Source organism: Hypanus sabinus, chromosome 20 (genome assembly GCF_030144855.1).
Source record: "Hypanus sabinus isolate sHypSab1 chromosome 20, sHypSab1.hap1, whole genome shotgun sequence".
Classification (NCBI taxonomy): Eukaryota; Metazoa; Chordata; class Chondrichthyes; order Myliobatiformes; family Dasyatidae; genus Hypanus; species Hypanus sabinus.
Genome location: NC_082725.1, coordinates 39,223,947 through 39,368,125, shown reverse-complemented (window position 1 = coordinate 39,368,125; position 144,179 = coordinate 39,223,947). Strand labels below are relative to the sequence as shown.

Sequence of the window (144,179 nt, the reverse complement as noted above, 5' to 3'; positions counted from 1 at the left end):
AAATGGTCTTCACTGTCTATATCACTGATTGGTCGAACTAATTCTGTTAAGATGATTATTTTACCTGAATTTTTATATCTTTTCCAAGCAATACCAATCTTTCTTCCTAAATCCTTTTTTGATATTATTGACTCCAAAATTCCGTCTTAAATATGGCAGAATAAAAATCCTAGGTTAAGGAAAAAATACTTGCAGAAATCTAAAAAGGACCATGGCTTGGCACTGCCGAATTTAAGATATTATTACTGGGCAATTAATATTCGATATTTAATATTTTTGACACAAGGTGTGGATATTAATGTCAGTCCGCAACGGGTTAACCTTAAATGTAATTCTACACAAGGATTTTCATTGGTTTCGGTCTTAGAGACTTTGCTTCTCTTTGTTCTTTCTAAATTGAATAAACAAATGATTAATCCAATAATTAAACATACATTACAAGTATGGCTTCAGTTTCATAAATTTTTTTGGCTTGAATAAATTTATTTTATCAAGTCCTATTATATCTAACTTTTTCTTTCAACCCTCTGTTATGGATCAAGCCTTTTTGTATGGAAAATGAAGGATATAATATTTATTTTTGAATAACTGTTTCATGTCTTTTGAACAGTTGTCTAGTAAATATAATTTGCCCAGATCTCATTTTTCTAGGTACTTACAGATCAGAGATTTTTAGAAAAAATGATGCTACCTACTTACCCGATTTCATATCCAACTGATATCACAGAAAAAAATGCTTATGAAAACAGTTTAATAGCAACCATTTATGATATGATTATGAAAATACAGTCAGGCATATCCGATAAAATTAAAAATGAATAGGAGAAGGAACTTCAACTTTTTTTACCTATAGAAAAATGGAAAAAAGTTTTCAGTGTTAACTTCTCTTCTATTTGTGCTAAACATACGTTGATTCAATTTAAAATGGTGCATAGGACTCATATGTCTTAAGATAAATTAGCTCGTTTTTACTCTCATATAATTCCGATCTGTGATAGATGTCATTCTGAGGTAGCCTCTCTGACTCATATGTTTTGGTCTCTTTTGGAAAAATTTTGGGAAGGTATTTTTGATACATTCTCTATAGTTCTGCACATTGATTTACAACCTCACCCTATCACTGCAATTTTCGGTTTACCAATGATTGATCTGCTCTCCTCAGCTCGGTGGATGATTGCATTTGCTACTTTAATGGCTAGAAGTTCTCTTTCATTGAATTGGAAAGAGATGAATCCCCCAACTACATGTCAATGGTTTTCCCAAACAATATCCTGTTTAAACTTAGAAAAATTTAGATGTGGTACCTTTGATCCCTCGGTTAAATTTGAAGAAACTTGGAGGCCATTTATTCAATACTTTCATGGAATGTAATTTGACCTTTTCTGATTCCTTTTTATTATTTATTAATTTGAATAGAGGAGCGGAGTTGACGCCATTAATGATTTTATTTGATATAATAGAATAGCCCAACTTAGTTTAGTTTTAGTTTTGTTTAGTTTAGTTTACTTTGTTTTTGATTTTTCAACTTGGGGTTTTTTTCCATCTTTTTATTTCCTTGTATCTTGTCTACATTAAGAGCTTAGGAGGTTAATTATACTGGTTCTACCTATAGTTTTTATTCACGTGTGTTAATTGCCAACAATGTACTCCCACTCTCCTTGTACTATGACTGGTATGTATTTGTCTTTGAAAATTTAATAAAAGGATTCAAAAAGAAAGAAAAGGGGGTGGAGTTTCAAGATGGCGACGTAGACATCTGCCTTTTAGGCGCTCTTCATTTTTTAAGCTATAATCACCCTTTAATCAAACCTTTTCGTACTTAATCATATGGGTTGATATTTATGATTTATTTTTCTTTTTGTACAATTGAAACTTTGGAGGAGAAGGTACGATCGACCGCTAAAATAGTGGAGCAGTGTAAGTTTAAAATCACCGATCTTGAAAACCGGTCTCGCAGACAGAATTTGCGTATTATTGGATTTCCCGAAAATCTCGAGTCTGGTGACTTAACTGAATATTTCTCTAATTTATTGTGGGAAATTTTTGGCGAGGACGCTTTGCGGGTTAAACATACTATTGATCGTGCCCACAGCGTTTCGAGATTTTCAGCTGCGAAAGACAAGCCACGAGCTGTGATTGTCCGTCTCCATTATCCTCGGGAGAAAGAGCTTTTAATTCGATTAGCTCGTCAGAAAGGTATGATTTCTCACAAAAACAACAAGTTTCGTATTGTGGAGGACTATTCATTCGAGGTAATGAGGGCAAGAATTGCTTTTAAACCGGTGATGGCGGAGGTTCATTCGATTGGACCAGCGAATCTCAGAATTACGTTGAGCGACAACAGTCAGCGTTTCTTTAATACTTCGGAAGAAGCGAAGAAATTCGTTGAAGAATATCGCTCTTCTAGTCCAACTTGAACTATGTGTTATGTGGAAGAACTTTTGGAGAGAAGACGCCATTCCGTTTTAGGCTTTAACTTATGAAGCTGCGGTATAGCTTTTTATTTTGGTTTGTAGACCTGGTTTTTTATTATTATTATGATTTACAGATGCTTTTTTAACTTTACTATAATGTCTTTTTTCTTAATTAATTTTTTTTCCCTCTGGATTAGATATACATGTTAAGACTTTGTAATAATGATTTATTTTTAAAAATGTCGTTTCTTCTTCCCATAAGACTTTGCTTTCCGTAAGCGTTTATTTGCCTGTATTTGAGAATGGGATGAATGTTTTGAATTTTTGAACCTTTTTTTATATATATATTGTAGTGGTTATTGAACCCTTTTTTAATTCTATTTTGATAACCTTTTTTTTAAAAAAAAATTGGTGAATTTACATCTATATTTTGTAATATGGTCCTTTCAAAATGTCGTTTTTTCTTCCCATAAATCTTTGTTTTTGAAACGTTATTTCCTTATATTTGAATATGGAATTTTTTTTAAAGGCATATTACACTATTTTAAACTTCAATGGTTATCCTTTTTTTTATTAATGATTTTTTGCTTTTTTATATTATTTTTTCATTTTGATTGATATATATTCTTTTTGTTTACAACCCTGTATTTATATCTGGGTGTTATATAGTTTCTCTTTTCTTTCTTTTCATGAAGTTGCCATCTTGAAAATGGGGCTAATATTAGTGTTAGTTTGTGCGCCTGCCGCTTGGCTTTTTTCCGTGGGGTTGGGGGAGGGGGTAGGGATCTTCTTTCACGCTTTTGCTTTTTATTTTTTTGCTTTTAGTTTATGGGCCAACTTTAAATTATTAATATTGTTGAGGTGTCATGTTCTCCGGTTGCTCCTGAATCATTTTTCCTTCTTCCTGATTTATGGGTTATGTGTCTTTTTAACCTTTTATGATATACACAATTAACATTGGCATGATGGATAAGTCTGTTAACTTTATCTCTTGGAATACTAATGGTTTAAATCATGCGATTAAACATAATTTTTTTTTAAGTATTCCATAGACTAAATGCCAATATTATTTTTGCACAGGAGACCCATATTAGGAGGGAGGATAATCAATGCTTTTTTAGGTTCTGGAAAGGTCAACAATTCCACTCGAATTCTACCGCCAAAATTAGGGGTGTGTCTATTTTTATAGACCCTTCAATTTCGTTTACACATCATGAAATTATTTCTGATCCACAGGGCAGATTTTTGTTGATAACTGGTTCACTTTTTAATTGAAAAGTGGTTCTAGTTAATATTTATGCTCCAAACTTTGACTGCCCTGAACTTTTTAAACGTTTATTTACTTCCCTTCCTAATCTAAATGAATATATGTTGATAATGGGTGGAGATTTCAACTGTTTGAATCCTTCAATGGATAGATCTAAACCTATTCGAATTCTTCCGAATAGATCAGCCTCACTTATTAATTCTTTTATGGTTGATTCGGGAATTACTGAAATATGGCGGTTTTTGAACCCTAAAGATAAAGAATTTTTGTTTTTTTCACATGTATATCACAGTTATTCTAGAATTGATTATTTTCTTATTGATCATCATTTATTAACAGATGTTATTGATTGTAAATATGATTCTATTGCTATTTCAGATCATGCACCTTTGAAGTTATCTATCAAGATTTCGGACTTTTCTAATTATACTAGATCTTGGAGACTTAACGCTACTTTGCTTCAAGATCCAGAATTCATCACGCACATAAAACAGCAAATTGACTTGTTTTTCTCAACAAACTATACAGAAGAGATTGACAGAGGAATACTTTGGGATTCTTTTAAGGCTTTTATCCGTGGACAAATTATCTCATATTCTGTCGGTAAAAGAAAACAAAGATATTTAGATATTGCTTTATTAGTGGATAAAATTAAAGAAATTGATAAGATTTATTCCGTGACTCCTACCAAAGAACTTTATAAGAAAAGAGTTGAGCTTCAAATGGAGCATAGCTTATTATTATCTTCTTCAATTGAGAATCAATTAATTAGGACCAGGGCCCAATTTTATATCCATAGTGATCGAACTGGTAAATTATTAGCTAACCAATTAAAAGCTATTTCGACTAAGCGACAAATTATTAAAATTCGTAAACAAGACGGCAATCTGACTACTGATCATAAAGAAATCAATAACACTTTTCAAGATTTTTATAAATCTTTATATCAATCAGAATTTGACGGCGATCTGTCCATGATGGATAACTTCTTTAACAATTTGAATATTCCCAAACTGACAGATGAAGATCGTAGCTTGTTTGATGCTCCTATCTCTCTGGCCGAAATAGGAGAGGCCATCTCATCAATGAACTCAGGGAAAGCTCCTGGTCCTGATGGTTATATTATAGAATTTTATAAAACTTTTTCTTCTTTGCTTTCCCCTTGGCTATCTGAAATTTTTAATGATGCATCTGTTAAGAAGAGATTACCTCAGTCTTTTTATGAAGCTACTATCTCTCTAATTCTTAAAAAAGATAAGGATCCCACTTTATGTGCATCTTATCGCCCTATATCACTATTAAATGTACATTCTAAGATTCTTACAAAAATTTTAGCTATTAGGTTAGAAAAGGTATTATCACAGATTATTTCAGAAGACCAAACTGGTTTTATTAGGAATCGGTATTCCTTTTTTAATATTAGAAAATTGATTAATATAATTTACACTTCATCACCTACAATTCCAGAATGTGTTATTTCACTAGATGCTGAAAAAGCCTTTGATAGAGTTGAATGGGTATACTTATTTAACATTTTGAGATATTTTAATTTTAGTCCTAATTTTATATCATGGATCAAATTAATATATCATAAACCTGTTGCTTCTGTTCTTACAAATAATTACAGATCTTCTTTTTTTCAATTATCTCGTGGTACGAGACAAGGTTCTCCCTTAAGTCCTTTATTGTTTAATATTGCATTAGAACCTTTAGCCATTGCTATTCGTGAATCTCCTAATATTTTTGGTATTACCCGTAATGAGAAATTATACAAGTTATCACTTTATGCTAATGACTTGTTGTTATATATTTCTGATCTTGACAGGTCTATTCCCGCTATTTTATCCTTGTTGGCTCAATTTGCTAGTTTTTCTGGTTACAAACTAAACTTGAATAAGAGTGATTTATTAATGCGCAAACTTTATTGAATGAAAGGACACCATTTAAAATTGTTGATGATAACTTTATCTATTTAGCTATAAAAATCACTAAGAAATATAAAGATTTATTTACATTGAATTTTCTACCTATGCTTTATCAAATTCAACAACTTACTACAAGATGGTCTCCCTTATCCTTATCATTAGTTGGTCGGATTAATGCTATTAAAATGATGATTTTACTGAAATTTTTATATTTATTTCAAGCTTTACCAATTTTTATTCCTAAATCTTTTTTTGATAACATTGATTCAAAAATTTCTTCATTTGTGTGGCAAAATAAAAATCCTAGGTTAAGTAAAAGGCAATTACAAAAATCTAAAAAAGATGGTGGTTTAGCTCTACCTAACTTTAGATTTTACTATTGGGCAAATAATATTCGTAACTTAATTTATTGGAAATCAGATTTGGATTCACCGTTGTGCCCACAGTGGGTAAATTTAGAATGCAATGAGGCACAGGGATATTCTCTATTCTCCGTTCTGGGTTCTTCTCTTTCTGCCGATTTAGTTAAATTCAATAAACAGATATCCAACCCTGTTGTCAAACATACATTACGAATTTGGTTTCAATTTCGTAAATTTTTTACTCTGAAAAACTTTGTTCTTGATAGCTCTATTTTACTTACTTTTTTTTTCAAACCTTCTTTGACAGATCAAGCCTTTAGCATATGGAAAAGGAAAGGTATAAAATGCTTTCGTGATCTCTTCTTTGAAGGTAGTTTGATGTCTTTCGACCAACTTTCCAACAAATTTGAGTTACCTAAATCTAACTTTTTTAGATATTTACAAATTAGAAATTTTTTATATAAAATTCTACCATCCTTTCCCAATTCAACTTCAATGGACTTTTTAGGTATGATTTTTACCTTAAATCCCTATCAGAAGGGATTAGTGGCTTTTATTTATAATATGATTATGAAGATACAACCTGAAATATCAGGTAGAATTAAACAAGAATCGGAAAAAGAACTTCAATATAATATATCAATAGAAAAATGGGAAAAAATTTTACAAATGGTTAATTCTTCTTCTATATGTGCTAAACATGCTTTAATACAATTTAAAATTGTACATAGAGCTCATATGTCTAAAGATAAGCTTGCTCGATTCTATTCTCATATTAACCCTCAATGTGACAGATGTCATTCAGATGTGGCTTCATTGACCCACATGTTTTGGTCATGTCCCACTTTACATAACTATTGTAAGGACATATTTGCTACCATTTCCTCAATTTGGAATATCGATTTACAACCTCATTTTATTACTGCAATTTTTGAGGATGATAATCAGTTTTCCCCTTCAATTAGACGAATGATTGCTTTTGTAACATTGATGGCCAGAAGGTCTATATTACAAAATTGGAAAGAAGTAAATCCTCCTACCACGTTCCAGTGGTTCTTTCAAACTATTTCTTTTCTGAGCTTGGAAAAAATTAGAAGCACTATTTTTGACTCATCAATTAAATTTGAAGAAACTTGGGGACCGTTCATTCGACATTTTCATATGAATTAATTTGGTCTCTTCCAGACCTTCTCTTTACTTATTCTTGTTCAGGTATGGAGTTCCGGAGTTTTTGGCACTATCATATACAAATAAACTTATTATTGCCCATGTTAGTTTAGTTTAGTATTTTTTTATATTTTTTGCCTGTATTTTTATAATTTTTTCTTTTTCTTTTGATGATTATTTTTATTTTTTTTAATATAACTAGTATAGACTTGATTGATAATGTACTATGTTTTTCTGTTGATATTTTAATAGGATATTGTTATCCTACTATTAATTCAATTTCAAGTCTTATGCATTTATAACCTATTTATTATTATATTATGTTTTTTTATATATGAAATTCAATAAAAAGATTGAAAAAGAAAAAAGAAGAAAGAAAAGGAATACTAGAAATTTAGCCAGTGAAACTGACATCCATGACAGGTTTCCTAAAATTGCCTAATCCAATTCCTTCTCTCATCACCCTCTAAAGGTTTGGCTAACTTATGCCCATGCATTCACTCCCCTCTATTTCTGGAAACAAATGCAGCCCTATAACTCTTGAGACCTCGTTATTCCTCTAACTCTACCTTCTCCACCAATGGCGGCCTGAACTCTTATGTCCCAGAGACTCGAGAATTAAAAATTAATCTTCCATACTCAGGTTATGAGAAATATGGAAGAACTGGTAACTTTAAAAAGTTCTTTAATTGCTTGTTTTATTATTAAAATTTTGGAAGCTTCAAAGAGACCAAATCAAACATCCGGAGCTCTTGTAATAAAAATCTGCAGGGAAAGGTCAACATGAGGTACAAAATCTAACCACGACCCCTGAACTCCGAAACAAAGCTATATCACACAGAATCTATGTCCCCACTTACCATAAGTGAAGCAGGTTTCTGTTTACCACGAGTGATTCTGCAAAAATTAACGCCGCATCATCGTTCAACTGATTTTCTGTCAACCTAATTTCCAAAAGAAAGTCAAAAACTTCTGAAGTTGATCATCGCCCACTTACAGTAAAGGATTTAAGAAAAACTCAAAATATGCACTGATTAGTCAAAGCCAGTAGGGGGATCTACAGGTCCACTATATAAGCTCCTATGTATACTGCTAATTATCCTCAGTGTGCCATCCCTTCTCCAGTATATTCATTCCTAAACATTGATCTGTTTGAACAACTCACTGTAATTTGTCCTAAATTTTACTCTTTCTACATTGTTTGTATTTACTGGTGTCCAAAAGACTACAAACACAAATAACGTAGGTGGCATATTCCTTTCTGTCTTACAGCTCAGTGACTCAAGTTCGACTCTTTCTCCAGTGCTGTCTGTGCACAGCTTGCATGTTTGAAACATCAAAGAATTACAATAACAGTTTGAGAATCTTAGCTTACACAATGTAATATCTCACTGGTCAGAGGCTACACTTCAAACAAGTACTTCCTATATTTGAAGTGCTTTTGGGGTGTCAATAAGACCATAACGCATAGGTGTAGAATTAGGCCATTCAGCCCATCGAGTCTGCTCTGCCATTCCATCATTGCTGATCCCAGATCCCACTCAACCGCATACACCTGCCTTCTCACCATATCCTTTGATGCCCTGTTCAATCAGGAAACTATCAACTATTTTAAATATACCCAAGGACCTAGTCTCCATCATAGTCTGTGGGAGAGCATTCCACAGATTCACTACTCTCTGGCTAAAAGAATTCCTCCTTACCTATGTTAAATTGAGGTCACCCCTCAATTTAGAGGCTATGCCCTCTAGTTCCAGATGCCCCCATCATAGGAAACATTCTCTCCACGTCCATCTCATCTAGTCCTTTCAGCATTTGGTAGGTTTCAATGAGATCCCCCTCTCCACATTCTTCCAAATTCCAGTGAATACAGGCTCAAAACTGCCAAACATTCCTGATATGATAACCCCTTCATTCCTGGAATAATCTTCATGAACCTCCTCTTGCAAGTTAATATGGTGTTTTATAATTTACATTTTTATGAGATGACTACAAGCCTACAGAGGTATTGAGGTGCTGCAGTGAAATATTACTGAATTTCTTGCTGTTCAACCAGATGAAACTAAATGTTCTGATATCAAGACAATTATTACCAAAATGTCTCCAGGGAACAGTTGTCTCGCAGTGCTGCTGCCAAGCTTTTACCGCCTTCTGTGGAAATGCCATTGGCTGCCAGACTAGATAAAGAACGTAAACATTGAGCAAATCAAAGAGTCGCAATGACAGCTTGAATATAGTGATTTACATAGAGTAATAAAGAAACAGTCCAGTTTACCGCATCACAGACATTCAAACCTTGCTTTCAGTTCCTTAGCCCAGAAGCTCTACAATTATCCAACTGTTTCTTTTATCCTCTCCACCTTAAAAGGCTACATCTTGAAAAAGTTTCACCCAAAGCTCTTATTTGCTGAACTACATTGGCTATTGGTTCTCAAATGTCTCCATTTTATATTTCAGCCCTTACTCTTCACTGTCACTGCAATAAATACCAAAGAATCTTGTACTCACCTGACATCCACAATATGGCCATGTTTTCAGCAAACTCTGGAAATATTTGAATACACCTCTCACCAGACACTTCTCTTTTACATTAATGATCTCACCTCTCCACGTTCTCTCTCGCAATGCCCATTAGCAGAAATGGGATGATGGGTGTTCTGAGGTGTTGGTAGTGAAAAACATTGGACACAGCACCAGGGGAAGTCCCCTGCACTTCCTTGAATAGCACTCAGGGATGTTTAACACTCACTTGAATAGACAGCAGATCGACACATACAACGGAGAGGTCATCACACACTGCTTTAAGTCCCCAGAGTAGTGCTTGCATCTGTAACTTCTGAGTCACAGCATGCACTGCCATCGGGTCATGCATGACTGCACTAGCTTTTATAAGTAAGTATACCATTTCATCACAAAGGCTCTCATTGAACCTGCAAGGTGGTTTTCAGCTTCAACACTCATTCTTAAGCAATAAATCTGGATGCACTGGGCAACTTTCAATCATCTTTACAAAAATGTTATTGCCCTGCAAGATATTATCCAGGTCAAGCCATAAAGCCAAGAGCAATTAATTACCTGAGTTCTTGTATTGAAGGGTGATTCCTTAAAGTTTCAGCAAAGGCAACAGCACCCAAATCTCCAATCCGGTTCCCCCACATTCTGTAATTGAATTTGTGACTGATCATCACTACGGGTGCAAACCAACACACTTAAGCAATGTGTATGAACTAAGTAATCACTTCATCATTAAACTATAGGATGCACTCAGGGTTACTCTGTAATTAACTTTCAATCAGGTTTCATAAATTTCCTGACATATCTACTTGCTAGAGAGTAATACCTCTTTCTGGGTAAACAGAAAATGGAAGCAGTCATCTCTTCCAGCAAAGAATTGGATGCTAAGCAACAGTTAGTGAATCCACAACCACGAACGCAAGTGAAGGTCTTAGGTTTATTTTTATTTTATTTAGAGATAAAGCACCAACGAGCCCAACGAGCCTATGTTGCCCAGTTACATCAATGTGACAATTAATTGACTAACCCATATGCCTTTAGAAAGTAGGAGGAAACTGGAGCACCCAAGGAAATCCACATGGTCAAGGGGAGAATGTAAAAACTTCCAGTCAGAGGTGGAATTGAACCTGGGTCACTGGTGCTATGATAGTGTTACTCTACCCTTTACCCATTTTTTCCCTTTTGCTTCGCTCCGATATTTTTTATGCTTTCAGTGGATATCTGCTAAATTTATGATGGTCTGTGGCCGATGAGACAGCTTCACTCTCTTCCTCACGTATCTGCCTTCTGTTTTAGCCTTTGCTCTAGTAGCAACACTGAAATCAGAAAATTGTTGCGAGTACAACTCACTTCGAGAAGCTCGTAATGGTGCTTAATTACACTTACAAATTCTCAACTCAGCCTTTTGGATTGGATTTCTTATCAATCGACACCCTGGTTGGGCCTCAGATGGAATAGTATATCCCAGTTACCCATCTTAAGCAAGGATGGCAAGCATCATGAGATGAAACACAAGAGGTATGCTGCAGTGATGGTATGGATTGGGTGCAGGAGTCATGTGGAGAAGGTAGGAAAGCTGGGGTTGTTTTCCATAGGTTAAGTAAGTTGACATTCAAAGTTATAAAATGTTCTACTGGAATAAGCAAGGAAAATGCTTCCAGTAATAAGAAATCCAGTAAAGGAAGATTAATTTTAATGGCTCTCTCTATCAGGAGAGAGGATTTTAAAAATTCCAAGAATCAATCAGTATATGATATTAAATGACTGCCTGAAGGATGCTGTAGAGATCAGTAAGTTGCAAAGGGAAATCAGGTGAAACTGAATACTTTGTGGGTAAAAACAAGGATCATTCTTTCAAAGAGTCAGTGCAATCAAAGTGGGCTGAATTAGATTTTAATGAACTATAAGATTCTACAGTAATTCAATCATGTTTGTTTTTGGGTGGTGGGTTCCATCTGCTATTGTAACAAGGCAAAAATTATAACAAACATAAGGTATTTTGAACAAGCTAGAAATGTTGAGCAATGCACACAAAATGTTGGAGGAATACAGCAAGTCAGGCAGCTTCTATGGAAGGGAATAAGCAGCCGTCATTTCAAGCCAAGATCATTCATCAGGTTTGGAAAGGAAGGGGGCAGAAGGGATAATGAGAAGGTAAGTAAAGGGGAAGGAGTGCAAGCTGACAGATGATAGGTTAGACTTGGTGAGGGGCAAAGTGGGTGGGTGGGGGGAAAGGGGATAAAGTAAGAAGCAGGGAGGTGATAGGTGGACGAAGAAAAGGACTGAAGAAGGAATCTGATTGGAGATGAGAGCAGACTATGGAAGAAAGGGAAGGAGGGTTGGGAGAATTAGATGGAGGTGAAGGGCAGGGGAGGAGAAGAGAAGGGTGGCTGCACCAGGAGCACTGGATACGATGGATGACCCCAGCAGACCCACAGGTGAAGTGTCATCTCACCTGGAAGGAGACTTTGGGGCCCTGAAATGTATAACTGAATCAAATACATAATTTTGTTTTGAAATACTAACAAGTTCACACAGAGGGGATTCAGTGTATTTTTCTTTAGTCAACTGGAAAAAGCGCAGAGGTGCGGGTTACGATGGCTCAACTGGATGCACTCTCCCCTTCAGGTGGGGTGGGTTTAAGGTGTAAATCCAATTTATAAATTTGATCAGACAATGACGAGGAAGTACTCCAAATAATGGGGGAGCTGGAAGTGCCCTCTTTCAGTTCAATTATTAAACCAGGTGGAAGTAAGAAGCCCACAGTGCTATTTCACTGCAATGGCCAATATAACAGTCAAAAGCAGCAAAAATAGATTTATCTTATTTGGATTTATAAGATCTTATAATAGAACATTGGTTGCTGTGTTTTTTGTTGTGTTCTTTGCAGCTATATCTTGAATACCTTTCTTTCACATTGCAGAGCATGGTAGAAATCCTTGGGAGGCATTAAATAAATGCTAATTTGTTCTTTGTTTCTATGAATAACACTGGGTTCAGGACAGATAGCAATTTATTTTACACTATATTTTTCTATATCTTTTCCAGGAATTTCTGACACTCATCAAGTAGAGGGTTCTTATTATTCTCATTATTGAGAGAAAGTATGTTAAGTCTACTCTGAATTTAATAACGTAGTGAGATCGAAAGTTCAGGATAAATTACATGACAGAGTGGTAGTGATTTATTGGTGAAAGATCCGAGACAGGACAAGCTCAGTCACAAGTTGCAAACTGGTAAACCACAATGAACAGAGGAAATATGCAGAAGAAAATATTTCCCAATTTCCTTTTCAAAGTGGATAGTAACAAGCTGTTTAAGTGTGCTACATTTGTGTAAGTGAGACTCTGGCCTACCAGTTTGTCTGTTCAACCCAATACAAATGGCATTATAGCCTGAAAGTTACGTTTCCGGATGTCATCGGTCGTGAATGCTGAGGAAGGTTTAAAAATTTGTGAGTACTGTTTATCGTGCAACAAACTCTCCCAAGGATAATCAACAGTACTGCAATGCTCAAATTGCATCAGCAGTGAGATTTCTTAATCACAATGATCTGGAAAACTTCACTTTCACCTGATTTTCAGAAACAAATGTTAAAAATGAGCACCCAACAGACTGTTATACCGCAGCCTTCAGGCTGACAGCTTATTCTGCACTGAGCTCACACTGAACACTGAGCTCTCCTTGTATTTTGAAGAACTTGCTGCGAGCAAACCCACTTTACGATGCTTATTTATCTAGACTTAGCACTCCCAGCGATGGGTGCCACAAAACTGCACCAAGAGCCTTCCGCACACTATCGATACAACGCAGGAGTCAGTTTCTTCCCAGAATGTACTAGGAGCCAGGATCTTAATTAGATTTCTCAGGAGGATACTGGTTACGCGAGCTGCACTTTCACAAGGATTTCACCATTGAGATCCTCAATCTCATAAAACTTCAAAATCACACAGGTATGCCTGCAATGTTCCAACAGTCAAAGTCAAGGTCGCTAAGTCTCCCAACTTCCTGGCTTCAGGATCACCCCAGCTGATGGTATTTTAACATCAGTTCAGTGCTCAGCAATGCATTAGGCTAGTCAGTGATGCTCTCCACTCCACCTACTTCCGTCAACCGAGCAGGGACGAGACAGACTGGAGGAGGAGCATTTACTGTTAATAGGTTTCCCCAAGGTGCTGGCTATGACAGTCAGACCTTGTGTAGTCAGTAGATCTCCATTCACAGGTCAACCACATGTAGGTGAGTGCCGGAATCTGAGAAGTTGGTGAGAATAATAAAACTAATGATTAATACCAGATGAGTATATATGTATGTACCCTGAGTGTTTGATTCTGGAAAGGTTCTCAGAAGCTCCCTAACATTCATTCTCCCTAACACTCATCCTCAAATCACACACAGTTTGATAGATATGATTACTAGTTGTGTACCCTGCAGACATACTACCATGATAAATGATGTCCAGGAAATGACATAGCTTAAAATGAATGCAGGCATTTCCCTCGTAAACAGATGACTAAAACAACCAGCTCAGTTCAGTCTCTGCCAGCTATTGCAGCAAGATTGCACAAGTCCACATGTCCTTGCAGTCTTCATCATGGTCCTTGCAAAAGTAATGCAAATGTTATTCCTTTTCATGCAGAAATCCTGTTCTTTTCAGAAAAAATCTGCAGAGAGCAGTAATTGCTGTTCAAGGCCAGCCTCCTTTATAAGCCTGTGTGACTTCCCATGGCCTCTTGACATGGTGCTCTACAGTTCCTGTACAGAGTGCGCTCTGTCTCCTCTCCTTTGAATCCTAACTTGAGGGATGGACCAGCCTCACACAAGCATTAGAATTTGGTACTCTTGTAAATACATAATGACAGGGTGAAATTGCAGAAGCATTTATCTAGTATTTTCCATTGACAACTTCTTAAACTGCCCAAGAAGGAGAAGGAACTAAAGAATGGAAAACATGAACAGAACCGGTATTCAGCTAAGTTACTTGGCTTTGATCAACATGAATTGCACAAATAACAGTTACTGTACAACTTTAATGGAACAGCACTTCTATCCTCAAAAATAAAATCTTAATCTCCTCACCACTTGGACCTCTTAAACATCTTGTGTTTTTACGTGGGCTTGGAAACCAGGCTTAAAATATCTCCCCTGTGGTTCCCTGGCCATCTTTGAGATGTGGGCGTTGCCTCAGGATGTATGTGCTCTCGCACTCCTAAGGGTCACCTCCGGTTTGAGAGGTGCCCATTGGTGAGCCTGTGCACTGACAAAGCAGGCCTGGCGCAATGGCAAATTCAGTGGCTTGAAGTTGGCGACTGCAGGAGAGATTATAATGTCCTCAGAGAGGAGCCTGATTGCCAGCCTGCTGACAGTACTCGCGTGGTTCCTGGCAGACAATGACGCACACATCTTTCATGTCTCAGACGGACAACTTCACCATTGGCTTCCAGAGCTCTGCACAGTACCACAAACAAAGGATGACTGCCTTCTCCCTGATAATAGCACCAGCCCCCCCGCGGAGCAACAGGCTGCTGGATCAGGGAAAGAGCTGGAGGATTGTCGCATGACAGACAAAAACCTACACCCTCCTTGGCACAGCCATTCACTTCCAAAGTAGAAGGAACTTCACCTTCTCTACATCAGCTCCCAAGAAAATGTGGATGAGGTGCATGCTCCTCATCATTTATTTGATCTGAGAGGTTAGACACTACATCAAGCATCTTAGGATGCCTTTCCATGAGTCTTCCTAAATGCCCCCCTCTTGTGTCGTCAACCAAACCCTCCAAGTCAGCATTACTAACTGGACTCATGAAGGGCAGAGCTCATATCTGAGCTGGTGCTCCGTAACTATGGCAACCAGTGACGCCACCTCTTCTTACTCTTCAGTAAACTGGGAGGGAGCTGATTGTGGGTGTGTGGGTGTCTGTCTTTATCTTTAAAAGGGGGCAAAAAAGACACAGCTGAGTTCTTTGTTGGACAAATATGCAGCGAAGGTGGAATCGAGTAATTCCCAGGGTCTGCCTGATCAGGGGAGCAAACTTAAATGAAAGCCAGACAATTTACCTACTTTCCACTCAAGCACTCACAGCTAAACAGGGAAAATCCACATAATAAAGGGACACAAAGTAAGAAAGATTGGTCCGAATTGACTTTCCAATAAACCTCTTGCCAAAATAATTAAAAACTAATGTTAAAGGATACTCGCCTCTAAACATGTGCAGCACATCAAACCAAATAGAACAACTCTGTTTATCATGTAGATTCATGCACTAAAACACGACACATGTGGATTCAGTCAGGAACCCGATGCAGAGTTCACAGTCATTGTTCCACTGATGCCGGGAAGTAAAATGCACAGCAAGGGTTTTCCATCAGGGCAGCCCCTCTGCAGCCACACGGAAGGTTCCGATGGAGAGGGAGAAATGCCCACTCTTACAGTACACTCCTAGGTCTTACCCCATCCTACAGAGTGAACCCGTCTGATTAACTCACCACAAAAGCTCTGCAATTCCTGCATTCATCTTATACAGTTCATTCTGCAAAGGAAAGGTGTGATCAACACAGAGATCACTACTTAATCTTCCATAACATTGATGGAAAGACCATCATTGATGGCAGGACACTGACATAACAGTGCACAGGGTCAGGGAGGCTAAGGAAACTATGCGCAAATGCATACGGTAACAAAGATGAGATCTTTTAAATATTTAAGTGTTTCAGTGCTTAACAGTGTTATCATGATAGTTTAATTAAATACATGGTATGAGGTCGAGAAAAAATACCTAATGGTTAATAACACAATACTAATTACAAAAAATGTGTTGGAATGGAAATATGTTGAAAATTTACAGACAGTGAAGGGTAGTTCAATAATTTAAAGTATTTAATCACGTTGGAAATAGATGGCCTTGCACAGAAGTACCAGGAACATGTCAAAGAAGATAAAGATCCTCTCCAGGTTATAGCAGAGTTCCATCCCTGTGAACTGTACATATCCTGAATAGTTCACAAGTCAGAATTGCACCCACAAACCGTGATCCCAAATGGCAGAAGATGCCTACAGTGCCAAGTAGTTGGCAAATCCCTCCCAGTGGTCTCCCAAGTTATCATTCTTAAGCTGCGGAGGATCTGTACATGTTAAATAGTGCTAATGTCCTAATGCTTCTAACAAATAAAGCAGGTGAAGAACATTGATTAACAGACAAAGAGAACGAGAGAGGGGAAAACACAAACATGAGAAAATCTGCTGATGCTGGCAACACATACAAAATGCTGGAGGAACTCAGCAATTCAACCAGCTTCTATGGAAAGGAATAAACAGTTGATGCCTCGGGCTAAGAAGTTCCAATGGAGGATTCGGCCCAAAATGTTGACTGTTTATTCCCTTCCATAGACGCTGCCTGGCCTGCTGAGTTCCTCCAGCATTTGTGTTGCCAAAGGAGCAAACACCATGTCAGTGAAGCAAACCATATGTTTCCAACAGAATCCTTGATAACTAGTCTAGTCTGAAAAAGAACCAACAGGAATAAGTAGCTCAATATACAACTGAGATAACAGGACTAATTACAAAACATTAAAAATTCTGGAAATAATTCAAAAAATGCATAGCTCTAGCAGTTGATGATTGGATTGATATTTCCTGATCTTGGCAATTTACTTGCGAACATTGCCATGTGAGGAGACACCACAATCAGCAGCTCACTGACAACATCGCCTCATGTGGTGACAAAATTTTTGCACCTAGATTGCCAAGATTGGAGAACAGATCAACCTAACCATTAAAAAAATGTCACTCAAACAAGGGAAAAGGTGTCTTAGGGGTTCCAAGAAACAGACTGTGATGAATATCTTCCATAATTATTACTTCTTCGTTCTGAGTTAAATTACTTAACACATCTGTTGTGCTTGTAACCAAAATACATGTATTCCATGGCTTGTTATAGTCACAAACAAACCCCTCGAGTTACATCAAATTGGAAATTTCAAGAGTAACTGCAATTGGCAGAGGAGACAGATCTTATGTGTGGTTGGCTAAATTTTCTTATGACAACTACTTGACTTGAAAAAGATGACAGGAATGATCTAATGTGTGCAAAGTGACTTTTATGTGCAATTTGCAGGTAGAAAGCAAATACACAATGGGCAAATACAGTCAAACAATCTAAAGTTCTGGTCCAGCAAATCTTAAGTATGCTTTCCCGTTCTGAAGAAAGCTTTAAAATGGTGAAGGTAGTCAAAGTGACAGAAGGCTCATTTATGAGGACAGGAATATGCAATATGGCTAAAAAAGGTTGCAAAAATATGCTATTCTAACTTAAGATGAAAGAGAAGTAACTCATTAAAAAAATACAGATCTTGAAATTTATTTTCAATTAGCATGCAAAGTTAGTGCAAAAAATTACACTGTGGTTCTACTTCAAGAATATCTTCTTCACGTACAGTGAATCACATAGGCATCAGACAAAACCAGAGAGGCAGGAGAGTGAAAAACACTGATGCCACAATTTAAGAAAATTTTTGCTTGTTCTTTATGGAAACAAGCCCAGTGGTTCTCCTTATAAGTAGGTTATAAACATAAGAAGCAAAATAATATACTCACCCCAAGTCTCTGAATGTCTTGTTTTTCTGAATTGCTTGTGCTAATAATTTCCCTCCAACACTTGTAAGCTTATTGAGGCCAATTCTGCAAAGATCATTGATAGAAATGCTCATGTCATACATTCATAAAATGATCTAATTCAGGAACAAACATCAGACTTTTGTATTTCCCTCCCTTTTTTCAACATTGCTCAATCAGGATCCCGCAAGTGACTTACAAGATGACCTGGGTAATGGAAATTTGGAAGTCATTTTATAAATGATAGATGAATTAGAAGTGAGAATAATAAACTTGTTTATCAAAAGTAAAAGGCAAAGGCAGACATACTGTCATTAAACAGCAGAGCAATCCATAAGAGTTAAATATGCCACATTTTCTTATGTGTTCATGATTCACCGTACCAATAATATAAAAGCAAAATATTAAACATGCTAGAAATCTAAAATAGAGAACAGGCTATAAGCATTCAACAGGTCAGAAAGTACATAATGACCTGAGCTCTAACTCTGTTTACATTTATTTGCCCAATCCTACTGTGTGATTTTTTTCTTCTCTTTTGGACATTCAGGTTAATGGACTTTGACCAGTTTAACTGATACTTTGTTCAGAAAAGTTGTTCCCCGTTCAAGTTCTGCCACTTAAATTCTCAGTGCTCTCTAGACCTATATTGAAATTGTGAATTTATTGCTGCTCAGCTTCCCAGAGAACATTGAAAACTGGCATCTGGATTTTCCTCTACTTTCTTTTGTTGTCACAGAGGGGAAAAATACCCACTCTTTGGCCTTTAATTACTATAGATATAACTGTTACTATGAACATCATGTACAATAGAAGTAATTTATACAAATTGTTGATACGTTTCTTACTTTAACGTATGAAGACTTGAACATTCCTCAATGATTTTGGCAATGTATTGAGCACCAACATCAGTGATCTGATTCCTGTATAGGCTGGAAGATTAAGAAACACATTCATGGACAATGACATGGCAATAGGGCAAACGTTTTCACCATATTAACAGCAAACTTCTAACTATAATGTTTCTGTTCCGACAATATTGATTGTCTTGATAATTTGGTGAATGGGATAAACCCTGCAATAAGATTAAATAAATCATCTTTGAATCCATTAAAGCTTCTACATTGGCTTCAATTAACATAGATTAAAAGAAACTAACGCCCAAACTTGCCACATTCCCCTTGAGCTTCTTGAGTTTTCATTTTCCTGATCAACCTGTCAGGAGACTTCTTCCTAAAATCTATGTAGACTTCGTCCAAAACATTTTTATCGTCAACAAAAGTTCAGTTGTTGATATAACATAACTTTCTTTCAATAAATTCACATTGCACGTCCCTGACTATCCAATGGTTCCTTAAATACTGATTTATCCCATCACGTAGGTTTTTCCAAATACTGTCCATGACATATGTTTTCAATTTATTCATAGAACATCACTATTTATGACTCATCCATAATTACTGAGGGTATTAAAATAATTTATGTATTATTTAGATTAGAAAAGAAAGCAAAGACATCTTCCCCTGAAAGACAATGTGAACTATATGAGTCTGTATACAATCTGCTCATTTCATTATCACTGTAAATGACTCTAACTCATATTTCTAAAAGTTCTTTAATTACTTGAAATTATTTTTTTCCTTGGCTGCCATAGTAACATTGCCATGGTATTTTCCCGGACTAATAATGCCAGCCCACATCTTTTAATCCCTTCCACTCTATCACATTTAAACCAACGGAAACTTTGAGCTGCCAGTCCTGTCCCTCCTGAACCAAATTCCACTAATGCTACAACTTCATAATTCCACTTGCTGCTCCATGCCCTAATTTCATCCACCTTTCCTTCAATACTCCTTGCAGTGAAAAATATGGAGCTCAGAACATTAGTCTCACCATGCTCGACCCTTTGATTGTAGACTTTGAATGTAGGCTTAGCAGCATCTTTCTCCACAACCTGTTCTTGTGCTCCATCCCTCTGCAACTCTAGTTTAGACCCCCATGCAGCATTAGCAAACATATCCGCTAAGATATTAGTCCCTCTTCAGTTCGGGTGCAAACCATCCCTTCTGCACAGGTTTTTCCTTCCCTAGAACACAGCCCAATGATCCAAAGAGTCTGAAGCCCTCCTTCCTGCACCACCATCTTAGCCACATGTTAAACTGTACAATCTTCCTACTTCTAGCCTCACTTGCACGTGATACGGGTGGTAATTCTGAGATCACAACCCTGGAGGTCCTGTCCTTTAACTGAGCACCTAACACCCTGAACTCATTTTGCAAGACCTCATCGCCTACTCACGTCACATGTACTGACATGAACCATGACCTCTGGCTGATCACCCTCCCACTTAAGAAAGCTGTGAACATGACCCGAGATGTCCCTGACACTGGCACCTGGGAGGCAACATGCTATCCGGGAATCTGTTCTTGTCCACAGAACCTCCTTTCTGTTCCCATAACCCACAAATCTCCTATCACTACAGCTTGCCACCTCTTCCCCCTTCCCTTCTGAGCCACAGAGCTAGGCTCATTGTCAAAGACCCGACTGCTGTGGCTTTCCTTTGCTAGATTACTTCCTCCAACCCCCAACAGTATCCAGAGTGATAGTATCTCCTGTTGAGGGGAATGGCCACAGGGGTACTCCATGCTGACTGCATATGCTTTCTCCCCCTCCTGATAGTCACCAAATTAGCCGTGTCCTGCACCTTGGGTGTCCTTGCATGCCTTGGTAGGGGTCCATGGCATAAAAAAAGGTTCTGAATCCCTGCTCTGGGAGAAGTTTATAACTGCCAACTAACCTAGTAATTCACACATTTTTGTGTTGTGGGAGGCAACTGGGAACCCAGAAGAAGCCCACACAGTTATGGGGAAAACATGCCTCAGGGCAACAGAACTCTATTCCTGAGATCATTCTATGCTAGTTTCAGATTCTACACTTGTCAGTCTTAATTTATCCACACCAGGTAGTGAAGCAAGGCTGTGCACAACACTGCTGGTGAGCTCAGGCCAGTAATGGCACTAGAAGGAGAATCAAATTTATTGACATTAATTTAGATGATGTGGAATTTGTTGTCTTGTGCCAGCAGAACAGTGCAAAGATATAAAATTGCTACAAATTCATTCAGTTGGTGATAAAAAGAATGCAGGATGACCAACACTTACAGTGGAGAGTGTAAGAGTTCTGGGATGTGCACATCTGTCCCTGTCTGTGTACTAGACTTCCTTGGGTTCATGGGTCTTTTTCCTGTAGTTGCTCATGCTAGGACAATTTTGACATCCTAGGAATTAGTTTTGTGAGTGTCTTTTGGCCTAGCTCAAATGCAAGAAGAGTAAAGTTCTGATAACTAGTTGTAAGTTCCAATAGTTCGGCATGTACAGTAACTCGCTCGGTATTCTGTGTCGTCCTTCAGTTCACTAGCTCTCCAGTTCTCCAACTCCCTTCCAACTCACTGGGACCATTTCTCATGCTCTCTTTAAAACTGACCAAAGTTCGGTTTCTCTTTAAGATTGCTGGCTTCACTGAGAATTTTCATTTTAAAGCAAATTTTTTTTTTAAATGTAGTCAAAGACCATAAAAATGTCTTGATGTATTCATGAGAATAACATCTAATTGCTTAGACTACTCAGACAAATTTCAAAGAGCAATCAAAGGGGTCATGGACTATGACTTCAAGTCCTGTGGTTTCTTATGTACACAGATCAAGCCTGAGCTGGTGTACCTTTCCTTGTATAGTGTAGCTCCCCTCCACCCAACAACAACCTTCCAAATATCTGAACAAACCAAAATCCCAGTTTTCCTTGTGTTACACTCAGCCTGAGGCTCCTGCCTTTCAATGGTGTATCAGTAACTCTTCATCGGGATATCTCATCCTCTCGATCCAAACTGTCGACAGCTCATTTCCCTCTAGAGATGTTGCCTGATCCACCGAGCTCCTTAGCAATTAGATTTCAATGATTCAATTAAATTAGTTCCCAATTATTTCTATTCCTCCACAGTTCTTGTCCAGTTACATGGTGGCGTAGTGGTTAGCATAACACTTTACAGTACCAGCGACCCGGGTTCATTTTCCACCACTGCCTGTAAGGAGTTTGCACGTTCTCCCCGTGACCATGTGGGTTTCCTCCAGGTGTTCCTATTTCCTCTCACAGTCCAAAAATGTATCAGTTGGTAGGGTTAGTTGTAAATTGTCCCGTGATTAGGCTAGGATTAAATTGGGGGATTGCTTGGCAGTTAGCTTGATGGGATGGAAGGGCCTATTTTGTGCTGTAGCTCAATAAATAAAAAGTCTTTAGAAAATAATCTCATTTTATTTCCTGGATCCAATGTAGATGATCTCAAGACTTCCCTAATCATGGCCTAAAATTGAAAGTTTAAAAAAAAATTTATATGCTGCTTTTCAGGACATCCCAAACCATGTTTATAGCCAAAGCATCAATAATATCAAATGAAGACTAATCATAAATTTCGACTGTGTGTGCCTGCAAAGAACTGCATGGTCAGGACACAAACTACAAGATGTGAACAATCAGACACATTTCAGGTGCAGCACCTAAAGGGAATGAATGATACAAGGGCATGTATAAAACTGACTGGATGGGATCTCTGCTGGTGTATGCAATAATGCTGATAATGGTGCATGCTGATTTACTAAATTCCTTCATGCGAAAATTGGACTTGTTTATGCCTGGAACAGAGTTCACTTTGTACTGTGGTGTATATCCCGAGATAATAATTAGGGTGAATTTCAATAAGCTAATGGGGAAATGGCAACTCAGAGAAGAATTTTTCCTTTCTCTCAGCACCTTAAAATTAAACTGAACTTTTCAATTGATTGTCTTGCTCTATCGACCAGGAAATTAAATGGATTTCAGGTTCTGGCAGATCGTGGAGCATAGAAAATTACAAATCATTACACACTGCAGTTGGGATGAACAGTTCGGATGAGACAAAGAATCTTAAACTATTTGTCACTGTTTGCTAAGGGGCAGGCAGGAGGTACAGGGTATGCAGTAGCTACATAAACAGCCACAATGCCTGCTTCAAAACCAATACTCAGGCAAATTACAGCAACTTACTTTTAGTCTTGTGTTCAATCAGAATTTGATATACTTGTAGTTCACATAATCATGTATAATATTGCATACAATATAGTTACTAGCAACTTACCCAAGATATTTAATAATCTTATATTTTATGAGTTCTTCGGCCAGCACCTTAGCTCCGTCGTCTGTGACCATGTTTACACTCAACCTGAGTTTAACAACAAAGGACACATTAGGAAGTTTAAATGCACGTGTGTACAACATCCAAAGTTTAAGCTGCTGTGATTTATCAAAACCCAGCTATTCTCCTGAGTCCTCATACTAGCTATTGAAGAGAGGTCAGGAGGACAAGGGGATAACTGAATCAAAGCAAAAGCAGATCTTGATTTAACATATATTGTGGTTAATATTAACAGCTGTCCATTTCAGCTTGAAATAATTGCTTTGCTTCTTCAATTAGTTACACATACTGCAAAACTTAAGAGTCAATTTTAAACTTTGTAGTAGCTGTACAGTGGACAGTTACACCATGTTACAAAGAGAATGGGTTGGCAAATAGATATGAATGCAAACAATCTTTTAATTAACATCTTATATATCAAAATATCCAAAGGTACTCTAGAGCTAATAAAATAACTTCTAAATGTAATCACAGTTATACTGCAGTTTCTGACTTGTATACATCAAGCTCCAAAATGTACCATTCTGGCATGGATAACATTTTTAGTAAAACTTTTCTTTTTGTTTAAAGTATTCTGTCCAAATTTGTAATGGTAAATCTCCATTAAATTATTGTAACAATACTGCTGGAGACCACTGGTTTTCTGTCTCCTAGTTCTTCAATCAGTGCTACAAAGAAATACTGAAGTTCTAACCATTGTATTTCTCAAATTATGCAGGAAGAAAGGGAAATAATATTGACAATAAAATTTGAATGAATGATGCCTGTGAGTCTATTCTGTAAGCAGCTCGTGCACAAAAGAGATCAGTATTTTGCATTTGTCATGTCAAGAAAGAGTTTGCAATGCTTCCTTTATTTTAACTTTCCTCAAAGATTTATCCTCAACTGCTGTCTATGGTTGGAAACCCATGGTTGCAGAATTAAGTCAGGGGATTGCTGGGCAGTGCAGCTTGAAGGGCTGGAGAAGTATTAAATGCTTTCATATAGGCATCAGAAAACAATTGCTATGGAGACTGCTGAAAATTTTACTAAATAACAGACATCTTTTTCACTGAATATGCACTAGATAATTGGCAATTCAGTAAAATTCACTTTGATTTAGCATTGTTTTGTAAATATTTTTGTGAATTTACATGTCCTTTTATAAATCATGTCTTTCCAACCACTTTCTTTTCAAATTATAGTTCCCAGAATACTTTCTTGTATGCATCAATATACAAAATAATAGTGCAAATGATAGAAAGTGAAATGAATCAAGGAAAACTTGTGTTTCTCCACTTTCTTGCCAGTTCATTCTGATAACATGTTGTACTTTGAGAGGAATAAAACACCTTAAGATACCTCACAGGAACACACATAAACACTAACAAGTGTGGTAGCATGTTGGATGACAAAAAGCTTGATTAAAGGAGGATTTGTAAAGAGTGTGTTAAAAGTCAGCAGAGAAGTTTTAGCAGGGAATGCCAGCATGTTTAAAGCCCAGAGGGCTGAAGGCGCATCTGGCAAAGGCAGGAAGAAATGCTGTTGCATAGCAACTCAGTTTTAGAAGGAGCAAAGCTCTTGAAGGGTTAGTGGACTCAGAAGACCAAGAAGCAACAAAGTAACAGATTTGATTCTGTAGCATCATCAATACAGTAAAATTTCCACTACAACCTACAGCAGTGTTATGCCTTAGTATAGAACGAAAATGGCAAGGTAGTGCAGTGGTTAGCACAACGCTTTACAGTTTCAGCAACCTAAGTTCAATCCCCGCACCTGCCTGTATAAAGTTTGTACGTTCTCCCTGCGACCACATGTGTTTCCTCCGGGTGCTCTGGTTTCCTCCCACAGTCCAAAGATGTACCAGTTGTTAGGTTAATTGGTTGTTATAAATTGTCTCATGATTAGATTGGAGTTAAGTCAGGGGTTACTGGGTGCTGGAAGGGCCTATTCCACAGTATACATCAATTAAATAAATAAAAACAGACTCCTCATTCCACCATCAGACACCGACTTACACGAATCCCATACTGATTACAAGTCCAGTAGTTTCACCCAGACCCCACTATCACAGGGACAATTTACAGCAGGCAACTAACCTACCGGCCTGCGTATCTTTGAAATGTCACAGAGACAGCACTAGTGGTCAGACCCTCAGAGTACATTGCTACATGAAACTGGCCCATGTGTTTACCACCTCACATCTGTGACAACAGCTAAATAATCAGCAGAAAAATCCCTGCTGCAGGATGCAAAAGAGTTCTTTATATAAAAGTTCTTCTTGAGGGTGTTGTACTGGAGGCACTAACTAAAAGCAATCTCTCATCTCTCACATTAATGAAGAGGATATTTCAGCAGACTGCTTACAGCTATACACATAACTAATAGTCATTTCCAATTTAACAGGAATTTGGGATTCCTAAACCAGTGGGTAAGTTTTTAAATTCTATTCACTAGCCACTAATCCCAAGGCACCCAAACTGCTTCCTTACATCATAACCCCTCGAGTGAAATGCTTAAAGCAAGGCCCCATTTGATTGTTCAAATGACAAACATTCTTTTGTCATCGTGATCAGGACAGTGCAGACTTTCCCTGGAGGCTGAGCAATTAATCTACTGAACTTGTGCCAGCAGGTCCATTGATTACAATGGGAATAAAAATAAACAATTTCAAACAGAAAGGCCCATCTACCCATAACTTCCTTTCAGTTTGATTGAAATTTAACTAACAGAGCTGACTGAAATGTTTAAATTACATTCCAATGATTGATATTTTAATCATTCTTTTCTAAAGTAGTAGGGCAGCATGGTGGCATAGCGTTTAGAGTCATGCTCGACAGCTACAGTGACCCGGGTTCGTTTCCCACACTGTCTGAAAGGAGTTTGCATGCTCTCCTCATGACTGAGTGGGTTTCCTCCAGGTGCTCTGGTTTCCTCCCACATTACAAAGATGTACAGGTTAAAGGGTTAATAGGTCACATAGGGGTAATTGGACGACACGAACTTCCTGAGCCGAAAGGACCTGTTACATGCAGTATCTTTAAATGATAAAAAATATATATTTTTTTTAAAGTTGAGAACTTTGGAATAAATACTTGATCTCAGTCACAGCTTTGTGGCACATGGCCAAGTGGTTAAGGCGCTGGACTAGTGATCTGAAGGTTGTGAGTTCGAGCCCCAGCCGAGGCTGCGTGTTGTGTCCTTGAGCAAGGCACTTAACCTCACATTGCTCCAGCTGAAAACGGGTACCGGCAAAATGCTGGGGGTTAACCTTGCAATGGACTGGCGTCCTATCCGGGGGAAGAGGAGGTAGTCTCAGTACTCTCAGTCTCAGTAGCCACGGAAACCGGCTTAAGCACCAGCCTGATAAGCCTATAAGAAGGCTTGGGACAGACTTTAAGTCACAGCTTTGACTGCAGGTTAGCTTGGACCTGGGAGACTCACTGGCTTTCAGGCAAACCAGCAGCACAGTCTGCCTATTACAGCAAAGAGCTTCACCGATTCTCTGTTGGAAAACTAAAGTCCAGGGACCACTTCCATACAAGAGCAAGCTATTGTTGCAATTGTGCAGCCTACCGGTCAACAGAAGAAATGGCCCATCCTGAGACAACCTGCAAGAAAAGGAGGCACACAGCACCGAATCCTGGTCAATCTTTATCCCTCAACCAAACCAACTTACAGTTTTTTTATTCGCACATATCTGGCATTTACATGAATCACTTCATTGCTTTTAAAGTGCTTATAACATCCCAAAGTCATAAATGGCACTACTTTTCATGACTTTGGGATGGTACTTAATGGCACAATTACTGCAGTAGAAGGAAATGCAACCTATTCATGAAAACTATATGCAGTAATCGAAAACATACCTAACCACTGTGAGTTTACTGAAACAAGGAATTAGTTCCTTCACCCCATAGTCATTGATATTGTTGTTGTCCAATTCAAGTCCAATCATCTTTTTACGATGGCGCAGAACATTTGCAATTGCACTGCAATCAGCAGAGAAGGCATTGCAGAAGGTGAGTTTGATATAATCGGCATAAATCCCCCTAGCTGCAAGGTTGGCTACCGCTTCACTCTGAGTTTCAAAAATATAGCGCAGCAGCCAGATAAAACGGGGCAAGGCTTGTACTCTGGAAAAGCCTTGGTATGGCGCCTTAGGCAGATTTTTCAAATGTGCTTCTACGCGCTTGGCGAGGTAGGACTTGAGTGCCACGCGCTTCCTTTGGACGCTCCTCGAAGAAGACAAGTGTTTGAAGAAGTCCCTTTTAGCTTTAGACAGGAGGCCACAAAGAAAAAGAATGGTGAACTGCAAGTGCTCATTCATGTCCAATTGCTCCTTCCCTTGGGAAGAGTTATAGCCCAAGCAATGCAGCAGAAGACTATTGACCTGGGCTCCAATCATGTGGTTATCACATTTGGCAAAAAAGTTAATGGTTTCCCTGGCACTGATTTCCTCATCCACAACCAAGGCAAAAGCAGTGAAAAAGGACTGGAGGGTTAGATGAAGAAACTCATATGTTGAATGGTTCCCACAACCATCATAGTGCCCTGCAGTTTTAATGAAACCCAATTGTAAATCTTCTTCAGAGATGTTAGCAGCTGTGATTTCCTCCTGACTGAAGATGAAGTTATTGTTTTCAATTCCTCTCCTTGCCAGTTTTCCTAAACGCATCAACGCACATTTCTTTGCTTTAAAGGTCTCATTTTGGCTTTTGCTTTGCTTGTTCATCGCCACCTTGGTAGAGCGATTCAGGAATACCTCCAGCATCAACAGGTAAATGTCTGTTAGTGTAACGTAATCCAACAACTGCTGAGGGCTGCTCGAGGACTGAAAGTGCTCATAGCATTTAAATATAATCCAACAAAACAATGGTACTGTGCACAGACTGCACAAGTGAGGGTTTGCCTCCAGCTGGATTAGAACCAAATTTCGATCAGCCTTGTTTTTGAAAAACTTCTTCAGATAACCCAGCAGATGTTCCTTGGAAAAGCCCTTCAGAGTTACTCGTTTTCTCACCATCCTCAGAGGTAGGTTTGTGCCTGTCCTCGCTGTCAACAATTTTTTGGAACCTTTTAATAACTTTCCTCGGAGAAGGTTCAACAACAGGGTTATTGGGTGTGTGGGCTCAAAGGGTGATGAGACATCAGGGATATCGTTAAGGTCAGAATCCAAATTAATTTCATCAAATCCATCCAGTGTGAAGAGGACAGTGGCTGGATGCTGTCGGATGTAACTGAATATCTCATCAGCGTCCTTATCAGGGTAACAGTTGTACTTGAACAGAAGATCTCGCAGGCAGATCTTGTCTTCCTCCTTAAAGCTGTTGAACAGTCTGCATCTAAACTTGAAGAAGAACTTAATGTCAGCACAAACCTCACTCTTTGACCACAAGTTCTGAAGTCGCTGGAGGAGTATGGTCTTTCCAACACCAGCATCACCTGTTACGAACACAGTTTCTGCATCTTTGTTAATGGTTCCAGTGTCATTGAACAAATCCTCCAGGTGCGAGACGGTTCCTATGGTTTCATTGACTGCATTGATTAGTTCCATTAGAGTGTCAGTGTACGTATCCTCCAATAAAATGTCTTCTTTCCTGACATAGGAAGTGACAAATCTTGTGTCCTGCCGTAGATCCTGTTTGATCTTTTGAATATACTGGCAGACTAGAAAGAAAAATGCAAAGTTATTGCAGCTGATTTTAAATCCATCATTGCAATATTGGAATTAAATGAATACTGATTTCTCACTCTGGTACAAAAAAATCCTTCCTCCCCACCTCCCCTTTTCTTCTGTTCCCTCTCTGTCCTCTTAACTCCTCTCAGTTGCCTATCAACCCCCTCCTCGTGACCCTCCTTCTTCCCTTTCTCCCATCATCCTCTCTCCTCTGCTATCAGATCCCTTCTTCTCTAAGCCCATTATCTTTCCCATCCTCCTCGCTTCACCCATGACCTTCTTCCCCTCTCCACCTTTTTATTCTGGCATCAGCCCGCTTCCTTTCCAGTCCTGAGGAAGGATCTCAGCCGAAAACATCGACTGCTTACTCTTTTCCATGGATGCTGCCTGACCTGCTGAGTTCCTCCAGCAATTTGTGTGTGTTGCTTTAAATGACAATAATGGTTAAACACAGGAACTATTTCTACCTATGAGAAGGTCAGAGCCAGAGGTCATTGTTACTAGAAAGTTACTGACAGCAGCGATTAAGGAGATGTACTGCATCTAACACTCTTGTATTTAACTGAAAACTAGATAAAGAGGGAAACAAGTACAAGGATACACCAATGGAAATACAAAGAAGGGATTGAGGTGACTTGTGGAAATTAAAGGCAATGCAATATAGAGGGGTGAATAGTGTACTTTAAATTAACTCCATGAGTTCACACCCACCTCAAACTCCAAACTAATCTCTGCAACCTTTTCCACCCAAAGTCTTTCTAAAGATCCATGTTCACCTGGTCCTGACCATTGTGCATTTTCAATTACCATCACTCCAGTACTTCCTCATCAGCTCTGGAGTTCTCGTCCTAAATCTATCCACTTCTCTGCTTCCCCATCCTTCGAGAGAATGTTCTTTAAACCTGTTCTTTGAATAAACTTTTGTCTTTTATTATGATACCTCTGTTTTGGAATCAAATTGTTAATTTCCTTTATTAATACTGTTAACTGATGTGAGACATTTAATTACATCCATGCCACAATACAACACATGATGAATGCGTGTTTCTAAATAGTAATTTCATACACTTCGATACATACCAGGACAATGTCTCTTAAAAGTCACCCTACTGATTAGTAGCTGTATCAATCATGTATAGAACCTATTTTCATAACTCTCTCTTAGCCTTTCTCAATCAGTTGTGATCAAGAGTATGTCATGCGTCAGTGTCATGGTTGGGATTGAATGGACCAGTGATAGCGTAGCATGAGAAAGTTAGAGTAAAAGGACAGTAAAACACAAACTGAAAACCTTGCCCCCGCTTTTCATACAGATAATTACTAAATGGTGGAGACTAAGAAATACACATACAAACTAGAAAGTTGGAGGACTCAAAAGTAAATTTCAGGCTTGGCATAACATAACTGAATAAAGCCATTTGCTTGAAATGCTTCCCACTCAAAATTACTAAATCTGACCATATTTCTGTTTCAGATTTCATTTTAAATTCTAATTGTCAAACTATATTCATATCTATGCCAACATAAATAAAAGACACAGAAAACACATCGCAATTGTGGCAACATCTGTTGAAAGTAAAACTAGAGTTAACATTTCAGATCAAAACCCTTCAGCAGATACCTTCCACCTGAGTAGTTAAGTATTCTTCTTTCTACTGATGTTGGCCAACCTATTGAATGTTCCCAGCCTTTCCTGTTTTGAGTTATTTCAAATTTACAGCATATGAAATTTTACATATATAGCAAACTTCTCATTTAAATTTTTCAGCTTTAATTACCTCTTCCTGTCAATATTTAACGAAAGAGTGCATTGCATTGGAAGAAGTTTGATGCAGCTTTACCCAACTTCCTCCAAGAAGACCACAACCTTGGTCTAAGGTTTGGAAGTTTGCATCCCTCAATAATCTGGAGAGCAATGCTGGCTGGAGTCAGGGCTTTATGCTTTGGCTTTTGGCAGGGTCACCCATGCCAAACAGGTCAAAGGGTGGAGGCCAGACTAACAGGGGTCCACCAAGTTTAGGTGTTCAGCTCAGGACTAATAACCCTGACCTGTAGAACAAAACTGTTAGGGAAACAGTGCAATGTTCAATCAGGTTCGTGGGTCTGGCAAGTGATACAGAAAGCATTCTCTGCGAATAGTTATATTAATAATTTCTTTGCAAAAAGTAAAAATTCAACCTAACATTCATGCTCCCCGAGTTACAGACTCTACAAAGCCGAATATTCAACGGACACACATACATTCAACAAACACACTTACCGTAGATTCCGGACTACAGAGCGCACCTGATTAAAAGCCGCACGCTCTAATTTTAGAAAGAAAATCAATTTTGTACTTGTACAGGCCGCACCGGATTTTAAGCCGCAGGTGTCCCACGTTGTAATATGAGATATTTACACAGAAAGATATTACATGTGAGGATTTTTTAACTTTTAATTAAATCCGTATGGTAACATAAACAAATATATATTGCAAATGCTTTTTTTCGAACAGTGCCTGTAACACAGCTACTTTTAAATATACATACGTATCGGTAACACACAAATTACGTTGCGTATACTTTTTTACTGAACAGTGCACGAACAACATTCCAATATCTCCTAACGCCTGGTAAAAAAAATATATATACTGCAGCCTACTAGGAAAAGTTATTGATCGCCTTCTTCATCTTCCTCCTGCGCACTAAAACCATCAAAGTCCTTCAGTGTCCGAATTGAATAACCTCAGGATCTCGTCACTCACTTCAGTCTCTTCGTTGTCGCTCTCACTTGAGCGCACGCGGTCCTCTTCATCACGCAGCAGTCCAGCCTTTCGAAACCCGCTGGTGATGGTGGATGTTGTGACACGGCTCCACGCATTTAGGATCCACTGGCAGACTTGAGTTAAAGATGCTCTTCGCATGCATCCTGTTTTGGTAAAGGATTTCTCGCCGCTCGTCATCCAAGCCTCCCACTCAACGCGCAGCGCCACTTTAAATGCCCGGTTCACGCTGATGTCCAGTGGCTGCAAATACTTCGTGGTGCCCCCAGGAATCACAGCTGGAATTGAGTTTGTACTCTTGATGGCAGCTTTCACTGAACTTTCATTGTCAGCCGCTTTAAAAATCACCATCGGTGGAAGCTTTAGTCCGGATGCTGTGCAGCTCAGAACACAAGTAAAATGCGTTCTCTCATGGCCACTTGTTTTCAGTGTGATGGACAAGTCACCTTTTTTATTAACAGTCCGAGTGAGAGGCAGATCAAACGTCAAAGGTACTTCATCCATATTTATGATATCATCTGGCCCGATGGAATTCTCCGCTATCTTTGTTTGAGTGAATGTGCGGAAGTTAGCAAGTTTTTCCTCGTGGTCGGGAGGGAGCTGCTGACACAGAGTCGTGCGTACCCTGACGGACAGGCCTTTTCGTCTCATAAATCTAAAACACCACGATGGCCCACCTCTAAAATCTTCGATTTTCATTTTGGTGGCGATTGCTTTAGCCTTCAGTCTGATCTGCACGGTGGAAACACCGCAGCCGCCTGCTCTCTGTGTGTTAACCCAGTCTTCAAGAAAGTTTTCAAGTTCGGGCCATCTGCTATGATTACCTCTGAAAGCGTTTGTTGTCTTTTTGCATTGACTCAGTTCTTCACGCTGGCGTCTCCACCGTCTCAACATCGATTCATTTATGCCAAGATTATGTGCAGCAGCTCGATTTCCTTCTTCAACCGCCAGATTGATCGCCTTTAACTTAAAAGCTGCATCATATGCTTTTCTTCGAGTGTTTTCCATGTTGATGAGGGTGAGTACAAATGACTGATTTACAATAATTTAATTGTGAAAGTGCGCTTGATTTATCGTACAATTTCATTGGACCTCTGTGAACTACTCATCAATTTTATTGGTCTACTGTTACGAGGCAAAATGTTTTTGGCGGCATGAAAAAAAAACATGCATTAGCCGCACCGTAGTATAGGCCGCAGTGTTGCCGCAGTGTTCAAAGCGTGGGAAAAAAGTAGCGGCTTATAGTCCGGAATTTACGGTAGTTAAAAGCGCACTCAGAACATACATTCGCAATGGTCTCGCCTTAAACAAATGAAGAGGAGAGCAAGCCCCTTCCATGTACTACTTTATATACCCAGGATATTTGAAGCTGGACACCAGGCAGCTATCCAACAGGAAAAGCAGCTGCAGTTTCTAAACTAACCAATCACAATGGAAGCTACTTTCAATAATCGAATAAGGCATGCACCCACAGAACATCCATCCCTCAAAAGTTGCAAATTTGATAATCCAACCCTATAACTAGTATGACTCTCGCAAACTCCTAAGTCATATATAAAACACAAGAGTACAATGCCCAATACTGTAAATCCAATAGTCTCCTCCCCAGTATACTACAGTAGTCCGCCAGCCTACCTGTGCCCCAAAGAAACACCACCCTGGAGTGTAATAGCTAATGAGCTGGTTCCCCCACTTAATCTTAGATACTGACTCTGAGATATGATCAACCACATGAGAGATGTTACCTGAGCCCTCAGGAATGTAGGTGCAGCATCCTTGACCAATAACAGTATAAGTGCATTCTCCCATTGTGAGCAGGTAATCCAAGGCCATTGAAATCTGTTCCCAGGACAGCCTGGCCACGCCACGCTGGGAGTAGATACCATTCAAAATATCCTTCTTTTGAAATAGTCCTCTTACCAACCAGCATGGGCAAGGTGCTCATTCAGGGCATGGGGGTGGCATACATATGGCACCACACATCAACCCGCACCACCCTGTGGGAACCATGGGTAGGCCTAGGAACTGCATATCCAGAAGGTCATTTCATAGCTTGTCACACCAGACAGTAGGCCATTCTTGTCTGGCACTTGGTGTCAGGATTGGTCTCCTTTTGGATTAACCAGGTCAGGATATGAGCATTCCTGACTCGACCCTTGTTTTTTTACGAGGCCGAGTGGCTGCCTCGATGCTTAACCCGGCACAGATGGAAAGCGTGTCTGTGAGGGGTGGGGGTGGACTGGGTTTGAACTTGGGACCTTTGCTTCCGAAGTCCAGCGCTGACGCCACTGTTCCACCAGAAGGTGCCATTCAGCTTCCAACAAGTGTCCAACTTCACAACACAATTTGCCATAGGCACAGGCATCCCAGGATACTGTTCCTGCTCACACTTACCATTCATCTTGCACTTTTTACCTGCACTCAACCTGCTGGGGAAATCACTTTAAGAGTCAGGACATACCAATTAAACAGATGGTACATAGGGAAATACCAGCCCTTAAAGCACTCACTCCACCAGTCCCATAAACTGTTACCATACTCTGGTCAAGGTTGGCTGGAATAGACTGCTCCCTCAAAACGGAAAGCCAAAATCCAAGAAGCCAGATAATTTCCCCTAACAGTCTTTCCTTTGTCGTCGAGGGGATCACTATTAGTGGCATCCCTTCTGTGATGTAGTAAGGAGTCTTCAAACAAATTCAGCAATCTGACCCATTGGTTCAAAGTGCAAATTCAAGAGACCTCCCAAGGAATGTATAGCAGGATCTCCCACCACAAATTAGCACCCACTTTGCATTCTGTAATGGAGGGAGATACAAATGTACTCACTCCTGATTCATCATCATCATCTTCATGTGCCAGACTCTGCCACAGCCTTGGCGACTACTCCCTTCTACTGTGATCTGCCGGCAGTCAAACCTCTTGCCTCTCTGGCGGTGAGGCTGGTCCACTTCTTGATGTTGTCGATCCAGGTTGTCCTCTGTCTGCCTCGGGAGCGGCGTCCTTCTACTCTGCCTTCAAGCACAGCGTGTTCCAGTGTGTCATCAATTCTTGAGATGTGTCCAAAATAACGAAGTTTCCTTTGGACAACGGTTTCCAGAAGTATTGGTTTTGTGCCAATCTTTTCTAGGATGAAATTGTTGGATCTCCTTTCAATGTATAATACCCTGAGGACCCGTCTGTATGTCCACATCTCAAATGCTGTCAACTTCTTTTCATCAGCTGCTTTCAGGGTCCATGTTTCACAGCCAGATAGGGTTACTGGCCAGACGAGACTCTTGAGGAGGCGTATCTTGGTGTCAGTGCTCACAGATCTATCTTTCCAGGTGTTCCAGAGTTTGGTAGTGCTTGTGCATACCATTGCTGGCCTTCACCTTATTTCCTTGCTGCATTCGTTTGTGTCACTTAGTTCTGCACCAAGGTATATGAAGGAGGACACTTTGTTCGATCTTGTCGTTTCCGATTCCTGATTAGTCACTGGATATTTAGAAAAGGCAGAAAGAATAGAACTACCAGAATTGCTCCCCAAATGCTCAGTTCCCTCTGAAATGTGGGCACCTCATATCCAGAATAAAGTTGCCTAAATTTCTGCTCAAATTTCACTTGGCCGCTATGAAAAATGAGTCATTCTTAAGACCAATTACAAAAACCATGGGAAACAAGAAACAAAGTAACAGATTAAACACAAAACATAAATCACAAAGCCACTCCACTTCTTTAAAGCTTCCTATTGAACTGAAAAAAAAACTTTTAAAAAGACAGCTAATTTCTCACAGAGAAACAGCACACTTATCAGAGAACAGCTGATAAGGAAAAAGCAACTGGGTGGAGCCCAACGTACTGACGAAGTCTCATGAAGGCAAAGTCCATACACGCAAACAGAAAGGCAAACTGACATGTCTGTGGCCACACCTCACATTTCTCCACATTCAGATCATTCACGCTCTATTTACAGTGACGAGGGCTGCAGGTCAAATGACTCCCTCCCTGCAACAATGATGCTCGAATAAGCTAACCACCACCCCCCCCCCCCACCCAAACTAATAATTCCCACTGCTGGTGAACCGATATCCTTTGCAGGGAACCCGGAACTGAATGTGAGGAGTCTGGCAGGGGACAAAAGGAACCCTTTCCTGCAGGGGACTTGAGAAACGACCCTTCCCCCTCGACAGTCTCCCTCTTTTGCTCCTCCTGGCAGTATTTCCACATTGCATAGTGGATGGGGGCTGTTCCTCATGACAACACTATCCATTTTATTGAGAAAACTGCCTCCGTGACCAGAAGTTAATTCAACATTTTTTGGTGGGATACAGCATATTCCTGCAATAAGAGCCCACTGACGTAGAACTTCAGAAGTCCCCTCCATTTGGCATTTTAAATTCCATTCAACAAGACTGGGATACTCACTGCTGCTGCTCCCCGAATCCCCAATGATGCATTATGCTTGGGAAGCAAGCAGTGCTCTCCAGGCGTCATCGATCGCATGTTGGGACAATAGGCTCCCTAAGGCATCCACCTTTCTGTTAAGATATGATCACTCTGGTATCCCCCTCATCCCATAACCTCAACAACTATGTGGCCAGAGACTCCCCAGCCTTTTGTCTACCAATCCCCTAAACTCGCTAAACTCCTTAGCAGAGAATTCTCTGAGCTCGGTTGTCTCGAGGGGGTCCATTACACCACCCTCCACACACTCCCGAGCCTCCTGCCCCTCCCCCTCCTGAAAGGAAGGGGCTGTGGATTGTTGTCCCCACAGCGGCTGGCCTGACTCGTACCTTTTCCGACATACAAGGGAGAAGGTGATCATTTTGAGGATTAAGCCAAGGTGTCCTCCCTGCTCTTGCTCCGTCATTTTCATCATCCAGCCAGTTATCCCCGTCTCCCAGCCCCACAGTAGGATCGTCGTCCTGTCTCAGCATGGCTCAAACCTTAATGGGATCAGGCTCCCAAAAAGCCCTTCGAGCTGCCTCTAAGGTCTGTACTTTCATTAACCGATAGGCTATCTGTATATTCATATCTTTTAACTTCGTAGCCCTGCTCTGAGCCATCAACAGTGATTCGCTCAGAATAAACAACACTGACTGAGATCTTCCAATTTATTCTTAAGACTTGTTATCATTTTGTACTGATGTCATACAATTGCTGCAAAATGTCAGGAAGCATCTGCTGGCTATCTTTTCTTCTGGGAAAATCTGATGTTTTAAGTATAGAAACAGTGCGATGTTGCATTTAAACCCCGGCAAAATCTAACGGGTCTGACAAATCTACCAGCATCCCATAACCCATCAGTGAGTTAGCTAGACTATACTATTATCTGTCCACTCTGGGATTCTGCATCTCTCATACTGATGCTCCCCTCTTTTAAATAACCTCTTCCAGAAATGCATTTCTGCTCGAAAAGCCAGACCCTGCTTGCAGTGCCAAATGTGATGTTCAATCAGGTTCATGGGCCTGGCAGGTGATATTCTCTCCAGAGAGCTCTCCAGAAAGCACTCTCTGTAAATAGGTATATTAATCATTCATTTACATACAGTAAAAATTTGACTAAACATTTATGCTCCCCAAGTTACAAACCCCACAGAGCTGAACATTCCACAAACATACTTAGTTAAAAGTGCACAGAGAGCACACCTTCCCAATGGTCTTGCCTTAAACAAAGGGAGCAGGGAGCAAGCCCCTCCCAAGCACTATCTTACATACCCAAGATTTTTCAACCTAGACACCAGGCAGCCATCCAATGGGAAAAGCAGCTACAGTTTCTAAACTAACCAATCACAACAGAAGTGACTCTCGACAATCAGAATAAGGCACGCCCCCACAGGACAAACAGCAATAAAGAATCCTTTTACATCTGTGTGTGACAGTTTTCCTGAGCCTCTGCCTGGAACTCGGATGACTGACAGTAGCGAAAACCAAGCTACTGACACGATGAACGAAGCTCTGAACACCAGCACAGGTGAAGGACCTTCATTGGTACCGTAAGCGCCAGAGGCGTAATGGGTTACTGGACCTATTACTTGCTTACTGAGTTCTCATAAGAGGAAAGATCCGACAGGCTAGATATTGATCCACTGAAGTTAGCAGTTAGAAGAATCACAAATGATCCTAAAGGGTCTAGAGCAAATAAACTTGGAAAGGATGTTTCATCTCGCAGAAGAATCTACACCTGGAGGTCACTATACTATTGAAAATTAAAGAGTCAGCCACTTATGCCTGAGATCCAGTGGATTTAATTTCTCTCAGAGAGTCACAGTCTGGAATCCTCATCCTCAGAAGGAGACAGAAGCAGACATCAAATATTGTTAAGACAGGGGTAGACAGATACTTGTTTAGCAAGGGAGTGAACGATACCATGTGTAGATTGGGAAACAATCAAATCAGCCATTTACTAACTAAATTGTGGATGGTTCTGAGGAGTTGAGTGACCTACTCTTGCCCCTAATTTGTATGTCTTTTATTTTTACAGTGCTGCCACCTGATTAAAGAGCTACACTTGCTACTGCCTTGGTAAAGCAGGCAACATAATTAAAGACCCCTACAACCCCACACATTCACTCTTCTTTCCCTGCTGTTGAACAGAAGACACAAAAGCCTAAAAGTACATACACCAGGCTCAAGGGCAGCCTTTGTACGAGTTGAAACACTGACCTCAAAATCAACCTTGTCATGGCCTTGCACTTCACTGCCTGCCTGCACTGTACTTTCCATGTAAATTCTGCTAGACAAACAAAATGCTGGAGGAACTCAGCAGGTCAGGGAGCATCTATAGAGAGAAGTAAACAATTGACATTTTTGGCCAAGACCTCTCATCATTACGAGTGCCCTGTCTGGCTGCATCACTGTGTGGTACAGAAGCAGCAAGGAATGGGAGCACAAGACTCTATAGAGGACGGTAAAAAAACGCCAAAAGGATCACTGGGGTCTCCTGCCTCCATTGCAGGCGAAGGAGCAAAAGCACTGTGGAGGATCCCTACCTCCCATCCCACAATCCCTTTGGCCCTCTACCCTCAGAAAGGTGCAGAAGCTTCAGGACTAGGACTAGGAATGTCAGACTGGATAACAGCTTCTTCCCTCAGGAGTGAGGCAACTGACTATCCTGCCACCAATGAAGTCCTGTCATTAGGGCAGCAATCTCTTTACTTGTGCCACATGTTTTGAATGATATTTTATTAACTTTTTTTGGTAATATTTTGGTTTATGTGCTGTGTGTTATATACGTTTTGTGGGTGCACCATGGTCCGGAGGAACATTTTTCCATTCACCCACCTTCCTCCTCACTTGGCTTCACCTATCACCTACCAGCTTGTACTCCTTCCCCTCTTCCCCTGCCCCACCTTCTTATTACCCCTTCTTTTCCATCCAGCACTGATGAGGGATCTTGGCCCAAAACTGTTTATTCCTCTCCATAAACACTGCCTGACTTGCTGCACTATTTTGTGTGTGAGGCTCTGGATTTCCAGCCTCTGCAGAAACTCCTGACTATATTTTCCATTCTATTATTGCTTTTCACTGATATTATTTCAAGGTACTGATGTGATGAAATAATCTGGATCAGTGGCATGCAAAATACATTTTTTCTACACAGGATACCAGTAAAACATTTAATCAATTTTACCTCAGGAAATGGAAAAGGATTATTGTAATACACACATTGTAAAACAAAACTTACCAGTGTCAGTATTAACTACGGATTTAGCCCGTACGCGTTCTGATGGCTCATACTGTATTTCTTTCAGCCATTGGCTTAGGTCTGTGTAAATGTCATTGGCTTGGTACAAAATGTTTAAGAAATAGTCTGCTGTTTCTTCTCCCTTACTCTGAACTAGATCCAATATTTGTCGAACCTACGTATATAAAGAAAATGCAGTTTAGAGTCTAGTGGATGATCCACACCTTCACCAAGTCTATCTCACTCCTGTGTCGTTAGGTTAGACAAGGTCCAAGCAGATCTTAAATAGGCAGTTAAAGTGTAAAACACCCCAAATTAGGCAATTTGGTTGATATGGGGGAAAATAAAGAATGCCAACACTAAATCACAGGAAGTATATTCTTCGAAAGTTCAGGGATTAGAATCACAGCTGGAAGTGGAATCAACTGATTCAACCCAACCTGAAATATTGTTTGGTATCATGTTTGATGGTAGAAAAATCAACAAGCTCAGAAAAATGAACAAAAAGTTAGTTAATCAAGCTGGAGCTGAGGAGGATTTCTTCTCTGAAAGTTGTGAATTTTAGGATTTGCCTAATGCAGAGCAATAGAGGCTGAATCATTAAATGTTTTAAAGCTGCAAAGAGACTGATTATTGATCTATACGATACTTGACACCTTGGTTAAACCAGATCTGCTTATAACAGTCTTAGTTTTAATGGCTGAGCAGAATCAAAAGGGTGTCACAGTCCATTGCTGCAGCAAAACCTTACAGTATGCTTACTGCCAGGATTATCAGCTTCTGGTCTCTGCACTGCTCACTTATATCAGGGATGTATTACTGATTGGCTTCACACCCACTTCCATAAGTGTCCATATATTGTCTTATCATTTGCCATGTGAATACTTACAATCATGCAACAGTAGAACAGTGGTTTCCAGAACCACAGCTTTAAACTTGGGGAGTTCAGCTCCAAGAAGGATGGGTGTAGTCTGGTCTGTGTGAGGGGTGTTTCACAAGATTTTATTTATTTAGAGATGCAGCGTGAAGAAAGCACAAAGGGTCTGTCAGGTTTTAATAATGCAAAGGTGACTTAGCTACAAAGACCCACAATTAATAAGTAAAATCAGCATTGTTCAGTGAAGCAGCTACCAGACTGCGGGCAGTCTCTGGGAAGACTCGAGACATTCCCAGCTCTTTAAAAGGAAGATCCTAAGATGTCATCAGGGTTTCAATGGAAGGACACTTACTGTGTCTGAAGGTGTTCATTCAAACAGGTTGAGAAGGTTGAAAACCACAGCTATAGAAACCAAGATATCCAAGACTGAAAATAAATTTTACATTAATTTAAGATAATTAAAACAATTTGAACTTCCTAAACCAAAAAACAAAATTTCAACATAAAATTGAATCTTCAACAAATTTTTGAAAAGGAATTTACTTACCTCATGTCAGACTTTTTACATACATACTTATCTTTCCTATATTTTAATTTCATCAAAAAGAATACTTCAGGAGGCTTGGCAATTTTAAAAGACTACCGATCTTATTATGCATCTACATTTTGGAGAGTTTCCAAGCATGCAGATTTGCCTTGGTCATTGTGCAACTAGTTACTTGACTTACAGGAATTCTGCAGACCGAAACTTTAAACTTTAATTTCTGGTTTATGAGTGGCATCATCCTACCCAGCAGACATGGAAAGGTGTTAAGAGTGTTAAGTCTGTTTCAGTAACACACTAGCTGCTGGAGGAAGTCAAAAATTGAGTAGGATCACTTAGACTCCTGTCTCACCCATGCCCACCCCTCTATACTAACAAATCTTCTCTCTCCACTTAGTCCTGATACAGAGTATCATGCCATAGATTCAACAATTTCTTTCACCACGGATGCTGCTCGACGTGCAGTTTCCTGAACAGAATATATTGCTTCAGATTCTAGTATCTGCAGTCTCTTTTGTTTCTGTTAAATACTATGATTCCCAAGTTCCTCATTGCTCCTGAATTCATGGTCCAACAATGATCTCAGCACAACACGTTCAAGTATTCAACAGAATGTCCAATTCTAACAAATGTCTCTATCCCGAGCATTGTATTCGGTATTCAAAAATTGTTTCTTTCTCCAAGCAACTGCTTCAGGATCTCCAGGGTCCCTACCAGCATGGGCAAAGGACTCATCCAAGCTCCAAGCCTTTCAAATCACTGAAAAAGCTTTGACACAACTCCGTTCTGCCAGACCCAGGATCTTTTCTAGAGGCTTGCAGAGCTCAGGAGAATCCTGAAGCAGAAAAACACTACTCCCTGGCAATCTGCCTTGACAGAACTCTTCGAAAGACACCAGTGACTAAAATAAATCTATTCACCGTAAGCGGCCGCATGCTTTCCCAGAGCCAAGAGGTGACGGAATCATTTTACCTTAGCTGCTTGCGTTGGCTGCTGCTGTGACAGTTCGGCTTCCTCATTGGAAATATAACCTTTCCTCTGTAGGTTGCGCAGCACACACTCTGTATTTGTCATACGACCCACCAAGACTTCTCGGTGAACCTTCAACAGCTTAGTGAATGAGCGATCCAAAGTAAAAGGCACCTGCCCCTGAGCTCCATGCTGCTGCACTCCATCCATTCTTGTACAAACATCCTAGGCACTGGAGTCATGTGTGTCTACCAGCTTCCTCTGCCATGCTCTTCACTGAAATACAAGAGTTTATTATCAGATTCCAAATCATGCATCTACACAAATCACATTTCAAAAAGTTAATCCCAAGCCACTAATACAGCTTACAATTACCAATAATATAATGGCAACACCAAACAGTCACATAGGAATAAAACACAGTTAGGCAAACCACAGTAATTATGAACCCAGCTAGAATGTTTTATGTAGTAATTACTGTTAGCAGCGCTGATCTGACACATACCTTTGGAAGCACCAATAGGATTTAGCTAATGAAATTATGTTTGGATCCTGGGAATTTGGTGAGCAAGGTGATAAGTGAAGCAAAGAGAGAGGGGCTTTGCTGGAATTTTTTTTCTACTGATAATAAACAAGTAGTAAGATTTTATACAGAGGCATTAGAGGACATCTTAGACCTGTGCCATTTGGTTATAATGATAACCACAGGTTCAGGATACAACATCAACCTGAGATCTGAGGTTTCGGTGCTTTACTGACAGCTGAGGTCACAGTAGTTCATTCAGGAGGCCAAGGGCTTACCTTGGAAATCATGTTTCAGGCCATTAATGAAAAGAGTGCAGTCAGAAAGGGAGCAGTTGCCTAACAGACAGACAAAACGAGAGAGAGAATCCTTGAGAGGGTTAAAATTTAGTTCTAATTACTGATAGGAGAGAGGGTTACCCTGGGGAGTGCAGTTTAGCCAAGATGATTGAACCACAGATGGCTCAGTTGTACAGATGAAGAAAGCACGGTGCAATAAAGAAATAAAAAGTTGAGAATGTTCAGATTCGCTAAAGATTATCCAGTAACACTGTACGTATACCTAAGCTAAACAACAGAGATAAAAGGTAGCCACGACATTGGGACTATGGACTTCCCAACTGTTTGAAGAAGATGGAAGAACAAATTTCTGAGAAGTGCAAAAACGCATGTGCTGTTATTGTGGGAGATTTTAACTACGTTAACATTGAGGTGAATACAGTCACAGTTAAAAAAAATCACCGAGTATACAGAATTCATTGCTTACAGGAAAATTTTATTTGAACCATTTAGAGAAAGATCAGTAAGGAGGTGGTGGTGGTGGTGTGTGTGCGTGCGTGCGTGCGTGCATGGGTGCGTGTGTGTGTGTGTCTGGATTTAGTCTTAAGGAAGGTACCTGTGTGAGAGCAGCTTTAGAGACGGTGATCATGAATCAGAATCAGGTTTAATATCACCAACATATGTGGTGAAATTTGTTAACTTTACAGCAGCAGTACAACACAATACATGATAAATAAGTATAGAGGGAAAACAACTGAGTTACATTAAATATATATTTGTCTATTGAATAGTTAAGTTACAAAACTAGAGCAACATAACAGGAATAAAAAAAGTAGTGAGGTAGTGTTCATGGGTTCAATGTCCTTTCAGTAATTGAGAGCGAAAGAAGCTGTTCCTGAATCGCTGAGTGTGTGCCTTCAGGCTTCTGTACCTCCTTCCCCAAAATAACAGTGTAGAAACTTGTAAAATTAGTCAGCTCTATCATGGGTGCTGGGTGGTGCGAATCCTTAATAATGGACGCCACCTTCCTAAGACATTGCTCCTTGAAGGTGTCTTTAATACCACAGAGGCCAGCATCCATGGTGGAGCTGACTAATTTTACAAGTTTCTGCAACCTATTTCAATCTTGCGCAGTAGCACTCCCCTCCCCATACCAGACAGTGATGCAGCCTGTCAGAATGCTCACCATGGTACACTTGTAGAAGGTTTTAAGTGTTTTAGTTGACAAACCAAATCTCCTCAAAATCCCAGCAAAATACAGCCACTGTTTTGCTTTCTCTATAGCTGCATCAATATGTTGTTCACAGGTTAGGTCCACAGAGATACTGACACCCAGGAACTTAAACTGCTCACTCTCTCCACTTCTGATCCCTCTATGAAGATTGGTTTGTTTTCCCTCGTCTTACCCTTCCTGGCCCACATTTAGCTCTCTGGTCTTGCTGATGTTCAGTGCAGGTGGTTGCTACGACACCGCTCAACTAACTGGAATATCCAGTACGCCCTTTTGTCACCACCAGAAATTCTGCCAGCAATGGTTGTATCATCAGCTAATTTACAAATGCTGTTTGAACTACACCTAGCCACATAGTCATGGGTGTGGCGAGAGCAGAGCAGTGGGCTAAACACACATCCCTGTGCTGCGCCGATGTTGACTGTCAGCAAGGTGGAGATGTTATGTCCAATCTGCATAGATTGTGGTCTTCCAGTTAGGAAGTCGAGGATCCGGTTGCAGAGGCAGGTACAGAGACGCAGGTTCTGATGCTTTTACATCAGGACTGTAGGAATGTTGGCATTAAATGCTGAGCTATAGTCAATAAACAGCATCCTGACATGGGTATTTGCATTGTCCAGGTGATCCAAGGCCGTGTGGAGAGCCAGTGAGATCATGTCTACTGTAGACTTATTGAGGCGATAGACAAATTGCAGTGGATACACCTGAGACAGGTTTAGATTCTAGCCAAGACCAATCTCTCACAGTATTTCATCACCACAGACGTGAGTGCCACTGGGTGATAGTCGTTGAGGCAGCTCACTCTGCTCTTCTTGGGCGCTGGTGTAATAGTTGTCCTTTTGAAGCAGGTGGGAATTTCCGATTGTAACAGCAATAGATTCAAAATGTCTTTGGTTAGCACAGGTTTTCAGAATCCTACCAAGTACTCCATAGGGCCCTGCTACCTTGTGATGCTTCATTCTCTTGGAAGACAGCCTAATGTCGGCCTCTGAGACAGAGATCACAGGGTCATCGGATGCTGCAGGGATCCTCACAACTGTGGTTTTATATTCTCCCTTTCAAAGCTCGTCTAGCAGTGAAACATTACTGCCATTCATGATCTTGGGTTTTGCTTTGTAGCAAATAATGGCCTGCATACCCTGCCAGAGTTGACATGCATCCACTGTTGCCTCCAACCTCTCCTGGAATTGTTTCTTGGCTCTTGAAATATCCCACTGGAAGTCATAACTGGTTTTCTTATACACACCCGGATCCCCAAGCTTAAATGCCACAGATCTAGCCCTCAGCAGATTAAGAAACCTCCTGGTTCATCCACAACTTTTGGTTTGGGAATATACAGTAAGCTTTCATAGGCACACATTCATCCACACAGGTTTTAATGAAGTCGGTGACAACTGTGACATATTCATCCAGGCTCAAAGATGACACCCTGAACACAGTCCAGTCCAGTGATTCGAAGCGGTCCTGTAAGTGCTCCTGTGCCTCCCTGGTCCACATCTTTATGGTCCTCGCTCCTGGTGCTGCAGTCCTCAGTCTCGGCCTATACTCAGGGAGTACAAGTACAGCCGGGTGATCAGACTTTCCAAAGTGTCGGCGTGGGGGAGCACAGCAGGCACTCTCGAACTTGGTGTAGCAGTGGTCCAGTGCGTTATTTCCTCTGGCCCTACGGGTGATTTGTTGATAATAATTATTTAGTGACTTTATCAAGCTGGCCTGGTTAAAATCCCCCAAAATGAAGCTGAAGGCATCAGGATGTGCTGGCTCATGCCTGTTGATTACGCTGCTCAGTTAGGTTTATTTAGTATAATTGCAAAAAGGACAAGAATAAAATAGGAATAAAAGCTCGAAAGAAGAGAATAATTCATTTAAAAATCTTGGTACCCTAACACACTTAGAACATTATATTCAGTTCTGTTGCCTCATTATAGGAAGGATGTGGAAGCTTTCGAGAGGGTATAGAGATTTACTAGGATGCTGCTTGGATTATAGACAATATTTTACAAGGATAGCCTGAGCGAGCTATCTCTCTGAACCAGAAGAGGATGAGAGATGACTTGTTAGAAGATCAAGTGGCAATCCAGAGACATTTCCCCAGTGTGGAACTAGCTAATACGAGGGTGTATTATTTCAAGGTGATTGGAGGAGAGTATAGGGAGGATATCAGAGGCAAGTTCTTTTTTTAAACACACAGAGAATGGTATGTGTGCAGTGGCAGTCAGATACACCAGAAACATTTAAGAGACAGGCACACAGGATAATACAAAATGGAGGGCTACGTAGGAGGGAAGGGTTGGATGGATCTCAGGGTTCAGCACGACATTGTGGCCTGAAGGGCCTGTACTGTACTGCAGTGTTCGATGTTCTATGTTTTACTAACTGGTTCAGCAAAGCAAAAGTGGACCAGAAATAGCTTTTGAAATGTAGATCTCTTTCAGAACAAACGGAAGCATTCAGGGTAAATTTATTTCTGCAAAGATAATTAGGAAGTCGAAGGTGGTAGAAAAACACTGGGTTTTGTTCTATTATTAAAGATAAACTGCAGAACTGGCCTCTCAGGGATCTGCCCAGCAACCCATCTATTTAACACTAGCCTAATCAGAAGTTAACTTACAATGACCAATTAACCTACTAACCAGTACGTCTTTGGACTGTGGGAGGAAGCCAGTGCACCTGGATGACACCCACAGGGTCACGGGGAGAACGTACAAACTCCTTACAGACAGTGCCGGAATTAAACTCTGAATTCCAGTAATGCCCCAAGCTGTAATAGTGTCACAATAACCACTCTGCCGTGTTTGATCTGACTTTCCAAAGTTCTGTAAGGACATAAAGTTTAAGTGGATAATTAAGTAGAGAGTAGACGCTATTAGTAACTATATGTGCAGCCATCTTCATGAGGGCGATATGTGAACTAACAGGGCAAACCAGGAAATCGGCGCTTGGAAAGCGGAATAACCACCAGGTTCAGATGGAATATATCACTAGTCTTTAAAGTATTGCAAAAAAATCACCAAGTCAGAGGGCTGTGCAACAAAGTAAAAAGTATTTTGTCCACCGTATCCATGCCAACCATTGTGCTTATTTATACAAGATGCTTTTAACCACATTTGGTTCTATAGCCTTTATTGTGATTTTGGAAAATAGGAGCGTGATCCACCAGGGTCCTGTTGTTCATCCACACATCAGTGTCTCCCAAGCTCCTTTACGTGTTTTTCCCATTTCTTGTTCCCTTTTCATAAGTGCCTTTGCCCAACAGACACAATAGGCTAAACACTTTCTCTGTTAAATATCTTTACAAGTGGACATTTACTTGAGCATCACACACAAAATGCTGGAGGAACTCAGCAAGTCGAGCAGCATCTACAAATGGGAATAAACAATTGACATTTTGGGTCGATGCCTTTTATCAGGAATTCATAGATGCTGTCTGACCTGCTGAGTTCCTCCAGCATTTTGTGTGTTGCTCTAGATTTCAAGCATCTGCAGAGTCTCTTCTGTTTGTCTGGCTGTTTACTTCCACCACTCCAATCACTCACAAGCAAATCAGCTGCCTACTTGAAATGTATTTGGGAATTATCTTCTCCACTCTTGCTGTAAGTGTTAGCTCTTGCCATGATTCACACTTCCTCCAGGTTAACTTCTTACAATTTAACAATTTATGTGCAGAAACACGTGGAAAGTCTGCTATACACAATTTAAATAAGCTTGAAGCTTTGGAATTCTTTTTTGGCAACACACAAATCCGGCAGGCAGCACATTCATTTAGTGTGCATGAAGTTCAAAACTATTGTAACAATTTAAAAAAATAGCATCAGATAACATCTTTCTATATTTCTCCGTTGTGTAAGACAGGAACCTTCAATTATGGTAAATTCCAACAGATTCTCTGATCTCAAATCTCAAGTTCAACTTCATAAAGTTAATATAGAACAATACAACACAGTACCGGCCCTTCGGCCCACAATGTTGTGCTGACCCTTAAACCCTGCCTCCCATATAACCCCCCACCTTAAATTCCTCCATATAACTGTCTAGTAGTCTCTTAAACATCACTAGTGTATCTGCCTCCACCACTGACTCAGGCAGTGCATTCCACACACCAACCACTCTCTGAGTAAAAAACCTTCCTCTAATATCCCCCTTGAACTTCCCTCCCCTTACCTTAAAGCCATGTCTTCTTGTATTAAACAGTGGTGCCCTGGGGAAGAGGTGCTGGCTGTCCACTTTATCTATCCCTCTTAATATCTTATATACCTCTATCATGTCTCCTCTCATCCTCCTCCTCTCCAGGGAGTAAAGCCCTAGCTCCCTTAATCTCTGATCATAATGCATACTCTCTAAACCAGGCAGCATCCTGGTAAATCTCCTCTGCACCCTTTCCAATGCTTCCACATCCTTCCTATAGTGAGGCGACCAGAACTGGACACAATACTCCAAGTGTGGCCTAACCAGAGTTTTATAAAGCTGCATCATTACCCCGTGACTCTTAAACTCTATCCCTCTACTTATGAAAGCTAACACTCCATAAGCTTTCTTAACTACCCTTTCTACCTGTGAGGAAACTTTCAGGGATCTGTGGACATGTACCCCCACATCTGCTCCTCCACACTACCAAGTATCCTGCCATTTACTTTGTACTCTGCTTGGAGTTTACCAAAGTGTACCACCTCACACTTCTCTGGGTTGAACTCCATCTGCCACTTCTCAGCCCACTTCTGCATCCTATCAATGTCTCTCTGCAATCTTTGACAATCCTCTACACTATCTACAACACCAGCAACCTTTGTGTCGTCTGCAAACTTGCCAACCCACCTTTCAACCCCCACATCCAGGTCGTTAATAAAAATCACGAAATATACACTTTTCCTTCGCAAACAGGGTACCAACATGAGCGCATTAGAGGGAACTTCAAGGGTAACTCAGTCTCTCCCACCACTTGCCTTCAACTGCAGGTCACAAATCATCAGCCACTGCTCACCTCCTACAACAGCCAAGTAAAATAGCTGAAGTGGGCGGCACAGTAGTGTAGCAAAACACTTTACTGTGCCAGCGATTGAGATTCGATTCCCACCACTGTCTGTAAGGAGTTTTACATACGTCCCGTGACCACATGGGTCTCCTCTGGTCTCTCCAGCTTCCTCCCACATTTGAAAGCTATAGTAAGTGTTACGGATTCAAGCAACAATAAATATATGAGTGAGGCAGGGGTTTTTATAACAACCAAAACTTTACTTAAACACTGAAAACAAACCCCCAAAAGTAAATAAATCACTAACGTAACCGGAAATCAGCTGCTGTGCGGCAGCTTAAACAGTTCTTAAAGCAAGGAAGCTTAAACAGTTCTTAAAGTGATGAAGCTTAAACAGTTCTTAAAGTGATGAAGCTTAAACAGTTCTTAAAGCGACGAAGCTTAAACAGTTCTTAAAGCGATGAAGCTTAAACAGTTCTTAAAGCGATGTTGCAAAAACAGTTCTTCAAAGTAGTATTGCAAAAGTTCAAAATGCTTACAGTCCATTTAAGGGAGAGATTTTTTAAACGATTTAAAATCTCTTTCACGTCGTCTTGCTTCGATTCCCAGGCGAACTACTTTTCCCACGAAGATGGAAATGAAACGGCTTAAAGGTACTGACCTTTCCTTTACAAAACTGTTCCCAATCCTTTCTGCTATTATTCACAGGGATTAACACGGGGACAGTCAAAGAATTCCTTCCGAATGAGGATCAAACAAGTTCGAACCCATTTCACCGTCAAAATCGATTTTCCTCGATCTTTTAACTCCCGAACTCCGATCTTCACTCTCCACTGATTCTCAACTAGCAGTATTATAAAGAAGCTGCTGGCAATGACCTTTTAAACTTTAGGCATTAAATAAAACTCCATCTTTCAACCACAGTGCATCATAATATTAAATCACCCAGTGGCATGAAGTCAACATGGCAAATCCAGCCACGAACTGCCCCTCCTCACAGGGAGGGGTCCTCGTTTTATACCCTGTAAAAAAAACTGTCACATGACATCTACTGGCGGGAAAATGACGTCACTCCACCATCACAAGACCATTACCTCAAGTCCAGTATGGCTTCAACACCTGTCACGTGACAAGTACACCATGTGTCATGTGTCACGGGTACGTAACATAAGGGATAGTAAGTTGTAGGCACGGCAGGTTGTGACACTTGTGGACTGTCCCCAGCACAGCTACACACAACGTTGGTCGTTGACACAAATGACACATTTCACTGTATGCTTCAATTAACACGTGGCATCTTTAAAAACGATGGAAGAGAGATTGACTGCACAGGAAGCAAAGGCTGGCAGAATTTTGCTCCATGTGGTGCAGAGTGCAGCAGAAGGATTATTAAATTGAGGAACCAAATTCCTTTAGGCACTGCCTTTAGCAAGCCAATCAGGAAATGCATTATTGTATTTAAACATCATACTAGAAGGCATTTAAAATAACTCCCAGGAAAAATACACAGATCATAATTCCCATAAACAACTGAACAACTGCTTTGTCCAATATCCTATTGTAAACCTTTCATAATTCAAAGCAGGACAATTCCCCACAGTCAGTCACTAGCCTGGCTGGAGTCCCAAAACAACATTTGCTCCTTTCAATGTTTCCATTCAGCACTTGTCACGCTTCCAGTTTCTATGATAAACGTACACTATTAGATACATTAGGCTGAAGCACAAAAAAAAGAGGCCATTCAGCACACTATGTCCATGTTAGTAGAAAAACCGCCCTGTAGACAAACCCCACCTTCCGGCACCAGATCAGTAGTCTTGCACGTTACAGTTCTTCAAGTACCTATCCATGAGCAGCTGATGTGTGGTTGAGGTCTTTGCCCTTTCAAAGTTCCAGATCACTTCCACCCCCTAGATGAAATATATTTCGCTCATCTACCCACTAATCGTTTATTTTATAACCTTATTGAAATTCTCCACCCCCCACCCCATGGTTACTTTTTATGATCTTTATCTGTACATCCCTACCCTGCTTTTTCCCCTCATAACTAGTCAAATTCCTTTATAGATTCTCCTTAAATTGATTTGCGCACACCAGCAATTGTGCTCAGCATTACTACCTTTGAGTCTGTAACTCATGGGTTAAAGAATCTCTCTAGAGACTTAAGCACATGATCCAAGGTGGCATTCCCAATAAAAGTTCTAGTCATAGAGCACAACAGCAAAAAAAAGACCCTTCAGCCCATCTTTTCCATGCCAAATTATTATTCTGCCTAGTCCATCAACCCACACCTGGACCATTGCCCTGCATACCCCTCCCGTCCATGTACTTATCCAAGCTTCTCTCAAAAGTTGAAATCACACCCACAACCACCACTTCCTCTGGCAGCTTGATCCACTCTCAACTTCCTCTGAATGAAGATATTTTCTCTCAGGCTCCCCTTGAATATTTCACGTTTCATCCTTAACCTATGACCTCTATTTCTAGTTTCACCCAACCCCAGAGGAAAAAGCCTGATTGTATCAACTCTATCTATAGCCCGCATAATTTTGTATATCTCTATCAAATCTCCCCTCACTCTCTTACGCTCCAGGGAAAAAAGTCAATTTTTCCCTATAACTCAGGTTCTCAAGTCCTGGCAACATCCTTGTAAATGTTCTCTGTACTTTTTCAATCTTATTGATATCTTTCCTGTAGGTAGGTCACCAGAAGTGCACACAATATTCCAAATTTGTTCTCACCAACATCTTTTACAACAATATAACATCTCAACTCCTATACCCAATACTTTGATCTATGAAGATCAATGTACTAAAAGCTCTCTTATGACCATATCTAACTTTGACACAACTTTTTAGGAATTATGGATCTATATTCCCAGATCCTTGTGTTCTATCCAACTCCTCAGTACCCTACCATTCACTGTACAAGTCCTACTCTGGTACGTCCTCCCAAAGTGCAAAACCTCATACTTGTCTACATTAAATTCCATCTGTCATTTTTCTGCTCGATCTCCCAGATGGTCCACATCACACTGCGAGCTTTGACAGCCTTCCTTGCTGTCCACTGAGCCCTCAACCTTGGCTTCATCCACGAATCTGCTGATCCAGTTTACCAGAATGTCATCTAGATCGTTGATATAGATGACAAACAACGGACCCAGCACTAATCTCTGATGCACACAAGACACAGGCCTCCAGTCAGAGACGCAACCATCTCCTACCACTCTTTTGTTTCTCCCACTAAGCCACTGTCTCATCTTAAATGCCTTCTTGACCAGCCTCCCATACAGGACTTTGTCAACCACCTTGTTAAAGTCCATGAAGGCAATATTCACTCTATATCCTTCATAATTTTTTCTGGTAACCTCCTTAGGAAAAAAAAGCCATTAGATTGATCAGACACGACCTACTACTCACTACATATCACACCCCCTCTAATTGGGGCCTCTACACTTAATGCCCACATCTTTCTAGATACAGCTGTACACTTGCTCATTAATGCAAATGTTTAATCAGCCAATCATTTGGCAGCAAATCAGTGCTGAAAAAGCATGCAGATGTGGTTCAAGAGGTTCAGCTGCTGTTTAGACCAAACATCAGAATGGGGAAGAAATGTGATCTATGTGACTTTGACCATGGAATAATTGTTGTTACCAGGCAGGGTGGTTTTAGTACTTCAGAAATTACCAATATCCTTGGATTTTCACATACGACGGTTCGTAGAGCTAATAGAGAATGGTGCGAAAAACAAAAAACATCCAGTGAGTGGCCGTTTTGCAGGTGAAAATGCCTTGTTAGATGAGAGCGATCAGAAGAGAAAGGCCAGATTGGTCAACTGACAAGATTGTAACTGTTGTAACACATAATTCAAATTACATGTTACAACAGTAGTATGCGGAAGAGCATCTCTGAATGCACAGCACATCGAACCTGGAAGTATAAAAGTTTAACATCATCTTTCCCCACCACCACTCCATTATCTACCCTGGCACTCAGGTTCCCATCTCCCTGCAACTCTAATTTAACTCCCCAAACCCCCACCCAGAGCAGCGCTAGCAAACCTTCCTGCAAGAATATTGGTCTTCCAAGAGCACAATGATTCAAAAATATGAAGCCCTCCTTCCTGTACCATTCCCTTAGCTACATGTTAAACTGTATTATCTTCCTGTTTCTGACCTCATTCACACATGGTACTGGTAAGATCCAAAGCCCAGAGGTCCTGTCTTTTAACTTAGCACCTAACTCCCTACACTAACTTTGCAGGACCTTGTCAGAAACCTGATGGCATGAACACCAATTTCTACTTCAGGTAATTTTTTTCTCTTCCCACTTCCTCTTCAGCTATTCTCCACTCTTCCACTCTGGCCTCTTACCTCCTCCTCACTGTCTATCACCACCCCCCTGCCCCCCCGGTACCCTTCCTTCTTCCCAGTTCTCCCATGGTTCACTCTCCTCTCCTATCAGATTCCTTCTTCTCCAGCCCTTTACATTTCCCACCCACCTGGCTTCACCAATCTCTTTCTAACTAATCCTTCTTCCCCCACCCCCCCCCGCCCACTACCTTTTTATTTGGGCAACTTCCCCCTTCCTTTCCAGTCCTGCAGAAGGGTCTCACCCTGAAATATCGACTGTTTATTCATTTCAACACGAGTGGATCTGCAGATGCTGGAAATAAATAAAAACACAAAATGCTGGCAGAACTCAGCAGGCCAGACTGCATCTATTGGAGGAGGTAGTGACAACGTTTCAGGCCGAAATGCTGTTATTACCTCCTCCCATAGATGCTGTCTAGCCTGCTGAGTTCTGCCAGCATTTCGTGTTTTTGTTTATTAATTTCCATAGATGCTGCCTGGCTTGCTGAGTTTCTCTAGTTCCCCACTGAAGTTTGTAAGAAGCTTGCAGGTGTAGTTTGCATGCCACACAAGAGGTCTCCCTGTTTTCCAACACCGTACAATAGGAGCATTCCATTGTCCTGACCTGGCCTGAGGGAGGGGCGAGGGGGATGGGAGAAACTTAGAAGAAATCTACCTTAAACCCTGCCTCCTCTCACCAAAGCTTCCTGAGACAAAGCCTCAAGCACCCCACTCACACTATGGCTGCTCCCAATGAGCTGCAGACCTCACTGCGATCAGCGGTTCAATTTTTTTTAAAAATAAGATAACACACAAAAGAGATACACTCCCTCCTCTGAATGGCAAATATTTCTTACAGTTACCGGATGAAGATGAGGAGGACGTGCACCCTTGTGCTGGACTGATATTTACTTATACCTCGAAGCTCACGTCGCTAGAAAACAACTGAACTAATTTTGGAATTGGAATACATTTACTACTGGCACACGTGCCAAGATACAGTGAAAAACTTGTTCATAATGTTCATAACAGATGAAATCATTGCACAGTACATTGAAGTAGAACAAGGTTACATAATAACAGAATGTAGAATAATGAATTACACCTACAATAAGGTTCAAAATGACTCAAGGCTAAGAGCCCATTTTATCATCTAGGGAACTTTTCAATAGTCTTAACAGCTAAATAGAAGCTGTTCTGGAGGCTGACGGTATGTGTTTTCATGCTTTTATATTTTCTGTTTCATCTTGGAAGACTTAAGAAGAGAGAATGTCCAGGGTAGGTAGGGTTTTTGGTTACACTGGCTGCTTTAGTGAAGCGGTGAGAAGTACAGACAGAGTCCATGGAGTGGAGACTGGTTTCTGCAACGTGCTGAGCTGTATCCACAACTCACTGTGGTCACGTGCACAGCCGTTACCATACTAACCTGTTATACACCCAGATAGGATACTTTCCATGATGCATCCACAAAAATTGGTGAAGGTTGATGGGGATATGCCAAATCTTTTAGTCTCTGAGGAAGTAGTGATGCTGGTGACCTTGCCCGTGGCATCTACATGGTAGGACCAGAACAGGAATCGGGTGATGTTCTCTCCCGGGAACCTGAAGTTCTCAACCTCAACACTGTTGATTTAGACAAGAGCAAGCGTACAACCCAACTTCCTTAAGTCAATGACCAGCTCTTTGGTTTTGCCAACAAAAAAAAGTTATCTAGTAGAATGAATTTTAGAAAATTTCTAAAATATAGCAAAGGAAGCCACCACCATAAAAATATAATAATGACTGTGGGAGTCAATTGAGGCCTTGTGCAAAACTCAACAGCAAAAAAATAGAATGAACAGCCAGTCAAGATACATATTATGCAGCTCATCTCATCTATTTAATGACCTCAGACCCTAATGACCTTGGCACATGCTCCAAGTGTATCACTTATCATGTATCCAAAACGAGCTAATAATCAATATTAAGGTCTCAATCGAGAACTTAGTAGATAAACTATAGCGCGGCCTCTTCAATAAGACATCAAGGTTTATGCATTCTTTTGATTAATATTTAAAGGGTGGAGTTTATCAAGTATAAAAACCGGCTTGTGCTCCTCTCTCCCGGCATTTAGAGCTCACACTAAGCCAAAATTAGTCACTGAATAAATGCTAAGGGTATCCTCTTACCCCCATGACACCGGAGAACATTCAGAATATTGTAAGCAGTTATTTCAGTTACGAATTCCAGAAAAGAGTCTGCTTACTGCTCCTGTGGTGAAACTTCACATACCATTGGAAATGCACTGATCTTAGCTTCTGGTGGTGCTTTAAGGATTTTTGCCTTCACAGAAAATGAATGCAGACACAGACAGGTCAAAGCAGCCATTACTTTGACAGACAGGAACAGACAGCAACTTTCTCCAATGAGAATGGACGGATTGTGACTATACAGAACAGTTGTTCTGACCTTCAGACAGAGAAGATCTTTTTCACTGAAATATTTTCTGTCATGTTCTGAATTTATAGATGACGCTTGGTTTGTAGTGTCAAGGCAATTCTGTCTAATAGATTCTCGCAACAGAATGCATTGACATCAACAGTTCTTTGATTTTGCTCCTTAGAAGTAACTCTTCAAAGTATCTGAAATAACACCAGGCTTCCCACCAAATAAATGGGAACGTGATGCAAAGAGGCTTCAAGGGGATGTCGACAAGCTGAGTCAGATTACAATGTGGAGGATGTGAAGTAACACTATATTCTGGGGAGAGAAAAATAGCTGAGCAGTTTATGTAAATCAGAAAATTGAGATTTTTTATGATTAAAGGGCTCTTGGCATCTATGTACATAATTCACTGACACAACTCAACTGGCTAATCCATTTTGCTTCTGTATACCTCCCCGTCACCATCTGAGACTCTGTCAACAGTGGTGGTGACATTAGTGAATTTATAGATGATGTTTGAACTGTGCCTAGCTACACAGTCATGAATAAAGAGAGTAGAGCATTGGGCTAAGCAAGCATCCTTGAGGTGCGCCTGCGTTGACGGGCAGCGAGGAGATGTCATGACTGAGGTCTCCCAATGAATCCAGTTCCAAAGGACGGTACATAGGCCTGGGATTTGAAGCTTGTTGAAGGAATGATGGTGTTGAGTATCAAACTATAAGTGATAAACAGCAGCCTGACAAAAGTATTTCTTTTGTCTGGATGGGCCAAAGCCCAGTGGGAGAGCCAAAGACTGTGGTCGCTGTAGACCTGTTGAGGCAGTAGGTCCAGTGCAGGTGCTCAGACAGGAATTAATCCTAGCCATCAGCAACCTCTCAAAGCACTTTATTACAGTAGATGTAAGGGCCACCGGGCAACTGTCATTGCAGCAATGCAACCTGCTCGTCATAAGCATCAGTATGATTGATGCCTTTTTGAAGCAGATGGGAGTCTCCAGCTGCCGAACTGAGAGGCTGAAGATGTCCTTGAGCATACCAGCCAGTTAGTTGACACAGGCCTTCAGTACCTATCTACATACACAGTCAGGGCCTGTTGCCTTTCGCCCATCTTTAATGTTCTGACGTCAGCTTCCGAGTCTGATATCATAGGGTGTAGTTATTCTCCCTTGAAAAGCATGAAAAAAAAGGTGCTTTCACCAGAGAGTTAGACATCACTGCAAATGATGCCTCTAGGTTTCACCTTTCAGCAAGTAATGGTCTACAAACCCTGCTGGGGCTAACGTGCTTTTGATTGTGTCTCTGACTCCACATGGAATTACCTTTCCGCTCTCACGATGGTCATCTTGTAATTCAAACCTGGATACCTTGTCGAGCTCTGGATCACCAGCTTTAAGTGCCACCAATCTCGCACTCAACAGACTGTGAATCGCCTGATTCATCTGAAGCTTCTGGTTTGGGGGCGTTCGGTTAAGTTCTTGAAGGCACACATTCATCTACACAGGTTTTGATGCATTGGTGGCATATTTATTCAGATCTGAAAATGGATCGCTGAATGTGGTCCAGTCCACCAATTTAAAGCAATCTTGTAACACTCCTCTGCCTCCCTTGATTACATTTTCACAGACCTCTCCACAGAACTGCAGCCTTCAGTCCCTGCCTAATTCTATTAAACAAATACTTGGGTACTTATCCCAACTACCCTGTCATATTATTTGAATTGGATTTCATTTTAAGCTTTTTAAATACGTTTTAAAAACACCTTTATATTTTAACAAGCAAACTCGAGGAAATCTGCAGATGCTGGAAATTGAAGCAACACACACAAAGTGCTGGTGGAACGCAGCAAGCCAGGCAGCATCTATAGGAAGAAGCACTGTCGACGTTTCAGGCCAAGACCCTTCATCAGGACTAACTGAAAGGAAAGGTAGTAAGAGATTTGAAAGTAGGAGGGGGAGGTGGAAATGCAAAATGATAGGAGAAGACCGGAGGGGGTTGGCTGAAACTGAGAGCTGGAAAGATGATTGACAAAAGGGATACAGAGCTGGAGAAGGGAAAGGATCACGGGACGGGAGGCCTAGGGAGAAAGAAAGGGAGAGGTGAACACCAGAGGGAGATGGAGAACAAGCAGAGTGGCAGAGAGAGGAGAAAAAAAAGTGGTGAAAAAATGTCAGGGATGGGGTAAGAAAGGGAGGAGGGGCATTAACAGAAGTTACAGAAGTCAACGTTCATGCCATCAGGTTGGAGGCTACCCAGCCGATATATAAGGTGTTGTTCCTCCAACCTGAGTGTGGCTTCATCTTGACAGTACAGGAGGCCATGGATAGATGTATCAGAATGGGAATGGGACAAGGAATTAAAATGTGTGGCCACTTTCAAATTTCTTCCTATCTATCCTTTCAGTTAGTCCTGCATGCATTGTTTCTCTTTGAATGTCAATGTGCTAATTCATTAAGTGTGTTGAATAAATCTTATGAACTTGTTCCCCTGGTGACTCATCAAGTTTACAGTCTGGTGTGCAATTACATCCTTCCAATCAGAAACAACACTATAAAAGAATTCAGTAAATTGCTATCTCATGCACTTAATATACAGTAAACTCATCTCCAAAGCCACATTATTCTTTGTAAACACCACTTAACAACTTCGAAGTCCTGAAGAAGGGTCTCAGCCTGAAATATTGACTACTATTCACTTCCATAGATGCTGTCTGACCTGCCGAGTTCCTCCAGGATTTTGTGTGTGTTGCTTTGGATTTCCAGCATCTGCAGACTTTGTGTTCTTGATAATTAATTTAGATGTAGTATCATACATCTAGTACTCCTCAACCAATGTAATTAGAACAACCTGTCACCCGGAAGACAATCTATTCTCTTAATTATTTAATACAACAATCTGATCATCTCCAGCTCTGTGCTCCTCTGAATCCTAGTGCTGTACTCAATTAAGCCAAAATGGTTTATACAGAGAATTTTCTCATGCTCCTCTTTGCAATTGTTTCAAGGCCACAATATCACTTGCTGTGAATGGTAGCAAAAACTGACAGAAATACTCCAGGTCAGGTTCAAATAAGGTACTCAGTTGTCAAAGAACAAATCCAAACAGCCTATTTGCTCCTGCCATTTGGCATTTCATTTGAATGCCCACATCAGACTCCCTGAAAAGGCAATGTACACTTAAGCTCCTGGACAGCGGAAATGATCCATGGAATGTTCGCAAAGGCTCCTTGAAAACAAGCAACTTGTGGCAATCCTCCCCCCTATATCCAGCAGGAGCAGAGCCTACAGATCCCACATCGGTATCTACTGGGTTCTCTGAACTCAAAGGACTTAAGCGGAAGCAAATCACCCCAAGGGATTACCCAAGAAGAGATTTTTGCATTATTATTTTTCACATTAACAGTGGCATATATCGCAGAGCAGACATCATTGGATTAGTAATCCAGACGCCGAGGAAAATAACCCAACTGAAAATTCAAATTCCACCATAGTAGTTCTTGATTTTGTATAATTTTGGAAACAATAAGTTGAAATTAGCAAAGGACTGTATTCCTGTTAAAATATCATTAAAAACACAACTGGTGCCCTTGAAGAAATCTGCTATTATTAGTACGTTGAGTCCAGTCTATTATCAATGTGGCCAATATTTAATTGCCCTTTGAGACAGTCTAGCACAGGGGTCAGCAACCTTTACCACTGAAAGAGCCACTTGGACCCGTTTCCCACAGAAAAGAAAACACTGGGAGCCGCAAAACCCGTTTGACATTTAAAATGAAATAACACTGCATACAACGTTTTTTTTGCCTTTATGCTATGTATAAACAAACTATAATGTGTTGCATTTATGAAATTGATGAACTCCTGCAGAGAAAACGAAATTACATTTCTGCATGCAACAAAAACATCCGAAAAAAAGACGTTGGGTTGAAAGTTACTTTTAAGTAAAATATTCAATGTCTATTTGAGTCCTTCTTGTATTTATGAAAAACGCCGAACTTAAATTTTCCGCCAGCAGCAAACCAAAAATAACGTCAGCCAGCTGTCATCCTGAAAAATGAAAGGACTATTTCACTGAACAATGAAAAAATATGAATATAAGTAAAATAATAGGCAATTAAAATATTTATCATACTTGGTTAATGGGATTTCTGCTCCTGGACCTCAGCGCACAGCGTCTGCACATCAGGGCTGTATGATGTCACCTTCATCTTTACACAGGATCGCAAGCTGTCATCTGTGAGGTTTTCAATATCACTCCATTTGTGTTTCTGAGCAAGAACGGCCTTCTGACGGGCAACATCTTCAAGGTCTGCTGTCAAGCGTCTAAACTTGGACACCCATATGTCTTTGTCGGCTATGTCGGCCAGTTCCATCTCAAGATCAGGTTGACTCACACCTGCCAATGCAGTCGTATTCAGTAGGGAAGGATCGATGCTTAAGGGAGTGACCGGGAAGGATAATGTGTTTTTTTCCTCTCTGAACTCACAGAAGCGTTTCCCAAACGATGTTTGCATTGCGATGATTGCAGAATGTAAATACTCCGAAATTATCATGTCGTGACCTTGTTTGAACTCTCTCAAATTGGGGAAGTGAGACAAAGTGCCTTTCTGTAAATCTCTGGCAAGCACTGTCAACTTGCGCTCGAATGCCAAAACATCCTCCAACATGTGCAGGGCTGTACGTCCTTTCCCCTGAAGAGCTGTGTTCAGCGTGTTCAGGTGCGCTGTCATGTCTACCATGAAGTGTAGCTTTTCCAGCCACTCTGGCTGTTCCAGCTCAGGAAAGGTGAGCCCTTTGCTGCCCAGGAAAGTTTTCACTTCTTCCAGACACGCGACAAAGCGTTTCAGCACCTTCCGTCTGGACAGCCAGCGATAAAAACACGTTGTAGCGGTGTCAGTAAACTGCAGTCAAAGATAGCTTTATTCGAACTAAACAGCCTTGCTTTTCAGCTTCCCTCAACCCAGCCCCCATGGACGCAGATGCTGCAAAAGACGCGTACTCACAAACCCCCGTAGGCTATCTCCCTTAGCCGGAATGCTGGCTAATTGTGAGCCGTTTTATGATGTGGCAGGAAATGTGTCGCTACACTTAGGTTGTACAAGATCACCATAATTACATTTCAAAAGCTAACAAACTAACATAAAATACATTTTAATTAAATACTGACCAATTATTTCCCAAAGCCACAGGGAGCCGCAGCACAGAGGTGAAAGAGCCACAAATGGCTCGGGAGCCGCAGGTTGCCGACCCCCGGTCTAGCAGGACACGTGTATAAAACCATCAAATAAAGCAACCATGAGGAAATCTGCAGATGCTGGAAATTCAAACAACACACACAAAATGCTGGTGGAACACAACAGGCCAGGCAGCATCTATAGGGAGAAGCGCTGTCGACGTTTCGGGCTGAGTCCCTTCGTCAGGACTAACCGAAAGGAAAGATAGTAAGAGATTTGAAACCAGTGGGGGGAGGGGGAAATGCGAAATGATAGGAGAAGACCGGAGGGGGTGGGATGAAGCTGAGAGCTGGAAAGGTGATTGGCAAAAGTGATACAGAGCTGGAGAAGGGAAAGGATCATGAGACGGGAGGCCTCAGGAGAAAGAAAGGGGGAGGGGTGCACCAGAGGGAGATGGAGAACAGGCAGAGTGATGGGCAGAGAGAGAGAGAGAAAAAAAAGAGGAGGGGGAAAAATATATCAGGGATGGGGTGAGAAGGGGAGGAGGGGCATTAATGGAAGTTAGAGAAGTCAATGTTCATGCCATCAGGTTGGAGGCTACCCAGACGGAATATAAGGTGTTGTTCCTCCAACCTGAGTGTTGCTTCATCTTGACAGTAGAGGAGGCCATGGATAGACATATCAGAATGGGAATGGGATGTGGAATTAAAATGTGTGGCCACTGGGAGATCCTGCTTTCTCTGGTGGACCAAGTGTAGGAGTTCAGTGAAATGGTCTCCCAGTCTGCATTGGGTCTCACCAATATATATATATAAAGCCACACCGGGAGCACCGGACGCGGTATACCACACCAGCCGACTCACAGGTGAAGTGTCACCTCACCTGGAAGGACTGTCTGGGTCCCTGAATGGTGGTGAGGGAGGAAGTGTAAGGGCAGGGATGGGGGTGGGGGTGACGAATGGACAAGGGAGTCGCGTAGGAAGCGATCCCTGTGAAAAGCAGAAAGTGGGGGGGAGGGAAAGATGTACTTGGTAGTGGGATCCAATTGGAAGTGGCGGAAGTTACGGAGAATTATATGTTGGACCTGGAGGCTGGTGGAGTGGTAGGTGAGGACAAGGGGAACCCTATCCCGAGTGGGGGGGGGGGGTGGGCAGATGGGGTGAAGGCAGATGTGCGGGAAATGGGAGAAATGCGTTTGAGAGCAGAGTTGATGGAGGAAGAAGGGAAGCCCCTTCATTTTAAAAAGGAAGACATCTCCTTCGTCCTGGAATGAAAAGCCCCATCCTGAGAGCAGATGCGGCGGAGACAGAGGAATTGCGAGAAGGGGATAGCATTTTTGCAAGAGACGGGGGGGAAGAGGAATAGTCCAGGTAGCTGTGAGAGTCTGTAGGCTTATAGTAGATATCAGTAGGTAGGCCCTCTCCAGAGATGGAGACAGAAAGATCAAGAAAAGGGAGGGAGGTGTCGGAAATGGACCAGGTAAATTTGAGGACAGGGTGAAAGTTGGAGGCAAAGCAACCAGCTGGACTGCAGCTCATTTGCCACAATCTTCTCCCGCCAACCGAAAATGAATACTATCCTTACTATACATGCACATTGAGGGATTAACTTTTAAAAGAAATTCTCCCTATAAACTGCCTAAATCTGCAGAGAATTTAAACGGGTCACTAAATGACTAGTTACATGAACAATCAGGAAAATTCACAATGTACAGAGGCTTATGGGCTGATATAGGTTCATTATCACTCTTGTTCCTGACCCACTTGTTCATTAGCTCACATCGCCAGCCCTTACTACCTTGCTCTCAATTACACAACTGACATTGCATCTCAATCATTGTGAAACTATCACCCCAAGGACATCTGGCTGGCAAGTAAATATTTCAAAGCTTTTTTGTACAAAACTTGCTCCCTGAGTCAGCTCCACCTACTTACCAACATACGAATCTCTGACTGTAAGATACTAAATTAATAAACTGGTTCTTGCTCTGCCTTTTGAACAGACTATCAGCTACACGCTTCTCAGCTGCCGACACTTGCTTTCCTTGTTTTCTTCCTTATTGACGACACTACGATTCTGCTGCAGCCATTTACAGGAAATGATGACTGACTTGTAGCAGTGCCCAATAATCTGAACGCCTTCCAACAAACTGTTGGCAAATCTTACTGTACATTATTCTGCAACAGTGATGACGTAGTTGCCAACCCTAAATATATCTGCCTATCTGACAGCAAGCCGGCGTTTACCGTAGTTTTCTCTGCAGTTGACCCAGTCACAAACTAATCCTGCAGCTGAATCCATTATCTTTACAACTTAAATGCATAGCATCAAACTTTATAGAAATAGTACTTTGATACCAAATGTGGAATTCTGCACAAAGTTTTAATGCTTCTCCCCTACAGAAAATGTCACTCAAAAGAAATGTCTGCAGCCAGATCACCATCATCCACTTTGTGAGTGGATAAGAATTATGCACTAACCATGGGATAAGGGCATGGCTTTGAAGACAATGCAAAGGCCCCCTTTGCTTGCAGGGTTCTGATAAACAACTGCCCAGATTGACTAAATAAAGGTGATAATGAGATCTTCAAAATGTATACATTTAACAGTCACATTATCAATCTTGCTTCTCAGGCTGTAGTCTAAAATGAATATCCAAACAAAAATTGAGATACTAAACTCAAGAAAATCTGCAGATGCTGGAAATCCAAATCAACACACACAAAATGCTGGAGGAGCTCAGCCGGTCAGCCAAGCAGTTGTTGTTTTGGGCTGAGGCGCTTCTTCAGGACTGGGAAGGGGGAAGATGTCAGAATAATAAGCGGGGGGGGGGGGGGGAGAAGCTAGCCGGAAGGTGACAGGTGAAGCAAGGTGGGTGGGAAAGGTCAAGGGCTGAAGAAGAAAGAAGCTGATAGGAGAGGAGAGTGAACCATTTGAGAAAGGGAAGGAGGAGGGGAGCCAGGGGGAAATTAGCTGGCAGGTGAGAAGTAAAAGGTCAGAGTGGGGAATAGAGGGGAGGAGGGATTTCTCCAGAAGAAGAAGTCATTATTCATGTCATCAGGTGGGAGGCTACCCAAACAGAATATAAGGTGTTGCTCCTCCACCCTGAGGGTGTCCTCACCTTGGCTCGAGAGGCAGCCATGGACCGACACATCAAAATAGGAATGGGAATTGGAATGCTAAAAATCAATAATACTAGACATATATTGTAGACAATCACAGTGCCTCATTATCAGTCTTTGGTCCACTGAAATATACAAATCAAGCTTTCCACAAATTACCTGTGGCCACGTCCTGCGTTAATGGGCTGACTGGCCATTGTAAATTGCCTCTAGTGCAGGGGTTCCCAATCTGGGATCCACAGACTACTTGTTTAATGGTATTGACCTATGGCAGAAAAAAGGTTGGGAACCCCTGCCCTAGCCTGTGGGTAAGCGTGTGTGGGGAGGGGAAGGGGTTGGCTGGTGACCCAGAGCCAGGTTTAATATCACCAGCATACGTCGTGAAATTTACTAACTTCGCAGTAGCAGTGCGATGTAATACACGATAATAAGAGAGGAAAAGAAAAGTGAATTATAATGTGTAATAGTTAAATTACATTAGTGCAAAAAAAATAAGAAACAAAACAAGTATTGAGGGAGCATTCATGAGTTCAATACCTATTCAGAGAATGTAAAAGAGGTAAGGAGAATTAGTGTAGCATTTCCATGCTGTGGTTCTCTTTGAATCTATTGGGAAGGTATAATGGCAAAGCACTTTCCTCTCATTTGACTAGAACAATGAAATACTTCCTTTATGGCCTAAGCATTTCCTCTGGCCTTTCCCCAAGCAGCAGCTATTTGAAATCTTGACAAGCTTTATCTTAATTACAGCTGTAGATTAACATAACACACTGACTCATTCCATTAATAAGGCCACTGACTTTCAATCATGCCCACTATGGCTGTTTCTAGATTCGTTATTTGTCAGTTATACAATACAAAAGTCCACGTGCAAGTCTTTCGATCTATGAGAAAGAAAATGAAGTTTGAGTATACAAAATGAAGAAATTAAACAAACTTTCTGAATTATGGTCGAAACTTAAGGGATTTTAGATTGTCGTAAAAATCCAAATTAGTTATAAAGACCAGCTCTCTCAACTGACCACAGGATTCTACCACATACTCAACTCTTATTATCTACAGAAACAGCAGTAAGTTATAGCAGCTTCAGAAACTGTAAGGTTTTAAACAAGCCAGCATTGATTCAACGCTCTCTTAAACTCAAAATATATTCCAAAGCATTTTATAGCCAGAGTTGTCAAGTCACTGGCATACACAACAGCCAGACTAGTTATGGCAAGAGCCTGCAATAATAATGTGATGAGAATCAGGTAATTGGTCTTTACAATGCTGAGATACGTATTAGACCAAATACATCTGACAATTCCCTTTCCTCAAAAACATAAGGATCTTTTTATCTCTATTTCAGCAGGCCAATGTGGTATTGATTTAATGTCTTATCCAAAGGACAGCAGTGCTATCAGTCCAGCACCACTACAGGATTGCACTGGGCAGTCAGAGGACGCTTTTGGACAAAATGCTGGAAGGGAAATGGAACGCACGGTATGACTGGCACCAATGAGCCACAACTAACACATCACAAAGAAACCAAAGACAAACAAATGAGCTCCAGTGAAGCAGCCCACACCGCCATACCCACAGAACCATTTCTCATATTTGCATCACCATCTATGAACCACATACAAAGTACGCCCACCAAAGTTCGTTCAATGTGAGTGGCCCATGAAGTTCTCAAGATTGGTCCCTCACCTCTTGAATCTGTGAGCTTTCATGCTTTGAGCAGGTTCAAATAAGAGAATATTCTCAATTTTGTGTGTTCCTAACCAGACTGTGATTGCAGAATTGTGTCCCTCACAATCCTGTCCGGTTAGGTCGTCATAATATTTAGAAGCGAATGGAGTTCCATCTTTTAATTCCTGCATTTGCCCATTACCAATCTAAAAAGGGAAATGAAAGTTATCAAACAGATCGTATTTTCTGAAGAATCAAGGAAGAGGGACATGATGGTTTTGAATATGACCAAGTTTTAGATACTTTTATGGTTTCTCAATGCCCGGGGTGGGTGGGGAGGGGGGAAGACTGTGATTCCACTTGCAATAAAGCATATCATTCAGCTGAGTAAAAATGTTTAATATTTAGTCTCTACAGCAATAAGGACAATGTTAAGAAAGGATTTATAACTTCAAGGTTACTCTGTCTTCAGGAACTTACCAAATCATTTTGTAATCTATTAAAGAGATATGTAGGAAAGTAAACAAACAGCCCAACAAATTTGCCTCACATACAAGAGCACCATGAATAAATCAATTCCTGTGGCTTTTTAAAATTTCACTTACAAGGGATTACAAAACTGCAATCTCATGCTGCTTTAGAATCTCCTGGGGGTGAAATAAAATGCCATACTATCAACAATAGAAAATTACAAAGAAAGTCCTCATTTGTGGGAGGGGGCACAGCTGCCATTACGTGATTCCAGTCCAAGTGCACTGGAGAAAAAGATGCCTAGGCACTGATTAACACTTAAAAATAGGCATCTCATCAAGTTACACCATGGCTTTCTTTTCATCTCCCTGGTCAGGTGACAGCAGCTTTCTCTACACTCCCCCCGAGATATCTTAGTCAACATATTTCTCCAAAGCTATCTTGGTGATCCATCTGTGTCAGCATAGTGCAGTTGGTTGATTCTGTATTAGCAACATTCTTAAGCAGTTAAAGCAACACCAGGCATTTTTTGTCAAATAGAATAAATTATATTTGGCACAATAAAGTGAACCATCTATCTCTAATACATCATGCCCCTCCAATCAATACAATACCCTTTCCCACAGCTAAACTACTCTTGTCACCCCACACTCTCCCTTTCTGCCACTCTCGCTATCTTTCCCCCTTCCTCCTCAGAGATACTAACCCCTCTCCACCTATCAATACTTGTTTTGAACTGCCATGTGGCATTTAGACTCATGTATTAGCGATTCAGAAACGCAATCACATTATAACTTTGTAACTAATAAGTTAAAAGAATTTGTATAATATTGTGAGGCTAACAACTCCATCTACAAATCATAAGACTGTTAAATGTTTCCCTAACACATTAAGATGAACTCGTGACCTCACGATCTACCTTGTTAATGACCTTGCACACCTTACTGTCTACCTGCACTTCCTTAGCAACACCTTTTTCTGCACTCTGTTGCTGTTTTAACTTTACTAATGCACTGTTGTAATGAATCGAACTGTACGGGCAGAATACGAGACAATTTTCTCCACTGTAACTCAGTCACGTATGGCAATAATAAACCCACTTACCTTTTTAAAAATAATTACCGATTTATTAATCATTGTAAACCTTGTTTCCCCGCCCACATTTTGTCATCTACTGCTCGTGTGCTCTACCAAATCATCACTGGATCCCAACTTCCTCCTCACCACATGGCGCTCCCACCTATCCATCCTACCCGCGAAGGTTTACTGATGACCTCCCCTCTCCCTCAGGGGTTTACAGCCCCACATCCCTTCTCTCCTCTTAACCCGCCTCCTTTGCGGCGCCTTCTCACTCCATGCAGATACATTTTCCCTTTCAACTGAGCAGGCAGTAGGAGCAATCCTCAGTCACTCCGCGGCTGCACGCCACCGGGACCCGGGTAAACACATCCCGGTCACATCTGCGATCGCCCGCTGGCCACAGACCCTCATTCCCCCCTCGTACCACTACCTCCGAGCACGTACGTCCATTATTCCCCCCCCCCCCCAATCCTCTCCCGGGGTCGAGCACGATGCCCCCTCCCTTCCCCCCTCGTTGGGGCTCGGACATTTCACCCGCCTCCACCCCCTGGAATATACATTCATCTCTCCCAGGAGGGCGCCGTCTCCGCGTCTCCCACACTTGTCAGAGATGCTGGAGCTGGACACACAAACTGCTTGCTGTACGTTAGACGGTCTCGTCCCGAAACGTCGCCAGTTCACGGCCTGACTTGCCGAGTTCCTCCAGCTTTTTGCGCGTCCCACAGCTGGCCCCAACTTCCTCGGGCACACGCTCCCTTCTCCCTCCACACGCACGCCAGGCACCCCTCGCACCTCAGTGATGTCTTCAGCGGGCGAGGCGAAAGCCCTGAGCGGTTTGTAGCCAGTCCAGCGCCTGGGAATTCCGCCGAACGACCACGGAGCCTCGTCCCAGTGGCGAACCCAGGGAGACCGCGCATCCGCTCTGCCCCTTTACCCAGAAGAAAACACAACAGCGCCCCACCTCAAACTCACTTCATACTTGCAGTTGTTTTTTCCTCTCTCTGACAATTTCCCGCCTTCTTTTTCACTCTTGCTGGGTATTGCTTATCCTTCTGCTCGCGCATCTCCACTCTAAAATCAAATACTGACATCACAGCACTCTGGATGACTAGAACGAAACAAATAAGATTACTCATTCTCGCTACAACTAAATTATATTGAGCTTGAACAGCGTTAGAATTAAATACGTAGATTACCTTTCCCGATCTCAGGACGCCGCAGTCAGTGAGGCACTTCTGGAAGTATAGGTTGTTGGAAGTGAGGCTACCGTTTGGTAGCCCCAAAATCCCAAAGGTGATAGCTGGATAAAAGTCTTTTAGAGATGTGAACTGAGCAAAGGTTAACCAGAATCCCAAGAACCAATCGTTTGGATCCAGTATGAATATATGCAGATCGGAACACAGACAGGACTCACCAGTTAAGGTAATCGTTGGGTTATTTGATGTTTCTTGACATCTATGCAATGGGCCAGGAAGAGCTAGGAATAGATTATCATGAAGAGCACCTGGACATTCACGAGGCTCAGGCAAGTCATGTTGGTAAACTGGAAGCTGCAAATGTATCTGGTTTCCTAATCGGTTTGATAGACGATAGGATGCATGGCAGAGGAGTCATTGTGTAAAAAAAGTATTCACAATGAATTCTCCACTACACTGTAGAAAGCAAATGCAGGTTGGGTGATTTATTTACAGAGCACCCACGCTGGACTGACTCTCAGTTTCAAGATGCCTACTGCTTTCTTTCCCCATCCCAAGCATCTGTAGTCTCCTTCAATGTTCCAATTAAATCCTTATGATCTTGAGGAACAGGCCATCATCTTCCATCTGGGCGTTTGGCAGTTTCCTGCAGTTAGTATTAAATTTTACAGGTTCAGAAAAGTCATTCCCCCGTGATTAAACTCAACTGAATATCGCCGTTATTAGCGCAGAACCGATTCGTCGAGCATCACCGCTCCATCCGCCAAAAGCAAAACTTCCCAGTGGCCAAACATTTTAATTCCAATTCCCATTTCCATTCTGTTGTGTCAGGCCATGGCTTCCGCTTCTGCGATGACAAGGGCACCTTCAGTGTGGAGGAGCAGCACCTTATATTCCATCAGGGTTTCCTCCAAACTAATAGCATGAATATTCATGACGCCTTCCAGTTAAAAAAAAATTCAGTCCCACTCCCCTCCTACTCTCACTCCATCTCTTACCTCTTCTCACCTGTCTATCACCCCTTCTGGGGTCGCCTCCTTCCCTTTCTCCTCTGGTCCACTCTCCCTTCCTAGCAGATTCTTTCCTCCCAGGCCTTTACCATTCCCACCCACCTAGCCTCACCTTTCACCTTCTAGCTAGCCTTTTTCTCCTTCCCCCACCTTTTTATTTTGGCATCTTTCCTCTTCCAGTCCTGAAGAAGGGTCTCAGCCCAAAACGTTGACTGTTTATTCCTTTTCATGGATCACGATCTGCTGATTTCCCCCAGCATTTTGTGTGTGTTGTCCACCTAGTTTATAGATATACACACACACACACAATGTCATTATATATATATATATATAATATGGTAGGTCTGACACGGTGCACGGTTGTCAGCAGCCCAGGAGCGCCGCAGGGGACCATGCTCTCTCCGGTCCTGTTCACCCTGTACACATCAGACTTCCAATATAACTCGGAGTCCTGCCATGTGCAGAAGTTCGCTGATGACACGGCCATAGTGGGGTGTGTCAGGAATGGTCAGGAGGAAGAGTATAGGAAACTGATACAGGACTTTGTGATATGGTGCAACTCAAACTACCTGCGTCTCAATATCACCAAGACCAAGGAGATGGTGGTGGACTTTAGGAGACCTAGGCCTCATATGGAGCCAGTGACCATTAATGGAGAATGTGTGCAGGTTAAGACCTACAAGTATCTGGGATTGCAGTTAGACGAGAAGCTAGACTGGACTGCCAACACAGATGCCCTGTGCAGGAAAGCACAGAGTCGACTGTATTTCCTCAGAAGGCTGGCATCATTCAATGTTTGTAGTGAGATGCTGAAGATGTTCTATCGGTCAGTTGTGGAGAGCGCCCTCTTCTTTGTGGTGGCGTGCTGGGGAGGCAGCATTAAGAAGAGGGACGCCTCACGTCTTAATAAGCTGGTAAGGAAGGCGGGCTCTGTTGTGGGCACAGAACTGGAGAGTATGACATCGGTGGCAGAGCGGAGGGCGCTGAGTAGGCTACAGTCAATCATGGAAAACCCTGAACATCCTCTGCACAGCACCATCCAGAGACAGAGAAGCAGCTTCAGCGGCAGGTTGCTGTCAATGCAATGCTCCTCAGACAGGATGAAGAGATCATTACTCCCCAACGCCACTCGGCTCTATAATTCAACCACCAGGGGCAAGACATGTTAAGTGCCGGGGTTAGGACTGAGCTTAAGTTACCACTCAATGCACTTTAGTAAACTTTTTTTTAAAGCTATTTATTAATGCTTTTTGGGAGGGTGATTTTAGATGCATATCATATTTATACTGAGTTAAATACTGTATGTAATTAGTTTTGCTACAATAAGTGTATGGGACAGTGGAAAAATGTTGAATTTCCCCTTGGGGATGAATAAAGTATCTATCTATCTATCTATATATATATATATATATATATATATATATATATACATACACACACACACATCTCTCTCTCTCTCTCTCTCTCTCTATATATATATATATCTATCTATATATAGAGAGAGAGAGAGGTGCGAGAAAGTTTATGAACCCTGTAGAATTTTCCCTATTTTTGCATGAATATGACCCAAAATGTGATCAGATATTCATTTAAGTTCTAAAACTACATAAAGAGAACCCAATTAAATAAATAACACAAAAACATTATACCTGTTCATTTATTTATTGAGAAAAATGATCCAATATTACATGTATTTGTTAGAAAAACGTATGTGAACCTTTGGGGTAATGCTATTTGGAGTCAGGTATTCCAATCAATGAGATGAGATTGGAGGTGTGCGTTGTAGAGGTGCCCTGCCCTATAAAAAAGACACACAAAGTCAGGTTACTGACAGAGCACTTCTCAAGAAAGATCTGTTTATGTGCACCGTGCCTCTATCAAAACAACTTCCAGGAGATCATAGAAGAAGATTTGCGGAGATGTATCAAGCTAGAAAAGGCTACAAAGACATTTCTAAAGACCTGAGAGTTCTTCAGTCCACAGTAAGAGAAATTGTCTACAAATGGAGGAAATTCAGTACTTTTACTACTCTCCCTAGGAGTGGTCATCCTGCAAAGATCACATCAAGATCACACCGTGCAATGCTGAAGGAGGTGAAGAAGAACCAGAGGAAAATTACAAAAGGCCTGCAGAAATCTCTAGAAGTTGCTAAAGTCTCTATTCAGGTATCCACTAAGAAAAACACTGAACAAGAGTGGTGTTCATGGAAAGACACCATGGAGGAAACCACTGCTCTCCAATAAAAAAACACTGCTGCACATCTCAGGTTTGCAAAAGACCACCTAAATGTTCTACAACGCTTCTGGGACAATGTTCTGTGGACAGATTAGACAGAAGTTGAACTTCTTGGCAGAAATGCATATTGCTATGTTTGGAGGGAAAGGGGCACTGCACATCAAAACCAAAACTTCTTCCCAACTGTGAAACATGGTGAAAGGAGCATCATGGTTTGGGGCTGCTTTGCTGCCTCAGGGCCTGGACAGCTTGTAATTTTTGAGGGAACAATGTATTTAAAATTGTATCAAGACATTTTACAGGAGAATGTCGGTGTAGCAGTCCGTCACCTGAAGCTTAATAGAAGTTGAATATTGCAACAAGGAATGATCTGAAAGACAAGAGTAAATCAACAACAGAATGGTTTAAAAAGAAGTAGATTTGTCTTTTGGAATGGCTGAGTCAAAGTCCTGACCTTAATCCTATAGAAATGTTGTGGAAGGACCTGAAGCAAGTAGTTCATACAAGGAAGTCCACCAACATCCCAGAGTTGAAGCAGTTTTGTAAGGAGGAATGGCCTAAAATTCCTCCAAGCCAATGTACAGGACTGATCAACAGTTACCAGAAACATTTGGTTGAAGCTATTGCTGTATAAGGGGGTCACACCAGTTACTGAAAGCAAAGTTTCACTTAACTTTTCCAACAAATACATGTAATATTAGCTAATTTTTCTCAATAAATAAATTAACAAGTATAATTCCTTTTTTTGTAATTTATTTATTTGGGTTCTCCTTATCTAGATTAAGGACTTATGTGAAGATCTGATTACATTTAGGCTATATATATATATGCAGAAATACAGAAAATTCTACAAGGTTCACGTACTTTCTAGCACCACTGTATACATAGACCAGTACACAGGGGAACAGACCCTCCACCCTAATGCCTGTGCCGAACATGATGCCAAAGAAAACTAAACTGTTTCTGCCTTCACAGAATCTCTCTCTCTCTCTCACACACACAAACACACACCAGTTAAAGTCATCTCCCCTGTGCATGTCTTTATTTAATTGTTACGTAGTTGTACACAGACACAACAAATTGCTGACGAACCTGAAAGTCAGAAAATATCACAAACCGTACCAACAGTTACGGGACAAAACAGCAAGAGTTAAACAGCACGAGAAGGCTGAAGGACCCGTAAGTAACAGTGAAAGAGGCACTGAACTTAAAGTGAAAATAATGTGGCGATAGCCTCAGTCGGGAAAATTGACGAATTTGATCATGCTAATGAAGGCTGGGAGTTGTAAATCAAGAGGGTTGAACAGTATTGTAAGGTGAACAATGTGGAGGAGCAAAAAAAAACCCTAAACTTCTTAGCTTAATGGGTGCAAGAATGCACAGTCTCTTTCACAAGTTAACCACAAAACCACTGGGTAATGGCTGAGACGCTTAGATTTTACAAAAGGAACCAGTCAAAAAATTGAAGCATTTCTGAATATTTTGCAGAAGTGCACAAACATTCCCGGTACAGTGACTTTAGAGATGGAGATTAAGGAGTAGATTTGTATGTGGCATGCATAGTCAAAGAGCACTCAGAAGTGGTTATTATCCGAAAGAGACCTAAACTTAGAATGGGCATTGACCATTGAAATGTCATCAGAGACTGCAGCAAAGGATGCAACTGAACTACAGAAAAGGAGGTTCGGGTGTGAAATGCACAAAATGTCCCTGAATGGTGCAAAAAGCTAAAAATGTTATCGATGTGGCAGATCCTCCCATTGTTGCAAATGACGGCTGTTTCAGAGAAAGTGTCACAGACTAGGACACTTAGAAAGAGTGTGCAAGGCAGACAAAAACCTCAACGGAGTGAAGAGTCTCAAGCACTCAAAAAAAAGTCTCTAAGCAAATGCAGAAAGTTACTGAATGAAAAACAGAATCTGACAAAGGCGAACTGTCATGCCTAGAACTGCATCGTGTATCTGCAGCAGATCACAAAATCATCTGGATCACAATGCATGTATCCAGCGGAAAACCAAAAATGGAGCTGGATACAGGGTCAACTTTGACTATAGTTCCAGACGCTGACTACAACACACTGTTTTCTAAAAAACCATTCGAAAAAACCTGTGATGCTGAAGACTTACAAGGGAGAAAATGTGTCTCCCAAAGGCAAACTGAATGTAGATGTGACATATGGAGGCCAAGCACAACAGTTAGAGCTTTACGTATTGAAAGGTGGAGGACGAGCACTTTTTGGACGTGAATGGTTGAGAAAAATCTACCTAGACTGGCACTCAATCAAAGCTCTCAGTGTGACAACCACAGGCAACAGCAACAAACCAGAGACTGTCACAGCTGCTTATTGCTAATGGGAAGGTGTTTGAGAAAGGGATTGGTAAACCCAAAGGCATGAACTGGGTGAAGCAGCAACAGCAGAATTCAATAAAGCATGTCCAGTGCCTTACGCATTATGTCCTAAAGTGGATGCTTGGGGAGGGCTGGAATTCTTTCCAAGGTTGGGTGGCCATGCCCATTGTCCCAGTGATCAAGGAAGGGAAGGTCAGAGCCGTTCACTTCTGTGGGGCTTTCAAAGTGAGCATCATCCCAGCATTGTGCACTGTGCAGTATCCCCTGTCACGAATAGAGGACGTTTTTGTATCTTTGGCAGATGGAGAGAGGTTTTCAAAGATCGACTTGTCACAAGCCAATCCGCAAATGGAGATTGAGGAGTCAAGCAGGATGTTCCTCACAATCAACACTCAGAAAGGACTGTTTCAGTATAATCGTCTCATTGTTGGTGTTGCATCCAGCAATTTGACAAGGATTAATGGACCAAGTGCTCCAAGGTATCCCAAGAACACAATGTAACCTTGATGACATCATTGTGACTGGCAAAAATGCTGCTGAACACCCCCAGAACCTTGGTAAAGTGAGTGAAGAGAGAGAAGTGTGAGATTTTCAAGAATGAAATCTCATATTGTGGACATGTCATTGACAAGTATGGCTTACATCAGTCACAAGAGAAAACTGAAGCAGAGATACAGGCACCCAAACCGGAAAATGTGTCACAACTCAGGTCATACTTGGGCCTTGTAAATTAATGCCATTGGTTTCTCCCAAACATTGCTACAGTGCTGCATCTATTGAACGCACTGTTACAGACAGGAGCAAAGTGGGAATGGTCAGAAAGATGTGAAAAAGCATTCAAGGAAACAGAGACTATTAAAATCCGATAAACTGCTCATCCATTATGGATCCATCCCTGCCCATCAGACTGGTGTGTGATGCATGCCCTTATGGCATTGGAGCCGTTTTGTCACACATTATGAAGGATGGATCTGAACGCCCGATTGTGTTTGCTTCAAGATCACTATCAAGCGCAGAATGCAACTACGTACAGATTGACTGAGAGACAGTTAGTCTAGTGTGGGGAATAAAGAAGTTCTATTTCTACAAAAGTTTACACTAGTGACAGATCAAGAGCCCCTTGTGTCCATTCTCAATCCGAGGAAGGGAATTCCAGTGATGACTGCTACCTGGTAACAACATTGGGCACTGTTCCTAGGAGTCCACTCTTATGACAGAGTTCAAGGGTACCAAACCACACAGCAACACCTTCCACTATTGTCACATCTTCCACTATTGGCAGCTGAAGAAGAAAAGTTTTCATACTGTGAACCAGCAGAAGTGGTCCACGCCACACTGGTGGACCAGTTGCCAGTAACAAATTCTGAAATACAAAGGGAAAGAAGGAATGACTGGTCTATGAAATCACCAGGCAAGGATGGCGAGCTCTTGGTAACCCTACTTTTCCAGAGCTCTCAGCAAGATAAGACCAACCGTCTGTATGTCAAAGAACCCTGATGTGTGGATCTTGTGTTGTGATTCCCTCTAAACTGCGCACCAGAGTGTTAGAGAATCTGTATGAGGGACACCTGGAGACAGTCAAGATGAAGAGTTTTGCCTGAAGCTATGTGTGGTGACTGGGAATAGATAAACAGCCTAGAGCTGTTTGGGATGCCAAAAATTCAAATGCACCCTCACAGACACTGTTACACCATGGGTGTGTCCATCATTACCACGGCAAAGAGTACAAATTCACTTTGCTGGGCCATTCATGGACTCCATGTTCCTGATTGCTGTGGATGCTCATTCGAAGTGGCCGGAGGTTATACCAATGAAGTCAACTACCTCAGCAAAGACTGTCTCTGCTCTGAGGACTATCTTCACCAGAAATGGCTTACCAGAACAAATTGTGAGTGACAACAGACCACAACACACTTTAGAAGAATTCCGACTGTTCTCATGAAGCATCAACATTTCAAGCCAGCTCCTCACCACCCAGCAACGAATGGGTTAGCTGAAAGGTATATCCAAACCTTCAAGAAGTCCATTAAAGTGATGGGCAAAGAGGGCTATGGACCATGAACTAGGTGATGGGATTAACATGAAAGCATGGACAACTGGAAATGAATGGCCTGTTCACTTGCTGTATGATTCTATGATCTTTTTGCAAGTGAGATTTTAATTTGATGCTAAATTGATTTTTCTACATCTTTTGTTTTTGCATATGTACATACAAACATATGAAGTGCTATCACACTCTGTTTAAAGAGATTATGCACCTTTATGAGTCTGTTAAAATATTTAGCTGAACTTACATGATAAAATGCAAACTCGGTTGAAACGTGTACATGTTTACTCAAAGAAATGGGGATGTTGTAACTCTGGTTTCATAATTAATAAGTAGAAAGAGCAGGACAGATCATAGATAATGGAAATCACTTAGACAACAAATTCAAAAACTAAACTCGAGAAAGTAGGCAAACGCTGGAAAACCAAAGCAACACGTGCAAGATTCTGCAGGAACTCAGCAGGTTAGGGAACACCTATGGGAAATAGATACTGCCTGACCCGCTGAGTTCCTCCACCATTTTGTGTGTGTGAAATTGAAGAACTGATGTAGTAGTTAATTAAGTATAGAAAATATCCCTTTTATTTTAAAAAAAGGATTTCATATTGATCAAAAAGACGAATCAATACCTGGAAGTGAAGTGGGAATGTAGTTCGGTACAAGGTGAAGAAGTGGACTAATGAGTTAATTCACAAACCATCAGGATTGTTACTGCTATTCCTATGACAGTGTCAGCAGCAGTACTATTTCTATATGCTGACGATAAAAAAAGATAGGCACAATCAGTATACTTCTTGAGTGACTATACACATCAAGAAGTTAAGGAGGTATTGGAAGGAATCATGTCGCAAGGAAGAGAAAGGCTTATGAGTTGCCTACGGTGTACCGTTTGGGGCATGTGATCCTCAAGACTGCAGATAATAAGTGCTGCAGAGCTCATTGATAGCATCTGTACTCTGGACGAGGAATCCCTTAATGTACGATTGCATTTAAAAATCAGTTATTTATATGGAGAAAGTTAATGCAGTAAATAATCTGCCTAGTGACACCTTCTGTGGAGTAACCGTCAAGATTTAGTTTTCCTCTTGAGTGGAACTTTGCACACACACACAAGTAACCACTGTTCTTCACATAGGATCTAACACCAGATGGAAATAAATACCAAATTTAAAATTCACCCACAACCTGTTAAATTAATTACAGAAGATAATTAATGAGGGGTCAGGAATGACATGTTATTGGCCCCCAAGATGTCATCATTCAGCAGGATAGGAGATAGCCTGCCAGACGTATACCTGCTTGCTAAGATAATTTGCATAATTTGGAAACACAGTTCAAGTTCATTTAATTATCATTCAACCATCCATGAACACAACCAAACAAAACAGTGTAAGATGCAAAACACAGTACCCACACATATAAGTTAGCAAGTACCTATAAGATCTCAGTAAAATACAGTCACCCTGAGTCCATGAACATCGCAGCAGTCTGCAGTCGAACACAATGCAGCTTGCCTTCTGCCGAGCAAACAGTGGGGAACAGCTCCAGCTTGGACGCCTTGCCACACCGACTCCGGGGCCTCTCCGCGGGTGACTGTAAACAGGTGACACCACAGCTTGAGGCCTAGTCTTCATCACGACCAAGGTCACTCAGCTTCCCTGCCGTTAAACCAGTGAATCAGACTTGCATCGCTCCGACTTAACAACGAGCCCAAGATGACCACTGGCCGTTAGACGGCACATCGCCTCCACGCACCACCTCCTCCGACACCTCTGTGAATGAACCAGCAGCAGCATGACCCGCACCAAATTCAGCCCCTTCAGTTTCTCCACCAACGAGCAATTCTCTGATGGGGTGGACCTGCAGTACTTTAAGTTCTTAGTGTCCAGCAGGATCTTGTAATCGTAAAAAAAATTCATTTAAAAAGATGATAACACCTTCGGTCAACCTTGTAGAAGTCGCTGTGATCGAATGCATTTGGAAATCTAAGTATTCAAACATGCTTCTGTTTGTACACTACTCTATTTTTACAGTTTTTTCCTGCTCAGTCTTTTGAAAATAACTTACGGTCACCATTTAATGTTCTTTAAATCTTTGCTGAGTCAAAGCTAGAAACAAAACTGATTTTGCTTAAGTTACCACTCAATGCACTTTAGTAAACTATTTAAGAACTTTTTAAAAGCTATTTATTAATGCTTTTGGGAGGGTGATTTTAGATGCATATCATATTTATACTGAGTTAAATACTGTATGTAATTAGTTTTGCTACAATAAGTGTATGGGACACTGGAAAAATGTTGAATTTCCCATTGGGGATGAATAAAGTATCTATCTATCTATCTAAAACTGAAACCTATGGTAAAAGGGCTCTTAATGAGAATCAGTTGCTGTAACAATTCTGTCCTCTATTCTGCCTTCTTATGTGCGTGATACTGTTCAAAGCGATCCGAAGGATGCTCGCTGTTGCAAGTCAGATTTTCCCTTTGTCTTCTTGCAGTCTACCCAATTCCAGCCGCATTTGGAAATTGTTAATTGCTAATAGAGGTCAGTCATAGAGAATGCTGCCACCTTATGGTGCAGTTTGCTACTACAATCTTTTGCTCAGCTTCATAGATCTTTCAACGCTAGTACAGATTTTCTTTTGAATTTGTACAAGAGGTTATATGAATGTTTTAACATGAACATAGAGAAACCGATGCTTAGGAAGTTTCATTATTTATTTATTGAGAAACAGTGCAGAATTGGCCCTTTGAGCTGTGCCGCCCAGCAGCCCCGATTTAATCTGACCCTAATCACAGGACAATTTACAATGACCAATTAACTTGCTGACTGTGGGAGGAATCCAGAGCACCCAGAGGAATCCCATGTGGTCACGGGGAGAAGTACAAGCTCCTTATAGGCAGCAGTGGGAAATGAACTCAGACCACTGGCATTATTAACCACTACTCTACTGTTCTGGTATTATTGTTGATTGAGACACCCAGCAGAATTAATAAAGAGTCTTGAGTTTGAATACAGACCTTTAAACACTTAAGCGGTAAAACAAGCGCATCGGCCATCATCTGCATGGACACAGTCAGAGTGGTGGTCTTCAGGCTTTATCTCTCAGGGGCCTCAAAGAGAGGCTTCAGTCAGAGAGAGCAAAGGAAATCTCAAGTTTTTCCATTCTCTTCTCTGTATCTGCTCAGCTAGTGTTATGGTCCCATCTGGCAATTCCCCATCTTGCTATTACCTCCTTAACAGGGCCTTCATCCCCTTGCCTGATTTCCAGTCATTCTCAGTTCCACTAATTACAGCACACCAGGTTCCCATTAGCGAACACAGGATAAAACTCGGGCGTCACAGCCCTGCTTCGCCAGTTCGTTGGTCGACTCTAGTGTGAGTAAATCTCATTTCCTGATTCCTTAGGACTGTCAGTTCTAAGCTCCGCATCATTTCCTGGATACTCTACGTAAACCTTGTCTCCGTGTAAAGACTCTCCTGGATACTGGTTCCCTGTTCGCGACGGTGCTAATGCTTCTCGACTCTGCCTCCGTGCCTGTGTTCTGGACTTGGGTTCGTCCTCATCCTCGTCCTTGCAACAGCTGGGACAGTAGAGATGTGAGGCAGGATAGACGATTCTCTTCTTGCAGGATGTGGCAAGGCAGGGAAACCTCCAGTGTCCTTGAGGACTACAACTGTGAGAAGTGCATGCAGCTGCAGCTTCTAACAAACCACTTTAAAGAGCTGGAGCTGGAACTGGATGAATCTCGGGAAGCTGAGGGGGTGATAGGATGTATGCAGAGGTAGTTACATAGGAGACAGTCAGGAAGGGGAAAGTGCGGAGCACCCCTGTGGCCGTCCCCCTCAATGACAGGTATATCACTTTGTCAGGGATGGGGTAAGAAAGGGAGGAGGGGCATTAACAGAAGTTACAGAAGTCAATGTTCATGCCATCAGGTTGGAGGCTACCCAGCCGATATATAAGGTGTTGTTCCTCCAACCTGAGTGTGGCTTCATCTTGACAGTACAGGAGGCCATGGATAGATGTATCAGAATGGGAATGGGACAAGGAATTAAAATGTGTGGCCACTTTCAAATCTCTTCCTATCTATCCTTTCAGTTAGTCCTGACGAAGGGTCTCGTCCCGAAACATTGACAGCACTTCTCCTTATAGATGCTGCATGGCCTGCTGCGTTCCACCAGCATTTTGTGTGTGTCGTTTATATTTTCATGTTTTATTGGTTATCTTAATCTTTATTTGGTGCTGAGCATAACTATCAAGAGGCTTCATCTCACCCAGGAATTTGCCAGCTTCATGTCATGCATGCATTGTTTCTCTTTGAATGTCAATGTACTAATTCATTAAGTGTGTTGAATAGATCTTATGAACTTGTTCCCCTGGTGACTCATCAAGTTTACAGTCTGGTGTGCAATTACATCCTTCCAATCAGAAACAACACTGTAAAAGAAGTCAAATCATTAGAAAGAGGTGACATCAGGTCAGAAGGTGTTGAATCATTGTGGATAGAGTTAAGGAACTGCAAGGGGAAAAAGACCTTGTATACAGACCCCCAAACATTAGGGAGGATGTGGCCTACAAATTACGACAGGGGACAGAAAATGCATGGCGAAAGGGCAATGCTACAATAGTCATGGAGGACTCCAATAAGAAGGCAGGTAATAAGAAGCTGGAAGATTGGTGCTGGGTTACAAGAGTGAGAATTTCTGGAGTGCCTGTGAGATGGCTTTCTAGAGCAGCTTGTGGTTCAGCCCACTAGAGGATCAGCTATTCTGGATTGGGTGTTGTGCAATGAACCAAAATTGAAGAGAATTTAGGGCAAAAGAACCTGTAGGGGAAAGTGATCATAATATGATCAAATTCACCCTGAAACTTAAGAAGGAGAAGCTAAAGTCAGATGTATCTGTATTACAGTGGAGTAAAGGGAATTACAGAGGCACAAGTGAGGAGCTGGCCAAAATTGTTTGGAAAATCCGCTGGCAGGGTGACGGCAGAGCAGGAATGGATGGCTGGAATTTTTGGAAACTTAGGAAGGCACTGTGTGTGTGTGTGTGTGTGTGTGTGTGTGTGTGTATACAGGCCCTTCAGGCCACAATGTCGTGCTGAACCCTGAGATCCATCCAACCCTTCCCTCCTACGTAGCCCTCCATTTTGTATTATCCTGTGTGCCTGTCTCTTAAATGTTTCTGGTGTATCTGACTGCCACTGCACACATACCATTCTCTGTGTGTTTAAAAAAAGAACTTGCCTCTGATATCCTCCCTATACTCTCCTCCAATCACCTTGAAATAATACACCCTCGTATTAGCTAGTTCCACACTGGGGAAATGTCTCTGGATTGCCACTTGATCTTCTAACAAGTCATCTCTCATCCTCTTCTGGTTCAGAGAGATAGCTCGCTCAGGCTATCCTTGTAAAATATTGTCTATAATCCAAGCAGCATCCTAGTAAATCTCTATACCCTCTCGAAAGCTTCCACATCCTTCCTATAATGAGGCAACAGAACTGAATATAATGTTCTAAGTGTGTTAGGGTACCAAGATTTTTAAATGAATTATTCTCTTCTTTCGAGCTTTTATTCCTATTTTATTCTTGTCCTTTTTGCAATTATACTAAATAAACCTAACTGAGCAGCGTAATCAACAGGCATGAGCCAGCACATCCTGATGCCTTCAGCTTCATTTTGGGGGATTTTAACCAGGCCAGCTTGATAAAGTCACTAAATAATTATTATCAACAAATCACCCGTAGGGCCAGAGGAAATAACGCACTGGACCACTGCTACACCAAGTTCGAGAGTGCCTGCTGTGCTCCCCCACGCCGACACTTTGGAAAGTCTGATCACCCGGCTGTACTTGTACTCCCTGAGTATAGGCCGAGACTGAGGACTGCAGCACCAGGAGCGAGGACCATAAAGATGTGGACCAGGGAGGCACAGGAGCACTTACAGGACCGCTTCGAATCACTGGACTGGACTGTGTTCAGGGTGTCATCTTTGAGCCTGGATGAATATGTCACAGTTGTCACCGACTTCATTAAAACCTGTGTGGATGAATGTGTGCCTATGAAAGCTTACTGTATATTCCCAAACCAAAAGTTGTGGATGAACCAGGAGGTTTCTTAATCTGCTGAGGGCTAGATCTGTGGCATTTAAGCTTGGGGATCCGGGTGTGTATAAGAAAACCAGTTATGACTTCCAGTGGGATATTTCAAGAGCCAAGAAACAATTCCAGGAGAGGTTGGAGGCAACAGTGGATGCATGTCAACTCTGGCAGGGTATGCAGGCCATTATTTGCTACAAAGCAAAACCCAAGATCATGAATGGCAGTAATGTTTCACTGCTAGAGCTTTGAAAGGGAGAATATAAAACCACAGTTGTGAGGATCCCTGCAGCATCCGATGACCCTGTGATCTCTGTCTCAGAGGCCGACATTAGGCTGTCTTCCAAGAGAATGAAGCATCACAAGGTAGCAGGGCCCTATGGAGTACTTGGTAGGATTCTGAAAACCTGTGCTAACTGACTGCAGGCGTATTCAAAGACATTTTGAATCTATTGCTGTTACAATCGGAAATTCCCACCTGCTTCAAAAGGACAACAATTACACCAGTGCCCAAGAAGAGCAGAGTGAGCTGCCTCAACGACTATCACCCAGTGGCACTCACGTCTGTGGTGATGAAATACTGTGAGAGATTGGTCTTGGCTAGAATCTACACCTGTCTCAGGTGTATCCACTGCAATTTGTTTATCGCCTCAATAGGTCTACAGTAGACATGATCTCACTGGCTCTCCACACGGCCTTGGATCACCTGGACAATGCAAATACCCATGTCAGGATGCTGTTTATTGACTATAGCTCAGCATTTAATGCCAACATTCCTACAATCCTGATGTAAAAGCATCAGAACCTGCGTCTCTGTACCTGCCTCTGCAACCGGATCCTCGACTTCCTAACTGGAAGACCACAATCTATGCAGATTGGACATAACATCTCCACCTTGCTGACAGTCAACATCGGCGCAGCACAGGGATGTGTGTTTAGCCCACTGCTCTGCTCTCGCCACACCCATGACTATGTGGCTAGGTGTAGTTCAAACAGCATTTGTAAATTAGCTGATGATACAACCACTGCTGGCAGAATTTCTGGTGGTGACAAAAGGGTGTACCGGATATTCCAGTTAGTTGAGCGGTGTCGTAGCAACCACCTGCACTGAACATCAGCAAGACCAGAGAGCTAAATGTGGGCCAGGAAGGGTAAGACGAGGGAAAACAAACCAATCTTCATAGAGGGATCGGAAGTGGAGAGAGTGAGCAGTTTAAGTTCCTGGGTGTCAGTATCTCTGTGGACCTAACCTGTGAACAACATATTGATGCAGCTATAGAGAAAGCAAAACAGTGGCTGTATTTTGCTGGGATTTTGAGGAGATTTGGTTTGTCAACTAAAACACTTAAAACCTTCTACAAGTGTACCATGGTGAGCATTCTGACAGGCTGCATCACTGTCTGGTATGGGGAGGGGAGTGCTACTGCGCAAGATTGAAATAGGTTGCAGAAACTTGTAAAATTAGTCAGCTCCACCATGGGTGCTGGCCTCTGTGGTATTAAAGACACCTTCAAGGAGCAATGTCTTAGAAAGGTGGCGTCCATTATTAAGGATTCGCACCACCCATTATGTCTCTCTCTCTCTCTCTCTCTCTCTCTCTCTCTCACACACACACACACACACACACACACACACACACACACTCACACACTCACACACACACACACACACACACACACACACACACACACACCACCCAGCACCCATGATAGAGCTGACTAATTTTACAAGTTTCTACACTGTTATTTTCGGGAAGCAGCATTTAGAATGGCACTTGGAACTTTCATTCTGTGCATCAGTGGCATTCAAAAGCCTAGTGCAAATGGTAGAAGGAATACCTTACCCATCTACCCATCCACTGGCCCTCCCAATCCTTCCCACCTTGTCTACGGCTGAATCCGCAGGTGTACGTATCAGAACTGAGTGGAATTCAATCCTGAGGGACTGGCCAAGAAAGGAGAGAAACATTATGCAATCTTCTGATCATCACATGTTAAAGAAAACATTTTGAGCTGCTCTGCAGTAAAGGTACTATATTACAGTAGCCCAATAAAAAGAAAGCTTACTTTGTTCTAATGTATCACATGTGCATATTACCAATATTCAAGTTACTGAACAACTAATCCTCTGACTGAAAAGTCAAATCCCACCAGTTTAAAAAAAAACACATGGAAGTAGAGCATTTCAGCAAGAGATTTGGCATATCAACAAATACACTCAAAAGCTTCTATAGTTGTACTGTGGAGAGGATTCTGACAGGCTGCATCACTGACTGGTATGGAGGGGCTCTTGTACAGAATCGAAAGAAGCTGCAGAAGGTTGTAAATTTAGTCAGCTCCAACCTGGTCACTAGCCTACAAAATACCCAGGGCATCTTCAGGGAACGGTGTCTCAGAAAAGCAGCATCCATTATTAAGGACCTCCAGCACCCAGGGCATGCCCTTTTCTCACTGTTACCATCAGGTAGAAGATACAGAAGCCTGAAGGCTCACACTCAGCGATTCAGGAAATGCTTCTTCCCCTCTCAATTATTAAAAACCCATGAACACTACCTCACTACTTTTTTTACTCCTGTTATTTTGCTCTACTTTTGTAACTTAACTATTCAATAGACAAATATATATTTAATGTAACTCAGTTGTTTTCCCTCTATATTTATTTAACATGTATTGTGTTGTACTGCTGCTGTAAAGTTAACAAATTTCACCACATATGTTGGTGATATTAAACCCGATTCTGATTCATGATCACCGTCTCTAAAGCTGCTCTCACACAGCTACCTTCCTTAAAACTAAATCCAGACACACACACACACACACACACACACACACACCACACACACACACACACACACACACACACACACACACACACACACACACACACACACACACACACACACACACACACACACACACACACACACAAAGTTTGGGCACCCCTGGTCAAAATTTCTGTTACTGTGAATAGCTAAGTGAGTAAAAGATGACCTGATTTCCAAATGCATAAAGTTAAAGATGACACATTTCTTTAATATTTTAAGCAAGGTTTTTTTTATTTCTATCGTTTACAGTTTCAAAATAACAAAAATATGAAAAGGGCCCAAAGCAAACGTTTGGGCACCCTGCATGGTCAGTACTTAGTAACACCCCCTTTGGCAAGTATCACAGCTTATAAATGCTTTCAGCAGCTAGCTAAGGGTCCTTCAATTTTTGTTTGGAGGATTTTCACCCATTCTTCCTTGCAAAAGTCTTCTAGTTCTGTGAGGGGCCATCTTGCATGCACTGCTCTTTTGAGGTCTATCCACAGATTTTCGATGATGTTTAGGTTGGGGGACAGTGAGGGCCATGGCAAAACCTTCAGCTTGTGCCTCTTGAGGTAGTCCATTGTGGATTTTGAGGTGTGTTTAGGATCATTATCCTGTTGGAGAAGCCATCCTCTTTTCAACTTCAGCTTTTTTACAGACGGTGTGATGTTTGCTTCCAGAATTTGCTGGTATTTAATTGAATTCATTCTTCCCTCTACCAGTGAAATGTTCCCCATGCCACTGGCTGCAACACAAGCCCAAAGCATGATCGATCCACCCCCATGCTTAACAGTTGGAGAGGTGTTCTTTTCATGAAATTCTGCCCCCTTTTTATCCAAACATACCTTTGCTCATTTTAACTTCATCAGTCCACAGGACTTGTTTCCAAAATGCATCAGGCTTGTTTAGATGTTCCTTTGCAAACTCCTGATGCTAAATTTTGTGGTGAGGACGCAGGAAAGGTTTTCTTCTGGCGACTCTTCCATGAAGGTCATATTTGTGCAGGTGTCACTGCACAGTGGAACAGTGCACCACCACTCCAGAGTCTGCTAAATCTTCCTGAAGGCCTTTTGCAGTCAAACAGGGGTTTTGATTTGCCTTTCCAGCAATTCTACAAGCAGCTCTCTCGGGAAGTTTTCTTTGTCTTCCAGACCTCAACTTGACCTCTACCATTCATGTTAACTGCTATTTCTTAACTACATTATGAACTGAGGAAACGGCTCCCTGAAAACGCTTTGCTATCTTCTTATAGCCTTCCCCTGCTTTGTGGGCATCATTTATTTTAATTTTCAGAGTGCTAGGCAGCTGCTTAGAGGAGCTCATGGTTGCTGATTTTGGGACAAGGTTTGAGGAGTCAGGGTATTTATAAGCTTTGAAATTTGCATCACCTGGCCTTTCCTAATAATGACTGTGAACAAACCATAGCCCTAACAAGCTAATTAAGGTCTGAGACCTTGGTAAAAGTTATCTGAGAGCTCAAATCTCTTGGGGTGCCCAAACTTTTGCATGGTGCTCCTTTCCTTTATTCACTCTAAAAATTGTACAAAACAAAAATAATACACTAATCTTGCTTAAGATGTTGAGAAGAATGTTCCATCTTTAACCTTATGACTGTTGGAGATCAGTTCATCTTCTACTCAGTTAACTATTCACAGTAACAGAAATTTTGACCAGGCGTGCCCAAACTTTTGCATGCCACTATATATATCCCAAAGAGGAAGAAATATTCTAAAGGAAAGATGACACAACTGTGGCTAACAAGAGAAGTCAAAGCTAACATAAAAGCCAAAGTGAGGGTATATAATAGAGCAAAAATTAGCGGGAAGTTAGAACATTTGATGGCTCTAGGTCTGTATTCACTGGAATTCAGAAGAATGAGGAGTGACCTCATTGAAACCTATTGAATGGTGAAAGGCCTTGATGGAGTGGATGTGGAGAGGATGTTTCCTATGGTGGGAGTATTGAGGACCAGAGGACACAGCCCAGAATAAAGAGGTGTCTTTTTAGAACAGAGATGAGGAGGAATATCTTAAGCCAGAGGAAGGTGAATCTGTGGAACTCTTTACACAGGCAGCAGTGGAGGCCAAGTATTTATGTATATTTAGGGCAGAGATTCATAGATTCTTTATTGGTCAGAGGGTGAGGATATACAGGGAGAAGGCAGGAGACTGGGGCTGAGGGGAAACTTGGATCAGCCATGATGAAATGGCAGAGCAGACTGGATGGGCCAAATGGCCTAATTCTGCTCCTATATCTTATGTTACACCTATCCCTACACCTCATCTCTTACCACCATTCAGGGCCCCAAACAGTCCTTCCAGGTGAGGCAACACTTCACTTGTGAGTCTGTTGGGGTAATCTATTGCATCCGGTGCTCCCGGTGCAGCCTCCTCTACATCGGTGAGACCCGACGCAGATTGGGGGACCGCTTCGTCGAACACCTACGCTCCGTCCACCACAACAGACAGGATCTCCTGGTTGCCACCCACTTCAACTCTCCTTCACATTCCCATTCGGATATGTCCATACATGGCCTCCTCTACTGCCATGATGAGGCCAAACTCAGGTTGGAGGAACAACATCTCATATACCGTCTGGGTAGTCTCCAGCCCCTTGGTATGAACCTCGAGTTCTCCAACTTCTGGTAATTCCCCCCCTCTCCCTTCCCCCCTTCACTCTGTCTCCTCTTTTAGCTGCCTATCACCTCTCATGACTCTGCCTTCTTCTACTACCCATAGTGCTTTTCCCTTACATTCCTTCTTCACCTCTCCTGCCTATCCCCTCCCCCACCCCTTGATCTTTCCTCTGATTGGTTTTCCACCCTCTCCCCACCTTTTTTATAGGGCCCCTGCACCCCCTTCTCTAGTCCTGACGAAGGGTCTCGACTTGAAACATTGACTGCTCCATTCAACGGATGCTGCCCGACCTGCTGAGTTCATCCAGCTTGTTTGTACGTCTTGATTTGACCACAGCATCTGCAGTGTACTTTGTGTTTCTTATGTTAATATGTCTTCTGGTTAAGATGGTGCCTGCATACAACATCCCTTCAGTCAACATCTTCTGGATCGATCATGAAATCACGTATTTCGCTAATTTTGTGTCTTTCACATTTCTTTTTCATCTTGAAGATGATTCTGGAATTGTTGGAGCCTGCGATTTGCTGTTTGGGGATTATTGAGTGTTTCAGCATTCTGCAGTCTCCGAGGGGATTCCAGGAGAAAGAGGCAGCATGCAGAAACCTTGTGGCGAGATAGCAGGAGGGTGTGTGAGCCGAGGTTCGACTCATTTTCCCAGATTGAAGCTTCCATTGTTTGCCGATTAATCGGGGAGACTGGAACATCAAGGTGAATGTGGAAGGTAAGCCCAGCTGTCTGCCTTTTTAAATCACTGAAATATTGCTCAGCTTCACAGAGGGGAGACTGCCTTTTGATCGCTGGTGGGATCACTCACTGCCTGAGAGGGAAAGGCCTGACGCTGGGCCCAGAGAGTGTTGGTCAAGTTTTCTATATTGTGGATGTGGACTTGGTCTATAGAGTTTTTCAGTCTTAAAGCTATTGGATAGCCTCCAACCTGAAGGCATGAACGATTTCTCCAACTTCCATAGTTGCCCACCTCGCCATTCCCTAATTCCATTTGCCTCTCTCACTTCATCTCCTTACAGAATCGATAGGCTGAATGGCCTACTTCTACTCCTATGTCTTATGGTCTTACAGGTGTATGGGGTTGAGTAGGATTCAAGATCAGCCATGATGGAATGGTGGCGCAGACTGAATGGGCTGAATGGCCCAATTCTGCTCCTATGCCCTATGCCCATCACCTCCCTCTTTCCTTTCTTCCATGGCCTTCTGTCCTCTTCTACCAGATTCCTCCCCTTCTCCAGTCCTTTTATCTCTTCCACTTCCCAGCTCTCTACTTCACTACCCCCCCGCTTCACCTATCACCTACCCTGTATTTCATCCACCCCTCCCCCCACCTTCTGCCTGACATGCCAATTATTTACTCTTTTCCATACCAGTATTTTGTGTGTGTGTTGCTTGAACCCCCAGCATCTGCAGATTTTCTCGTTTGTGATTAGATACATCCACGACTTATTTTGGACATGCATTTATATTACTTTAACTTCCAAACAGAATTATGGTCACTTTGGATTAAATAAAACTTTCTGATATGATGGTCTCCGCTAAAACAAGGTAAGCAGGATATTCTGCATTCCAGTTTGACAGTAAAACACAGATGCAAGCAAGCTTTCACTCCATTTTTTATTAACATTTTGATTATTACAATACAAGCCTAATCTGAATTATACATTTATGATTTTACTTCAAACGAAGGAAAAGGACACAGGCCCTTTCAAACAATAGCAATGGGAAACAAAACTGGAACAATACAATTAAATATTGTACTAAGTCTTCTTACATTTGCACACAGAAAACACAGATTTTCTTACTGTAAATTGAAAAGCATTTTTAAATCCCTTTCCTGAAGCCAAAGGGATTGATGAAAGGTGAATGAGATCAGGAAGCCACAACACCAGCTAAACCCCAACTGATCCTTCTGTTCTCTCCCTCCACGTTGCCTAACGTCTTCTCAAAGGCAGATGTACAGATGATGGAACTCCCCTAAACACACCCGGAAGATAAATCTGCCAACACCAATTCTTGACCCAGCTGAGATTCACAGCATGAACTTTACTAGAAGTCACATTAGATCTAGTTCAGTTCCTGTTCAATTGTAAATATATTCTTACATATACTTTGTTGGCTTTATAAACAGCTACTTCCTTCCTCACCGTAAATCCCAGAACTGCAGCTGAACAGCAGCCTCCGTAAGCTCTTTACTTGGTCCAAGTGATTCGGTAGGGCTCTAGATGAATACTACCTCCTCCCATAGATGCTGTCTGGCCTGCTGAGTTCTGACGGCATTTTGTGTTTTTAATCAAAAAATTAAGTTTATTTTTCTTACGGGACATTTCTTCTTCAATATATCGATGTTTTCTTGTACCCATGTTTCATTGTACTTTTTCTTCCCTTCTAGCATCTGCTGCAGCTCAGTTGTTTCTGATTCTACTATTTGCCCTCGCATAGTAGTTTGAATTAAGTATAGTTCATTCAGATACTTCAGCCTAGAGATCTCTCTTTTGATGTCTGATAGTTCCTGACTGGTGAAATTATCTCTGTTTTCTGTAATCCACTTTACTAGCCGCTCACTTTCTTGTTGAATCGTAACTCTCTGGTAAACCTGCAGTTTATTTTCACCGGACTTCAAGTCGACAATTTTGGATAAGAGGGTAATCTTGTGACCGAGAGTGGTCAACTTGTGCAGACTTGTACTGGATTCTTCCAGTTGCAACTGCAAATCAAAGACTTCCATGAGAAAATACTTAGTTAATTCTTTGTTTTCTTCCAAAAACTGTAAAAGGCACGTCTTGTGATCTCTGAGTTCTTCTTCATCTCCGAAGGCCTTGACTTTGATCCTCTCGATCTCAGCGAGACCACTCTTAATGACGGCCCCATAGCGTAGGCTGTTCTGGATCGGGGTCGAGCACTTAGGGCAGAGCGGCAGCTTCGGCTCAGGGGAACCGTTACCGTCCGCCTGTTGCATCCACTTGTCAAACTCCTTCACCGCGAAAATGTGCCGGCACTCCTGCAGCTGCAGGAATCTGGTATCCGGCTGGTCTTCTCCACCGAAGAATATCTCAGTCACCTCCTCCTCGTGGCAGGTCCGGCACTTGTTGGGGCAGGGCTCCCCGCACAGGCCGATGCACGGGTGGCCGCAGTCCAGCACCTGGGAGCAGGGCTGGTCGCAGGGCAGCCGATCGCAGGGCTCGTGGCACAGCCGGGTGCACCGGGCGTGCGGGCAGCTCCAGGCGCAGGGCTCCTGGCAGGGAAGGCAGGGCTTGCCGCAGGCCCTGGGGCACTTGCCGTGTGGGCAGCGGTTTCTGCAGGGCCGGGGGCAGGGCGGGCACAGCGGGCCGCAGCAGCTGAATGAGCACGGGTGCGAGCAGGGCAGCACCCGCGCACACGGAGCCTTGCAGGGGGCGTGCAGCCTCCCGCTGCCACACGCCAAGCAGCTGCCGGTGCAGGGGTGGCCACAGGCTAGCGGGGCCCCGCAGGTCGCCTGGCAGGGCCAGGTCTCGGCCTCCTGGCGCTGGTAGCACTGCGCCCACCGCTGGTGACCACAGGGCTGCGTGAGCTGGATCCTGCTGGGGCATTTCCACGTGCATTCCTCCCCGCAGGGGCGGAGGCACTTATGGCCACAGTCCAGGGTCTTTCTGCATGGCTCCTGGCAGCTGAACCGCTCTGGGGGCATGGAGCAAGCGACCTGCTGCTCGTGACCACATGCTGGGATGACTTTGCTTACCTTCACCTTGCAATCACCGCAGGGCTGCCAGCAAAGCTTGGGACAAGGGTGGCCTACCGTGCAGGCCTTCGGGCACGGCAAGGGGCACCGGTACTCCTTGTGCTGGGGGTCATAAGGGTGGCAGCACAAAGTGCACGCATGTCTGCACTGGAGGGGGAAATTACAAGGCATCAGGCACCCGCCCTCAGGGACCTTGGCAAAGTCCCCTGCAGACGACACCAGCGTGTCCGTCTGTGGGTGGTTCTGGCAGGCAAGCCGCAGGGAGGGACCTATGTTACCAGTTTCACGCAGCGACCCAACAATGGCTGCCCACAGGGGGACCTGCTTTGCCAGCAGACTCATGTTGCCTATGCAGTAGAAGGCCTTTTTCGCCCGAGAAAGAGCAACACAGACACGGTTTTGTATTCGCAGGAACCCCACCACGCCCTGCTTGTTGCTTCGAACAAGTGACAGTATCACAATGTCGTTCTCTTCCCCTTGATACTTGTCCACCACGCAAACATGTACGCCATCAAATATCACCTTGGGCATCATGTTCTTCAAGCAGAACAACTGCCCCGAGTAAGTGGTTAGAATGGTTATCTGTGATGGCTTATATTCCTGCTGGATGAAGTACTTGCAAAGGGCCGTGACAAAGTGTGCTTCATGTGGATTTTGATAGCTTTTCCCTTCCTTGAATTGATCCTCCGGCTCTTGATGGTCAATGAAGTAGAGGTTTGTGGAAATTCCCTAATTTTAAAACAAAACATAGAAGGAATCTTTATGTTAATGAGTCATTACCATTTTGGTTTAGTTAGGTGAATAGATTTATCAGTCTACAATCACAGCTGGAAGCCATTATGGCAAGGTGACCTTGGAGAATTTGCAAAAGGATTCACTAAAATGGTACCAGGGGTCAGGGGTGTCAGGTGCTTAATGACAGAATTAAAGTATAGCCCCAGTGGAGAGATGTTCCATCTGGAACAGTTGCAGCCCATACAGTGAAGATAATCCAAAGGTGCTGTTAGTCAGGGAGGTTCTGAATTTTGGCCCACAATGAAGGAACAATAACGTACAGTAAGTCCAGGTCAAAATGGTCTGTGAGTTTACAGGAAGGGATACTGGTAAAGCAGAGATTGTTCCTTGAAATAAGATGAAGGAAATTTTAATTCAAATTCAAACTGGTCAAAATTTGACCAGTTCTGATACAGCAGGCATATAGAAACTGTTTTCACTGGAAGTGGGAGCCAGAAGACGTGAACTTAATATATTTTGAAATAAAAACAAGGTAAAGTTTCTTTATATTTTTATGCTGACTGATGTTATGACTTGGAATGTGGAAATACCAAAATGAAGTGGGTGTAATAACAGGATTTGCTAAAGAATTGAATGCATACTTAAAAGGAAAACACTCAGGGTTCTGGCAAAATTGCAAAGTAGTGAGAACTTGGGGATTGTTCTTTTCAAAAGATGTGGCTAAAATAAGCCAAATGATCTAAATTTGCTGAAAACTTCAATGTTGGCCTCGAACACAATACTATGAAACAGTATGCCTTAGGTCCTGACGTAAGTCACCTCAGTACCCTTTCGAATTTCTGTTCAGTTTAATGATACCATTCCAAGTGGAGGTTAGCTTTCCTCAGTTATCAAGTTCATTATTTACAGAATTAAAATCAGTGCTGGAAAATCATATTACTAATTCTGTACCTATTTATTCACAAATAGGCATTGCCAATTTTCACTTATTTCACAAGAAAAAAACCTAATTCCAAGGCAATGCAGGGGGTTAGCACAAAGTTATTTCAGCTTGAAGAGCCCTGCCATCTGTAAGGAGTTTGCACATTCCCCCGTGACTGTTTTCCTCCCACAATCCAAAGAGCAGTTATTAAGTTGATTGGTCAGTGTAAATTGTCCTGCAATTGGGCTAACATTAAATAGGTGGGTTGCTGAGTGCTGCAGTTTGTTGGGTTGGAAGAGCCAGTTCTGGGCTGTATCTCTAAATTAAAAAAAATATATAAATGGGAGAGAAATCTAGTTTTACACCCACCACAATGAGATTTTAATGTCGCATCCAAAAAATGTCATCTGAGAACATACAACCCTTTCTGATGCTGTTCTACAGTCTAAGCTGAGGATCCAACCTCTCAGAATCAGAGTGCAACCTATTAAATCAGGACTTTTAATACGGCACGAAAGCAGGAACCATTTAAAAAAAAATGTGCTCAAGACTTTAACAGTGCACAGTGGCCGTAGAAAGCTCAGTCATAACTACTTCAGTGTTTTAGAATAAAAAAGATACCTTGATGTTTTCATATAGTTTCACAGATTCTGTGTTTTCCAACTTCTCATAGATGTGTGGTGTTATCAGTTTTGCAATTTCAGGGCGCATTCGATGCTAAAAAGGGAGGCAAATCAATAACACTGAATCTTTAGCAGGCGTTTTTAAACATACTGGCACGCACATATCTAGAAAGGATTAAAGGCAACTTATAAACAAATCTTTTAGCATTTGAAGAAATGAACATGATCAATAAGTGAGTATTAGGCAACTTGTGAGCTCCATCTTATCACACCAACCTTAGCCTTCTCCTATCAGGAATATTTCCTCAACTGTATTCATCTCTCCCATTCCATCTGCAACTTACAAAAAATTTTCTTTCTTCTCTAGTTCTGACAAAACACCATTGACATGAAATATGAAATCTCTGCACAGATATTCCCTGACCTCTGTTTCCTGTTTTAATTATAAACTTAATTTATCCTTTATCTTGAATAAGAGTTCAATATCCTGCTTAAGCTCAGGCTGCCAATCTTGACTTGACTTTGGCATATGATGCTCTATCAGATCTTCTGACTTGCATCCCATTTGTTTTCTCCATTTCCCACAAATGACCTTCACTCCCCTCATGTCCCCCAAGTAGAAAACATGCTACGGAGCATAGAAAGACAAGGAAGAGCAAGGAAGAAAGATGTATCAAAGAACAGTTTAATACTGAAGGAAACAAATGCTAAGCACAAGTTGAATTGTAACATGCTTTTTGTAACATTCCAGTCAGTAGACTGAGAAACTCACTTGGTAATCGAGTCGAACAAAAGGCACATCCATCATTATTAGCCGCTCAAACAAGGAAACTTCCAAGTTGAAACGTCTTGCTAGTTCATACACTGTTGCACTTGGGCGAAGCTAAAATCACAAGATGACAAAGCAGTGAGTCACACAGATATATAGTATGGTTTTAATTCTCAGGGCAGGGCAGAAATGAATGATGCTTTGGGAATGAGGATGTGGCAAGAATGAGAAGGAACGGGAACACCAAGAGTTTAAGTGCCAGCAGTTGGTAGGATTGAATCAGTAGGTCCTGATTTTGCTCCAGGAAGTCGCTGGGGGCTAATTTTCAATTCCATTCCAAACTGACTGACACATTGTCAAAAGTACTTCTTCCCAATGAGACAATAAATGGTTGGCACAATGGTGTAGCTATTGGAGTCAGTGCTTCACAATGCCAGCAAGCCAAATTCAATCCTTGTTTCCCCACATCTCACAAGAATGCAAGCCAGTTGGTTAATTTAGTCACTGAAGATTGCCCCTGGTGTGTGGGCCAGTATAAATTTGGGAAGAATAAAATGGGTTTGCATAAATTTAGTGTGTAAATGAATGTAGATAATCAGTATGGACTCAACAACTGTTTCTATGCTCTCTCTCTCTCCAATGATTCTCAATCAAAAAACTCTCTTGAATAAATAATGCTGATTCCTGTCTTAATATTAATTCCTCAACCATAATCTTCAAAATAGGTTACTTGCTCACTGCCATGTTACTGTTTGTGGGAGCTTATTTTATTTAACCTGTCGCAAATTCCTCCATTACAACACTGACTACATTTCAAATGACTTGTTTAAGGATCTGTCTAGATTTCTTACACTCAGATGTCCAAAGTCAGATTTGAACCCACAGCTTTCCAACTCAACTGGAAGAATGCCGGTTAGCTGCTTGGTTGCCCACAATCATACAGAACTGACTATTGAAAGACTGCAGAGCTTTAACTCTTTATGGTAATCTTGAGGTCGACTCTCAGCATGTGGCTGCTGATGACCAATATCAATGTAGCCCTGCATAGATTCACCAGGTGTGCCTGAGGCTGCTACTAACTTGCTCTTTAGCATATTCCTCATCAAACCAGGATAAATGTAGCTAGAGAGATAGATTTGGGACCATGGAATACTAAGTAGTCAATTCCAATTGTCATGTTCTTAGTTTACAGAGCTCCAGCATTCAACCACCAGATCTCTACTAAGCCTAATAATGTGCTCAGGTGTCCAGGGTAGTGCAGACACTCATGACTGTATGACTTAACAATGAACACACCAAAAAGAAAGTCCTCAGGACTTTTTGAGGCAAAGAAAACAATCCTAGCTGCCTATTTGACCTTTGTAGATCGCCTTGGAGAAGAATTTTGACCAGTGGCCAATCTGGACATTGGATGTGTGGAGAGGAGGGGACTTCAATCAGGTCTGCTGTCCGAGGATCAAAGGCAGGAACAGGTCACGGCAGCTTTGACCAGCGGCCACTCGGCGTTAAGGATTGATTAGGAAGAGCAAATTAAAGGAGAGGCAAGCAGCTGTAGTTTGAATGGACACAATCACAGAGGAGACCTTAAGGCTTTAGCTCTTCGAGGCTTCAGCTGCTTCGCTCAGAGAAAGCAACGGAAAGAGGCAAGGTAGCAAAATGCTCCTCTTGCAGAATGTGGGAAGGCAGGGAGACCTCCAGTGTCCCTGATGACTGCAACTGTAAGAGGTGCATCCAGCTGCAGCTTCAAACGAACGGCATTATGAGTTGGAGCTGCAACTGGATGAACTTTGGATCATTCGCGAGGCTGAGGGAGTGAGAGATAGGACATAGAGAGAGGTAGTTACTCCCAAGGTGCAGGACATGGAAAACTGGGTGACAGTCAGGAAGGGAAAGGGGGTTTAAGGAGCCAGCAAAGAGTACCCCTGTGGTCATCCTCCTCAACAACAACACTTTGGATGCTGTCAGGGGTGTGACCTAACAGAGGCAAGTCACAGTAGTCCAGTCTGCCCCTCAGACTCAGAAAGTAAGTGGGGAAAAGAGGCATGTTGTGATGATAGGGGATTCATTAGTCAGGGGAACAGACGGGAGGTTCTGTGGGAGAAAATGAGCTTCCTGGATGGTATGTTGCCTCACAGATGCCAGGGACCTAGATATTTCAGATCAATCCTTAGCATTCTTAAAGTCTTGTTTCATGCAGGTACCAATGACATCGGTAGGATGAGTCACAAGGTTATGCATAGGGAGTTCAGGGAGTTAGGTGCTAAGTTAAAGGGCAGGACCTCCAGGGTTGTTAACTCAGGATTACTCCCTGTACCATGTGCTAGTGAGGCCAGAACTGGGAAGATTATGCAGATTTTAATATATGACTAAGGAGCTGGTGTAGGAGGGAAGGGATAAGATTTTTGGATCATCGGGCTCATTTCCAGGGACCTGTACAGAAGGGAGGGTTTGCACTCAAACAGAAGGTGGACTAATATCCTGGTGGGAAAGGTTGTTAATGCTGCATGGTGGGGTTTAAGGTAGAGTTGCAGGGGGATGGGAACCAGAGTGCCAGAACAGTTAGTGCAGAGCTTGTGAAGGCAGATGTTAGTAAGACTTCAGACAAAGTAAGCAATCAGAAAGGTTCAGTGTAGTGCGACAGTGTCCTGAGCTGTCTGTATTTCAATGCAAGGAGTATCGTAGGAAAGGTGGGTAACAGTGCTGAAAATGAGGTCACTGGTTTACAAACAGAGGTAGTGTGTAGTGAGGGGAGGCTGGCGATAGGGCAAAATTGCAGTCAATAGGATGAGTTGCAACGTAAAAGGTAGACAAAAATCGAAAAGGGTGAATAAGGACTGAAGCCATTTATCTGATTGAGTGCAGAACACAGGTGAACTTACAGTACAGTTGCAGATTGGCAGGTATGATGTTGTTGGCATCACCTAATCATGCTAAAAGATTATAGCTGGGAGCTTAATGTCCACCGACACACATTGTGTTGAAAGTATAGGCAGGGAGGCAGAGGGGACTAGTTGCTCTTGGTAAAAAATGAAATCAAATCATTAGAATCAGGTGACATTCAGTATCTGAAATACATCTTATGGAAATGTTTGATGATGAACTTCAATCAAAAAATAAATTACGAAAAAAAAGAATGAGGTGGCATATGTTGATGATATGTATATGAGATGTTGAATCACTGTTGATAAAGCTAAGGAACTGTAAGGGTAAAAATACCCTGATGGGAGTTGTATATAGGCCCCCAAATAGTAAGGATCTGGTCTACAAATTACAATGGGACATAGAGAATGCATGCCAAAAGTGCATGTTATAGTAGTCATGAAGGATTTCAACATGCAGGTAGATTGGGAAAATCAGGTTGGTGCTGGATTACAGGAGGGGAAATTTCTAGTGTGTCTACGAGATAGCTTTTTGGAGTGGCTTGAGATTGAGCCCACTCGAGGATCAGCTATTGGGTGTTGTGCAATGAATGAGAATTGGTTAGATATTTGAAGTGTAAAAGAACCCTTGGGGAAAGTGATTATAATATGATCGAATTCACCTCTGGAATTTGAGGAGGAGAAGCTAAAGTCAGATATATCAGTATACAGTGGAGTAAAGGGAATTTCTGAGGCACGAGAGAGGAGTTGGCCAGAAATTATTGGAAAAGAACACTGGGAGGGATGATGGCAGGCAGCAATGGCTGGAGTTTCTGAAATTAATGAGGAAGGCACAGGATATATACATCCCAAAGAGGAAGAAGTATTCTAAAGGAAAGATGACACAACTATGATGATGGAGAGAAGTCAAAGCCAAGATAAAACACAAAGAGAAGGCAAATGGAGCAAAAATTAATGGGATGTTAAGAGTATTGGAAAGCTTTTAAAATCAACAGAAGAGAAACAAGAAAAGTAATTAAGAAGGTAAAAATGGAATACAGAAGTAAGCTAGCGAGTAATATTGAAGAGGATACCAAAAGTTTCTTCAGATACATAACATGTAAAAGGGAGGCAAGCGTGACTATTGGACCACTGGAAAACAATGCTGGAGAGGTAGTAGGGGGGGGGCAATGAAAAAGGAGATTAAGTGAATAAGTATTTTACATCACTCTTCACTGTGGAAGACACTTGTAGTATGGTGGAAGTTCCAGGTGTCAAGGGTCAGGAAGTGTGTGAAGTTACCATAACTAGAGAGAAGGTTCTTGGGTAACTGAAAAGTCTGAAAGTAGGTAAGTTACCTGGACCAGATGTTGTGCACCCCAGAGTACTGAACAGGAGGGTGAAGAGATTGTGAAGGCATAAGGCATTGGTAATGATCTTTCAAGAATCACTAGATTCTGAAACTGCAAATGACACTCCACTCTTCAAGAGGGAGAGAGGCAGAAGAAAGGAAACTATAAGCCAGTTAGTTGGACCTCAGTGGTTGTGAAGATGTTGGGAGTCGATTATTAAGGATGAGGTCTCAGAGTACTTGGAAGTACATGATAAAATAAGCAGTAGTCAGCATGGTTATCTCAAGGGAAAATCTTGCCTGACAAATCTGTTGGAATTCATTGAAGAAGTAACAAGCAGGATAGATAAGGGAGAATCAGTTGATGTGTACTTGGATTTTCAGATGGCCTTTGATAAAATGCTATACATGAGGCCTTGGATTAAGTGCTATACAACAAGCTACAAGCCTATGGTATGATAGGAACAATTCTGGCATGGATAAAGCAGTGGCTGATTGGCTGGAAGCAAGAAGTGGTAATAAAGGAAGTCTTTTCTAACTGGCTGCTGGTGACTAGTAGTGTTCAACAGGGGTCTGTGATGGGACAAATTATTTTTACGTTATAGATCAATGAGTTGGATGATGGCTTTGTTGCAAAGTTTGCAGACAATATGAAGATAGGTGGAGGGGCAGTCAGTTTTGATGATGTAGAGAGGCTACAGAAGAACTTAGACAGATTAGGAGAGTGAGCAAAGAAATGACAGATGGAATAGTGTCAGGAAGTGTATGGCCATGCACTTTGGCAGAAGAGAGAGTTGACTATTTTCTAAATGCAGAGAAAATACAAAAAAACTGAGGTGTAAAGGGACTTAGGAGTCCTTGTGCAGGATTCCTAAAGGTTAATTTGCAGGTTGAGTCTGTGGTGATGAAGGCAAATGCAATGTTAGCATTCATTTCAAGAGAACTAGAGTATAAAAGCAAGGATGTAATGTTGAACTTTTATAAAGCACTGGTGCAGCCTCCCATTAAGTATTGTGAGCAGATTTGGGCTCCTTATCTCAGAAAAGTTGTGCTGAAACTGGAGAGGGTTCAAAGGAGGCTCACAAAAATGATTCCAGGATTGAATAGCTTGTCACATGAAGAGCGTTTGAAGCGTCTGAGCCTGTACTCACGGGAATTTAGAAGAATGAGGGGTGACCTCATTGAAGCCTATCAAATGGTGAAAAGCCTTGATAGAGTGGAGGTGGAGTTGATGTCTCCTTTGATGGGAGAGGCTCAGGTGAGAGGACACAGTCTCAGAACACAGGGGCATTCTTCTAGAATGGAGAGAAAGAAGAATTTCTTTAGCTAGAGAGTGGAGAAACAATGGAATTCTTTGTGGGGGCCAAATCTTTATGTATATTCAAGGAAAAGGTTGATAAATTCTTGATTGGTCAGAGCATGAAGGGATATGGGGAGAAGGTAGGAGATTGGGGCTGAGGGGAGAATTGGATCAGCCACGATGAAATGGCAGAGCAGACTCAATGGGCCAAATGGCCTAATTCTGCTTCTATTTCTTATGGTCTGAAGAGGGAAAAACACACACCCTTAAAATACAATTTCTGCTTGTTATTTTAAAAGGATGGAATGTCGAGCCTTAGTGGTTTTGTGGTTTGTAAACATTTTAATTTTAAAGAGTTTAATCAAGGTATCTAAACTAACATTAATAAAGATGTAATAGAGTCTGTTCACTCATTGTTCCTCTATTTATATCATACTAAATCATTTAGAGAAATTTGATTGCAGTAATTCCTACCTGCTGATGATCACCAATTAAAATGAGGTGCTGGCAGTCGGAAGTAAGAGTGGTGATGATGTGAGCTTCGAGGACTTCAGCCGCTTCCTCTACAATAACAATCCTTGGTCTGATATCTTGCACCAGGTTTCTGTATTTTGCAGCACCTTCAAAAACAGATGTAAACACCTCTTTAATCTTTGGCCAGTCATGTATTAGGAAGCTGCAATGGGAGTGGTGGATTTCGGTTTTTAACAAACATGTGGATGTAATCAAACATCTCCGGCATGAATGCAAAACTCATGGTGAACTGAACTGGCTAAAACTTTCCAAAATTTATGTCCCAAGATACCCTGGGAGACCCAATTGGACGCTGAATGCTTAAAAAACTAAACTACAGAACTACTGCACCTTATTTTATTCAAACACAGCCCATACTTCTGGCTCCCTGCTTTGATAATTTAACTAGAAATTACTAGTCAGCACATAAATTTAAGATGGGTCCAGCTTGGCTGTATCTGTCCTGAATTAACATTTAATAAATCACCATTGTAGGAGTGGTGACAAAAACTGACGCAGGTGGAATTACTTCTAATGTGCACTTTATTTACCCCGCAAACAAATGGCGACGTTGTATACAGAGACCAGAAAAAACCCCACCCCCAAAATGTAAAAACGTACAACGTAACATACATGGCGAACTTAACACTTAACAGTCTGGGTGAATTCTGCCTAATGAAACTAAGGAGTTCCTAGACCATCATTGTGGACTGCGTGCTGCCGATAAGCATACTCCAAATGTCCAAAGGACACATGAAGTTCAGTGTAGGCACTGCAAAGCCTTTGTGGGGCTAGACCAGCCCAGGGTTCCGCTTCCACTGGAACTGAAGGCTTGCGCAGCATCCTCTCAAATATTTCATGGTGTACTGTTCAAGGGAAAAAAACATAAATGATGCTGATTCATTGTAAGGGAAGCTATGAAACTGATGCATGTAAAGAAAGTCCTCCCAGTTGTATTAAATATTATAAATAACATTATTGAAATTTTAAAAAATGTTATTGAACTCAAACTTCCCCAAAGCATTCTTAGTATACTTCCGTAGGCATCAAACATATCTGGTATGAGACAGTTCTTTCAGAACAGGAAGTAATATGAACCTGAAGAGGAATACACAGTAATTATGTCAAATTATCAGAAGATAAAGTATTACGAAGATCATTGGCAGGGCAGTTCTGTCCAAAATCATACAGAGTCGAAGATCCTTAAATGAAAACTTTCAACATAACAACTGTCAAAATTGATCACTGGTTGAGCTACAGAAAGGTGTCTGCAAAAGCACACGATCTATTTAGAATAGAGTGGTCACATTAATGTGCGATACTCTGATATTTTACCTCCTATCTTTGGTAAAATCATATAATATTTTGTATCACATTATTTGTGGTGTTTGTTTAGTTTTATAACACCTTTAAACAAGTTCTAGGATGTTCTTCTTTGTGAGCGTCATCTAGATTTTACCCCGTTCGATGGGTTCAGGTCACTCTCAACAGGATAGGTGCAAGAGCAAATTACCTACAGAGTTACAATAAAGTATAATGATCAAAATGATTGCTTCAGTAAGTGACTTGTTTAGATATTTTAACTGTATCATGGATCCAATCATTTTTAACTGCTCCCTCAAAGCCCTTTGGTCATTGACTAAACTGGTAAGAAGTGACGACTTTGCAGTCTTTCATAGTTGTGCTCATTTCTAATTGCAGTTCTTCAGATAAAGTAAATGTCCACCAGAGACAAACCACCAGACATATTTCCACCACACAGTGCCAGCTAATGAACATCTCAATATAAAGCAAAAACCATCTCCTCGTTACATTTAGAGTTGTTATCCTATCAGAATAAGGGCTAGACAAGTATGTACTACAACTACCTGGCCTGGTTGGAGCTGGTCAAGCTGGTCGCTTCCTGAGTTCCCAAGGCTTTTTTTCTCCATCCATGTGGAAAAGCCATGGGTTGAAAGTCTGGCAGAATTCTCTCCACTTGTTTGGTCGAATGCAATTCCAAAAGCACCCAAGAAGCTCAAGAGCTACCAAGTCCAAGCCAAACTATCTTTCATGATTGGACTTGCATCCTGATTAACTATAGCATTCTGCTAACAGCATATCACGGCTGCTGTGTGCACCATCTACAACAAGTCATTGTAATTACTTGCATAAACTACTCCAAAAGTACTCTTTAAATCTATGAGAGTTACCACTGCTTAGCACCAACTCAATAATGGTAAGTGAAAGATATTAAAGGGTGTGAGTGCCAGTGACATCTCTTGAAAAGGTGGGGGGGGGGGGTGAGAGGAGAAAAACAATCTTGTACAAAAAATCTAAAACTGATGGAAATAATTTTTCTGAAATACATTTTGCAAATTTCAATTGCCATATTTGAAATAAAAAGAAAAACAGCTTCCAGCCAGCTTTAAGTACCTGTTGTGGTCATTCCGACTACTTTTGACATTCTGAGGAGTGTTATTTCTTCTTGATTTCGCAGCTCAGCCAAGCGGTCGACGATTCTTCGGTAGCTTTCTTCGTAATCCAATATTCCACGTTTCGTTTCAGCTTGGTACATCGACAACCACCACCTACAGCAAGATCACCTCATTAAGCTAACATCCAGATAGACAGAACTGGCAGGCATTGCCCAGATTGTTCACACAAATCCAGAATCTGTGGCATCTCTCAGCATTTGACTTAAGCTGCTAATGTAGATCTTTTCGATTTAAGCAGCATACAGAACAAATATCTGGAGATGGGGGTGGGGGGAGGTTGAGGAATAAAATTTCCAGATTTCTAACTGCCACTGACTTGACATGGTAGCATATAAGAATACCATCTTTCTAAACTGTATCACACTGTCAGATTTAATGAGTCATTTGTCTAACATCTTTGATAAGGAGTTCAGTTAAGCTTTATATTAGTGGAGTATATCACTGAGGTATTTAAGTGTCATTTTTATCTTCCAAATAACTGGAATTAAAATTATTATTATGTGTACAACTGCAATCAGAATTCGGCACAGGACTTCTTAGAAGAAAAATCGACACTATAGTTTTCACTGGTCCAGTGTCCTTTTTTTGAAAGAAATTTGTTGTTCTGCAGTCTAATACATAATTTCATGCCTAATGGGTAGCCATTGGTACCATCACAAACACCTTCTCAGGGATTCTTAATAAATGCTGACTTTACAAACTGCATTTGCATTCCATGAGTGAATAAAAAAAACTTAACATTTCAGTGTAAACCCTTATAGCTTTGTGACCTATAGAGGAATTTGGAGTGGGAAGAAAAAGATCAAGTTGTTGTGGTCCATGTGGATATCAACAACATAAACAAAATGAGGGGAGAGTTTCTGCTGAGGGAATTTGAGCAGCTAGGAACTAAATTAGAATGCAGACCCCAAAAGTTAGTCACCTCTGGATTGTTACCTGAGCCGCATGCAAATTGGCACAGGAGTACTAAGATCAGAGTGTTAAACATGTGGCTCAAAGATTTGTATGGGAGAACTGGTTTTGAATTGGTGGGACACTGACAACTATATTGGGGATGGATACAGGACTGAATGTATTACTATATATGAATGAATGCAATATATTAAGTAAGTTAGATGATTTTGTAGCAGAGTTAGAATTTGGCATTAAAAGAATTGGTTGAAAGAAGATCACAGCAGGGAGCTTAACATCCAAGGATATATATTGTATCAAAAGGACAAGCAGGTGGACAGAGGGCTAGGGTGGCTATGATGGTAAAAATTAAATCCTAAGAAAGAAGTGACATAGGATCAGAAGACGTAGAATCCTTGTGGGTAGAGTTAAGAAACTGCAAGAATAAAAATACCCTAATGGGAGTTACATACAGGTCTCCAAATAATAGTCAGGATGTGAAGTATAAGTTACAACAGGAGCCAGAAAAGGCAGAGAGTTTTTTCTTTTTAATAATACGGGAGATGTGTTGAAATTGATTATATGGGATACACTTAAAGCATACTTGCATGGTCAAATAATCTCCTATTTAGCTAAGCTTAAGAAACAGACAAAAACAGAGTAAGATAAGCTTTCAAAACAAATTAAAGACTTGAATAATATTTATGCAATCTCTCCTAACATTGATTTATTCAAACAAAGAGTTGAACTCCAATCACAATATAATTTATTATTAACTTATCCTATTGAAAGAAATTTGCTTAAATTGAAAAGTCAATTTTATGTGTTTGGAGATAAAAATTACAAGCTATTAGCAACAACACACACAAAATGCTGGTGTAACACAGCAGGCCAGGAAGCATCTATAGGGAGAAGCGCTGTCGATGTTTCGGGCCGAGACCCTTCTCAAATAAGAGATTTGAAATCTCTTATTATCTTTCCTTTCGTTTAGTCCTGACGAAGGGTTTGAGTTTGCTGGAAGGGTTTGAGTTAATTAATATGGTTTCCTTCTGATTTTTCTTTAAATGGATTTGAGTTGATTAATGTTTTTTTTAAAATGGAAGCTTGTATGATGTATAGCTCCAGGGTTGTGCTCCCAATGGCTTTTTTTTTGTTTTTTTTCCCCAGTTAGTAGGTTTTTTTTTAGTTAGTAGGGGGTTATTTTTTCTCCTCCTTCTTTCAAAAAAATTCTTAGCACTTTATTTCTTTTTATTATTATTAATATATTGCTTAGCTTTGTTAATCAGTTATTTGCTAATTCCTTATTGTACATAATGATGTATTGACTTAATGTATCTTTTTTCTTAATCTTCAATAATAATTAATAAAAAAAGATTTTTAAATGAAATGAAAATGTTGCCTTCAAATTCATAATTACAGATTACTTTTAGTATAAACATAACCAAACCTGTACAGTCGCCAGCGATCAGGCAGGTTAAGATTCCAGACGTTGTCTATCTTTCTGGCTTCCAATTCTGTCATGACGTCAGTGTTTTGCAGCTGCTGCTTAACCATATTTTGTATTCGTTTCCTTTCTTTTGTGGTGACCTTTACAAAACAGTAAAAAGGGACTTGTGTCAGTTCGTTAGAAATTCCAGGTCCAAATCTTGCTCTTCTTTGGACCACCCCAACTCTGGTGCTATTCTTTGAAAACCTTTGCCAAAAAGGAAATAGTGGTTTTGCAAAGAGACCCTTTACTACTGAGTTCTCAGCCACAGTTAAGTGATTATCCTTCTGAATACAAAGGTTGCGGTTTCAAGTCTCACGTTGGATCCAAGTTGAAACCCCTCTGCAGTATTGACAGGGTCCTGTACTGTTAATATGAGTGCAGGTTATCATATGAGACAAAAAACTCTTGTCTCATTTCTCATTTTTTCCATAGGTGAGCACATGGTACCACAACATGAAAGAGCAAGTCCTGAGCAATATTTATTTGCCTCTCTGAAGTACGAAAACTGACTTTCAAGTTATTGCCACAGTGACATATGTTTGAACTTTGCTGAATTTGCCAAAAAATTTTCTGTAACACAATAAATAATTGCTAACCAAAAGGACACTATGAGAGAGGCCATATAAATATAAATCTTTCCTTCATGTGATCATGAAAATCCAATAAATGCCAGTCTTTCTGGCAGTGCCCACGACCTGCAAGTGAATCCTACAAACTTACCTCCCATTTACCATCATCTTTGTCCTCAGCCTCAGATTTTGGGGGTGCGGTCTCTTTGGGATTAAATGCCAGAAATTGCTTCTCCAGTTTAGCCAGCCGTGCATGTGCTTTCTGAAGTTGTTTCGGAAGATTGTCATCATCCATTATCCTCTCTGCTTGCATCAGAGCAGCCTCCTCTGTTACCTGAATCAGCTCATCATCACCATCTTCCTCTTCAATGAAATCACTGAGATTTCCTTAAAGAAATCAAGGAGGAAACAAATTACTCGATAAAACCTCAAGACAAATAGAATTTACTTAATCTAAAAGTAAAGCTCTCAATATTAAAGAACGATTTACAGATTTTAAATTATTTCTCTTCTTTATTGAGCCAACTGTAATTAATGATTTTCTATTTAAACAACTGGAAACTATTTGCTTTTATTTGCATTTCAAGCTAAATAATGGTTTAGAAAAAGTTTGATTTTCTATTTACCTACGTCTCCCTCTGTCGCACTTGAGGCAATTGTCTCCGCATCATCTTCTTTGGCTTGTTCTACTGTTGTGTTCGACCTGATATAACATTCAGGCACTGTTGTCAGTTGTAACCATTCCAGTATATCAAACTGGTCTGACGGATTATATACAGATCCCACCTTGAAACATGAATAATTTCCATTTTTTAATCCCTGGATTACAAAGAGTTCTTACAGATGTTCATAAGGCAAGTTTATCCACAAGTCAAAAAATATTCAAGAATCACTCACTGCAGTAATCATACCTCCACAGTATCGTAAGGAATGGCATCAAAAGCATCACAAAGCTGATAACAAAAAACTAATAATCAAAATAGAAAGAGGAAACCGGTTCTGCCATTCAAAAGAATAAAGGTATGTAGAGAAGTTGGATTTTTGCATGAATTAATATTATCAGAGATTTTCCATGTATTATGGATATTCTTAAGTGAGACGTTCTAAAACTTAGCCCAGTCTGCACTTGCTTTTACTTCATTTCCAGATGGAGGTAACTTGGCCCACGTTCAACAACTCCAAACTGATTTTCCTACCACCCTCATACACTAGGGGTAATTCACAGCAGTCAGTTCACTACCAATCACCATATCACAGAAGAAAACTATGTGGTCACAGGGAAAGGATGCAAACTCCATACAGACAGCACCAGAGATCAGGATGTAGCCTCAGTTGCTGGAGCTGTTAATCAGCATCACCACCTACTGAGCACTGGGCCACCATTTGCACAAGTTTTCACCAAAATCGAAGGCATTAAGTAAAAGTATATTTTTTTGAAATTCGTTTCTTTCTACAAAGAATGCTGGTGCACAGTCACTATGTAATCAGATAGCCTTAGATTCATATGCAGTCAGCAACAGAACTCCAGAGAGGACCCAACGAAACACACGCAAAATGCTGGAGGAATTCAGCAGGTTGACATTTCAGGCACAGGCTGGAAAGGATGGGGGAAGATGCCAGAATCAAGGCAGCAGGGCGGTGGAAGGAGAACAAGCTAGAAAGTGATAGGTGAGAAGGGGGATGAGGTAAGAAGCTGGGAAATGATAGGTGGAAAAAATAAAGGGCTGGAGCTGTTAACCACTGAAATTAGTAAAGTATGTTTTGAATGAAAAATAGCTATCTAAGAGGCTCTCAAGTCAAACTAAGTATCACTCATCCAAAACTCCTATGCTTAATGGTCTGCATTGGCTTTGCTCCATCATATCTTCAATTTTAACATTCCATTTTTGTGTTAGGATCTCTGTAGCCTTGACCACTTACCCAAACTCTTCAACCCTCCGTCCCCATTCAATTCACGCCATCATAAGGTGACCAGTGGTTGTTTTGGCCTTGAACTCTCTTCCTTACATCACCAAAATCCTTTATTCATCCACCTATTTGACAAGTTTTTAGTCACTGGTCCTAATTTCTATTCCACCAGATCAGTGTCAGATTTTTCCCACTGTAAGGCTTAACACCAAATATTTGAAAGCAATATATAACTACAGGTTGTTAATGTCCAGCTAGTTTGTCCACAGATTATAGCTTGCGCTGCAGTTCCATGAAAGTTTACCTTTTAAAAGCACCAGCTCATTTGGGTGAAATGATGTGTCAGATGCTAATGGATCAGAGTGCAAGGACAGTTTAATATCCACCTCCTGGATCTCACTGCAGTTAGCTGCTTAAGCACAGAGAGATGGCGCTTAGTAATGGCTCAGAAATGGGAATGGTCAGGAATTTGAACACAAAAAACGTGCATATAGATGTATACTTGCAGTATGATACAATGAAAATTAAACCCAACTTCCAAAGGCAGTGACACAAGCATGTCTTCCTCAGCATCTAAACAAGGTGTTGCACAGTCCTGTGAAGGAGTCCTACACTTGTCATATTTTGTGAGGTTTTCTGATCACAATATTCTATCATGGCATTATATGCAACAGATTGGCATTGTCCATAGCAGACTTGATGGGCAAGTGGTCTAATTCTGCTCCTATAGCGTATTATAAAGTGTGCAGAGAAGTCTTTCCTTACCAATGCAAGGCAAGCAAAAGCTCAGTGTAGGACTGAGAGATGTTAGGGCAGCATGTGGCTATAGTGAATTAGAAGTGGAGATCAAAGAAATAGACACTGTAGGGAAGAAGAGACATGATTATAGCATATATTCATGTAGTGGTAGAGCTACGGGCTTGGATATAGATCTGGACACTGGGAGTTACAAGTCCATTCGACAGCTGAAGAATATTCCTAGCAGAAGATGTGTATACAAACACCAAGCAAGAAAATTTGAGGAATTTTCAGAGATGCAACAGGCAAACGTGTCTCCTTTATGTAACGCAATAGACCTAAATTTTTAAGTTAAGGTTTACAGCCATTAAATGCCGTTACTTTTGCAGATGTTGGATGCAAAAGAATTTTACTCAAGCGGTATCATATTTTTGGCATCACTGTAGGTGTCCAGCAGCCTCCCAGTTTGGAAGTTACACAACCCCAGTCAGGTTCTGGATAAAATTCTTGGGAGATATGAATTTATAACGGTGTTGATAAAAAAAACCAATAACTTCATCAGTGAAAGGCTGAGCAATTAGATTTGAGATGTATAGGGACGGGTAGACCAGCCACACCTCCCTTGGCTGGTTTGTTGAAGACAGATAATAGCGAAATTGGTGCAGCAAAAATGGATTGTGGTATGGGTTAACAAGAAGGGTGGAGCAAAGTTTGACGTGACTGGAAAACCAAGGGAAAGAAGGATGGAGTGAATTCTGAAGAAAGGAGAACAGTCATGGAATGGGATTGGGTTCATTTGTACCTTGATCTGGTTGGGGGAGAGCCAGTAACTTTGAGCCAGTGGGGGGGGGGGAAATGGGGACAGCCAGTAATATTTCACTCTTATTAACATATATGAGATTCTTACTTATATATTAACCAAGTATAGAAACAAAATATTCCCACCTTTAGATCCTGTAAGTGTTTTGTCTGAATGTATTTGGAAAGAGAAGGTAATTGAAGAACTCCCTTCCGACTTGCTTCCAAAGCCACAATCAACATTTCAATTTTCTTCTGCAACTCTTTTCTTTCTCCAATTAACTGCAAAAAAGATTTATAATATGATATTTCAATCATAATGTGCAATATGGTTTCTCCATGGCTTCCACAATCTCCATGGCATTTAAAACCCACCCCACTCCATCATCCAGCCATCAGGAAAGAAGGAACATACAGACAGGATCATAGAAAAATTATGAAGCCATTTAGTCTTTGCCAAATTAAAACAAAAAAATTACTCAGCCTTCATCTTCAAAGTTTAGTACATTGAGTACATTTTAAATGAAGGGAAGATTTTTAGCTCTACTACTCTCACAAGCAGTCAATTCTTGACCACCACCATCTAAGTTATCTTTTACTTCTAATACTTCTAATAATTCAAATGAGTGTTTTTTTGGTTTTTGATCTCTCTACTGAAAGGAATAGATTCTTCCCATTTATTCTGTCTCAGCTGCTCAGTTTTATGCATCTCAGTTAAATCACTCCTTAGCCTACTCTACGCCAAAGAAAGCAATCATCTTGACTCTTAACCGAGATGTTCCAGTGTTGGCAAAACTCCTTCAATATAATTTCATCTTCATTGTGAGGGTGTGACTAGAATTATACACAACACTCGAACTGAGGACAAATTAGCAACATATGCAGTTCTAGCAAAATTTCCCACTCTTGTATTCTATGTAAGCAGGTGACCATTGAGTATCATTTTTTGATTGTTATAGTGCACTCATGTTTTCCCACTGTGTGGTGAACTACGTGTGCCTGTCTGGACACGCCCCCTGCTGACTGCTCCTGTGCCTCCTCCCACAGACCCCTGTATAAAGGCGATCAAGGCCTGAGCCCGGCCTCTCAGTCTCCAGGATGTAGTATGGTGGTCACTCACTGCTTGTTCCTTCTTCCAGTCAATAAAAGCCGATATCTCGCCTTACGTCTCAGAGTGAGTTATTGATGGTGCATCACACTGGCAATGCTAAATAGCTGCCTGTGCCTTTAACTGAAAACAGTGACATCACTTTGCATGTGTGGAGTAGGAAGAAGAGCTACAATGTTCTAAAACGATGGTTCGAGTGTTTTTCCCAGCTTGGTGAGGAAAGATTTTCATGAGTAAGTTATTGGCGGTGGATAGCGTGATTGTGCAAAGTTCCTTATCAGCCTAGTAGGTTAGTCTTTTTAGTAATTTAAACTACAAGACAATATATTGTAAAAGTTCATTTTTGTCTTTCTTTATTGTTTCATGACCCAATGTTTGGATGACAATTTAAGCACCAGGCCAAATCAAAAAAGTTTAGGTACAGGCTGAATCGAGGTAGTGGGGTCCAGGGTCCAGAGCCTAGAGCGTATTGAAGTAACTGAACACAGTGTTTGGATGATGATGATTTAGGCACTGGGCCTGACTGAAAGTCCAGGGAGTCAGGGCCCAAGGTGAATGGAGAACCAGTTTAGCTTGCTGCTCCGCTCTGCGCTGAACTAAAGGTCTGGGGACAGACTCTCTTTGTGGACTGCAGTTCAAAACCCTGTTTGCTTGTGTTTTTCCTGCACACTGGGGGGTTTGACAGTCTTTTTATTATGATGGGGGTTTTTTGGGTTTCTTTGTTTTGTGGCTTCCTGTTAGTAGACAAATCTCAAGGCGGTATATTATAAAATATATGTGCTTTGAACTTTCAAGGCTCTGCTATTGTATTCATTCAAAAGAGATATTGATAGATAAAAGTACTTGTGAATAGTACTGGAAAATGTACAGGCAACAGATCACCTGTGATCTTAATGAATGGTGGACCGTGTCTGAAAGTGCAAATGGGGCCTCTCTGTCTCTCCTATCTTATGTTGTGATCACTGTACATTTTCTTGGATTTAATTCTATTTGTCACTTTGCTCCCTTCTGATCAGACCATATACATTTCCATGCAGTCTAAACTTTCTTCCTCACAAATATCCGTAGATAATTTTTTTAATTCTACAGACTTTTTATCATGTTCCCTATATTTAGGTATAAATTGCTAAAATATAGCATAGAAAGGAAAGGGATTCAGTATTGATTTCTCTAAAGCTCTGTGGTAACATACATGGCTTATGTAATATTGGGCATGTCCTTTCTAAAGAGCACTCTCTCAAAGTTCTTTTCATTTAACTTTTGCACATTGTCAGTTTAACTTTTCCAGCATCTTCCATTACCTTAGAGAGTGCCCTACTATTAACATCTTTACAATCACAATAAATAAAGATCAATCAAAAATAACTAATCAATAAATGTGTTCTGCCAAAGAACCAATTTTGCAGTCCTGACGAAAAGTCTCGGTCCAAAACGTTGACTGCTCGTTTCCACAGATGCTGCCCCACCTAATGAGTTCCTCCAGCATGTTTGTACGTGTTGATTCTGGATCAGTTTGTCATTCTTCCCTAACTTCCATGAGCTTTTATTTCTCAAGCTGCCTACTATGTGGGAATATCGAAATCAATACAAAATTCTATGTGAACTATACTTCATATATTACCCTCTCCTTCTTCCTTGTAAGTGCCTCAAAAATAGTGACAGTGAAGTTAGTAAAGCAACGAGTTCTCTTAACAAACACATTCAGTCTAACCCTGATTAATCCCTACCTTTCTAAATGAAATGTCATTCAGCCCAATAATTTGTCCACCATTGAGGTGGTGTTTAAAGTTATATTGTCCATTTAAAGGGTGAGTAATGAAGTCTGAAACCAGCAAATAACAATTCATGATAAATGGAATAGGAATAATTGGTGAGTTGTTGGGATCTGAAAAAGACCCCAGAACAGATCTGGTCTAAATAGTTGAAAGAAAACTGGATAAATTCCCTAGAATTAAACAAACTTGCAGTTGTCAGAGAAATGCAAGGGATTAGGACAAATTGAATGTCTTTCAATGAGCAAAAACAGACACAATAAGAAAGATGGTATCCAAGATTCTACATAGTTTAAGTTTCTCCTCTTCCAAAATTCAGTTTTATCTTGTTTATTAAATTTCTCAGCAAAATAAACACGTATAATGAATCCTTTTTCAAACTTACGTCAGAATACATGCTTTTCAGATACGATGGCAGGTTTTTCCTAAAGTTGTTCTGTTTTCTTAGCTCAGCCATAGAAAACTTGGCGAGAATGGTACTGCTGCTCCTTCCTCCAACTCTGACCAGCCCAGTTTTCATAAAGGTGTGAATTCCTAAAATAACAACATCATTGGATTAGCACTTTCTTTCAGACACAGGTTGGAGGAGTTTTTGGATCGTCCATTTTAAGCAATATTGAAAAGTAAAGGGGGATGCTTACAAACAACTTAACTCTTAACTGTTACCCGTAAACATCTTAAAGTAACTCAGTTGAAGCATTTGAGAACCAACAATGCACGTAACCTACTCCTACCTGACATCCTCCCCACTCTTCCGATGGAGCTATTCAGATACATCTTTGGCCTGATGTTTAGGAGGGACAAATTCCTCCATCTCAGATGCAAATCTGTCCTACCAATTCTATACTTTACATTTCTGTTGCTGTTGACCCTAGTCCACTCAGGAGAGAGGCATTCAGGAACGAAAATCAAAAAAAATTTCAGAGGCTAGAAGTCAAAGATAAAAATAAAATTAAATATGTGCCCAAAATACATATTGTGGCTGCCTCCACCTCTTCCTGACACCTCCTGCGGTTTGAAACTAACTTGTTTTTATTCCTTTCTAATGTTGATAACATTAACTGAAGAACATAAATTGGCTGGGAGCAGACTTAGCAGAATTTAATCTCATTCCAGCAAGTACAGGCCCAGAACAATCCCTTAAATTCCCACAATGGTTCTCATGAACCTCCTCTGGACCCTCTTCAATGGCAGCCTGTCTTTTCTCAGGAAAGGAGCCCAAGAATGCTGCCAATACTCCAAGCGCAGTCTGACCAATGCCTTATAAAGTCTTAGCAAAACATCCTTGCTCTTCTACTATAAGCATCTCAAAATGAATGCTAATAATGCATTTGCCTTCCTTACCACCAACTCAACCTGCAGGATAACTTTTAGGAATCCTGCACAAGGACTCCCAACTTGCTTTGCACCTGTAACTTTTGAATTTTCTGCCCATTTAGAAAATACTTTGCTCTTTTATTCCTTCTACTAAAGTATATGACCATGCATTTCCCTACACAAAAATCCATCTATCATTCTCCCAAACTGCCCAGGTCCTTCTGCAGACTTGCTGCTTCAACAGTATCTGACCCTACACAACGCTGGAAGAACTCAGCAGGTCAGGCAGCATCCGTGAGAAAAGAGTAGTCAACGTTTCGGGCCGAGACCCTTCATCAGGAATGGGGGAGGGGGGGATTCCTGATGAAGGGTCTCAGCCCGAAACGTTGACTACTCTTTTCTCACGGATGCTGCCTGACCTGCTGAGTTCTTCCAGCGTCGTGTACGTATCCTTTGATCCACAGCATCTGCAGTTGTATTTTTGTGTTCTGACCTTACACCTTCCTTCATTTTGTCCACAAACTTGGCCATGAAGGAATCACTTTGGTCATCCAGCCAGAAGAGGCCCTTTTTATAATGACTCTTTTCCTCCTGGCAATCAGCTTATCTTCTATCCATGCTAGCATCTTTCCTGTAATACCTTGGGATCTTACCTTGTTAAGCAATCTTGTGTGACAACTTGTCAAAGGCCTTCTAAAAATCCAAGAAAACAGTATCAACTGATTCTCCTTTGTCTATCCTGTGTTTTATTTCTTCAAAGAATTCCAACAGATTTATCAGGCAAGATTTTCCCATAAGGAAACCATACTGACTTCGGCTTATTTTATCTTGTTCCTCCATGTACCCCGAAACTTCATCCTTAATAATGGACTCCAAAATCTTCCCAACCACTAAAGTCAACCTGTAATTTCCTTTCTTCTACCTCCCTCCCTTTTTAAAGAGTGGAGTGACATTTGCAATTTTCCATTCCTCCAGAACCATTCCAGAATGTAGTGATTCTTGGAAGATCACTATTAGTGCCTCCACAATTTCTTCATCTACCTCTTTCAGAACCCTGGGGTGTAGTCCAATTAACATATCTATCTTCAGACCTTCAAGTCTGTCCAAATACCTTCTCCTTGGTAACAGTAACTACACTCATTTCTGCCCCAACACTTCCAAATTTCTGGCATATAGCTAGTGTCTTCTACAGTGAAACCTCATGCAAAATACTGATGCAAAGTTAGTCTGCTGTTTCCTCGTCCCCCATTACTGCCTCTCCAGATTAAATTTCAGGACTTGCAGTGTCTGCATTTTTTTCTTGCATTTCCTATTTATAAGTAAGGAGGATCGGTTAACAGAGAGAAAATAACAAACAGGAATAGGCCATTTTCAGATTAGTGAGCCATTACTACTGCAATGTCACAAGGCACTAAAGCTGGGAGCACAGCTATTTATAATTGGTTTTATTGATTTTAAGTGAATGTCGGTGTCAACACTACCTCAGGCAGTTCTCAAGTCATTGAGTATATACAGGGTTGACAGTGATATTTTAGGAAGCACACAGAATTAAAAGGAATGGAGATGGAAAGTAGAAAATTATACTTGAAGTGGAAAATTTGTCCTTACTGAATTCTAGAACTGGGTCGAGAAGGTTTATGGCTTGTTCCTGATGTATTTCATCCATTCTTAAGGTTGTTCAGAATTGTGCAGCAGATATAAACAAATTAATTCCATGTGGGTTATCATAACCTTAAAATTTATTGATTGATATTAATTTTCCCCATTCAAAAGCCAGCAAGGTTGTGGAATCACAACCTGCACATTTTGTGGCTTTGTAACAGTGATGACACTACAATTGATCAGTTGGATTGGAGCAACATTAAGAGGTGATGATAAATTACCTGATATATTGAAGTCACTGACCTTCTAAAAACTGGTCCAATGCATGATTTGTGTAGCACACCACCAGAATAGGAGATCTAGAGTCAGATTGCCAAAGATTCATATTAGCCAGGAGGACGCTGACGGCCTTCAGTCCCAAATATGTTTTTCCTGTAAAAGAAACATCAAATATTAATAGATTAAATTGATGAAATAAATGATTAGAACATGCAATGTCATTTTCCTGTCTCAAGCCTAATATCAGCAGCTGGTTCAAATATAGGGAGTCAGACATAAGAACTGGGAAAGGGGGCTAACTAACAGTTCTGTTTAGTGTTTGTCATCTCATTCATTATTCAATCTTTTCATTGATTTTCAAATAAAGAATATACAAAACAGGAGGAGTTTAGCAAATAGATAATATAAAAGACATAAACAGCAATAATTAAAAAACAGAAAGTATATTATGTCAAAATCAAATAGGTAAAATATTATGCTGTTATATAGACAATGGTCAAAAAAGACCACAACTCCTCATAGCAATCATAAAAAAAGATTGGAAATTTTATTGATAAAGGGGGAAAAACCCCACTAACTAAACTGGAACAAAAAAAAGAAAAAAAAAAGATGGGCAGTCCAATTGAGGATAAAATTAGAAAATGAGAGAGAGAAAAAAAAACACATCCTTCCAGTCATCTCCGAACCTTCATGGATAAGGATTTTCACCAAAGAGAATAAAGAATAAATAAATAAATAAAAATTACATCATGTGAAATATTGAATAAAGGTCGCCAGACTTGTCCAAAATTAAAGGATGTATCAAATGTCCGGCTTCTAATTTTCTCCAAGCTTAGACATGACATAATGGAGGAGAGTCAATAGAAAACAGTAGGCAGATTAGATTCTTTCCAGTGTAGCAAAATAGCTCTCCTAGCCAGTAAAGTTGAAAAAGCTATCACATGTTGGGCGGAAGCAGACACTTTCCTTGCTTCCTCTGGAATAATCCCAAAAATTGCTGTGTGCATTAGGTTGAACATCCATATCTATAACTTTAGATAATATTCCAAACACATCCCTCCAAAATTTATTTAAAATTGCACATGACCAAAACATATGAGTTAGAGTAGCCACTTCTACGTTACATCTGTCACAAATAGGGCTTAAATTAGGAAAAATATACGCCAATTTATCTTTGGACATAGGCACCCTATGTACTATCTTAAACTGAATTAAGATATGGCGTGCACAGACGGATGAATTATGACTAAATAATAAATTTTACTCCATTGATTATCTGAAAGTGAATGTTGAAGTTCTACTTCCCAGGTGACATGCGAGCATTCATTAACTGTTTATAAATGATAGCTATTAATCATTTTTGAAAAGGTTTAAACAGAAAAATAAGCCAAATTTAAAGAGCAGGCCAAGGGGTAATTCGGTAGAAAATCACGTAAAAAATTCCTAACCTGTAAATATCTGAAAAAAATGTGTATTAGATATATCATATTTATCCATTAACTGTGAAAAAGACATTAAACAGTCTTGTAAAAACAAATCTAAAAAAGTTTGTCATCTGTATCAATGATCTGGATGATACCAACTTCAGTGTTTGGGAAGATGTTGGAGTTCATTATCAAGGATGATGTTTCAGGGTACTTGGAGGTATACTATCAAGTAGGCCTAAGTCAGAATGGTTTCCTTACCAGGAAATCTTACATGACCAATCTGTTGGAATTCTTTGAGGAAATAAAATGCAAGATAGTCAATGGACAGTCAATGGATACTGTTTACTTGGATTTTCAGAATGCACCTAACCAGGTGTCGCACTTGAAGCTGCTTAACAAGAGCCCATGGCATTATGGAATGATACTAGCAAGGACAGAAGATTAGCTAAGTGTCAGGAGACAGTTGGAATACAGAGGGCCTATTCTGGTTGGGTGCCAGTGACAAGCGTTGTTTCGCAGGGGTTGGTATTGGGACCACTTACTTTCTTGTCAAATGTCAACGATTCAGATGATGAAATTGGTGGATCTGTGGTGAAATTTGCAGTCCATGCAAAGATTCCTCAACACTAGCAGGGAGTCTGCAGGAGGGCTTGGACACATTGGGAGAATGGGCAAAGAAGTGGCAGATAGAATATAGTGTAGGGAGGTGTATGGTCATATTCTTTGGTAAAAGGAGTAAAGGCACAGACTTTCCTAAATGGGGACAACATTCAAAAATCAGAGGGCAAAGGGGCCTGAAGAGTCCTTGTGCAGGATTCCCTAAAGGTTAACTTGCAGTTTGCATCAGCATTAAGGTAGGCAAATGCAATGTTAGCATTCATTTCAAGAGGTTTATTACATAAGAGCAAGGATGTAATGCTGTGAATTTATAAGGCATTGGTCAGACTGCACTTGGAGTATTGCAAACAGTCTTGGACCCCTTATCTAGGAAATAATGTGCTGGCATTGGAGAGAGTCCAGAGGAGGTTCACAAGAATGATTCCCAGAATGAAAGGAACAACGTATGAGGAGCATTTGATGGCTCTGGGCCTGTACTCACTGGAATTTAGATGAATGAAGGGGGACCTCTTTGAAACCAGTGAAATATTGAAAGGCAACGGCAGAGTAGATGTGGAGCGGATGTTTTATATAGTGGATGTCCATTTACAACAGAGATGAGAAGGAATTTCTTTAGTCAGCATGTAGTGAATCTGTAGAATTTATTGCTGTGAAGGCCAAGGTGGATAGGCTTTTGGTTAGTTAGGGTATCAAATGGATGAGAGGGGGAAAATATATCAGCCATGATTGAATGTCAGAGCAGTCTCAAAAATTGATATATTTAGGCTCAGTGGCCTAATTCTACTCCTACGACTTACGGTCTTATAACATGGTAAACTAGATCAAAACGTTTGCAGATTACACCGATATTAGGAGCACTGTAGACAGCAAAGAAACCTATCAAAGCTTGCAGTGCGTTCTGGACCAGCTCGAAGGCAGGCTGAGAAATGGCAGATGTAATTTAATTCAGGCAAATGTGATGTGTTGTACTGTCGGAGGACAAACCAGTGCAGGACGTACACACTAAACGGTAAGGCACTGAGGAGTTCAGTAGAACAGAAGGATCTAGAAAGAAAGATCCATAATTCTTTGAAAGTGGCATCACAGGTAGCTAGTGTCAAAAAGGGAGCTTTGGCTCATTTATCTTCATAAATCAAAGCGTTGAATACAGGAATTGGGATGTTATGTTGAAATTGTATAAGACATTGGTGAATTGTACCTAGTTCTGGTCATCTTCCTACAGGAGAGTTAGCAATAAGATTTAAAGAACATAAGAGAAAAATTACGAGGATGTTACCAGGGGCTTGAGTACCTGAGTTATAGGGAAACATTGAATAGGTTAGAACTGTATTCCCAGAAGTGTGGGAGAATGAGGGGAAGATTGGATAGAGGTATACAAAATTGAGGGATATAGATAGGGCAAATGCAAACAGGATTTTCCACTGAGGTTGGGTGAGACTAAAACTTGAGGTCACAGGTCAAGAGTGGAGGATGAAATACTTAATGGGAAGCTGAGGGGAAACTTCTTCAATCGGGGAGGGAAGTGTGGAATGACCTGGCAGCAGAAGTGGTAGGTGCAGGTTTGATTGCAATATTAAGAAGTTTGGATCGGTATGTGGATGGGAGAGGCGTGGAGGGCTCTGTTCCAGGTGACTAGGCAGAATAACAGTTCACCGTGAAGTAGGTGAGCCAAAGAGGCCTGGTTCTGTCGACTCTATGACTCTGACGGGAACAGTTGTTGGCCTTGCTGTTTGCTAACATATTCTCACAATGAGATACATCAGAGCTAGCAGAAAGGAAGAAATAAGGTGGTGTAGCTATGAATAGAAACTGTTGGATCTCCAAGCTTTTAAAAAAGGCTGAATGTGTAAAAAGTGATTGGTCTACTCTAGTCCCTGTTTTTTGAACTGTTGACAGCAAAGGATCCTTCTAGATCAGGGGTTCCTGCCATGGACCAATACCATTAAGCAAGGGTCTAGGGACCCCATGTTGGGAACCCCTGTTCTAGATGCCCATCCTTGACCTACAGTCTCTATTTTGTAATGACCTAAAGCATTACTAAAGGAATGGTGCTTTTTTAAAAAAATAAACATTGTTAAATATTCTAGGAAGAACTATATTCACTCTGAGTATTTAAATAACAATCCTTCCCTACCAATCTCTTTCTCAGGGAGGATTAAAATGCCCATAAAATTAAAACAGAAGGATATTCCAGCAACATTAAGGAAGTTCTCCCCATCCACCTGCACAAGATTTATCCTTCTACTGACATCACTGTAAGTTTATTTAATTTTCTTTCTGCCTCTAACTGTGCAAGTTAGCTGTTCTTCCTGTGCCACAACAATCGGTACACGTATGCATTTTATTCACTGCAAAGGACTGCAAATTCACTCTGCCCTCTGGTTTTCATTTCCCCAAACCTATGGAAAAAACAATGATCATCCACTTAATCCATCTCTCTCATGATTTTATAAACTCCTTTGAGGTCACCCCTTGTTCTTCTATGCACCAAGAAATAAAGGTCCACTGTGGCCAACTTCTCCCTGTAACTCATTCTCTCCAGAACAGGCAGCATCTTCATAAATCTCTTTTGCACCCTCTTAAACTTGACTATGTCTTTGTTATAAACAGGGTGACTAAAATTGTGCACAATACTCTAAGTGCAGCCTCACCAATGACTTTAACTGCAAGATAACATCTCTGCTCCTGAACTCAGTGCCCTGACTGATGAAGGCCATTGTGCTGAATACCTTCTTCACCATGCTGTCCACTTGCGTGGTATCGTTCAGTGAACTGTGCACTTGTACTCCCAGGACCCGGTTTCACAACACTCGTCATTGCCCTGCCACTCACTGTATTAATCCTAACCTGGTTTAAGTGTCCAAAATGCATCACTTCCCACTGACTTTAAATGAAATCCATTTACCATTCCTCAGTTCATCTCAATAACTAAGAAAGATTTCTTTGTAATTCATTGGAACTTGCACTTCGTCAGTCCCTGGAAGTTTGCCCACTTGATGTGCTTCAAAGCTACAAATACCCCTTTCCTTGGAATAAACATATGATCAAGACCTCACTACTTATTAACCTAGTAAACACAAAGTACACTGCAGATGCTGTGGTCAAATCAATACATACAAACAAGCTGGAAGAAATCAGCAGGGCGGGCAGCATCTGTGGAAGCGAGCAGTCAACATTTCGGGCCGAGATCCTTCGTCAGGACTGATGGCCAACCTGCTGAGTTCCTCTAATTTGTTTGTATGTGTTTATTAACCTAGTTTCTTTTGCATCTCAAGTCACCTTGCAGGACCTCATCCTACGGTCTGCCTATATCATCTGTACACAAACAAAGGCCTCTGGTTGTTTGCACTCCCCCTCAAGGATTTTTTTTGCAGCTGCTCAGAGACATCCTTAACTCTGGCACACTAAAGGACAACATCATCCTGGCATATCTTCTGCAATCTCAGAATCACGCCCCCCCCCCCCCAAATTATCAAATCTCCTCTTATCGTTGTACGATGGTACCCTTTCAGGTGAGTCACAGTGCCAGAGACTTGATTCTTGATTACTACTGCCAGACCCTGAACAACATCCTCAGTAGCATCCATAGATAATATTTGTGAGGCAAATAGTCACAGAGGAATCCAGCACTGAATGTCTACTGCACTTACTTGTCCAGGTGGTGACCCATTTAACTAAAATCTGTATATTGGGTGCCACCGCATAACAAAAGCTCTCATTTATGAACCACTCAGCCTTCAAGATGATCCCGAGTACATCTAATTACATCACCAATCCATTGACTTGGTCTGCCAGGAGCTGTAGCTGAATGCACTCCCCACAGATGTAATTGCTACAGAGACCGTGAGGTTCCCTGACTTCATACATCTTGCAGGAGGAGCATTCTACGGCCCTGATTACCACCTTGTCTACACGTAACCAAGGAATAAGGGTCAAAGTAGTAAAAGTGTATTTGTGCCCTTCCGAGAGGCTACTCTTACTCCCAAACACCGGTGGCACTTACTCCATCCCTTCATATAAAAAGCCAAAGCTCCTCCACTCCCGCAATGGCCCATTCCGAAATGGACACTCAGCTTGGCCTGAGCTATTTTCATATTGGCTCTCAATGAGCTAATTAGCGAATCAACTATTAAAAAATTCGCAGCCATGCTTCTTTCTGGCTCCTCTGAAGTGAAACCACACCAGAAAGGAGCTGCATTAACGCATGTTCTTTATATTTTAAACAAGAAACACCTTTCTCAATGTTTAATTTATCAATGTCATCAGAAGCACTGTAGGTGAATTCTAGCAACTCAGGTTAACTCATAATACACAAGGAAGAATGCGAGACAGAGTAAGCTATGTGTATGCTGCATGTTACAGAAATGATATACTGTGGAAATCTCTGGAATATTTTTGGTACAGCACTAAACTACTTGATGTGGTGGTCTTGAGATCATATTCTTCTGAACAGAACGCTCAGTTTGTTGATGCCCTAACCAAAATTTAACACTCAATGAGCACCTCTTCATGCAGATTAGCAAGGTTATTTCATAGTTACGAGACCTGAGTATGCACTAGCAGATGCTCACACAGCAATAATCACGCTTCAGTTAAACACCAGAGGCCCTCCAGAGAAAATAGGGGGATTGAGGTGGTCTCCTTTTAAATTAAACTTCTTTTGAGAACATAAACTCTGTAAGTTCACCTTACCTGTTCCTGGTGGGCCTTGGATGATTGCAAGCTCTTTAGTTAAAGCTGCTTGCAGGGCTAGGATTTGGGACTTGTCGCACTTTAATCTCTCTTTAGAAGGCCATGCTCCGTAGTCAAGCACATTGAAGTTACTACCATGGGAAAAGCTCATGCTGGATTGAAGAAATCTGTTCCTGTAATTGACGTTGCTGAACATCTTTGGGGGTTTACTTAGTTTACCCTCCAACAAAGGCTCCATATTATAGCTTTGATAACTCTGTCTTAGATACTTCGGCTCTGCAACGCAAGTCTGACATTGAACTATGTACTTCTGAAAGGGTATTTCATTATCTGCGATCTCTTTGAAACCTTCTAGAACATGACGGTAGGCTTCAAAGTACGCAGTTGTTTCAACCATTAGAAAAGAATCTGTTGATTTTACATCCACCAAATCCAACCGACTGCTTTCAATAAAGCTGAGTGTGATGATACCTTTGGTCAGTTCTGCAAGGTTTCTGTGAGCCACTGTTGCAAACAACATTGTTTCAAAGTTATCTTTGGAGAGGCAAAGAAAAGACCCATACAGCAGTCGCTTGGAGCTCTCCCACCGAACGTGCTTTAACATTTCATTATCAAACTGAACCCGATAAAAGACACCGCTATATGTGCATAGTGGATCCAGGACATGGGAATTAAAATAAATTCTAATGTCGTCTATTGGTTGTCTACGCAGATCCTTCTGGCTACAGTTCAGCAACTTGGAAATTCCCTCCCTTAATGGCCGGACAAAGTCTTCACGGAGCAGGCGAAAATGGATGTCTAAGTATGTAGCAGTGTCTGGATATTTCTCATTAATTATATTTGGTCTCACAAAAGGTTTGTTGATTAAATGGATGTCTTCATAAGTTGGATATATTGAAATATGCCTGAAATCATTCTTTTTAGGTGCCACAAAGTAGGTATAGGTATCAGAAAGCAATGATCCTTCTCTCTTTTTCTCCTGCAAATAGGTAATCATCTGGTGCAGGTTACTCAAGTTCTTATCCATCTCCTCTGAGATGGGGAAGCCAACAGATTGCAGGTAGTTTGACGTCGATTGCACCATTGTAGTTAGGAGACACACATCCGAGAAAACACTGGCAGGATAGACAGTAATCAGCTGACAGAGCAAATTTAGTATATAACCAAGATGTGTAGCACTTTCCAAATGTGCCTCTTGCGACACTTCACTCTGAGCATTGATGATGAATGGAGGAAGGACATTCTTCAGAAACTTGGAGTTCTTGATCAGTTCCAGCAGATAATGCAAACTCCGTCGGTTGGATTTGCAATTGAATGTCATGCCAAGAATTTTCAGAAAGGATGCAATCAAGTCTTTTTCAATATTTGCCTGGTTTAAAAATTCTTTGACACCACTTCCAGGAGAGGTCAACTTCATTACAATGTCTACTGGATACATTGCAGCCAGCTGCGTTAGCTCTTGACCATCCAGGGTCCCCTGCTTTTGAGCATCAGTTTCTCTGGATTCCTTTGAAGGTTTAAAATTGTGACGCAAATGAGTGGTTCCACATTTGTTTTTAGTCCGAGCCCCCTTGTATTGATGCTGTGAAGTATTTTCATGGCTAGTTTGAACGGTATCTCTCTCCATTCCTCGTGAGAAATGCTGTCTCCCTATAATTGCAACATTAAAAAGAAAACTAAAATATTTTGCGTTACTAAGGTACGTAGCCTTTAGGAGGCAAGTAAGCCACAATATTCAACATGCCCATCTGGATCTAACCAATCTATTGAACTGATAGCAGGTCCACCAGCCTGAGCAATTCACTCCCTCTCCTATGGTGAGCCAACGCCAAAGTGTGCATAATCTACATCCAACAATGTCACAACTAATCAAGGATTATTAGGTATATCCTATGAATTCAATCACTTATAAAAAAAAACAAGGAAATGGGTGCATAAGATTATCATCACGCCAAAGTACTCCAATCACCCTCTTCACACACTCCCACTCACCTGATCTCACCAACTAGCTTGTATTCATCCCCTCCACTTTAAGCTAGCTTCCGACCCCTTCCTTATCAGTCTCAGCCCAAAATATCGACTGTTTATTTCCCCTCTACCTGACCTGCTGAGTTCCTCCAGCACTTTGTGTGTGTTGCTCATGATCCCATGTATCCTTGCTTGTCAGTATTGTGAGAACACCATCACAATAATGATTTAGGCGGTTCAAGAAGCCTTCCACGATTAGTAGTAATTTCACTAAAGTTAGAGGCTTATGGGTGCAAGCCCCACTTTTGCAACTGAGCCAGTGTTCCAGTGCTGAGGGAGAATGGCACTATTGGACGTACAAGCATTTCCAATGAGACATCAAAGTAAAGTTTCTCTGTTCTCACAGGTAAATTTAATTCATGACTGTGCTATCTTTTGGGGAAAGAAAGGAAGGGCAATTTCATGGATGGTCTGATGACCATCAAACAGCACACCAAAATGTTTTTATATAGGTCAGGAGATTTTGATCTGTAAATTTGTCATTTTTAACTGACTAGATAAGGATCCAGAGTGCATTCCCTAAGACATCTTCATTCATGATCAAACTAATATTCAATACAGTTAAGCAACAGGATTTAACATTTCAAAAATCTCCACAGACCATGCCTATCCATGCATACTCCTCTGCTAACCTGGTGGCCGTTGGTGACTTTGTGTCTGATCTCCTCCATTGCTTTTTCTGAAAATGTCCAGCAGGTCGGGCTGGCTTCCATAGAACTTGGGATTTCTTCTGTGAGGTTCAGATTGATCGTGTCTACTTCTGTCCTTTGCAGATACACTCTCAGACCTCTTCTGTGCTTGCTGGGGCTGTCTATGTTGCCGTCCACCTCTTGATCCTGAAATTTCAAAAGAGGAGGAATTGAAAAACTACAGATGCAACTTAAGTCTTGTCAGTCTAATAGCTGGGGAGGGGGTGGCCTTTAGGAATATTCTTTCTTTTCTTTTTCTCCTCCCTGTAGAAACACTACCAGAAAGGGAAGACATGGCGGTGTCCAAAAGGGATTGCGGGCTGGAGATTTCTGTCACTAAATCTATGAACTTGGCAATTCATTGAAATGTTCCAAGTCCAAGATTGTTAAGATTCCTTTTGTTGTTGGATGAGGGCACGAGTTGGTATGTGGGAAATGGGAGGTAAACAGGGTTAAGTTGCATATCAACCATATTCTGAATGAGGCTTTAAATGTTTTATTCATTCTCCCACATTGGCCTGAACAAAATCAGGCAAGTAAAGTTCCACATATCACAATGAAATTATCTATAGTGTTTCCTTTGTTACGAATGTGAAGCAACTGAGGGGCCGAAGGGTACAAAGTTGCCCTCTCCTTTTTGAGAATCGCAAGATCGCTATTAATTCAGGTCTGGGACCCAGGAAATGAGAGAGACACACACAGAGTACACAAGGTTTGGATTGTGTCCTGGCCTCAGCGGAATAGAACCACTGATAATGGCTATTGTCTCTTGGAGACGGAATTGCGTATTGAGTACTGTACTGTTCATTGGAAACCCTCAGGGGACAACCAGAGTGGTCTGGTTGAGGGATTGCATCATCCCAACCTGATTGACATCTGAGACCCCGTGAGTCAGGATAAAAGAGGGTCTGGGGAACAACCCCTTTAGACGCACCAGAAGAAACGCTGAAAATCCAGTGACAGCGTTTATAGCCAAAGCCGGTGGGGGCTCGTGTGCGTCCTCCCTTGCCAGGGTGGCGGGCTCACCACAGAAGAACGGTTTAGCTAAAGGAGAGGCCACAAGTGAACGGCCACGACAATGAGACACCTGACAGATCGAAATCATAAAAGGAAAGTCGGCAAGTTTTTCTCCAAATCTCTCTCTCTCTACAACCATTGCAACACAGTGGTCCCCAACGGCTGCAGCCTGCATGAACTGAGTGAACTTTATATTTCCATCAGACAATACATTATCCCCTAGACAACGATAGAGTTTATTTCTTATTATTATTATACCCACACTTTTAGATTTAGTATTAATGATGTATATTATCTGTATATTTGCATTGATATTACTTTTGTGTATTTTTACTAATAAATATTGTTACAAATAGTACCATCAGACTTCAACGGATGTCTCCATCTTTGCTGGTAAGTGACCCAGTTACGGGGTTCGTAACAATGTGGGGGCTTGTCTGGGATTTGATACCAAATTGGAGGGCCAGTAAATAAGGCTTTTAAGTCCAAACTTGAATCTGGTTGCGCGGGTAGCCAGATGGGAAACCAGCAAAGATGGACATGGATGAATTTATAAAAAATCCGACTCTGGAGGCGCTAGAGGCGGCCACAAAGTCAGACTTGATAAATATTGCGAAAGGACTAAATCTCGCAGAGGTGAGGTTGTCCATGAAAAAGCAGGAGATGCGGAGGGCCATAACTCAGTATTATATTGTGAAGAATGTGTTTTCGGTTGAGGTATTAGAAAATATCCCTGAAAAGGCACCAGCTAGTGGGACGGCTCAGTTAGAGTTGGAGAAATTAAGGTTGGAACATGAAATTAAGTTAAAACTGCTGGAAGCAGCAGAAAAAGAGAAGGAAAGGGCCGAAAAGGAGAAGGAAAGGGCCAAAAAAGAAAGGGAGTATGAGGAGAAGGAGAAACAGAGGCAGCATGAGCTGGACATGGAGAAGTTAAGGCAAGAGCGAAGAGCTCAAGGGGCAGACCGAGAGGAGAGGTTTAATGTTAGTAGGGAGTTTAGGTTAGTACCTCCGTTCGAGGAGACAGATGTTGATAGTTATTTCTTGCTTTTTGAAAAGGTGGCAGTGAATCAGAAGTGGCCCAGAGATCAGTACATGGCGTTGTTACAAAGTGTGTTAAAAGGGAAGGCACAACAGGCATATGTGGCGTTGTCTATGGAGGAGTCTGAGAATTATGAGAAAGTAAAGGAGGCCATTCTTCAGACCTACGAATTAGTACCTGAGGCCTATAGACAAAAGTTCAGAAATGTAAAGAAAGGGTGGAATCAGACGTATGCAGAGTTTGCCTATGAGAAGGGTGTGCTCTTGGATCGTTGGTGTGCAGCAGAAATGGTGGAAGAGGATTTTCGGCATTTAAGGGAGTTAATTCTGATTGAGGAATTTAAAGGTTGTGTTTTGGATGATATCCGGATGTATTTGAATGAGAAGCCGAATAAGTCCATCTCTGAATTTGCTAGGTTCGCAGATGAATATGCCCTAACCCACAAGACAAAGTTTTCCTCGAACAAGAGTTACCAGAAAGACTATGGGAACGGTAGAGAAAGCCCGCTGGCTGAGGCAGAGATCCAGCTGGGAGCTAGTGGTAAAAATAAGGAAGAGAAAAGGCAAGACAGCAGGAGGGGTCCTGGCTTGACCTGTTTTAATTGTGGAAAGGTGGGTCATATTGCATCTAAGTGCTTTGCTCCGAGGAAGGAGACAGGAAGAGGGAAAGCAGCAATCCCTACAGGATGTATTGTGGTGATTAGTAAATCGACGAGAAAGCCCCAGGTAGACAGAATACGAGAGGGGCAGGAGAAATTTATTTCAGAAGGAACCGTGTCTGTGAAAGAGGGAGACACACCAGTTCTAGTGCAGATCTGGAGAGACAGTGGAGCTGAGCTGTCATTGATTCGCAGTAAGGTACTAGATTTTGATCCTGAGACTGGAGAGGTGGCTTTGAGAGGCATAGGAAAAGGGACAGAAGCTGTGCCTTTGCATAGGATCATTATAAATTGTGAGCTGGTATCTGGACCAGTTGAAATAGGGGTGCGATCAGAATTCCCAAGAACTGACGTAGACCTCCTTCTGGGTAACGATTTAGCTGGTGGTGACGTTTGGTCGGCCATGGAGCTGACGAACCAGCCTGTAAGTGTTGAGGACCCACCTCTAGATTCCAAGATCTATCCCGCATGCGCGGTCAGTCGCAGCATATCGAGAAAGGCAGCTGAGAAAGAGGCCAGTATCAATTTGGCTGAGACGTTTTTACCGACCCCATACCAAGATGGTGGTAAAACGGAGAATAGGGAGGTGAAAGAGAGTAAGGGAGAGGAGGTAGACCTGCCCTTAGCCTGGAGGAAATTTATAGAGGCACGGAGTAAAAATGAGAAACAGATAAGGCTGTTAGAAGGTCCAGGGTTGGACATGGATGATCTGTCTGGCTTGACAGAACTACTTGAAGAAGTTGAAGAATTTAAATGTGTTCCCGATAATGAAATGAGGGTAGTCCTAGATGAAAAGGATGTCATTACCTTGAAGAAGTCTGCTGGGTTGGCAGATGAGGTTGTTTCAGCCCGCAGGGTTGCGTTTACTCCGGAAGGGAGTTGCCCAGAGAGTAACTGGGAGGATCAGGGGAACTTAGAATTTGAAAAGGGTACGGGTATTAAAAGCCTGGAAGGGGCAGATGTCCCGTTTGAGTGTGTTCAAGATGTGGATGCACATGGTACTGAACCTAGTAATAAAACTCAGGAAAAGTCTGAGGTATTTGATTCAGTTAAAAAGGAATGCAGTCCTTGTCGGTCAGATGGACTTGGTTCAGTGAAGAAAGGGTTAACCTTGGTACAAGTGGGAAGTGAGAGTTCCCAGTTGTTTGTGTTCGAAGGTGTGTTAAAAGTTAGTGAGGAGATAAAAGGTGGTGAGGTGAATATTATTATTGAAGGGAAAGGGAAAAGTGTTGATCCTAAATTGAATGAAGAAAATTTAAACTCTGGATTGTTGTCAGAAGCAGCAACCAGGCTGCAGGGACAATGGCTTGATAACACGGTGCCTGCGAATCAATTACAGGTTGATTTGGAATGTAAAGGTGCCCCACGCGCTATTGTTATTCTTGTTATTCAAGAGTGGCAGAATTTGAAATGCTGTTTGGACAAAGAGGGATCGCTTGCAGATTTTAAACTGAAAACCAATAGAATGAAGGGTCCTGAAGATAAAACTAACGACTTGCTTAAAAATAAAGAATTGTGTGGAAATTCAGCCACTGGGCTACGTTTGGAAAACATCGTTGATAAAATAACTCCTATGAAAGGAGCATGCAAAAGCCTATTCCACACTGGTACGCAAGCTAACCACATGGGAGTTAACTGGAAAAGGGGCGAGGGTTGATGGGATGCCACTTTAAATAACAGGATCCGGTTTTAAGGGATTTCACCAAAGCATGTGAATAATAAAGACAACCCCTTGGAAGATTAACTGTTAAGTTTGAAAGTAAAAATAAAGATTAGTATTTGCATGAACTTTTGTAATATACACGTAAGCTAAGATCACAACTCTTTAGTTTTGTTTGCTGAAGAAAAGGAATGAAAAAATAAGTGGTTATTAAATTGAAGTCTGATGCTACTAGAATTTATTAAAGTACAAGATATTAAGATATTAAAGGAAGTGACAATGTAATCGCTGTTTAGATGCTGAAGTGAATGTATAACTGTATTACTCTGTAGTGAAAAAAAACTCTTTTGTATTGTGTTAGATTCTGAAATCCTGTAAGACTCTATATTAATTTAATTTTTACCTGTGGCAAAAATCCTAGAAGGAAGGGGGTGTTACGACTGTGAAGCAACTCTGAGGGGCTGAAGGGTACAAAGTCGTCCCCTCCTTTTTGAGAATCGCAAGATCGCTATTAATTCAGGTCTGGGACCCAGGAAATGAGAGAAAGACATGCAGAATACACAGGGTTTAGAATGTGTCCTGGCCTCAGAGAAACGGAACCACTGATAATGGCTATTGTCTCTTGGAGACGGAATTGTGTATTGAGTACTGTACTATTCATTGGAAACCCTCAGGGGACAACCAAAGTGGTCTGGTTGAGGGATTGCATCATCCCACTCTGACTGACATCTGAGACCCTGTGAGTGATGATAAAAGAGGATCTGGGGAACAACCCCTTTAGACGCACCAGGAGAAATGCTGGAAATCCAATGACAGCGTTTATAGCAAAAGCCGGTGGGGGCTCGTGTGCGTCCTCCCTTGCCAGGGTGGCGGGCTCACCACGGAAGAACGGTTTAGCTACAGGAGAAGCCACAAGTGAACGGCCACACCAACAGGACTCCTGACAGATCAAAATCATAAAAGGAAAGTCGGCAAGTTTTTCTCCAAATCTCTCTCTCTCTACAACCATTGCAACACAGTGGTCCCCAACGACTGCATCCTGCATGAACTGAGTGAACTTTATATTTCCATCGGCCAATACATTATCCCCTAGACAACGATAGAGCTTATTTCTTATTGATTATTATTATACCTGCACTTTTAGATTTAGTATTGACGACGTATATTATCTGTATATTTGCATTGATATTATTTTTGTGTATTTTTACTAATAAATATTGTTAAAAACAGTATCATCAGACTTCAACGGACGTCTCCATCTTTGCTGGTGAGTAACCCAGTTACGGGGTTCGTAACACCTTCATGAAGACATTGGCAACTATATAGCGAGAAGTATGGTTCACTGCAGTCAATGGCTATCTGTAGGGGAGTTCACCTGCAAAACAGGAATGACTTCCTGGTTTAAAGCCGTATTAGTACTCCTTATATTCTCTGTACCCTTATATAAGCAATATAACACCAGATAAAATTATCTGAAACAATTTTTGCTCAAGGCACTAGAAACAATCACGTAAGTTTGACATTGAACTATTTTAACATGTATTTCAAAAACCAATCTAAAGAGAATATTAAACTTTGATTTCTCCTGCTAAACCATGCAAGTAAACAACAGATTACAGGAAATGTTCAGTGAACAACTGATGTTGGTAGTTGGACACGTTGTCTCAATGAAATGATACTTCAAATTTTCATTTAATCTTTTCTGTCATTTGTATTCACTTTATTTAATGGAATACTTAATACAAACATGTAAGTACACTCATCAGACTTAAGAGTAAATATGTGTCAATGGCAAACTCGCAAGAAAAGAACAAGGATCTAATGCTTTCCTAGCATATATGATGAATAAACTCTTCTCGGGCTTCCACCCAGGTGCAGTTATCGATTTTAACCAACGTTTCGATGACAAACTCTGCCATCTTCATCAGGGATACCCCCATCATCTATCTCTCCTGATTGGTTAGTCCTCATCCAATCAGGTTTCTGTTTGTCCACCTTGTTTACAACCAAATTCCAGTTCTTACTTAGCATGACACCTTCATCTTTGTTAAAATTAGCTTTCTCTAGTTTAACTTCAATGGCTTCCTTCACCAGGCAGTTCCAAAACCTATTGGCATAGCACAGTATTATTGTGCAGTCAAAGTCAATCCTATGGTCATATCGATCAAATACTTAAAGGCCGAGATAGAGTTGATGTGGAGAGAATGTTTCCTATCATGGGTGAATCTAGGATCAGAGGGCACAGCTTCAGAGTAGAGGGGCATCCATTCAGAACAGTGTTGAGGAGGAATTTCTTTAACCAGAGGGTAGAGAATCTGTGGAATTCATTGCCACAAATGGTTATGGAAGACAAGTCATTGGGTACACTTAAAGTGGAGGTGGATTGGTTCTTGACTAGTTAGGGAATGAAAGGTTACAGGGAGAAGGCTGAAAAATGGGGCTGAGTGGGATAGTAAATCATTCATGATGAAATAGAGCAGATTCAATGGACCAAATGGCCTAATTATGCTCTTATGTCTTATGGTCTAATGAAACTACAGATGCAGTAGTGGTTAACACAATACTATGCTATCAATTGGTGATCAGGGTTCAAATCACACTGTAGTCTATAAGGAGTTTATATGTTGCCTCTGAGTGCCTGGGATTTTTTTTCCTGTATGGTTTAGTTTGCTCCAACATTGTAAAGACTTATTGCATGGGTTAGGGTTAGTAATTTGTGTAAGTGCTGTGTTGGCACCAAAAGCATGGTGGCACTCAGCAGTATCTTCAGACTGTTGATGCAAATGACGCATTTCAATGTAAGTTTCAATCATTTGACATACATCCCACCAATAAAGCCAACCTCATCTTCTATAAGATGGAATAACTGATCCCACCAGATTGCCATCTGTTCCTCACCCATATCCTTGAAAGTTTGTGGAGCCCAGCCATATCTCAAATTGCCACAGAAAAGAGAGAAATGTGCCGGATAACTAGATCATAATAAAGCAATTCATCAGCAGTAGGAATGGGAAACTCAGAAATGGTAACAAAATAAAAGATGTGGTATGTTCCTGAATTTGCAAAAAAAGCAAAGCATTCATGTAAACAACAAACTGTATCCAAGAATAAAAGGGAGTAGAACTGTAGGTGATTTGAGAGAGGTAGAATTGCAGAGGTACACAAAATCTCAAAATAATGCTGAACCTCTACAACAATCCCAACCTCACCATCAAACCCGCAGACAAATGGGGTGCTGTTGTAATGTGGTAGACTGAATTCTACCATACGGAGGACAAGTGGCGACTCTTAAAGACACCTCCTTTAACTTACACCTTGAAAAGGACCCCACTTGGAGCCATTAAGCCATTGACTCTGCACCATTACCAACCCCTTCAACTCTGGATATCTCCCATCATCTTCATAGTTCCCTTATTCTGCACTGCTCTTTTCTACCTCCTACCTAAGAATCACAAACCTGACTATTTGAATAAGCCCGAAGTTTCTACCTGCTCCTGCCCCACCGTACTCATGCCAACATATCTCAACTTTATTCTATCCTCTTGGTTCTGTCCTTTCTAACCTACATCCATGACACTTCACATGCTCTTGATCTCATCACCTTTCAATTCCCTTACCCTGATCGCCACATTTTCACCACGGATGTCCAGTCCCTACTCTTCTATCCCTCATCAAGAAGACTTCAAAAGCTCTACACTTCTTTCCTGACAAAACAGGACCAGTTCCCTCTACCACCACTCTCCGCCATCAGACAGAATTGGTCCTCCCCCTAAACAATTTCTCCTTCAGCTCTTCACACTTTCTCCAAACTCAATAAGTAGCCATGGGCCCCAGCGATGCCTGCCTTTTCGTTGGCTATGAGGAACAGTCTGTGTTCCAAGCCTTCCCTGGTATTGCATAACTGTCGGTGCACTGCATTGGCGCTCCTTCATTTGTTCCATTTCTAATACTGCTCTCCTTTCTTAACCTGTCAACTGACATCTTTTATAAACCTACTGATCCCCATGGTTATCTTGACTATACCCATTCCTAACCTGTCTCCAGTAAAAATGCTATTCCCTTTCCTCAGCTCCTTCATCTCCACTACATCGGTTCCCATGATGAGGCTTTCCTTTCGAGGACAACAGAGATGTCCTCATTCCTCAGGGAACAGGGTTTCCCTTCCTCCACCATTGATGCTGCCCTCATCCACTTCTCGTCCATTTCATGTACATCTCCCCATCTTCCCACCGCATTAACAGGGATAGAATTCTTCTTGTCCTCTCCTACCACTTCAAGGGCCTTCATATCCAACACTTAATTCTCTGCAACTTCTGCTATCTTCAATAGGGCCCTCCCACCAGAAACATCTTTATGGTGCCCCCCCCCCCACCCCCACCATCTGCTTTTCTCAGGCATCACTCCCTCTGTGATTCTCTTATACATTTCCCCCTTCCCAGTAGTCTCCTTCCTGACACTTACCCTTGCAAGCAGCAGAAGTGCCACACGTGCCCATTAACTCCTACCTTTCCTCCATTCAGGGCCCCAAACAGACCTTCTAGGTGAGACAACATTTCACCTGTGAATCTGTTGGGATTGCCAACAGTATCTGATGCTCCCAATGTGGCCACCTCTGCACTGGTGAGACCTGACATAAACCTGGGGACTGCTTTGTTGAGCACCCCCATTCCATCTGCAAAAAAGCGGGATTTCCTGCTTGCCAACCATTTTAATTTCTGGTCTGACACGTCACTCCTCTTCTGTTATGACGACACCACTTTCAGGTAGGAAGGAGCTACAGCTCATATTCTGTCTAGGTAGCCTCTAACCTAATGGCATGAACATTGATTTCTCCAACTTCTGGTTATTTTTGTCCTTCCTCCTTCCCTGTTCCTCAATTCCACAATCTGACCTCTTACCTCTTCTTACCTACTTATCAATTCCCCCTGGTCCCCCTCCTCCTCCTCTCACGGTCCTACCCTTCTATCAAATTTCTCCTTCTCCAGCCCTTTAGCTTTTTCACCTATTTCCCAGTTTCTTGCTTCACACCCCCACCCCCGGCCTGGCTTCACCTATCTCCTTCTAGCTTATTCACCTTCCTACCCCACCTCTTCAACCACTTTTTGTCATCTTCACCCTTCCTTTCTCGTCTTGATGAACTGTCTCGGCCTGACACATCAATCGTTTATTCACTTGCATGCATGCTGCCTGACCTGCTGAGTTCCTCCAGCATTTTGCGTGTGTTGCTCCGGATTGCTAGCATCTGTAATGTCATGTGTTTATGAATCGATAAACCCTTCTGCCCAATATTGAGATTGCGATCTTTCCGTTGTAGACCACTGTACTAGCAGCATGAAGGAAACTGAGAATTCAGCTTTATTGTGAATTATCTTCTCTGTCACACTGAATCATTGCAGTCAACAAAACATTACATTCTCACCTGTTCTTGCTTGACTACTTGCTTCTTTTATTTCTTTCAGGCCACTAATTGGATGCGCCCAATTTCGTGTATGAGGCCCAGTCTTCGCTGCATGATGATCATGAGGCCTGCTTGCTTCCTTTGGCTTAAAGGCTGAAGGACGCTGGCTATTCCCATGCCTTTGGTCATTCCGCTGGTGCTGAATTCCCTGTCCAATGCCCAAAGCATAACCTCTTCTCAAATGGCTTTCACGTAGCTGCACCACTTGGGCCTGGAAGCCTAAAACAAAACAGATTTTCATTTGTTAGTTCTGACAGTGGCACGGCCCATTTCCTTTCCTCACTTGACTGCCCCATGTTTGAAGCCGGGAATAAGAAACTTATCAGCGTAAATCTTATTTTTGTATGACAGTGCATTCAAAGTTGCAAGCAATAGCTTCTTTGCATTCACCAAATGTTCAATTTTATCAGTTGTTAGCTTATTAAAAATCAAACAGTACTTTAAAGGTTAGCATGCCTTATAGCACCAGTGACCGGGATTCAATTTCCACTGCTGTCTGCAAGGAATTTGTATATTCTGCCCGTCACTCAGCAGGTTTCCTCCAGTTGCTCTGGTTTCCTCCCAGTAGGTTAATTGGTCACATGGGGTTTAATTGGGCAGCATGGGTTCCTTGAGCCAATAGGCTGTTACCATGCTTATTCTCTGAATGAATGAGTATATAAGCAAACTATTAAAATTCTGAAAGAAGCAAAAAAAAATTGCTCGGAATGGAAGTAGATTTTATTGAGTTCATGGTTGTACTTCTCTAGATAATTTATATTATTAGGCACAATCCTTGATTTTTTTAAACTTATGAAATCTATCTGATGATATGATGAGGGTTTTTTTCCTTTATCTACTAGGTGGGACATAGAATGGTCCAGGACAGAAAGGGACCCTTTGGACCACCTCAACCACATAAACTGTGATGCCAGACTCTGAGGATTGCCTGCAAGAGGCCTGTAGCCCACCAAACCATTCAAATCCAAGGGCCTATCCAAAGTACATGCATCCCCTCTGGCAGTCCATTCCAGGCATTTATCATTCTCCCTGTGGTGAGCTTGCATCTCCTTTACATCTCTCCTCCCCCACCTTAAAACCATGCCCTCTAGTTCTAGACGGTCCCGCACTCTAAACATCAGTGAAAATAAACAGATCTTAAAGACAGATAAAGAAACTCTGAAATAATTTTATTAGTTCACAAGTAAACAAAAGATGAGGTCTACCATGATGAAAATAATACTTGCACACAATTAAGCCCTGACATGTAAGCTTTTACAATGAACAAATTATTAATGGAATATTAAACTTTAAACAGAAAATGCCAGAAACACTCAAAAGATGAGGCAGCATCTGAGGAAAGCAAAACTGAGTTGAAATTTCAGTCCAAGTCTGTTTACCAGAAATGAAAAATGTAAACAAAAACAAATCAAGGTGGATGTGGGACAGGGATAAATAAGACAATCAGAATATGACTGGAAGGATAGGGCCAGGATTGCTGTTTTTGGAGCCATCTAATTTACAACAACATTTACCCATGGCAGTCCTGGCTTCAGATTTACTCATTGCCTTATCCATCCCTCTTCCTACATGCCCTACAAATTGAAGTAATTTATTTTCACACTTCCTGAATTCTGATAAAGGGTCTTCAATCTGAAATGCAAACTCTATTTCTCTCTCCACAGATGCTAACTAACTTGCTGTAGGTTTCAATATTTTAAGTTTCTTTTTAAATTTTTAGTATATTCAATAAATTCATTTAATAAGACTTCACTGTACTGCAAAATGCATGAATCTTCAATGGACACAATGAAGAAAAAATAGGATCTGACTTAGTAACCAAAATAACACATATCTCATGATATTTAGAACACCAAAGGCAATTAATATAAACATTAATCAACACCTTACTGTTTGGGAACTACATAAAAATAACTTTTAACCACAACTAAAAAAGAATTAAGCAGTTGTCTGCTTTTTAGGGAACAACTAAGCTAATTCATTCAGTACACTGGAGCCTGGCTTAGTTCTATCCTGCAGATCAAGTTTGGCACATCTCTTTAGTCCTTCAGTCTGAATATTTACAGGTGTGTAAACCAGACAATTTCCAGACAACATTGGCATTAAAATAGGAGGGAGAGCCATCAGTAACTTGAGATACGCAGATGACACAGCCCTGCTAGCCTCAACAGAAGACGACCTACAAGCACTACTCAATAATGTTGCTGAATTTGGATTGCTGATAAATGGCAAAAAGACCAAAGTTATGATATTAAGCAAAACTGCAATTCAAGCTGACATCTACATCAGAAACGACAAGATCGAACAAAGTGTCCTCCTTCATATACCTTGGTGCAGAACTAAGTGACACAAACGAATGCAGCAAGGAAATAAGGCGAAGGCCAGCAATGACACGCACAAGCACTACCAAACTCTGGAACACCTGGAAAGATAGATCTGTGAGCACTGACACCAAGATACGCCTCCTCAAGAGTCTCGTCTGGCCAGTAACCCTATCTGGCTGTGAAACGTGGACCCGAACAGCAGCCGATGAAAAGAAGTTGACAGCATTTGAGATGTGGACATACAGACGGGTCCTCAGGGTATCATACATTGAAAGGAGATCCGACAATTTCATCCTAGAAAAGATTGGCACAAAACCAATACTTCTGGAAACCATTGTCCAAAGGAAACTTTGTTATTTTGGACACATCTCAAGAATTGATGACACACTGGAACACGCTGTGCTTGAAGGCAGAGTAGAAGGACGCCGCTCCCGAGGCAGACAGAGGACAGCCTGGATCGACAACATCAAGAAGTGGACCAGCCTCACCGACAGAGAGGCAAGAGGTTTGACTGCCGGCAGATCACAGTGGAAGGGAGTAGTCGCCAAGGCTGTGGCAGAGTCTGGCACATGATGATGATGAAAGCCATATACCTTTAAAAAGACAGAAGCTCTGGCTGCAAATGGCATGCTGCTATATCAGGAACCTGGCACAAATCCATGCCTCCCTGACACTGCACCAGCAAAGAACTGACCACAGCCCAGTGCAGAGGTGGTTGGTGTACCACTGAGGTGTGGTGTCTCAGTGCTCAAGTCTACTCTGCTTTAACCAGGCACCTGCGCTTGAACCACAGTGACCATCCTGAACTCCTGGTGGCATGCCATTCTGACTCCCTTCCCTGTTCCCACACCAACCCGTCAGTCCTCAGGTTCTTCCATCACTAATAGGGTGAGGCAGAAAACTATCTCGAAAACATCACTCATTTTTCACCAGGTAATGGTTTGAATGCTTGACTCTCTATTTCAGGTAACAGCCACTCTTCCTCTTCCTCCTTTCTCCTACTGATCCACTCAGGGTCTCACTTGCACACTTTCCTTCCCAACCTCCATTCCCAGCTCCCTGTTATCCAGTTCCTTTACCCCCCCCCCCCCACCCAGTCCAACCGCCTATCACCCAGAACACCATCCCTTCCCCCAGCTGTTCCCTCTGCTCACCATCCCAACTTTATCTGGTTCCACTAATCACTCTCCTGCCTTAAAAAGCTGCATAATCTATAGCCCTTTATCCTATGCAATGATCACCATCTCCAACCTCCCTCCCACAACTGGCCCCAGCAACTCCTCGACCCCTGCTCATCTGGTTCCTCCCACTGCTGCCTCACCCTCTCCTCTGTATACCAGCCATTAGTATTGTGAGCAGTATTGTGCTGCTTATTGAAGAATAAATGTGCTGACATTGGAAAGAGTCCAGAGGAGGGTCACGATACTGATTCTAGGAATGCAAGGGTTAGTATAAGAGGATTGATTGATGCCTTTGGGCCTGTCCTTGCCCAAATTTAGAAGAATGGGGCGGGGGGACATGTGATCTCATTGAAACCAATTGAATATTCAAAGATCATACAGTGGGTGTGGAGAGGATATGTCCTATAGTGGGATAGACTAAGATAAGGGGGAGCAGCCTCAGGATGGAGGGACGTCCATTTACAATGGAGATGAGGAGGAATTTCTTCAGCCAGAGAGTAGTGAATCAGTGGAATTTGTTGCCACATGTGGCTGTGGAGGCCAGGTCATTGGTACTTTGGTAGTTTATTGGTCATTGGTACTTTAAGGCAGAGGTTGATAGGTTCCTGATTAATCAGGTGTGGAAGGTTATGGGGGAGAATACGGTTGAGAGGGAAATGGATCAGCCATGATGAAATGATGGAGAAGACTCAATGGGCCAAATGGCCTAATTCTGCTCCTTTGTCTTATGGTTTTATGGTCTTATCTCCCATTCACCCACTCAATATCTCTGTAGGATCTTGAACCTAACTGTTCTTCAGTTGGCCTCCCTCACCATGACCCCATGAGTTCGTCCAGCAACTTGTTTTATTACTCCAGATTTCACCATATGTAGTTCCTTGTGTCTCCATATCCATTGATCCACTGCATGGATATTTATACATATCTATATGTGATTACCCACAGACGCAGACTCACGTGCAGTATATAGTATGACGTAAGATATAGGAGCAGAATTAGAACTCATTGAGTTTTCTCCACCATTTCATCACGGCTGATCCACTTCCTGCTCAGCTCCAGTCTCGTGCCCTCGCCCCATAATCCTTCAAGCCCTGACTAATCAACTTCAGCCTTAAATATACCCAATGACTTGCCCTCCAGAGCCACCTGTGGCAATGAATTCCAGATCCCCCACCCTGCGGCTAAAGAAACAATGAAGTGCTTTGCTTAACTTAACCTTGATCCAACGACACAGAAAACTTGCAAGACGTAACACACAAATAAAAATTTCTAGATACACTCCAGCTGTACATTACGGGCCACCTTCTTGCAGCCTTGTTCAGTGCCTTCTTGCCCACTGCAACAAGAGGTTTACACTGTTTGGATGCATTTGCAAACCATTATTAAAATGCATTTGGAGGTATTTTAATTTTCCCTAAACTGTTTCAGGGTCTGATTTCAATCAGTAATGCAAATACCTGTGCCTTTATTCCAAAGCATGGTCTTAAGTTAAATGAATACTCTTGCAGAACTTCTCACCTGTTATTCTGGTGTCTTTGCTGGCCTCTAGCAGTTCCCATGTCTGCTTGGACATCATGGACAGGAGTTTCTCACCTGCTTCTATTGAGCTGCCTCTGTAAGAGATGAAGATAACTTCTCAACAAATTTAAAGACACTTTTATTTAATGCCTTTAACAGGGAAAAATGCTCAAAGGCCCCTCACTGAAGTGCTTTATTGGTTACACATAGTTGCATTTCCAACTACTTTCAGCTCAAAGTATTTTCTCTGGAGGCATTAATTCTTCAAGTAACCAGCTCCTTTGTTTTGCTTCTCATCACAGACACCGCTGAATGTTTCAGTTTCATTTTGTTCCTCTCAGTTTTTTTTCAGTGTTTGTAACTATTTACCTTAAGACCAAGTTCCCTGCCCTGTCATACATTATCTTCATTCTCTGCACCCACACCCGCTTTCTGCAACTGAAACCTTTTTATTCTCATGTTTCTGCAATGAAATGCTGAGTCAGTTTCACTCTCAATAGATGCAGCTGTCAAAGATGGCATTTCTCATTTTGTTTTGTTCTGATTTCATTACCTTATGCTTAGCAAGAGCTTATTATTTAGAAAAGTCAGTCAAATAACTCATTTTCTCCCCCCCCCCCCCCAGGGGTACATGACTGCAAGGCCACTATTACTGAAGAGGAATGAAATTGTAACCATTCAGTCTGAGTCGCACTGCTCTAGTCATTTCAGTTTACACATTCCTGATGTCCTAACCTGGTTTGCCTTATATGCAAGTCCAATTCTTCACCTATGTCTTTGATGAAGAATGATGTCTGAGGTGATGAACAAACAACAGAATCAAGGATTTATTGTCACCAGTTCAGTGAAAACAAGGGAAACACGAAAAATAGTGTCATATTGAAATCTATTTGGACCTTATATACACTGAATTACCAGGATCTCAGGAAGGATGGGAAAGAGGTGTCAACCTGTAACTGTTAACTTGCTCAGTTGAGGAAAAACACCGGAGACACGAAATTACCTCTGAAACGGTTTTTATTCAGAGAGGAGTTCGCAGCCCCACGCACTTCAGGCGTAAGGTAGCCAACTCCCAATATGTCGGTTTACAAAGGTCATACTTATACCCAAAAGCAGGGTATTACATTCGCAAATATGGTTACAAATTCAAACTCATCAATCGATTGGCTATTGCATAGCTAAGCACACAAAATACTCGGAATAAGCAAAGACGCAACGTTAATACTTGGAATTAAGTACAGACTCACTCAAAACACTGGAAATAGGTATAGCTCAAAATACTTTGCCAAACACATTGTCTTGTGGTCGCAGGTTCCCTTTTCCTTGTGGTTTCCACGTCTTGCCTGGCACCTTATTTTAGTTACCTCTCATTATACGTCCCCAATAACGTACCTCTCCCTGGTCCTGTCTACATATTTTGCTACACTTACCCCCCTAGACGTACCCCCCTACACGTACCCCTTACCCTCTTCACATTCTCAGAGGGACTACACAAGACTATGGATTATGAAGCAAATTTAAGCACACATAATTTCCTAGAATCCCTGGATAAAAAGTCTTAAAACTAAAAAGTAGCCAACAGAAACATTGTCCATTTATTACTAGCTTCAATAACTAATTTGCCTTAAACATCAGACCAAGGTAATATTACTGAACCTCCATTCACAGAATTCATTTGAATCCAAGTATTACTTAATTGAAAGTCCAACTTTCTAGAAGTCCACCTTAAGTGTGCCAACAGCAGGTGATCACAGGCTCAGCCCAATTTCAGAACAAACAGCTGGATTCCAGAGATGAGGTCACAGTGATGCTCCTTTAAGGCAGCCTTTGACAAAATGCAGCATCGTGGAGACCTAGTGACTCTGAGAGAGGATCATCAAGGAGAGAATACTTCAATAGTTGGATTCATTTCTCACTCAAAGTTGGCTGTGTTTTCCAGCCCAGGACGTCACTGCAAGAGTTGCTTAGGTCAGTGTCCCGGGTAAAACAATCGTCAAATAATCAGTATCTGGCAAATTAGCCACAATGATTTGAAAAAATAGGTTGCTGCAGATCTCATATTTGTTCAAAAGCCACCATTCAGTACCAGCGAAATGCCTGAAATACTATGTTTAAATAATGGAAGTTGTTCTTTATTTCAAAGAGTTTGGAAGGTAAAAGTTGGGAGTTAGGTTCTAGATGGATGAAAGATTTAATGTCCCAATATGGAGCCTGCTTAGTTTTGACTATGAACTTCAGAATTGATATACTAGTCTGGGGGGGGGGGGGGGGAGAGAACGGTGCCGGAAGTCACCTGTGCCATTAAACAAGTTAAAGGCTTGAGAAATTCAGTGCAGATAAACTACTTCATCCAGAAGCACAGTCGGGCTGACCTATTTTTTTTAAAGCAAAAATCATAGTCAATCTTTTTTTAACTGCTTATGGAGCAAGGTTGAACTGAAATTAGGATGGGCCACAATCTAATTCAAAAGTGCGATACTCTCAATCGGCTGAAGGGCTTCATTCTGTTAAGAGGTTTCAAAATGGAGATCAAGCTGCATGACTCTGCAAAGTCATCGACAATTGTTTACTATTTTTATTACATGTGTGAGTAATGTTACTCTATCAGTCATATTTCCACCGGGCAGTGAACGTGTACACATTTCAGAGAACAGGTAAACACTATAAAGCAAATAACTATTCAAACTCATCACAGCGCGACAAGAAAGTCTCGATTCTTGCGGGTCAGCCTGTGAGAGGGTCGGGTGTGGTTGTGTCAAGTGTCAGTGTTCCTGTCGGCTCCGCGTGACGCCCGTCGGCTGGTACCGGTTCGCAGGCGAGCCCTGTCGGCGATGCGGTGCACCACACGCAGGGTGCCACCTGGCCGCTCACACCCTTCCCGCTACCGGTAACAAACCATCGGGGTCTGAGTTAGGCGCACTTGTAATCATTCCTGATAATGCCATCCCCACTTCCAGAGATAAAAACCCATTTTTATTATGGAAGTATTCCGCTTTCTGTAACGTTGTTAAAAAGACAAGCCGCGTTGTATTTCCTGCTTTATGGTCTGTCAATAAACCAATGGACTGCGGACGTGCAGGTCTCCAACAACCGGCAAAAGCAGGAACAAGAAACTTTAAAAGCCACCGCCTGTATTTTTGAACGACTTTCTTGGAAGTCATCGGTAATTAATGTCCCTACATTGCCCACCACCAACTACAAACCAGCAGTTCTATGCGTCCATCGCGTATAATGCACATAAACAGTTAAAATAAATAAACCTTTGATTTCAGTTAATGATTTTCACCGTCGTGTTAATTTTGCTTTTATTTTGGCTGGGAAATATTCTACTAAAAGACTAGCAGAAGCAATTTCTAACACATCGGTACCATTACAGTTCAGGGAGGGAATAAAACAACAGAGAAAAATAATGTCCTCAAGCAGAAGCTGACAGCAGTTAACTCTCACCTGTTCGCGCAGTTGCTGTCCGCAGCATCAAAGAACTCAGCAATTGGAACTCTGCTTTATGTGCTGCAGTTTAGTTTCGATTCTTCCAAATCTCTGCAAAATGTGCTGACGTCTTCGTCAGAAAGCGACCAATGAGAGTGCCCGGTTTAGAAGGCTATATTGACGGCAGAACAAGAAATGAAATTTAGATGTCGAATTTCCAGGAAACATTGTAATCTGTGTGAAGTCTGTCAGATCGAAGGCGTGTTGAACTACCCGATTCTGCAACGTGCACATCAGGAAAATGCTAAAACGAGAATGTGTGCAGTCTTTAAGAACTGTACTGTAGATGAATCCCATCAGCTGCCCCGGTTTCGTGTGCTTTTCCAGTCTTAACTAAAGCTGGTGCGGTTAAACTAGACTTTGCCTCTTTCTGACTAATGACCGCAGATGCCCTCGGCTGTGCTTCGGCCTCGGAAATATTAAACAGTAGAGCATGTATGATACAGAGCCGCCTGTCCATTGATTGAAAAAGTGGCACTTAGCCCAATTCAACTCTTTCTACTCAATCTTTCTGCCGGCCAGGGCTATTCAAGTACACGTCCAAACAGTTTAAATATAATGCCACTAGCATCCTTTCAGATGGTGTACTCCAAACCCGTATAGCTCATTGGGTGAAAAAAAATCTATCTTCCCCTCCCCCATCATGGTAGTAATTATTTAAATATATGCTTCCTGTTTTTCTCTCTCCGCTGAGAAATAGAATATAGAAAAGTACAGCACAGAAGTATACCCCTTGTCCCATGATGTCTTTTGTCAGCCCTGACACCAGTTTAAACTAATCCCATCTCCAGCAGTTTGTCTCCATTCCCTGCATGTGTAAATGCCTCTTAGACGTTGCATTGCATTAACTGCATTGCATCTGTGCTTTCTAAATGACAATAACCTGAAACGGAACTCATTTGTATCTGCTTCCACCACATCCCCAGCTTGTCAGCTACTACTCTGTGAAATAACAAGACACCTCCTAAATCTCCTTTCCCCCTCTCACCTTGAAGCTCTAGTATTT

General features: G+C 41.4%; 3 protein-coding genes across 5 annotated transcripts in view; all 3 read right to left on the bottom strand.

Annotated features, from left to right (window-relative positions):
• The window catches only part of nod1 (nucleotide-binding oligomerization domain containing 1), a 73,141-nt gene extending 4,910 nt beyond the window's left edge, over positions 1-68,231 (bottom strand). The window contains exons 1-11 of one of the 2 annotated variants that reach the window (XM_059945364.1): positions 68,044-68,231; positions 65,719-65,906; positions 41,963-42,235; positions 39,570-39,744; positions 27,332-29,132; positions 23,427-23,510; positions 19,109-19,192; positions 18,243-18,326; positions 10,211-10,294; positions 9,229-9,312; positions 7,996-8,079 (exon numbers count right to left, since the gene is read on the bottom strand). In XM_059945364.1, coding sequence (XP_059801347.1) covers positions 7,996-8,079; positions 9,229-9,312; positions 10,211-10,294; positions 18,243-18,326; positions 19,109-19,192; positions 23,427-23,510; positions 27,332-29,132; positions 39,570-39,744; positions 41,963-42,169 — 2,687 coding nt within the window. In that variant the 5' untranslated portion in view covers positions 42,170-42,235; positions 65,719-65,906; positions 68,044-68,231. The remainder of the gene's footprint in view (positions 1-7,995; positions 8,080-9,228; positions 9,313-10,210; positions 10,295-18,242; positions 18,327-19,108; positions 19,193-23,426; positions 23,511-27,331; positions 29,133-39,569; positions 39,745-41,962; positions 42,236-65,718; positions 65,907-68,043) is intronic. The other variant, XM_059945363.1, reaches the window with a different exon arrangement.
• LOC132378684 (general transcription factor II-I repeat domain-containing protein 2-like) lies at positions 59,652-60,846 on the bottom strand. Its single transcript, XM_059945789.1, has 2 exons — positions 59,866-60,846; positions 59,652-59,780 (listed from the first exon to the last, which is right to left on the bottom strand). Exon 1 carries the CDS (start codon positions 60,470-60,472, stop codon positions 59,870-59,872), a length of 603 nt encoding a protein of 200 aa, XP_059801772.1. The 5' UTR covers positions 60,473-60,846; the 3' UTR covers positions 59,652-59,780; positions 59,866-59,869.
• A 21,016-nt stretch (positions 68,232-89,247) lies between the features above and the next one.
• LOC132378441 (NFX1-type zinc finger-containing protein 1-like) lies at positions 89,248-143,230 on the bottom strand. 2 transcript variants are annotated; one of them, XM_059945361.1, is made up of 16 exons: positions 143,132-143,230; positions 139,685-139,779; positions 134,623-134,880; positions 124,773-124,976; positions 122,113-123,762; positions 115,400-115,528; positions 112,563-112,711; positions 109,445-109,579; positions 106,480-106,639; positions 106,005-106,240; positions 105,243-105,382; positions 102,843-102,997; positions 100,389-100,534; positions 94,409-94,519; positions 93,635-93,730; positions 89,248-92,085 (listed from the first exon to the last, which is right to left on the bottom strand). In XM_059945361.1, exons 2-16 carry the CDS (start codon positions 139,740-139,742, stop codon positions 89,932-89,934), a joined length of 5,781 nt encoding a protein of 1,926 aa, XP_059801344.1. In that variant the 5' UTR covers positions 139,743-139,779; positions 143,132-143,230; the 3' UTR covers positions 89,248-89,931. The 2 variants fall into 2 exon arrangements, with proteins under 2 accessions (XP_059801344.1, XP_059801345.1); XM_059945362.1 differs by lacking the exon at positions 143,132-143,230 and adding an exon at positions 141,409-141,431.
• Between the last annotated feature and the right edge of the window lie 949 nt (positions 143,231-144,179).

Excerpts from the sequence above, each read along its gene's own strand:
- LOC132378684 (XM_059945789.1), bottom strand. The coding sequence starts at position 60,472 with ATGGTAGACATGACAGCGCACCTGAACACGCTGAACACAGCTCTTCAG.
- LOC132378441 (XM_059945361.1), bottom strand. The coding sequence starts at position 139,742 with ATGATGTCCAAGCAGACATGGGAACTGCTAGAGGCCAGCAAAGACACC. Across the intron at positions 106,640-109,444 it reads AACACTTACAGGATCTAAAG|GTGGGATCTGTATATAATCC; the intron begins GTGGGAATATTT and ends TCATGTTTCAAG. Across the intron at positions 102,998-105,242 it reads GATCGCTGGCGACTGTACAG|GTGGTGGTTGTCGATGTACC; the intron begins GTTTGGTTATGT and ends ATCTTGCTGTAG.